Source organism: Amborella trichopoda, chromosome 4 (assembly GCF_054954075.1).
Source record: "Amborella trichopoda isolate Santa Cruz 75 chromosome 4, AtrichopodaSantaCruz75HAP2 v2.0, whole genome shotgun sequence".
NCBI classification, from domain to species: domain Eukaryota; kingdom Viridiplantae; phylum Streptophyta; class Magnoliopsida; order Amborellales; family Amborellaceae; genus Amborella; species Amborella trichopoda.
The window spans coordinates 43,896,444-44,040,622 of NC_142339.1; the positions used below are offsets into that span (position 1 = coordinate 43,896,444).

At 36.5% G+C, this 144,179-nt stretch overlaps 2 protein-coding genes, 3 long non-coding RNA genes and 1 pseudogene across 14 annotated transcripts; 4 read left to right on the forward strand and 2 right to left on the reverse strand.

Annotated features, from left to right (window-relative positions):
• Nucleotides 1-13,032: 13,032 nt before the first annotated feature.
• Nucleotides 13,033-14,191, reverse strand: LOC148782481 (uncharacterized). The gene is made up of 3 exons (XR_016053608.1): nucleotides 14,117-14,191; nucleotides 13,956-14,031; nucleotides 13,033-13,866 (listed from the first exon to the last, which is right to left on the reverse strand). It is a non-coding gene; the product is annotated as an uncharacterized LOC148782481 (long non-coding RNA).
• Nucleotides 14,192-25,398: 11,207 nt separating this feature from the next.
• Nucleotides 25,399-44,185, reverse strand: LOC18435799 (protein CTR9 homolog; annotated as a pseudogene). Its single transcript, XR_016053607.1, has 13 exons — nucleotides 43,792-44,185; nucleotides 42,797-42,863; nucleotides 42,485-42,678; nucleotides 40,990-41,090; nucleotides 37,459-37,512; nucleotides 37,171-37,286; nucleotides 31,216-31,280; nucleotides 30,771-30,985; nucleotides 30,533-30,617; nucleotides 27,514-27,614; nucleotides 27,316-27,408; nucleotides 27,007-27,075; nucleotides 25,399-25,759 (listed from the first exon to the last, which is right to left on the reverse strand). The product of XR_016053607.1 is annotated as a protein CTR9 homolog (transcript).
• A 7,091-nt stretch (nucleotides 44,186-51,276) lies between these two features.
• On the forward strand, nucleotides 51,277-92,301 carry MOS7 (nuclear pore complex protein-like protein). 8 transcript variants are annotated; one of them, XM_088865306.1, is made up of 10 exons: nucleotides 51,281-51,752; nucleotides 61,562-61,713; nucleotides 62,206-62,328; nucleotides 67,158-67,302; nucleotides 75,445-75,506; nucleotides 75,743-75,959; nucleotides 89,639-90,221; nucleotides 90,339-90,577; nucleotides 90,798-91,289; nucleotides 91,494-92,301. In XM_088865306.1, the coding sequence occupies exons 1-10, from the start codon at nucleotides 51,534-51,536 to the stop codon at nucleotides 91,545-91,547; spliced, it is 2,286 nt and encodes a 761-aa protein (XP_088721432.1). In that variant the 5' UTR covers nucleotides 51,281-51,533; the 3' UTR covers nucleotides 91,548-92,301. The 8 variants fall into 8 exon arrangements, with proteins under 8 accessions (XP_011623988.1, XP_088721432.1, XP_020523860.1 ...); XM_020668201.2 differs by having other exon boundaries at nucleotides 90,798-91,047; XM_011625686.3 differs by having other exon boundaries at nucleotides 51,277-51,752; nucleotides 89,639-90,577; nucleotides 90,798-91,047.
• LOC148782482 (uncharacterized) lies at nucleotides 75,966-77,597 on the forward strand. 2 transcript variants are annotated; one of them, XR_016054539.1, is made up of 2 exons: nucleotides 75,966-77,051; nucleotides 77,214-77,597. It is a non-coding gene; the product is annotated as an uncharacterized LOC148782482 (long non-coding RNA). The 2 variants fall into 2 exon arrangements; XR_016054538.1 differs by having other exon boundaries at nucleotides 75,966-77,030.
• Nucleotides 92,302-94,639: 2,338 nt separating the features above from the next.
• On the forward strand, nucleotides 94,640-116,957 carry LOC18435801 (emp24/gp25L/p24 family/GOLD family protein). Its single transcript, XM_006845846.4, has 4 exons — nucleotides 94,640-94,892; nucleotides 115,879-116,088; nucleotides 116,538-116,614; nucleotides 116,698-116,957. Exons 1-4 carry the CDS (start codon nucleotides 94,674-94,676, stop codon nucleotides 116,840-116,842), a joined length of 651 nt encoding a protein of 216 aa, XP_006845909.1. The 5' UTR covers nucleotides 94,640-94,673; the 3' UTR covers nucleotides 116,843-116,957.
• LOC148782483 (uncharacterized) lies at nucleotides 95,455-96,441 on the forward strand. Its single transcript, XR_016054540.1, has 2 exons — nucleotides 95,455-95,700; nucleotides 96,280-96,441. It is a non-coding gene; the product is annotated as an uncharacterized LOC148782483 (long non-coding RNA).
• Nucleotides 116,958-144,179: the final 27,222 nt, after the last annotated feature.

Sequence of the window (144,179 nt, forward strand, 5' to 3'; positions counted from 1 at the left end):
ATCGTATGAGTTTTAGAAAATGCTTTTTGTATATTTTTTATTGTATTGGTAATTGATGGTTCTATATTTTCATCTGATATATTTTCATCTGATTGAAATATCATTTCTTCTCGAAGAGTCATAGAAATTAAAGATTTACTTCATAAGAAACTCATACGTCGTATTTCATCTCCCGGAGCTGCTCAGCTTTTTATGTCAATAAAAATGCCGAACAAGAATGAGGAGTTCCACGACTAGTCATTAATTATAAACCCCTAAATAAAGTATTACAGTGGATTAGATATCCCATTCCGAATAAAAAAGATTTACTTGATAGACTCTTACATGCAGTAATCTTCTCCAAATTTGATTTAAAATCTGGTTTCTGGCAAATACAGATAAAGGAAGAAGATAAATATAAAACAGCATTTAATGTCCCTTTTGGACAATATGAATGGAACGTTATGCCCTTTGGTCTTAAAAATGCTCCATCTGAATTCCAAAAAATAATGAATGATATCTTTAATCCCTTCTATAAATTTATGATAGTTTATATTGATGATGTTTTAATATTTTCTGAATCTCTTGATCAACATTTTAAGCATCTTCATACTTTTATTCACACAACTAGAAATGCTGGGGTAGTAGTTTCTGCCAAAAAATTAAATCTATTCCAAACAAAAATTAGATTTTTAGGACACAATATAAATCAAGGGACAATTATCCCAATTGATCGATCTATTCTATTTGCTGACAAATTTTCTGATAAAATTTTAAATAAAACTGAATTACAAAGATTCTTAGGATGCCTCAATTATATAAGTGATTTTTACCAAAATCTAGATCTTGATGCCAAACCCTTATATGATCGTTTAAAGAAGAATCCTCCACCATGGACTGAGATTCATACTTTGGCGTACAGCGACTTAAATTCAAAGCCAAAGAACTCCCATGTTTGGGCCTCTTATGCCCATTCATTCCTCTTTGAATCTGACACCTATGTCACCTCTCAGATCTACAAACGTACCGGAATATTTGATTCAAACACCTCCTCAAAGTCCAATACAAACTCCAAGTCCGGAATTTTCCCCGGCAATATACCCAAATAAGCAAACCTCTACCTCTGCCAAATCAGTCTATATAGACATAGCTTTCTTAGCAGATATATCTGATATTTATGCACAAATTGACCCAAATAAATTAGCTCTCCTTTACTTTGTAAACCATTTAAATCCAACATACGGGGTTAAAACCCGTGAATGGTATGAATCTATTCTCATGAAAACCAGTTCGGTTTCAATTGTCTATTTTTATCAAGGAACTACTAAAGTATATACTTTTTCGAAATTTCAAATCAAAAAATTACTTTCTTATGATGATTGGGGATGTATATATATATATATATATATATATATATATATATCTATATGGAAAAAGTTTATATAGGAATGCAACCTTATAATGTAGAACTACGGATGCACCTCAAAAATCCATCGGAAAATGTAATTTTAATGTTGAAAAACCCTTTGATTGATCATCTCGACATCGAGATGTATGATCATGAAAAATAAAAAGATTTTAAGTCTCAGAAATAGTGCATTTTACAACATGTTATCTACACTGTCCATTTTCAAGATTTTCATATGTTTATAGATCCACTTGATTTTAACCATTTTTTAAATTGAATTTAAGATAATCCTAAGAACATTTTACATCAAAATTATATACCATAATAAAATTTGAAGGTGTACCTTACCCTTATATATATATATATATATATATATATATATATATATATATATATATATATATATATATATATATATATATATATATATATATATATATATATATATATATATATATATACTTTCACATGAAAGTACTTCATATGTGATTAGGTAAGAGAGTATTTTTTTCACACCAATTCGTGCCAGCTAGGGCTGTTAATGGTCCAGGCCTCGAGCCTTTGAGTTGGGCCTGTTTCGGACTTCAGACCAGGCGGGGCTATTTTTCAAAACACTGTTTAGCAGGGTGGGTCAGAATTACCCGGAAAATATTGGTTATGTGCCCAACATGCTGGGCCAGCTCAGCAAGCCCGAAACATATTGCGACCCCGCCTAAATAAAGCCCCAGCCCCACCCATTTAGATTTTTTGCTAAAATATAAATCGTCACTCTTCAAATTTTGTTTTGTAATAAGCCAAAAAAGATCAAATAAATAGATGCTGAAATATTTTTAGAAAATTTAAAACCCATTCTTTCTCTCTCTATAAATCCAACTGTTTTTTTCTTTCTAAAAACCTATTCTTTCTCACTCTAGAAACTCAATCTCTCTTTTTTTCCTTAAAACCCATTCTCTCTCTAAAAATCCAATCTCGCCCTCTCTCTCTAAAAACTCATTCTCTTTCTTTCTTTCTCTAAAACCCCAATCTCTCTTTCTATTTCTAACAAGTGAAAGCCTATTCTCTTTATCTAGAAACTCAATCCTCTCTCTCCAAAAACTCATTCTCTCTATCTAGAAACTCAATCTCTCTTTCTCTCTCTCTAAAAATCCACTCGCTTATTATCTCTCTAAAAAGCCATTCTCTCTATAAAAACCTTAACTCTCTATCTAGAAACCCAATCTTTCTTTCTCTCTCTAAATCCTATTCTCTCTATAAATCCAATCTCTCTCTCTTAAAGCTCATTCTTTTTCTCTCTAGAAACCCAATCTCTCTCTTTAAAAATTGATTCTCTCTAGACATCCAATATTTCCCTCTAAAAGTCTAATTTCTTTTTCTCTCTAAAAACTCATCCTCTCTCTAGTAACCCAATTTGTCTCTCTCTATAAAAACCTAATTCCTCTCTCTCTCTAAAAATGTATTCTCTCTCTAGAAAACCAATCTCTCTCTCTAAAACTCATTCTCTCGCTAAAAACTAATCTCTCTCTTGAAACCCAATCAATCTCTATCTAAAAATCCAATCTATCTTACTAGTTCTAAAAACCTACTCTCGTTAGAAGCCCAACCTCTCTCTCTCTAAAATCTCATGCTCTCTATCTTTACAAACCCAATGTCTCATTCTCTCTCTAAAAATTTAATCCCTCTCAAAAACTTTATTCTCTCTCTAAAATCCAATTTCGCTTTTTCTATCTAAAAACCGAATCTTTCTTTCTCTAAAACCCATTTCTTCTCTGGAAACCCAATCTCTCTTTCTCTCTCTAAAAAATATTTTAGCATATGTTTTTTTTTTAAAAAATAGTTTATATAAGGTTGCAACCTTAAAATGTAGAATTACGTATGCACGTCAAAAATTCATCGAAAAATGTTTTTTAATGTTGGAAAAAACTCAAGTGATCATCTCGACATTGAGATGTATGAATATGGGAAACAAAATATTTTGAATCCTAAAAATAGTGCATCTTGCAATACATTATCTAGACCGTCCATTTTCAAGACTTTCATATGGTTATATAGATCTACTTGGTTTTAACCGTTTTTTAAGTTTAAAATTTTATAAGTAGATATGAAAATAGATTTTGAGATAATCCTAAGAAAGTTCTTCACCAAAATTACATATGATAAAATTTGCAGCTGCGCCTCAATTGGATTGTTTAAGGTTGCACCCTTATAAAAACCACACTTTTTTTTTTTTTCTTACTACCAAGAAAAGTTTGAAGAGTGAGATACAAAAAAAAGAAAAAAAAAAGAAGGAAAAATAATTTAAAAAAGAAAAGAGGCTTCTTAATGGGCTGGCTCGAGCCGAACCTCAATGCTACATTTTTCACACCAATTGGCAGTCAATTGATGTGATAAAACTCTCTCATCTAATCATACAGGGGAGTTCTTTCATGTGAAAATACTTTCATGAAAATATTTTTACATGCAACAAATATTTTCACACATACCGAACATGCCATTAGTAGGCAGTTGGTCCTTTTTCTTTTTTCCTTTTGCCCTCCCTTCCCCTCTCTCTCTCATCATTATGTCGTTGCATCACACATGCTGGATACTATTTTTTTTTTTTTTTTCGAAATCGTTATAACAGCCAACTTTTGGTATTTTACCGTTTTTAACTTTCCTTTTTCATTCTTTTTGCCTTTGTTTTTTTTGGTAGGGTTGAACAAGATTTGAACCCAAATCCATGGTATTTCATTATGACCTGAGATGAAGTACGCAGCAACTTAATTTGGATATATAGACCAATGTACATCTTTCATTTACGATGTTATACGCATACAAGTGTTCACATTTTGGCCGTCAACTAATCTCTCGTATTTCACTACATGAATTGTGTAAGAAAGACAATTCGAAGAGGACACAAGCCAAGTTTAATCTAAATAAAACGTAAAAATACACACTAAAATTATTTGTTTCTGGTACAAAGAAGTCACAATCATTCTTACTCGTTATATGTGAAATCGAGTGGGTCTGAGCACAAAATCCTAAAAAAACAATTCAAATGTTATAACATGTTTCAAGCTGTCAAATTTCACATCCAATACTAACAAATAATTATGATCTTTTTGTACCAAATGTAAATAATAAAGTTTAAAAAAGCATTGGTTCTCACTCAAATTTCAAAGTAGAATTTAGAGAGAGAGAGAGAGACTTCTGCTCACATCAAAGAAGTTCCAACGAACCAAAAGCATGTCACGATACATATTCATTACTGATGCTTTGACATATAAAGTAACAAACAACTTTACAAGTTTATACACTAGCCAGTGAATCTACTCCTTAAAAATAAAAGGAAAAAAGAAAAAAAAAAACACCATTTCATCCTCACGACATTGCCTTGTAATCTTTTGCCCTCGATCCATGTGAAGCAGCACATTTAGCCTTGTTTGTTATTGTGCCCAACGCCGGGGCTGCGACCAGGGTCTGTGTTCTTTTGGACAGCGTCGTCGATACCCTTGTTGTATTCTACCTCTTCTCTGTCCAGTCTCTGAGGCCTCACAATATTCTCCTTTGATTGAATGGTTATACTGGTAGAGCAATCCTTCTCTTGTAAAGGTCTGCCCTTTGTGAGAAGCATTGTTGAGCAAAAAAGACACAAAACAAGTACAAAATAAGTGGCTTTTGCCATGAACAGGAAGTGGAGGAGGTGGATGAAGAAGAAGAAATTGGTGAAAGGGGCAGTAAGTTGGAAGCCAGAGGTATCTAATTGCACAAGTATTTGGTGATAAGGAGGTGGATGAAAAAGAAGAAATTGGTGAAAGGGGCAGTAAGTTGGAATTAAGAGGTATCTAATTGCACAGGTATTTGGTGATATCACCCCATGACTTGGCTTTCATTCTTATATAGGCAGCTTAGAAGAATCTTGTAATCACTAAATTCAAAGGTGGAGCCATTTTTATTTCTTTCCCTTTCCTTTCTTAGGAAAATGAACCATACAATATGAATGATGCAATATGTGGTTCACTGCTAAGGCATCCACTCTCCATTCAGACCCATGGAAAATGGAGACTAATGTGATTAACCAAATTCCACAAGTGGAAAAAATGTATAATTTATTATTCCCCTTCTTTCTTGAACTTTTTTATGATTTTTTCTTTGTTTTTGGTCATTGTATATTTATATAGGGGAGCAACTAAGGGTAAGACCATTGGGTCAACGGTCAACCATAAGTATTTTGATGTGAGCGTTGAATAAAACTAGCCAATGGCTCGCTCGCAAGTTGCACGAAACTTTAATTTACTATATTAATCCTATTTTTAAAATTTATATTATATTTTATAGTTATTTTTAGATAAATCTATGGCACGAGGAAACTTTTTATTGTCACAGTACATGTCTATAGCTTATGTTTTTTAAAATCCCAACTACGATACGTCTAGACAAGTTTACTGGCAGTTGAAGCCATGGTTTCGAGAGATATCTAGACACTAGTTGGATTTAGAGATAGAAATGGAGAGATATCTAAACACTAGTTGGATTTAGAGATAGAAATGGAGAATGAACCATGTTCAAATCAAGAATCTCAAATTATCTGTAAAACTCTTAGAGAGAGTTCGAGAAAACTAGGGGAGAAAAAAAATTATATAACGGCCAATTCAAAAGTTACACTCCTATTTATTGGCACTCAGTAATATAGATTATCATCATGATCATTATAGTTGTCAAAAACAGTTAAGTAATTATGAACCCCCACATCCCCTTTGCGGCGCTGCGGCCCCACAGACAAAAACCCATGGTACATACATTTCTTATTGATTTGAGAATCAATTGAATGGTGGGTTTTGAAGCCAGGAAGAAACGCAATTTCCTTCAAGAAAATATGAGCCCTACATTTAAAGTTTAAGGGGATTAATATAACATAATATCCATGGGTGGAATGCCTTTGCATAATAGTTATATGGGATTTGAATGAGTGGAGAAGCCTTTGCTTGAGCTAAAAAACATAATTCAATCTTTGAAATAAACTGGGAAATGTATTAGTACCTCACCACCCTTATTAACAATGGATTTCATTTTCTGAGGAGGGAGGGGATTCCCTATGTCGGTTATCCCCTCTAAAAAACTACTCTTTCCACTATTAATGTGGGACCTATGACCATTATTCCTCTCATTAACCAACACTATTAATTTTATAGTTCGATGTTTTTGAAAAAAGAAGAGGTCATGGTCTTCATGTGATTCCATATTACTTATTAAGGATTAAGAGACAGTTGAGTGAGACTCATTATGATTCTTTATTAACAATCCTTGAGTATGTTGTATTGATCGTGCACTCATGGCCCTATAGAAGAAAAGATGATTTGACTCCCTGAGAAACTAAAAGAATATGGAATCACATTGTTATTTTTTCTTTCTTTCATCAACTGAGAACTTCAACAAGGATTGAGATACTTTATGTTTACGAAGTTTACGGGGCACACCTGGAAGTGGTGTTGTGCCACTCAAATAGAGAATCATCTTTTTTTTTCTGAATGTTTTGAAATATTGGGTAAGGCATTAATCAAATTTGAAAAATAATGCCTAACATGTTTACTCATTAACCATTAAGGTCCCAAATACATTAACTGCAAAGCAATATCTTCTCTTCTCTCTATGCCCATATTACTAACATAAAACGAAATATCACTCCCAAGGAGAGCCCATCAAATTTACTTTTAGGACTTTTTTGGTGGTGTCTACCATGAACTTTTTTGGTGGTGGCAACCATGAAGCATCTCTTCTATTTTTCTTCTTTTTCAGCTTCAGAATCTCTTTCAAGTTACTCGAAATATCTAAGGCTGTGATACCTAAAAACATTTTGACATTCCTTGCCCTCTCCATTACAACTTGAAATTCAGCCACTTTCCCTTCAAAGTCCTCCGATTTGTTTTATTCCATACATGCCATAAAGCTGTTGACATAAGAAACCTCCATATTGTGTTGCCTATTTTACCAAATGGCATATAGATCCACTATTCAAGTAAATGGTTGATAGTTTAAGGGCACACCCAAAAACCATCAGCTTCTTGAAACAACTACCACAGTTTTAAGGCAAACTCAAAGTGCAACTTGCATAGGCAATATTCTCACCACCTACTTTACACATTAAACAAATTTTAGTTACAGGCATACGTCTCATTCACATATACTCCATAATCTATCCGCTGTGAGCACTTTTCCCCAAGAAAGGATCTGCAAGAATACTTGGAATTTATGTGGTATGGGAGACTTCCATACCTCTTGTACCACATTGAGAAATGGTCGAAATCAGTCCAAGGTTATCAGGTTGTAGACTGATTTGACCGAAAATCTTCCATCCTCATCGTTAGCCCAAGGATAGTAGCATATAAATTGTAGGCAGTGCATAGGATGTGTAGGTTACGAATCCAGTTGTATACCACCTTCCCCTAAAATATATCGACGACATAGGGCCCTTTAGAACTAACTTTAGGAGATTGCCATTTAAGGGGTCTATTCCCTATCCATCTATCATGCGAAAAAAGAGTATCCCTAACACTCGTAAGAAGATAGCTTGTATTGGCCAGAAAACTGGTGTAGCACCTCCCAATATTTTTCCATAATGTTAAACAACTTGACCAGCCAGGAGATCTAGGCGCATCAATTTGTGTTCTATGTTTAGTGTTAATCACTTGCCTCCATAATTGATCTTATCCCTGAGTATCTCCACCTTGCCCCAAAATGCATTTGTCTCACTATGCGTGATATAATGTCCTAGTCAGCCCTATAATATGCCTTCACAAGGAGCACCCCCTTAAGACTTTTGCAGCCTTAAGTAATACATTCCTATGCAATTAGGATGGTGTCCATGATTTGTCTATAGGAGATGAAGGCAGATTTGGGAGGTTAGCAATGGCAGTAAAGATTTCAATCTAGTGGCCGGCACCTTAGCAATGATCTTATATAAACTACCCTACTGACTAATTGGTTTTGTCATTCAAATTTTTTATAGTGTCCTTCTTAGGTACTATGGCTAAGAAAGTTAACAGTTTTATTACTCTTTCTTGAGTGACAGTAATCCTCCATCATAGCCCTTATAGCCTCCTACTCCCAGAAGTGGGGAAAGATGAAGAAATGGAAAGCCATACAATCCTTGTGCCCTATCTCCTCCAAGGTCACAAATAACCGTGAGCACATCGTCAACCGTGAATCTCCATTCCAACCATTCTAATTCAGGTTGCAATAGTTTTTTGAAGGGGACTCAGCCAATGAAGGTTGGGGGTCTCCTCTAATAGTGAATGCCTTTTTGAAATGGGCTAAAATTGCCATTTCCCATGCCTTTCTATTGTACTCTTCTACTCTTGAAATTTTCAGCCCCTCGATACTTTTACTCCCTCTAGCATTTACAATAGAATGAAAGAACTTTATATCTCAATTCCCTTCCTTTAAGTATTTAACCCATGGCCTTTTTTGTTTCAAAAATATTTCCTCTAATTTCAAACATGCATCTAGTGTTGTTCTAAGACCATTTTGATCATCTAGTTGGCTCTAACACAATCCCTATCATGTTTATTCCAGTCTATCTAGATTATCTGATTGATTAATGACATTATTTGATTTTTCTTGCAAGGAATCCTTATAGCTCTATGCCCCTCCTCTAACTTAAACTTAAGGGTCTAAATTTTTTGAAAAGTCTAAAGCTAGCCCAAGCCATAGGATGAGTAGTGGACCAGACCTATGACACCAATTCATTTTGAAATTTATCATGCAGCCATCCCAATTCGAATCTAAATGGGCATGGTCCATAAGAAGTTACCTCTATTTGGAGTAGGATAGTGGTATGATCTGAAGAAAACTTAGGTAAGACTCTGGAAAGGCATCGATCTCTTCAATCAAGCTAAGGAGCTTTCCACATGTGCCAAGTTATGCGCAAGAGACCATGTAGACACCCCCACTAATATTGGCTAAGGAAATTCCAAGTAATCTGAAACCCTAAATTACTAAGAACCGTATTGGTCAAGTAAACCTCAATACACCATGAATCAAAGTCCATACAACCTAAGAGCATCCTAAGAATACCATAGGAATACACCACTTGGGTTGAGACCTGCCTAATTAGGGTAGACCCTAACTAATTAGGGTTGACCTTTTAGTTTAACCTCAATAAAACCCCAAACCCGCCTAAACTACCATAAACGTAATCTTAACCCCATGATAAACCTTAATTAGAGGTGTAATCATCTCAATTAAACCTTAATAACTCAAAACTCAAGAAAAACAACCCAAAATAGAAATGATTCAAATCCAAAAAGGGAGGGAATCCTTAGACAACTGTGAAAATTCCAATATGTGAAGGAATTTGATGCAAAACCCCACTTGCAATTTATGTCAGAGCAAGCAGCAGGATTGGGGGCCGAACCGGCTTAGTGATGCACAGTACGTCACCAGCGATGCAGGATGTACCACTAGAAACACAGGGTGTGTCATTGGGCCATCAAAGGCACAAATTTCCTGATGTGCTTCTCTTTCATGATTTGAACCTCTTTTCCTAATAACAGCCCCATTTTGGGCCCGCTACATCGTTGAAATTTTAGAACTTTGCCCCATTTTACCACTTTACTTTCTTCTATACATAGGCCCCTATGACCCCAGGATTTCTAGCCTCTAAACAGTGCAACTACAGTAGACTAGAGGCCCTCTAAACCCTCGAGAAGTCAGACCGATAACCTCTTCAAGTTAACAAAGGATCCCCTTTGAAGTTCAAGTTAAATCCTAGACTATCCTAGTTTCAAATTCCTTCAAACTTCTAAATTTAAGTTTCTTTGGCTTAAATATTTTTTCAAGACTAAGGAGAAGGCTGCCCCCATTTCCATCTAATTTGGGTCCCAACTCTCAGTGCCTGACCTATGAGCCCAAGTAGCCTTATGCTTCTCCTCTTTCGATATTTGTAGATCTATGCCTTTCTTAAAACACTTTTCTACTTTTCAAGGTTATTTTGAATTCCGACAACATGTAGGAAAGAGATCAAATCAGAATATTTTCCATTGGAATTCGACATAATTCATTCTATCGAACTTAATTTGATCTCGTTTAAATGCAAATCAAGCCAGAATAAACATTTACGCCTCGAATTATTGTTGTAAACATATCATTGATGCAGCACAACACAAGTGGAAACTCTATTCGATGTGATAACCCAACCATTAAGCTTTATAAGAAAAGTGAGAAAATATGACTCTAACACATGTATTATATGAGCTGGCATGAACTCCGACGGAGAGATTGAAAACTTTCTTCCATGAATTGGTAAAACCTCTGATGCAAAATGTGCAACATTCTACAATAGCGACCATATACGACTTGACTAAATGTAAATAAATAGTGCTCAAATAATAGCTCGGAACAAGTAGGAGTCCACTACTCAAGAGGATGATGAGTTAGTCATAACTAGGTTGAGGGTGCAGGCAAAAGTAGTCCAGGGTCCAACCTGTTAGCTTAGCAGCCCTGAAATTTAGGCTTGACCTTGTCCGATAGTTCTTATGAATGGGCCTCAGCCCAACCCATGTTAGGATGGGGTTTCGATGCCTATATGGCCGGCGTAGCCAAAAAAGTACTAGTTAAAACTAAAAAGTTGTATAACAAAGACTTGTAGTGCCTTAATAATAAGGCACAAGTCTGTGTCATTAAACTAACAGCCCTTAAATTAAGCCTTCGCTTGACGGGCCTTATGAAAGCCCGAATCTAGCCCATGAATACCTTCGAGGCTTGTGCACCCCCACACAATGGCATGACAACTACCAATTCTTTGTAGAGCCCTTCATTCTCTCTAATGAGGATTACTTGGGAGGTGTTGATGAGCTTGGGTATAGACTGCACTAGTAAAATGGTGGTCCTACTATATCTGGTTAAGCTTCCATAGGTTTGCCAGGTCTCTATATGCAGTTTGGGATGAGAATCATCCTCCAAGTGATCCTGAATCCAGGTGAAAACTCAGGTGTTTATAATAATTTAGCCCCATTTAAGTCCCTCAAGCCCAAAGCTACAAATATCCTTGCTTATTCCGGTTTTCAAACCTAGAACACAATCTTGTAATAAGAAATAATATTCTAGGTTTACAGGTTGCAACAAGAAGAAATATTTAGGTCATACCAATTGTAGGGATTTCGAGAACCCCTAGCGGAATCGGGAATCTCAAATACTGGGATCCCACCCAAGATCGTGTACATGATTGGCTAAACACGAAGTAGATGAATAAAATTATAAATCGCGTGCGAAAAATAAAGAAAACATAAAAATCACACCACCACAACACACGATTTACGTGGTTCACCTAGTAGGGCTATATCCACGGCCTCCGCAACTATAAATCCACTATCACAATGAAGATTACAATTTTGGGTTACAATAGATAATATATACCTCTAAACATCAGTAAAAGACCATCACCAATTTTGCCTTCTAAACCCGCTCTCCAGATCAAGCTACATCGTCAATCAATATCTTATTTCCCACCGCAATATTATACCACTATCGGAAAGATAACCTCGAGAGAAATCAGGAGGCTTTCTCTCGCTAGAAGTGAAAGTAAATCAACCCAAAACTCATGAGAATACTGTCTCTCCCTCGGAGGCCATGTCTCTCTCTTGGAGACCCATCTCCACATTGGACATCCATTCCCATAACCCCTAAAGGGGTGACCCTCAAAAGATTGGTATTATGTCTTCCCTCACTCTCTTATAAAGATATCATTTTCTTGCTTCCTAAGAAAATTCATTTTTTATTTCTCATAATACCCTTAATCTTTAGAAGAAAATATGGGTATAGTGATTTAGCTATCACCAAACCGAACAATTTGGCTTGTAAGTGGCCATATTACCATAATACCATTACTTATACAAAACGCCAAACTAAGAAAATGGACATTTTGAGCGTTTTCTATCAAAATAGTTATGAGATACCCAAGTGAAAATCATTTTCAAAAGTTCACCACTTTGTAGAATAGTTGATTTAACTGCCTTACTGCTTTTTGAGGTGGTTGACTATGTGAAAGGAAAGTATATTGTCTACCAGGTTAATACGGATGGTGTATATTGTAATCAGTGTATATGGGAAGGGTAGGTACAATAGCTTGTATTTTATGGTAAGCCTGGATATAGTATAAGTGTCTTATTTATTTTTAATAACGTCATATGCATTACAAAATACACCTTCCAAATTAACTTGGTAGACAATATACTTTCCTTTCACAAACTATCTTATTATATTTCCCCTTCAGTTTTTCTATTCATTTGTATTTATCTACTTTTGTACTTTGTGGATTTGAAAGCCAAACTTAAAGTTTCAAAAATAAATGCCAGACAAATGAGCTACAAGCTTGAATCCAAGACCTTAGTAATGTTATAGGCAGTGGTTTAAAAAGCGGATTGGTGATCCGGATCGGGCATCTCAAAAACCCATCCAGATCGACGAATCGGCGATCCGGATCAGGAATCGGCTGAATCGGTCTGATTAAACCTTAAAAAAATCCAAAAAATTTATTAAAATTCATTATAAATGTTGTTTTTTAGGAATTCAATAAGAAATGAGGGTACTCCATTAAGAATTTTCATTTCTTTGCATTAATATGCAAATATTGATATGTTCTTTCCATGCATGAACTGCTATTTACCATTTAATTTACATCACACAAAAGGATAAACATAAAATTATCATGGATTAAGTATATCATCATACATGGACTACAATAAAGCATACAATGCATAACATACGTTGTAAAAATAAAATGACAGACGACGTCGTTCTTCATCTTGGTCACGCTGGTATCATTGATTGAATTCGCGTGACAATTCATTGACTCGTTCTAAAACGAATCATCCAAATTAGTGGGCACCTAACTATACCCAAATCCCTGAGTGTTAGTGTTTTGTTGTGGTCCCAATCCAAAATCCCCGAAGCTTGTCTACCCTCTTGTTGTTGGGACTCGATATGTGAATAATTTGGCTGGGATTGGGTGGCCTCATAATCATTATCTCTCACATTTTCCCTTAGACCCCCTTCCCACTCTCCCTCATTAGGTGCAATATCACCGACATCTCCGACGAATTGTGGATATGTCGACGGGCTGCTTCCTCTTTTATACTGCTCATCACCTTCTTCAAGATCTTCCTCACCGATAGCCTCAAGGAATGCTCTCTTGTGCAACACTGGCTCCTCTTCTTCTACTACCCATTGTTCTGCTGTGTCTGTGACAAATATTGTGTAAAAGTCTATCGGCCCATAGTCTTCAAGCTTCTTTCTTATTTACCGCTATCGGAGGTTTAAGTTGTAATGGACATAGACTAGTTTATGAAGCTTCGTCGAAGCGAGTCGATTCCTCCTAGTAGTGTGCAACCATTGAAACGTACTCCAGTTTCGCTTACAGCCAGTAGCAGAACATGTCTGGGAGAGTACCTTGATTGCTATCCTCTTTAGGTGAGGTGCATCACTACCATATATCTCCTACTATTCAGCTGGATTAAAATACAAAAAGCATTGTAAGGGCAAGAACAATTCATAAGATTAAATATATGAATGAACAAAATATTAGTTAAGGGATAACCTGGATCCATCTTAGTTCGAGAATTTCGGGCAAGTCTAGTTCCGAAGGATCCTATAGCATCCCTATACATAGCAAGCTAAAACAAAATATTTCGTTTTAGTGCATTATTCCTCACAAATATAACAACTGAATCAAGTTCTTACCCAAATATTAAATAATACCTCTTGTATTGCTGCTACCTGGTTTCGATGGCTTCTCTCCAATCTGGCAATAATGTATCTGACCCCTTCCATAATCTTGTGGGGATGTTCAGGTGTCAAATAGAAAAATTTTGGATTGAAGTAGTAACTTAGAAAATATATAGATAGAGAAATGTCATTTAAAATTTCATAAAAAAATAATTTAGAATGAAACATTCTAATGATATAAATATATATTTTACCTACGTAATGAATTGGACATCCAAATTTGGTGTTCCACCTTCTTTCTATAATCTCGATCACTTTACTAGCAAAACTACACTTCTCCCAAATAACTGATTTGGCCCTCTCGATACCGTCATAAAGGATGCCCATGATAGCTTTCTTGTCAGCATCCACCATTCTTAACACCATGACCAAAGGGGCAGTGGCCTCTACGATACTTGAACATCGAGACCAGAACCTCTTATTTGAGACTATGTTGTCCACTTTTAGCCCGATACTGGACTTCGAGAGGCAGTCATTTAACCACTCTTCACTGGTAAACAATCTCTTTAATGCACCTTTAGATGCCCGAATGGAGTCCATAACCAAGTAATCTGTCGCAAAACAGGTTATGGCAGGCCTGATTATCTTTTTTTTCTTACTGTTCTCTGAACAAAAATAAAATTTTAGAATGGTTATATATAAATCTTGACACCAACATCGCTTCATGTAAAGTCTCCTTCACAATTTTGATCTCACCGAACTCCTTTAACATAAAATCGATGCTATGTGCAGCACACGGGGTCCATACTAGATGCTTCCTCTTATCCATTAACTTTCTGCCCGCAGAAACACATGCACGCGCATTGTACGTAATAAACTGGACTACATGCTTATCTCCCAACTCCTCCACTAATTGATCATATAGGCGTACGAAGAAGTTTGCATTCTTCTTCATCCATTATACTTTTTTGCTAGACAAAAAAGCTGTACCTTTTGGGGAGTAGGCCAAGAAATTTAAAAACTCTTTTTTACTAACTTTATTCAACCAACCATCACTCATGAGAGTAATGCCTGATATTGGCCAACTCTGTATATATTCTGCAATCCACTTTCTAACTTCCTCCACCTCTTCATCCAATATTGACCCATTGAGCTCATATGTCGTCGGAGGTTTTACCCCGAGCTCGGCTCTCTGGATTGCATTGACCATAGGTGAAAAATATGAGCTATTGGCTGCATCAAAGGGGATCCCTTTATTATATAACCATGTACCAACATATCTGCTCAACATGTTTCTCGTACCTTTCACTATGCCTTTGAGGGTCATCTGTTCTGACTCAGGCTTTGAGAGAAATGGGTCTATACGACCATGACCTGCAATACTTGCACTCCTAGATAAGCTAAAAACAATTTCTTCAACGTCTGATTCCTCTTGATACATATTGCCACCAACCCCTCCATACATATTTGAGTTGGGCCAGCCATACATGCTCGAGCTGGGCCCGCCATGCATGTCTAAACTAAGCCCACCATGCATGCCCATATCATAACCACCAGGCATTCTAAACTCGCGTTCCCTCTGGTATTGTTTCCTGTAAACTCATTCTTGTGGCCATCTCCAAGTCATTATTATATTGTTCTTCTGGATCATTCCCGCTTGATGGCATATATAAACTAGCTATCTCCTCTTCCATCATCTGCTTTACAATTTTTTTACCTTTGATAGCCTTGAAGAATGCCGTCATTTGCTTTCTTACATTATTAGGGACACTATTGCACGCAGAAACATCTCCCTTAACCCCTGTCAAGTATTGCTTGAACCTATGTACCCCACTACTTATCACTCTTTGGCAGTAATTACAAATATTTTTGTCTTTTTTGTTGGGATCAAGTCTGACGCTATATTGCCATGCAGGGTCTTCCACAGATCTTGTCATGGTTCAACTGTTTTAATATGTAAAAAGTTAAAAATTAACCTGACAGTTCAACATGAAAAATAATCACCATGTATAGTGATAATATGTAGAGGTAGTTCATGAAGTTTTATTTGTTGTTAATGCAAAATATTTCTATTGACAAAAATATTTTATTTCCTACTGGGAAAAATAATTTATTTATGCAACATTATAGATAAAAATAGCCTATATCAGCCACTACATATAGAACAAAAAATTTACATTGATATAGTATCAATAAAAAATATATTTACAATCGTATAGTAATTCACAATGGCAATACATATGGACTTGTCACAAATCTTCATTTCGACAAACATGAATTAGTTCCTACTGACGAAAAAAAAAAATATTTATGCAACATTATAAATAAAAAAAAGTCTGTATAAGTCACACTTAGAATCAAGAAAAAAATTACAATAATATAGTCATCCATAATGCCATTACACGTACATTTGACACAAGAAACATTTACAAAGATAAAGTCATTCACAATGCCACAAATAAAATTTACAATGATATAGTGGGCACAATCCCAACTCAATTGAAATGATCACAAATAGTTGTACATCTCAATTACAAATATGCAAGATAATATAATAAAAAATACAAGTTCCAAACATGGCTACAACCCAATTATCAAGATCATACATTTTTTGCGTTAAAAATTTAACAATATAATTGAAAAATACAAGATAATATAATTATCATACATGCCACGATTTTTTTACAATGATATTCACTTTAATTCCTCGTGATAATACAGTTTAACAACATGTATTTTTTGCATTAAAAATTTAAAAAATTAAAAATACATTTTTAATGCAAAACTGCGTAAAAAATATAATATTGTTTAACAGCATGTATTTGTTAATGTATTTTTTTGCATTAAAAACAAATTAAAAAATACAGTTTTGCATTAAAAATATAGTAACATGTACTTTTTTGCATAAATAATCTATCAACGTGTAATTTTTTGAACTAAAAATTTAACAATAAAAATTAAAAATATTGTTTATTCCTCATGATAATCAAAAACTATTCACAATTTTTTGGAAAATCATGATTTTTCAAAAAAATTGATCATGAATTAAAAAAAAAAAAAAAAAAAGCAATTCTTTACAGACCCACCTAATATTAGTCATTCCAACTCAAAAATTCGCCTCAAATCGAATAAATTACATCAAATTGAATACATGTTTTGATAAACAACACTATAAGGAATCAAATCCCTATAATATTAACACATTATTATCAAATTATTAAATAAAATCAATTGAATTGAGGAAAAAAAAGAAAACCGCAGTTCTTCACAAATATCAGTCATTCAATCTCAAAAATCAAGCTCAAATTGAATAAATCAGATCAAATTGAATACATGTGATGATAAACAACACTATAACGAATCAAAACCCTATAAATTTAACACATTATTTGTAAAATATTGAGTAAAATTGATAGAATGGCGGGAAAAAAAAAAAAAAAAACCGCAGTTCATTTTTTCTTTACAGACATCAGTCCTTTTTTCTCAAAAATCAAGCTCAAATTGAATATATGTGATGATAAACAACACTATAACGAATCAAAACCCTATAAATTTAACACATTATTTTCAAAATATTGAGTGAAATTGATAGAATGGCGAAAAAAAAAAAAAACGCAGTCCATTTTTTCTTCAAAGACATCAGTCTTTTTTTCTCAAAAATCAAGCTCAAATTGAATACATGTGATGATAAACAACACTATAACGAATCAAGCTTAGTCCTTTTACCATTATGAATGGAGTTTTAAAACAATGTCCATTATTACAGACAACAACATCAGATAATTTATAATTAATAAACAATCTACTTCCATCAGCAGTATTTAATATTTGTGTTGTTTTATCAAAATATTTAGTAGGTACTAGACCTTCATTTATGCAGTTTAAATCTTCTTCTGAGTCAATTAAAGCTAATGATTGAAAATTATATTCTTCTTTTACTATAATTTTTATTAACACAAACAATTTTTGTGTAATTACCTTATTTATTAAATTTACAGATTTATTACTATCAATTTCTTCTAATTTGGTTCTTGATGTTTCAGGTGCTTCTATTATATCTGATTTGTTATGATTATTCAATAAATTAGTAAATTCTATTTCATCAGTATCAGTTATATTTCCTGAGAGTTCATTTTATAATTCTAATATTTTAATTCTATTTTTTAATTGTTGAGCTTCTATTTTAACTTCATTGATTTCCTTTTTTAATTCTATAATTGTTGGTTCTTTTTTACTTATATCCTTTCTATTAATCCTTTTAATTATTTCAGCAAAATTATATTCATCAGGTGGTTTTATTAAAGGAGTAGGTTTATTTTTTGCCTTGGTTATATTAATAAATTGTGTTATTGTTTCTCTTTTCTCATCTAAGTCTGTAATTTTTTCTATTAAATCTAAGATTAAATTATCTTCCTTATATAGCATATTACAAGAACATTCTTGATTTTCATTATTAGATTCTTCAGTAGCACTAGTCCATACAAGATTTTCATCTTCAATGTTTCCTATTAATGATGTATCACTAGAACTCTCTGTAGAACTGTCTGTAGAGCTATCTTGATCATAGATTTGTATAATATCATATATTTTATTTCCTATATTTTCATCTAATATTATTGTGTCTAGTTTTTCTTTGACTTTACAGTCACTTTTATAATGGCATACTTTGCCACATTTATAACATACAGGTAAGTTTTTCTTACCTTTTTTATATTTATTTTTTGGTGAAAATCTTTTAATAAATTTTTCTCTCTTATATTTTTTATATAACTTTCCTTCTTTTTACTCAGGTTTATATCTTTTCTTTTTATAACTTTTACCCTTAGATTTTTCAATATTATAACCAAATTGCTCACAGAAATCTCCAAGTTCTTTTCTACCAGTCATTCGTTGTTTATCTAATTGTTTCTTTAATTTCATATCTGTGCATAGAGTTAATCCTTCAGCACATATTTCAGCAGATAGTTCTCCTAGAGTATATACAGAATATGGTATTATACCTCCATGTTTACTTTTGAGTCAATTTTTTACTTTTTCAGCAAATAAATAGGGTAATCCTGCTATAAATTTTTCTTTTCAATGATCTAATTGACTATCTTCTCTAGTTAATAGTCTTGAGAAAAATACGTCTTTATACCATTTATAGTGTGATAATGTTGGACATTTTAAATTGGATAATAAATCTTCAGTTCTTGCTTCAAGTAGGGCTGTACTCTCCACAAAATGAAGGGTGATAGTATAAATAAGAGTATTGACTGCATCACTTTCTGAGTAGAGGACATCTTGTTGTTGTTCATTTTTTACAGTCCATTGCCTAGTTGTATTTAAAATTTGATTTTTGGTATTTTCAGGTAGATGGAAATCCCACAAACCTTGAAGCCATCCAGTGAAACCACATATTATGGCTTTTGCAACTTCTTGGTCATGGTGGCCTACCATTTTACAAGTAGAGGCATACATGGTCATGTGTTTCATTGTATCAAGAATTTAGTGTTCAGACATACCATCTATGTTCCAATTTACTATTATTCTGCCTGAATAAGATATATGTGATATTAAGTCTTCTTCGAATTGAATATCTACTGGAGTAGGACTAGGATGATATGGTCTAGCTGTAGCAGGTTTCCATTGTTTACCATAAGATATTCTTTGAATAGAATGATCATTACTATTTTCAGTAAATGCTAATTCCATATTTTCTATTGTATCTTCAATCATGGGTTCTTCTTCTTGAAGAGTTAAAGTTTCTGATTCTTGGATTTTTCCTTTTCCTTTTATATCTATAATATCTTTTTTAATATTTTCTTTTATTTCAAGTTTAGCTAATTTTGATATTTATTGATCCATAAGAGTTTTATTATGAAATCTTTCTTTATTTAAAACAGAAGGAGGTTTAAATAATAAAGATTTTTGAGCTTCTTGTAAAGGAACTGGTCTTAACATATTTTCAATTCTTAATGTTTGTTTACCTATGGATTGCATGCATAAATTTGTATAATTATTTTGTCCTATTATATGATGAATTAATTTTGACCTATGTATTATTTCACCAGTCATTTTATATGGAGTAGCCTTTGTTTCTAGAGTCGGTGAATTATTTGTTTCTTTTCCTCTTATTACAAGACTTCTTTCAGAAGGATGTACACTAGTGATTTTATTTCCTTCTGATGTGTTGTAGGTACTATATTGACTTTCCAGAGTACGTATTTCAAAATTAGGTACTGAAACTCCTTGTTCTTTTAAGATCTCTTTTAGCCATTTAAAAAATCATTTATTCTGTTTTTCTGTTTTAAGAAATTTATTATATTTTTTATGGAATAACTCTATTAATATTGGTTCAAATGTATTCAGATACCAAGTTCTAATTCCTTTGTTTTCTTCAGATAAATAATCTGTTTCTATAAAAGTTTTATCTATTTTTTTCTCTTCTTGCAGGGTTAATATGTCAAAATCCATTTTCGAATCAGAGAAGTCTGGATCTCCTTTGGATTCATTCTGTATCTTTTTATATTGAGGTATTACAATGTTTTCTATTGTTCTTATGACTCCTTGTATTTTTGGATTTATTGATGAAGTGGATGAAGTAGAGTGTCTAGATGGTGTCAGATATATTTTATGTGATGTTATTTCAGAATCATCTTTACTATTTTTATCTGTTTTTAAACTAGCAAACTGTATTTCTATATTACCATCTATATATTCAATTATTTTATCTGGAATATTTTTTGAAGGTACTTAGTAATGATGATTTTCATTTTGTATAGACCAAGAGTCTGGTAAGACTATTTCTGACCATTCTATAGTTTTTGGTATTATAGTATTAGATTTTTCTATGTTAGTTTGAAATAAAGTAGTCCTTCCTCATGTATCCATTTGTACTACTTTAGGACATAGAGTATTCATAACTTTATAATATATTCTATATATTATAGCAATATTTTGTGATCCTGGGATCATATCAAAACCTTGGGTTTTTACATTTAATGATAATACATTCAGAATATTAGGATCATTTAGTGAAACTGAATAGTTGGGGAAACAATTAAAATACAGGGGTCCACTACATAGACTAGATTCTACCATTCCTAATAATGAATCAGAAAATCTATTATGTCTAGTATCTCTAAGACATACTAAAATAGAATTATTAAGTCCTAATCTTGTTAAAGGTTTAATTGCTACTTGTATTAATCCTGTATGTAAATAATTATAATTTTATTTCTATGTGCTTGGATTATTTTATTTGATAATAGTTGGAAATCCTCTTGAGTACTGGTAACTGATAAAGATTGTTCTACTGTTTTAATTGCATAGCCTATTTTTAACTCAAAGGTACCTTCTTTATAGATATTAGATATGGGTACTTTAGGTATATTCCAATTTTGAAGTTGTTTTTGTATATCACTAATTAGAATTTCTTCCTTATGTTTTATCCTTAGAGTATTACTAGATTGAGGTAATGCTTTATTTGATAGATTCCTAATAAAATTTTCCATTATTAAGTTGCGGATGAGTGCTTTTTGACTACCTCTTACGTCTTTCTTGACCTCAGCGGCTCCCCTGGCCTTAACGGTCTCTTAGACTGGGTGTTCTTAACCTCAACTCTCAGTCCAACTTTCTCTAATGGGAAATTTAATTAGGTTTTTAACTTCTAAAGTATTAGCTCAGACTAATAATATTTTGTTGGATAACTATTAAAGGGTTTGGCTCTGATACCAATTCAAACCAAGATCTTCCCTTTTATGCCAACACTCTAAGATAACCTAGGTATATTAATAAGATGATAATAACAAATAATGAAAATGGAGATATATCAATCAATACCCAAGTAGCATAAGAAGATTGGTAAACTTTGATGCCAAACACTGCTCTGAATTGCATATTCAAGCATTAAAACTTTATTCAAATATTAAAACTTTATTCATACAAGGAAAATATTCGAACAAAGAACAGAACTTTCTACAGACTACAAACTGTATTTGAACAGACTGTATCATAACTTTATACAGACTGTATGACACACATTCTAACAAACTGTATTACAATATTTTACAGAAATTTAGACAAACAGACTGTACCAAACTTATTAAAAAAAATTACAACAGAAAGGAAAGCTTACAGTTTACAAAGACAGTAGCTGCAGAAGGCTCGCCACTCAGTTGGACAATAACTAGGTAACCTATTAAGGTTACAATCACACATATATTTAAAGAGAGAGAATTGAGAGAGAAAGAGTAGAGAGAAAAAGAGCTTCTAGAGTTTCTGAACTCTTAAGGATGGATGGAAGAATGCAAGGAAGAATGCCTCCTGAGTTCTGCGGAGTCTTCTATTTATAGCAAGCGGACGTGAACTTCTTATTCTTCTTGATTTGTTACTCTTACAGGATGCAGGGATGCTTGCCAACTGGATGGTTGCTCTATCAGGTTGCAGGGATGCTTGCTAGATGGATGGTTATCAAGGGGTCTTCTTTTGTCGGCAACAAAATGGGATACAGGTGGATGGTTCTGAAGAAGGGAATCTTGTCGGCAACGAAGTGGGATACAGGTGGATGGTTCCGATGAAGGGAATCTTTTTTATAAAAGGTGGACAAGTGGAAGGGAATCTTCTTTATAAAAGGTGGACAGGTGGATTGTACGAAAAAGGAGGGAATCTCTTAGTGGATCACTTTTTCCTGTAGCTGATATGATTTGGTCGGCATTATTGATGGTGGAATCCACCTGGCAATGTCGTGCTTGTCTTATATTGTCGGCAAAAGAATCTTTCACAGGTATTTGAAATGACTTTGAGGTGATAGAAATGACTTTTTTTGGATTATTTGGGTGATTGAACTGGATCGGGTCAATAAAGAGTTTGTTTCTGAGAACATCCATGAGCAGACTTGTCTTCATTATCTTCAGATTCTTTTTCTTCTTCATTGTGGATCTGTGCTGTCTCTGCTTCTTCAGTAAACATTTGTAATAGTTGCTTTTCAAGCTATGCTTTGGTAGCCTGAGGGTTTTGCTTTTTCATAAGTGATATATATTCTGATAGGCTATTTGGGTTGATATATGAATATGATTTATAAGCCAAAGGTATTTGTTTCATTTGAATATTCTCAGGTTCAAGATTATGGCAGACAAAGACGTCCCACCATTTGACTGAAATTCTTTTTCCCACACAAGGAATATATTCATAATTTTGGGTATTATTTTGAGATATTGCTTATGTCCATTTAAGGATCCAGGGAATCTGGTATAGAGCAATAAAATATAAATGATAATCAATGTTGGGATCTTTCCCATTGGTTTCAGTAAATTTAGATTGGGATAGTTGCACGGCTTCTGGCATTATTTGGGACCTTGATCCCCATACCGCAAACCAATTTCTAAACCAGTTTGCGAATGGGTCGGTTATTAGCATTTTAAACTGAATGAATCAAGTATGAGAATTATACTGGTTTTGTATTGTCAAGACTTTGTGCCAGGCTTCAATGTATTCTGAGTATCGGTAATATATATTTGGGAATTCTGGGGATATCAATTTCTTGGCTCTGGATGGGTCTAATCCCCATTCACTAAACTGTAATACTTTTCTTATTTGCAATTTAGAATATGATACTATTTTGAAATTTTTCTGGTAATTACACTAATAGATCCTGTTTCCAATAGAACCATCTCATACCATTCTCGGGTTTTGATACCATTAGAAGGGTTGAGATTATTGTAGCGATAGTATTTGGCAACTGTATTTGGGTCATCGTTGAGATGAATATTTTCAAAAATTGCATCTTCAACAACAGCAATTTCTTCATACTGGATCTCCCAGTAGAAGTAGTTTTCTTAGATATTGAAGATTGCAAAAATACTGATGTTTGTGGAGATGGTGAAGGTTGACTGGAATATGGTGGATAATTTATAACTGGACTATTTGGGTTACTTGGAGAGTATGGTGTAAGATTTCTTATTGGTGATGGAGAACAGGTTGCCGGTACTATAGACATATCCATTGGTGCTTTTCCTCTATTAGTATTCATAATTCTATTATTATTAAATAATATTAATGCTAAAGGTCAAATTGATCTGTCCTGCCCCCCCTGCAAAAATTCACGAGTAAGAAAATCAGGGAAATGATTAGTAGATATATATATATATATATATATATATAATATTCAGTATAAAGGCTGATACGCATTGCTTTTCATAATTTTTTAATAAGATTTGAATCAAAATACGATTCCAATCAGTTTTAAAACAACTTGAAATGATCAGACTCAGAATCAGAGAGATTGGAGTTCAAAATGTAAAAGAATAATTTCCAAAACTTACTATCTTCCAAATGGGACTTTGATTTGAAATTTTGATATATAGATCTTATAGATCTATGAAAAGTAAAGCATTCAAGTTTTTTGTTGGGAGTAAAATGGCTCAAATGAGCCTTATATGGATTAAGATGAGGAACATGAACTTTTCAGGTAAAAAAAAACAACAATAGTTGATCAGGTAAAAATCGGGCAATTCCCCAAAAATTGGTACAAAAATAGGAATCACATGATTTTTGCAAAAAATAGCCTGCATCAATACAGTGAATCTAGCGATTTCTTTTGAACTGCTGAGTCACCAGTTTGTGGGCATCCAAAACTGGTCACGCCCCAGTTCCGAGTAGGATCACCTGATTCCAATCCAATTCACCTGTTTTTGACACACTACTTGGAACCACATTTATGGTAGCCCCATCACAAATATGGATCAAAATTCTAGCCAATTGCTTCATTTTATATTCCGAGTACTGTTTTGGTTCAAAATAGAAAATCATGGGGCCATCCCCTTAATCAAATTAGAAACATCAAAGTATAAAAAGGTCGTGATCCGGTGTTGGTCCCACCTAAACAAGGTCCTGCAAGGGGTGAGCTGAAACGGTCCTAACTTTTGGCTTATGCACAACGTGGCCGCTCTCAAGACTCTAACCCGCGTTCTTGCACTAGCTACCCGAGCCTTTTACCATCACAACAAGTGACGGCCCCTTTGGAAACATCAAAGCATATAGAAAACAAAAACAACATAAAAGAAAACAAATAAAATTAGGGAAAATTATAAATACCCCCCAAAATAAACTTTATAGATATATTTCCCCCCAATACTTTTGGTATCACACCCTAAACCTCAACACTATTTTTTCTTTTATTTACCCCACCCTATCAAAAAGTCAAAAAAAAAAAAGACGACAATGCCCTTCTCTTATCTAACCCTCTCTACCCACCCTCTCTCTTTTTCTCTCTCTACTCGCCCTTTTTTTTTCTCTCTCTACCCATCTCTACCCTCCCTCTCGCTACTCCTCTCTCTACTCTCTCTCTCTCTCTACCCCTTCTCTCTAACTCTCTCTCCACCCCTTCTCTCTCTAACTCTCTCTCCACCCACCCTCCTTTCTCTCTCTACCTTATTCATTGTATCCCCAAACCTCCCACTCCTCACTGAACCAAGCTCGGTCCATTCCCAAACCACCTCTCCACTCCTCAAATCCCACAACCTCACATACCCATTGTGACCAAACGCACGTACCAAAGCTGACTGATATACCTATCAAAGCCCCAAATTCCTTCAAAAACTTCAGCTTCATGGCCACCATGGCCTTGTAGACCTCCCCCCTGATATACCCATCAAAGCCCCAAATTCCTTCACAAAGGAATGATCTCTGCAAAAACTTCGATACAAATGAAGCTTTCGAAATCATCATATAGGCAGCAACCAAAAACGGGTTTTCTACGAAAACAATGATCTCAACAATGGCTTCTGTGAGATGAAATTCTAGAGAGAAAAACAAAATTATGAAAGGAAATAGATGAAACTAGGGAAAGGCCTCTCCATATTTGCAGCGTATCACTAGATCAGTGGTGCTACCCATGGTCTCTGTGAATTTATTACAAGTATAAAACCCAAAAACAAACTCTCCCTCTTTCCCTAAACTCTCTCTCTCACTTCTTCTCTCTCTAATCTCTCCCTCTCTCTATCTCTCTAATGAAAACTAAATTGGCTGTAAGGCAAGGAGACTGGACTTTTTACTTTGGTTCCACTTTGGATGCATTGGTCCTGGCATTTTCTGCGCATTTATAATGTGAGATATGGGGTATATAGAGAGAGAGGACAGAGAGATAGAGCGAGAGAATTTTCATATTTTATTGGTAGACTGCTGATTTTGCAATTGGTATCCAATTTGCATATAGAGAGTCGAGGTAAGGGGGGAGTGAGAGAGAGAGAGTGGGTGTAGAGAGAGTGAGAGAGGGGGTAGAGAGAGGGAATCGAGAGAGGGTAGGTAGAGAGAAGAAAGAGGCGGGTATAGAGAGAAAGAGAGAGGGTGGGTAGAGAGAGTGCCAGAGGAGAAGGGCATTGTAGTCTTATTTATTTTTGACTTCCTGACTGGGAGGGTAAATACAATTAAAAATAGTATTGGGGTCTAAGGTGCGATCTAAAAGTGTTGGGGGGGAAGATGTCTGCAAAGTTCATTTTGGAAAGGGGGGTTTCTATAATTTTCCCATAAAGTTTTTAAAAGAAAGATGAGAGATTGATAGCCAGGAAAAGGAAAACATAATTTTACAAAAAACATTAAGGTAAGAAAAATAACATTTAAGAGAGAATTAGAGCACCAAAAGAAGAACACGGTGCATCCTGTGACTAGGCAGGCTCCTAATGGCTAAAACACCAGATCAGAAAGAGCTTATTCCATGACTACAACTTAGAGGAACACATTATTAAAGTGCAACTGCCATAAAGTCATTCTGAATAAAAAGAATCCCAATTGTTGATTCAAAATGTACTTTAGTACCCAGAAATAAGCCATATAGAAAAACCTAAAGAAGCATGGCAGATATTTAATAAAAAATACGGCATCTAGTACAAATTAGCCACCAAAATAAGTAAAAGGAAAACCGAAACCATAGAAGGGGCACCTACAGTTTTCAGGGCATCCAGTGCAGCACCTGTATCAGATGACACTAACAATTCCCCCAGCTCAAAAAATGCCTGTCAAAACAGAAAATCAAGTGGGAATGCTGTCCAAAAAACTAAAACTAAAAGTACTCTAAAACCATAAATTCGAAGGAGTTGGCTCCCAACTGTGTGCTGCCATTTGACTGCCAGAAATGTAAAGTGGCAACTGAGATAGAAGTTCATACATGAAATTCCTAATGTATCAGTCAAATGTAAATGAATGCAGTTCAGTGATTTAATACAGGGATTAAAAAATGAAAGCAGATGGGTAACCTGTGCATCACGTGAGTCTATTCTTGTTGCCTTCCGAAAGATATCCAAGGCCTTCTCTTTCTGCCCAAGCTGAGCATGAATAAGCCCAACAGCCTTTCCAGTGCAGAGAAATGATGAGATCAGTAACATGAGGAAAGCAAGCAAAACCGAGAGAAAAAATAAGCACCGCAACCATAAAAATAAATATTTCTATAGTACCTTCAAACTCTCACAATTTTCTGGGTAAACCTCCAAAACTTTTTCGAAATTTGAAAGAGCGCTTTTTAACTCTCCCAACTTCAACTGAACTTGTCCCAGCCCTATACCAAATCAAACAAAGCCTCATGAGGTTGGTGGTAAAATTACAGATTAAAAAATTCGGTGATATTGAAATCTGAAATGTTAATCACAGGCAATATTTGAAAAGCTGAAGGGGGGTCATTTACTCACACAAACATTAAATGAATTTTGATGGTAAAACTCGAGATTATTAAGGATGCATGAAGTTTAAAACTGAAATATTAAAAGCAAGGAGATTCTACTAAAGCACATTTTCGTGCAGGCAAAAATCAATAGAACTTCCTACACACAATATTGCTGTAATCAGTATGCCCACTGTAGAGCCAAGCTCCAACCGACCAAATTCAATAACTCTAGCATGCAAATAATATACCATAATGTATCTATTGCACATTCATAAACAAATTGCAATTGGTTATAAGCCATGACAATGCTTATGTCACGCCCCAAGAATTTACAATACTGATATTCCTGAGATGTGACAGTCAAAACATATATACATCTCTTGATAGGACAAATTTACAGTGGCGAATTCTTACAAAGTAACAAAAGAAAGTTTAAGCACAACTACAATATCTTCCAGAGTTGATCCCGACGGGCACTCAAAATGAAACCGCAGTTATCCTGAAAAAAATGTTTACCATAATTTGATGAGTTTGGATATTCATTAAGTGATCATCATAATACTAAAAACAATCACGGTTGAAAGATATCAATATTTTCAAAAAGGAGATCTATTAACAGAAATGCATCAAAAGATTCATTTTCAAAAATGCATAATTAAGTATAATTCGAATAATTGAAATGCGTATAACATTTTAACAACAATGCATAATTCAAAAGATTTCACAAAATACCCTACTGGCGTCCCAAGTAGGTCACCCATATACCCCATCAGCGTCCTGATGGGTCCACTTAATCCCTATCGGCGTCCCAGATAGGCCCACTTAATCCCTGCAGGTCCACTTATAGCTCACCGGCGTACCAGATGAGTTCACTTAATGCGTACCGACGTACCAGATAGGTCCACTTATACCTCACCGGCGAACCGGATGAGTCAACTTGCATACTTAAAGTATTTCTAAATCTCTTTAAACATTTGAAAGCAGCAATATCATGTACTCAACATATCACTGCAATTATTAATATGAATTTCACTGAAACCATTAATAACAGCCACTTTCAATAACATTTCAAAACTACCCAGTCAAATATTTTGGGCTCAAATTCAGAAAGGTAGCAGTTCGTAAAGACATTCTAGCATAATTGCCAATCTAGTATGTATAGAAAAACTCTTATAGAAATCCAAGAATACAGAATTATCACAATTTATGGGATGTCAATTCGCAAATAAACATTTCACAGACAATGCTATAATCAAATGCAAAAATATCAATTTTCAAATAATAAGGCAGTCATTTGCACATGAATTTTACAATGTCTAAATATTCAAAAACAGTAGAAAGAAATCTCACAATTTTACTAAAAGCAGAAATATCACATTTATTTCTAATAATTTTACAGTATCTAAAATTTTCTAATAGTAGACAAGAAAGTATAAATAAATTTATTTCTAAGAATTTACAGCATTTAAAATTTCTAACATAGATAAAATATCACAATTTTATTAAAAATATTATTTTTCAAAACAATGAGGTCGCTTGCGCATAAAATTTATCGCACCTAAAATTCATGATAATAAGCAGAAGTAATTATTTCATTTCATTTTTAAAAAGAACAGATTATTTTTCAAGATAATGAAGTCACTTACCTAAAATATTTGAGAGGGAGCTTTCGATAAAAATTCCGTTAGAGAGAGAAAGAGCTCACTGCGTTTCGACTAGAAAGAGAAAGATCTCAAAAATTTTCTAGGATGGGAGTCCTTGCCTCTCCTATTTAACTTCTTAAGATACCTTATTATATTATTTTATTAAGTTACACCTCATACATGAAGTGTAACAATTATATTACACCTGAACATTTAAAGCCCACGTCCACTAAAGGACCTGGCAAGGCAACAAAAACTTAAACCAAAATCTTTTGAAAGTAGTGATGGTCCCTAAGGATCATCATGCTCATATGGACCATCACTTATTAAAAGTTTCTTCTTTTTTTTTTTCTTTTTTTTTAAAAAAAATTTTAGGATTATTACAGCTTATGTGACTTATTGGTGGTTGCTATCCCTCCCCCTGGCCATTTCGCAACACAAACCACCCATTCCCCATTGTCCCAAAACATCCCCCCTCAAAGCTAGAAGGATCACAGGTTCCCCAAATGATGAACACAAGGTAACCTATACAAAAGAGGACTGCAAGTCACAAACTCCCAACAATTGAAAATATAATCAATAGTTAAACAACAATAATAAAACAGAAAAGACATGGACAGAGCATGTTCCCAAGTGAATGCCTATCCAACAACAAAATTAGTATGTACAATCCACAGTTGAAAATATACCGCCATGCACTTTCCACATCCTACATATACTAGAAAGAAACAAGAGGGACCATACCAAAGCACACTATTTACACAAAGATTAACAGCCATTAGTCCAGCTCACTCACCACCTAAAGCTAACCAAAAAATATACTCAGTAAACACTCCATATATGTGATACACAGGCAAGAAAAGAATTGGAGATATAGTAATCAACCAACAACCCCTGTTTCCCATTCAGCTTCCACAACCATCTAACCAGAAGGGGCCATATTAAAAGATTTTCCATCACTCAGCCGAAGGGCACATCTCTAAAGTCACACTACAGGTACAGGGAGAATATTATATGGGTGACTGAAAATGTAAATGTTATAGAATCTCCTTTCAAAGCATATGCACATCATGAAACTGCTTATTAATATAAAGATATACCAGAGAAGATCAAAATACCACAATAAAATATATGCATGGGAAGATAACATGAAATAACATGGCCACTAACCATAAAAAGGCAATACAAGATCTTGTGGCCTGTTGCTTTCTTTGATAGATGCCATGTAGTAGCATCCCGCTTTTTCATAGTCAACCTACATAAGCAATATTTAAGACAATAAGCAAAAACCTTACTAAACTAAAGGACCCCCAGTTTAGGATTAGACATGCTTGTTGCTTCCATGATAAAAGGAAAAAGCACCAATGTGAATACGTTCAAGTTGATAATGAAATAATTAACTTTTAACCTTGCTATGATAAGATCTAGCCAAGTTGTAGTATGAGTGTGATTTCATCATAACATGATCGCCCAGAGCAAGTGCAGTCCCTGTCAACTGCTCAACTAGAAAATGTTGCCCGGTAAAGGAAAAATGATTCGCTAAATAATTCAAAGCCATAGCGCAATATGGGTATATCTCAAAAGCTCTTTGCATTTTCTCCATTCCGCCGCGAATCGCAATGCCTACACCACAGATTGGAAATGTTGAAACAACTAGCTTATTAAGAAATCAAATAAACTTGACCAATCAGAAAAGGGAGAGAGCATATAAACTCGCCCACAAATGGTACAATGATATAAAAGAAGTACGGCAAATTGCATCCATTGGTCAACCAAATATGACAAGACATAGTATTTTGAACTACCATTCACAATCCCCCTCGGGTTCGATATAAATCACATCTTCCACTTACCCTCATCAGTTTGCAAATCCATAACTCCAAGCGCCACAACAGCCTCAACATTTTCTGGATCTAACCGCACGAGCAAAATTTCACAAAGAAAAAACTCAAAATAATGTCATCAATATTTTGACTTTGAGAATGCGTGCACCAACAAAGGATATGATGTGTAAAATACTTTTTCGCTATCAGTAATATGATATATATATATATATATATATATATATATATATATATATATATATATATATATATATATATATATATATATATATATCATATGGTTGTTGGACTTGATTTGGAGTTCTATTGAGTCTTTCAATAATAGTTCTATGATTTGGATGATCATTCATATTCAGACTGTGGGATCGAAGAGGTAGAGCTTCTGGGAGGATCCCTGACGTTAGGTTCAGCAATCCTTAAGGTTGTCCTTCTAGAGGATAGGAATCTAGTTTCTATTTCTCCATCTGAATATTCTATTATTTGTTCAAGGTCTTTATTCTCAAGGATTTTAATTTGGGATTCAGTTTGTAAAGACCATCTTTCAAGTAGTTTTACTTGAGACCATGCTACAGACATGGGTATGACAAGATTTGATTTTTCCATGTTTGTTTGGAAAAATATTGTTTGTCCTTTCGAATCTATTTGTCTAGCATTTGGATATAAGGTATTCATTACCTTATAACATATGCGATAGACAAATGCTAAATTTTGAGAACCTGGGTCCATATCAAAACCTTGAGTTTTAATATTTAGGGTCAAGACCTTTAATAGGTTCGGATCTGTGAAGGGCATCAAGAAATTTGGAAAACAATTGAAATAAATGGGTCCGTTACAGAGACTAGATTCTACTATTCCTAACAAGGAATCAGTGAATCGCTTAAGTCTTCTGTCTCTTAGACAGAGCAGAACATAATTATTTAATCATGTTCTTGTCAGAGGTTTGACAGCTATTTGAACTAAACCGATATGTAAATACTTGTAATCTTTCCTTTTATGATCTTCAATCATTCTTGGGGAAAGTAATTAGAATTTATCTTGAGTTTCCAAGACAGAAATACTTTGTTCAATAGTTTTAATAGAAAAACTAGTTTTAAATTCAAACGTTCCTTTACTATAGACATCTGAAACAGGTACCTTAGGTATGTTCCAGTTTTGGATTTGTTTCTCTATATTATCTATTATTATTTCCTCACGGTTATTCACACGTAGTGTATTACTAGTAGTAGTTGACCTATTAGATAGAGTTCTGATAAAGTTTGTCATTGTAATTCAAGTCAACAGGAAACAGTCCCTACACTTTTCTGACTCTTTCCTGGCCTTAGTGATCTTTGGGTCACGGCGACTTTGAACTCACTACTGCAAACTGTTCTCAGAATTTTATTTAATAGTTCAGTTTTCTACTAATGATACAGTTAAACCGCTGTAATATAAACTTGGCTCTGATATATATATATATATATATATATATATATATATATATAGGTACTTTTGGTATAATCCAATTTTGGATTTGTTTCTCTATATTATCTATTATAACTTCTTCTCTATTATTAAAACGAAGTGTATTATTAGTAGTACTTGATCTATTAGATAATGATCTGATGAAATTTATCATTTTAGTTCGAGTCAACTGGAAACAATCCCTACACTTTCTTGGCACTTCTGGCCTTAGTGATTTTTGGGTCACAATGACTTTGAACTAATCCTGCAAATTTCTCAGACTCTTACTTAATAGTTCAATTTTTTACTAATAGTACAGTTAAACCACTGTAGAGTAACTTGGCTCTGATACCATAACTAAGTAGAAGCAGCATATGAGAATATAAGCTATCATAAACTTAAACTATAAACAAATATAACATGGACAAGCTTTAAATATATAAGCACAATGAATAACTAGCACAATGAATAACTATAAAAACTTACATTTTTCAGATACAGAGGCTCGAAGAGAATATGCCACAACAAAACTTTAACTGCTTGGACTACAAGAGGAATCACACATATACTTAAGCACTCATCAATCTCTCACGCATTTACAGACTCAGAAAAAGGGAAGCTGGATGGTTGGATACACCACCAGATATGTCAACTACGAGAGAGAGGAAAGAGAAGGACGCCAACGGATGATCTCGGAGGTAAAACCAACTCTCCTTATAGCTAGAGGAGTTAGACAGATTTGAAATCTCTTTGAAATCCGCACGGACAATCTTTTCCAAGATGCTTATCTGCTTTAGTCAGCTTTTTGTAATAACTACAGTAAAAAATAGATTCTGTCAGTGGTGGCTACAGTAGAAAGTAGTGGCTACAGCAAAAAGTAGATTCTGTTGGTGGAGGCTACAGTCGATTTTGTTGGTGAAGGAACATGTGTCCTTGATATAGGTGGAGTCATCCAGGTCCCTCTATGAATTTTCTTTACTTTGAAGAAAATTCAATGCCTGCACAGTCATCACCGTTCATTGGGTTGCAGTCTTCTTGTTCATCACTCTGAGTAGAGGTGGACATTTTTTCATTGTCTTCTATAGCACTCCAAAGCTTCTTTTTAAGCTCTTCTTTAGATAGTTTAAGGTTTTATTGCTGTAATATTGCAACATATGTTGCTATTTCCATTTTTTCTTTTCGAGATTCATTTTTATTTTGTCGGGACTGAGGGATTCATTTTTGTAACTGTCTCACCATTTGATGTATATTTGTCTCCTTAATTCGGGAATATAATCCCACCTATCCATAGAATCTTCAGAGATTTGATAATCCTATTTTAAAATCCACGGGACTTGATATAAGGTCATAAAATATATATGATAGTCTCTTTTTTAAGACTTTGACTATTGTAATCAGATAATTTTCTCTATGAAATTTGTAGATTTGTAGGTAGAATATGGCTTGATGATCCCCATATAGATAACCAATTTTTAAACCAATTGGGAAACTCATTTGGCTCAGTTAATTTAAACTGAATATACCAGCTATGTGAATTTTTTGTATTCTGGTATGTAAAAACTTCATCCCAAGCTTTTATATATTCAAAGTAGTGATAGGATTTGATTTTAAATCCTTTCGTATTGGTGATCCTTGGTTTTAAAGGATCTAATCCCCATTCTTGGTAAGAAATAACCTTTTTTATTTCGAATTTAGAGTATGCTATTTCTGTATCATTGTTTCGGTAATGGTGTATTATAAATACCGAACTTGTTTCCATAAGGATACTTTCATATCATTCCCTGCATCTTTCTTTTATATTGGGATGCATATGTTGCCTTAAATATATGGCAGTTATTTCAATCGGGTTTTTTGACTGGTGGTCATTTTCTGTAATCAGCAAAGGAATATATGTTGTTTCCAAATATGTGGTTTTAGTACTAGAAGTTTGAGTACTTATTGGTGTTTGAAAGGGAGATATATCAATATCTTGTATATGCCTGCTTATTAAAGCGTTTGATGTTGATGGTGATCCCAGGGGTTTCCCCCGGCTGGGGATTATTTTCATCGATTGCTTTTGTTGATTCCTTCGGCTCTCCCTGTAAAAATTCTCGTGATAAAAAGTCAGGCAAATAATTAGTATTACCATTAATATGTTCTACAGTAAATTCAAAAGTAGAGATAATACCTTGCCATCTTGCGAAGATTTGTTTTGAAACGAGATTTTTTACATCTTTCTGAAGAATATCCTTGGCTGCTTTACAATCAGTTCGTATTAAGAATGACTGGTTAAGTAAATCACGCTGGAATTTTGTGATAGCATGGACAATAGCAAGTATCTCCTTTTTAACTGTTGAATAATTTTGTTGGGCCGGGTTCCAGAGTTTAGAAGTAAACCGGACTAATTGCTTTTGATTATTGATTTTCTGTTTCAATACAGCACCAAGTCCCTGTTCTGAGGCATCTGTTTCTACGATTTTAAACGCTGTAGGACTGGATAGGGCTAAACATGGTAATTTTTTAGCTTTTATTTTAATCTTTTTGACCACCTTAGTATGTTCATTTGTCCATTCTAGAGGGGATGCTTTTTCAGTCTTTGAAATAAAGGTTTTGCATCTAGGGCCAGATCTTTCTAGAAATCAGAAATATAATTTAACATCCAAGGAATTTTTATAATTCATTACATCTGGAAATTTAGATGCGAATTTTATTGTTTTATCAATGGAAATGATTCTTCCTTGAAAAATATTGTGTCCTAGAAATCTTATTTTTGTTTGGCATAGATTTATCTTTTTTGCTGAAACCACTAAACCGGCATTTTTTATGGCTTTTATAAATGTACCTAAATGTTTCCAATGTTGATCAATAGATTCTAAGAAAACAAGTACATTATCAATATAAACAATCATAAATTTAATATATGGATTAAAAATTTCATTCATGATATTTTGAAATTCTGAGGGTGCATTTTTTAATCCAAAGGGCATGACATTCCATTCAAATTGTCCAAATGGGATATTAAAAGTAGTTTTGTATTTGTCTTTTTCAGCAATCTCGATTTGCCAATAACCTTATTTGAGATCAAATTTTGAGAAGATACAGGCGTTAGCCAGTCTAATCTAGAATGTCTCTTTTATTTGGGATCAGATATCTGATCCATCTAAGAACTTTATTGAGTGGTTTATAATTTATAACCAACCAAAGAGCTCCTCTTTCTAATTCTGAGGCCTTTTCAACATAAAAGGCTGAACAACTCCAGGGTGATGAACTTTTTCTGATAAGTTTTTTGTCTAATAATTCTTTTATTTCCTTTTTACAATACCAAAATACAAAAAATTCACATAGCTGGTATATTCAGTTTAAATTAACTGAGCCGAATGAGTTTCCTAATTGGTTTAAAAATTGATTCTCTATATGGGGATCATCAAGCCAAATTCTACCTACAAATCTACAAATTTCACAGAGAAAATTCTTTGATTACAATAGTCAAAGTCTTAAAAGAAATTATCATATATATTTTATGACCTTATATCAGGTCCCGTGGATTTTAAAATGGGATTATCAAATCTCAGAAGATCCTATGGCTAGGTAGGATTATAATCTCGAATTAAAGAGACAAATATACATCAAATGATGGGACAGTTATAAAAATGAATCCCTCAGTCCAGACAAAATAAAAATGAATCTCGAAAAGAAAAAATGGAAATAGCAGAATATGTTGCAATATTACAGCAACAAAACCCTAAACTATCTAAAGAAGAGCTTAAAAGGAAGCTTTGGAGTGTTATAGAAGACAATGAAAAAATGTCCACCTCTACTCAGAGTGATGAACAAGAAGACTGCAACCCAATGAACGGTGATGACTGTGTAGGCATTGAATTTTCTTCAAAGTAAAGAAAATTCACAGAGGGACCTGGATGACTCCACCCATAACCAAGACACATGTCCCTTCACCAACAGAACCGACTGTAGCCACCACCGACAGAATCTACTTTTTACTGTAGCCACTACTTTTTACTGTAGCCACCACTAACAGAATCTACTTTTTACTGTAGCCACTACAAAAAGATGACTAAAGCAGACAAGCATCTTGAAAAAGAATGTCGATGCGGATTTCAAAGAGATTTTAAATCCGCCTCTCCTCTGGCTATAAGAAGGAAAGTTGGTTTTACCTCCAAGATCATCCTTTGGCGTCCTTCTCTTTCCTCTCTCTCTCTCTCTCTTAGTTGATATATCTGGTGGTATATCCAACCATCCAGCTTCCCTTTTTCTGAGTCTGTAAATACGTGAGAGATTGATGAGTGCTTAAGTATATGTGTGATTCCTCTTGTAATCCAAGCAGTTAAAGTCTTGTTGTTGCATATTCTCGTCGAGCCTCTGTATCTGGGAAATGTAAGTTTTTATAGTTATTCATTGTGCTAGTTATTCATTGTGCTTATATATTTAATGCATGTTCATGTTATATTTGTTTATAGTTTAAGTATATATATATATATATATATATATATATATATATATATATATAAAATGTAGCAAACAGATACCTGTAAGACACGCTGAAACGCTTGTCGAGCTTTATCAAATTGCCCTAATTTGTACCGCCAAAGTCCTAAACCAAGCCTTACTGCAGCAGGGCAGTTTGGATTTCCTCGCAAAGCCCTCTTCAGAAACAGCCACATATTAAGAGAAAAAGTAGGTGAAGTCCAGAATCTATAAAGGTATACAACCCATAGTTTGATACCAAAAGGTGAGAAAGACAAGTACATTACATGCCTAAGAGGCCTAATTAATTAAGGGAGCTGAATAAAAGGAAAGAGAGCAATGAAGGAAAACCTTGTACAACTCCAATGAATCCATGTATCGCCCATTATTAAACTTGACACATCCCTGCCATAAATTAAGCATAAATATGAGATATACATATCACCAACTCCAATTAATAATTAATGAAGTGAAACATCATAATGAGAAACCTGATCCGAAATATCTGAACAGCTCACTGTAAAGTACAAAGTGGCAAATAACAATTATTTAACAATGTAACAAAATGTCAGGGACTACTGAGCATCAGATTCATGCTACAATAACTTTCACAATGGAAAAAACAAACAGATCAGCCAAGAATCCGAGTGAAAAGATGCTCAAGAGAGTTTACAAACCACTAACAAAAGGTGGGAAAAAAAACAAATGAATGCTAATTAACAGAAAATAGTACCATTAAAGATATCAAGCGATTAAGGCATAGCACTAATAGTTTCATTACACATAATCATGGCATATAATACAAAATATGAGCTTATATATTTTCAATATGATATGGCAATGAAAATTTCATGTTCAATATGAAAACATTAGGGTGAAAATATTGGGGCATAAACAGAAAGATTGTAGAGAGAGTCTACATGGAAACTAATGACAATGTTGCCCCTATTAAAAAGTACGAAGGACAAGTCTTTAAACCAACAACAGTTACAAATAAACAGTACAATAAAGACACCTATCTATGTTTTACAGTTTACACACACACATACCCATCCTCCCCTGCCGCCCCCCAAAATAGTATAAACAATAGATGTAAAGGCCTATTGTTTTTCCAAAAAAGTCTCCAACAATTCCATGGGAGTGAGCAGTCCCTTATGCACCAGCTAATGATATTTAAAGAGTCACCTTTAATGGTACCCACTGCACCCACCAGGTAAACATCTCAACCTAGGCCTCAAACCATAGTTACCGGGAGCAGAAGCGGGAAAGGCTCCGGTTCCAAGAGCGGGAGTGTTGGATCAACGTCTGCCCAAAGCTCCAGAGCTCGAGGAGCGCGTTCTGGAGAGGGTAAAAGTAGTGGATTGAGATCCCGTATGAACAGGGAGCGCGTTCCCAATACATTGGGATCGAGATCCCTATTTAATAGAAATGTGATCCATGTCAAATGGGATCGTGTTCCCATATTCATTAGGATCGTGCTCCCATCGACAACAGGATCACACCCCCATCTAAGAATGATCGTGTTCCTATTTGGAAAGGATCAAGCTCTATTCAAGGAAGGATCGCGTTCTGTACATGATTAGTCTGCGCTCCCATCGTCGAACTCCACTTTTATGAAAATTTGGCTTAAAATTTAAGGAACACGTTCCATGCGATAGTGTGATCGAGATCCTTTGTGCATGGGATCGAGAATCCTATAAATAGGAAAGGGCTCCCAAAAAAATTGGAGTGTGTTCCGGTCGAGATCCCGGCCACGGAGCGCCAAAGCTAGCTTCCGGAGCTGGAGCGCCACCCTAGTTGGGCACTCCCGGTAACTATGCCTCAAACCATAGAGAGCCTGCAAACCCCAAAGGCTCTGCATGGCACATTAGGATCATTTCTACTTGTTACAAGCACATTCCTAAACCCAACATACTCCGAACTCCTTTAGCGCAAGAATCAAATTTAACCTAAGGGATACAACAGAGGAGAAGGGATGCAAAATACTGTAGGCCTCATCGTTGATCACCATTCCTATCACGACCTAAGGGTCTCACTCACAATTCCTAAGAGTCTATCACCTTTATACCATCTATTTCTGAATAATCCTCATTCCCTTGCTCTAGAAGTTCTCTCAATTCTTTGCTATATTCTACGAGTGACAGGCCAAAAAAAAAAGACCACCATAGATTGCAATCTTTAATTCCATACCATCTCTACATGTACCTACAATAGCCCAAAAATGAATGGCATAACCCAACAATATCAGATAAACACAATATAAACTCCCAAATGAACAAAAATTACCACACCGAAGGTACGCTTGTCACCTTCGTTCTGTATATGTATATATATAAGGAAGGGAGATAGGCAATAAAAGACCTCCATAGTGAAGCTTATTGATTCCAAGAATTTCATTTTTATAACATATAGAATGCAGAAAACCAGGGCTGGTTGATTCCGCACCCCACCTTCCTCAACTCACATAGAAACTCCCTTCTTCACTACCATACAAAAACAGAAAACATTTGCATTGACAGACAGCAACCTAAATGAGTGGAGTTCCCAGATCTATCTTCCCTTTTAGTATTCTTAAGTAGATCTACTGAATACTGTGCATGAGCACCGGCCACTTCACCAACTGGGGCACATCCAAGTTTCATCATAGGGGTGGCATCAAATTAGCACCCTCAAGACTTCAGAATAACATCAAATTAGCACCCAAACTCTTGGAAAGTGCTTATGTCACAGCTCCCCTTGTAGATGACCCATTCAAAACCTACATGTGTAGGTCCCTCACTACCTGTGAATGCAGCCACTAAACTCATCCAGAATTAGAGAGAAACACATATATGTAAAGAGAATTTATTTGCCAGCCTTCCCATCGCTCCAGGTGCCACCTACATCACATACTCCAGTACTCTAGGTCCCAGCTTCCATAACTATAGCTTTAGATGCATTTACTTACAAGCCATGACAATTTTTAGAGCATATAAGCATAAATCATATGGTTAGGCCTTATTTACCCAAGTGCTGCCATGTCATCAAGGGATTCCAGCTCTCACTTGATTGGTTACGGTGATTGAGGATTGCAACACAATATTTTTCAAATCGTAATGGACCTCTTGACATGGTGATCAAGGCAGTGAAACTACAATGTGACATCAAGAGTACCAATATTTTTCCTGCTCATCAACCCCCCATTCCCCTCCAAAAAAAATGATAATAATAAAAAGAAAGAAAAGAAAAATGATTTTCTGACAACTCAAAAGACTGCAATGTCATTCACAATTTGAAACATATGAATCACGGAATCTCATGCATCTCACAATCAAAGCAAACAATGATATGGAGATGCAAGATACGCAGGCATAAATCGACCAGACAAACCATCTCTCAAGAATGACATGTCTCGACCTATAGACAAACATTGGCAAAACTGCTTTTTAGATGCTGCCCCAAGGATAAGTCTTGCTCGCAAATGTTAGCCCCACTTATGAGTTTACATTTTTTCAGAAAAACCACCGCATAAGTTTACTTTACCGACCTTATCATCGTTACCCTCACAGAATATTTTATAGAAGGTCCAAGTCATCCCTGATAACAAGTAGGCATAGAGAATAAAATCAACACTATCTATGCCATAAACTGAGTTCAGAACATTATTGCTTCTCAAACACAATGTTAAGCCATGTGAATAACCCTTGACATTGGCTGTAAGGGAACTATGGATCAAAAATGAAAGGGACATCCATGAAGACAAAACAAAGGAAACAAACACGAAACAATCTTAACCTCACATAGTGCCTGTGTGGTTGAACTAGATAAAGTAAAAAACATAATAATTTTTTGACAAAAAGAAAATAAATTTCTTGAAAAGGAGAAAATTGAAGACCACAATACCTGACCAAGAAGAGCTGGAATATTATCAGATTGTCCATCCAATACAATCTTGAATGCATTAGACGCCTGTTCTAGATCACCCTTCGCCAGTAAAAGCTGGGCTGTTTGAATCAACATGTAAAGCTATAAATCAACATGTATACCAATATATAAATCAATATAAGCTATGCAATTCATCAACATATATGATGGAAACTTTTGGCGAGAACACATAAGAGATTAAGGTGTATTCACTTGTGTTTCACTTAGTTATGCATTCTCACTCAAGGCATATCCTGAAAATACATTCCAAGTGTCGTGTCTTACTTAAGTATGCATTCTCACTCAAGGCATATCTGCTCTTTTTTTTATTACATGTTATAAATTGAGCTAACTTCCAGCAAACAACCTAAAGATGTTATCAATCCATTAAAACAATTTGTCTTTTTGGGTATTTTTCTTCTTCTGCGCTTGGCATGACCTCCAGGCAGGTTTGCCCTCAGCCTATGCAAGTGCAACTTGCGTTCAAAGACTCGATGATTCATGGGATTCTGCAATGCACCAAGTTTTTATCAATCCATTAAATGCTCAATAACTTTTTTGGAATTGAAAAATACAAAAGGCATTTCAAAGCTTAATATGGCTTGGGACTCAGCAGAATCTTAATGCAGTCCAAATTCAACTTCATAAGCCTTCTGGACTTAACTGTTAGATACTCTTTGAAAAAAAAAAATTTACACAAGGAAGACTTGGTAAGGCCAGGTTGTGAATCAGGAGTTTCCCAGATTTAATCCCCAGCAAGTCTGCATGCATTATCCAAAATTCCAAACTGATCAACTCAAGAGAGACGCGAGTCCAAAATCTAATAATTTAAATTCAATAGTGTTCATTATGTGGACAATCCTAAAATTATTAACACCCACACATATCCATTTAGCACAACCAGAATGTACTAAATAACAGTTCTCTCGTCTGGCTGCCAAATTCTAATCATGATGAATGGCTATCCAAAAAATTTGTTTTGCCAAGGTGTAGGCAATTCAATTAGTGTTTATCTTATTTATTGCCTTATTGATAACCACATTATATTGAACAATCATCATAAAAATATGGTTTTTCTTTTATTTTTCAAATACAGTGATTTAATTAGCTACAAATAACAAAGGCCATGCCATTGTGAATGCAGCCTGCTTCCTTTCATCTCATGCACTGTGGACCAAACCTGACTCCAGACATATTACACCATAATTAGGATTTTTTTTTAACTTTGATACGTAATTATGAACATTTTTAACAATCTGATACAAGAGGCACAAGAATGTGTGGTTCAGGGTTCTCAATGCAATCGGAATGGAATATAAAGGCCAAAGATGCAAGAAAGAAAGGTGATGGGGTTTGTCATAGATATCCAATTGCCATAATACCATAATACAGAATAGTTATTCCTAACAAACATGTATTTAAAAAATTTTCTTTACATGCCGTAAAGTAAACCAGTTTACACTATGGTGAATACCTTTTCCAACCCAAGTGGAAGATTCATGCATATTAATCCATGATGCTTTGTTGTAGTATTGCGTAGCAGAAATAAAATGATCTTCCTTTTCCCTTGCTTAGTTTCAATTTTCCCAAGGTAGCAATAGTAAGCCTCGAATGCATTAAGCATACCGATTCGCTCATATGTGACTCCTGCATAATATTCATCAATTTCTGTGGACCAAACCAAAACAGAGAGTAAGAATCATATGCACATCAGTGAGAATGTAGGAGATCAGTAAACAAGTAACAAAAAACTTCTTGAAACAACTGGTGAAGAAAATGAAAGTACCTGGACTTGAACCTTCCTCCAAGATTTGGCGAAATTGTTCAAGCTTTCCTTGTTTGAAGTATTCACGCTGCATTTGCATCGACCAAATATTTAAAAATAATAATAATAAGGAAAAGACAGCCAAAATAAATAATCAAGAAAATATCATATACAGCTCAAGCCCTAACTGCTTTCAAGCTATAAGATAATGTTCCGTCAATGAGCAAAAATTCAAAATATTCAAAGACAGTTTCTGCTTCCTATGCCTGCATCCTCACAACAATATAGATCATTTCCTGTCAATAACAAAAAAAAAAAAAGTACAAACAAAAGGCAGCCATTCTCTCCGATGGCACAAAACCTCCAAAATACATATCCTTTCCATTCACGCCATAAACTGCTAAACCACCTACCACAACATTTCCTTCCTAGAAAAATCAATGCAGCAAATTATAGATAGTTTGTCACTAATTTCCATAGAATCCAACTCAATCATCAAGTAAAACTCAATTATCAAATAACCATACATTCCCCGCTCGAATCTATCTGAATGCAACAACTACCCCTCTATTACTTTTAATTACAGTTGGAATACTAACCATCAGCTTATCAAGTTATCATTGTTGCTGAAGTAAAAAGTAAAAGCTATAGCAAGAGAGCCCACGTCCCTGGGGCCTAGGCGCTGGACCGTAACCTTGACCCTAACTCAAATGTATTTCATCAGGAATTACAGTTAATCGCCATTATATATCGTCAGGAACAGACGGTCATGCCATTCAGGTATTGAAACGTAGAAAAGAAAATGGCCTAAACATAGATCGTTGATAATTCAAAGATAACAAAATCAACAGTTTCTGCAGGCTCTTTATTGTTTCCAAGGCATGGCAAGCATGTGGTAAAGGATCAATATCAACCATAACCAGATAAACTCTATAAAAGTCAAAACCGCCATAATTTGTTATGAAATCTCTGAAATTGCAGTAAAATTGCACAGAATTTTGCAATTTTGCACTTACAGCGATGATGAGCCATAGATGCAATGGAGCTTGTTCAGCCTTGAGAATGTCGAGCATATCAGTAGCGTCTCTCGGGAGCTGGTCTAGGGCAACTCTCACCTCTTCCTCTGAGTTTTGAACGGGAATGTATACACAGGCCATGGCTAATTAAAAAACCCTAGAAAAGCCTTAAAAGCTATGGCGAACTGGAACCCAAGGGAAACCCTAGAAAACCGTAAAAGAATTCATGGACTATTTGCCCTGAGATTTAAAGAGAGCAATGGAACGTTTGGTCGAGCGGGAGAAAGAGCAATTCATGGACTCTTTGCCCTGCGATTTGAAGAGAGCAATGGAACGTTTGGTCAAGCGGAAGAAAGAGCAAACCCAGTGTTGGCAAAATATTATCGGAACTGTTAAAAGGACACGAGCCCGGGAACAATTTAACGGCTTTCACGTCAAATCGGCGGATTCAACCGCTTTTAAAAAAAAAATAAAAAATATTTAAATCTTTCAAAAAATTAAAAATATTTTAAAAAATTAAAAAAGATACAAAATAAATTTACTAAAATATGAAAAATATTTTAATAAAAAAAATATATTCAAATGGATGTTGAAAATTAATGAACAAAATAAAGTATAACAAATAAATTTGTGCCTAGAAATATTTTTAAAAAGTTAGAAAAGATAAAAAAGTATAAAAAGTGAATATTAATGACCAATACAGCTTTTAATTTTACCATAATCTGAATAATATTTAAAAATGCACTAAAAATGAAATTCTTTATTTTTTAGAATTTATATACATTCTTTTGATATTTTTTTAAAATACGAGTTGATAGCCAAAACTGGAACCGAGCAGTGGTCATTCGGATCTAACCGGGTAGTTAGCGGTTAGATCACCTTGTTTTTCCAACCGTGCCATTTAATATATATAGGACTAAAGGAGTATAGTGTACTCCCGTGGGATCATACTTCAAAATTACTCCCTCTCATGCACCTTTTTATTTTTTTTGTCATTTGGAACATGGGGAATAAAATCGATTTAGATTCTATAATATAATGTAGGGCAAGATATTGTACTCTTCTAGGAGTATACTATTTATTTATTCCCTCATATGAAACCCTCTATAATTAATTTTAAGACCCCAAAATTGTGGATGTAACATCTTCAACCCTAAATTACAAGGTGTTTATACTTCTCGTACAGCATAGAAGTTCTATCCTCTCCATACCATCCAGCCGTCCAATTTTGATTAAGAGAGTCATTCACACATTGTGAAGTTACTGTTGGCCTTAAAGTTAATTTTCATCTCCATGGTTGGTATTAACTGCTTTGAGGAAGTGATAGTGCAGTTGGCAAACTTGATGGCCTGTAAGGTAGGTTCGTTCCCTCTTACTTATCTTGGTCTTCCCATTTATGATTCGAAACTTTCTATTGCACGTTGGGATATTGTGCTTGAAAGAGTTCAAGTCAAATTGGATCTTTGGAAGCACAAATATTTGTCGATGGTGGGAGGGTGACTCTGTTGAGATCGTGCTTAACTAATCTCCCAGTTTATCAAATGTCACTGATTAATATGCCTGGTTCGGTTTCAAATAAATTAGAAATAATGATGCGGGATTTTCTTTGGGGTTCCAGTATCGATAAGAGGAAATTTCATTTGCTAAGATGGGATAGAGTTTGTACTCCAAATAAATAAGGGGGGTTGGGCATAAGAAGGATAAGAATGGTTAGTCAAGCGCTTATGTGCAAATGGTGGTAGCACAGTTTGCATTTGAAAAATCACATTTGGTTCAAAGTTCTTTTGGCAAAGTACGGGATTGATAGATTTAATGTTTGGCTTCGAAATGAACAAAGAAAATAGGTGTCTCAAGTTTGGAAGGCAATTTATAGATGTATGTCGATTGTGTCAAGCTACTCCAAATGGAATATAGGTTGTAGTAGCCAAGTTTCTTTTTGGCATCATAAATGGTTGGGGGATTACCCATTGAAATTGGTTTTTCCTGAGTTATATGGGATAGTAACCCAACCTAATCTGAAAGTTGGTGAAGCTTTAGAAAGAAGGGGTCATCTTACGTCATGAAACATTTCTCTGGCATATGGTCGTTTGAGCAATATCCTTTTATCCTAAAATGGAGCTATTGGATATAGCCTATATCTCAGTGAATGCGGAGGACGAAATTATTTGGGAGATTGAGAGTGATGGGGTGTTCTTTGTTAAATCATGTTACGATCTCTTCTTTCATGATCGGTGGAGATGGTCATGTCCTAAGATTGTCGAAATTTGTAAATGGTCCATTCCCCATAAAGTTCAAGCCTTTATTTGGCTGGCATCATTGAATAAGATATTGACCATTAATAACCTTATCAAACAGGGGAAAATTTTATGGAATGTTTGTTTACTATGTAAAGCTGATGGGGGAATCTGGTGTGCACACTCTCATTCATTGCTCTTTCACTATAAGAACTTGGTATTGGCTTTTTGGGATTATTGGGATTAATTTGGTGCTTCCTTAATCTGTTGAAGGACTAGTCTCACAATTTTCTATCTCCCATCTGTCCGTAATTGGCAAAACTATTTGTAAAATATTGAAAGGTGTCATTTTATGGGAAGTTTGGAATGAGAGAAATAGAAGGGCCTTTGAGGGTAGTTCCTTGCCTTTTGAGAGACTATTAATTACCATCAAACATTTGATCCGGTCTTGTTGTCTGTGACAAAAGAGGGATAGGGTATCTCCAAGGTTGATGTTATGGCAAATCTCAATAGTTTTTTTCTTCTCGGGTGTGTTAGAAGTAGACCACGAAGTTTTTGGACTGCACCTTCTAATGGATGCATGAAACTCAACTTTGATAGTAGTTCCCTAGGTAACCTAGGTATTGCTGGGATTGGTGGTGTGTTGAGAGATTGTTTGGGTAACATTATCTTTTCCTATGTTGGTCCTATAGGGGTTAAAACTGTGAATTTTGCTGAATTAAGTGCTCTTCTGAGTGGGGTGAAAATTATGATTGATAGGAATCTTGGTAGAAACTATTAGATTGAATGGGACTCTTTAAATGTTATTAAAAGGTGCAAAAAAGAGTAGCAAGTTCCTTGAGAACTTCGTTCCCTTTGGTTGCACGTCATGGATTTGGTGGAACCTTCGATAGTTTCCTTCTCTCATGTTTATCATGAAGCTAATTCATTGGCTAACTCCTTGGCTAAAGGGGGTGCTTCCTTGCCTTCGCTTGTTATCTCCTCTAATGTAATTTCTTTTCCTTATTCATTAATAAAAGCTTGGAAGATTTGTCAAAAAAAAAAGAAAAAGGGATGAACACAGGAGAGAGAAGGGGGAAGGGAGATGGGTTGATCTCTTACAAATCCTCATCGATGCCCCGAGGATTTACAGAGAGAGAGGAGTTAGAGAGAGAGGGATTTGGGAGCGGATCGTCGTCGATTGCCCCAACGATTTGCAAAGAGAAAAGAGAGAGAGAGGAGATTTGGGGATGGAAGTGCAACAACCGTTTAAATATGGTAGGCCATGTCCGGTGTTTCATTATCGGAGGACAACTTAAAAAAAATAAAAAAAGTAGGAGAGGGGAGTGGTGCTAATGCCCATTTGGTTATTGACTACCCCCATAGTGTTTGTATGTAATTTGCTCCAATTAATATGAGATAATGAAGGTCAAAATTGGAATAATAAAAAGTTCAAAGAATATAAATGAAATACAATAAGACACTAAGCGCATGAATAAGAGAGATATGTTTAGAAGGAAGAGAGTAAATATGGTCATAAAATAGAAGACAAAAAGACACTTGGTGATAAAATAAGAGATGTCCTCCTCTCGCTTTATATATAATTGATTGATAATTGATAGATAGATACTATAAGCAATCACTTTGAGCGAGCTAGGATTATTAGTTTGTCTTGACAGTTGGGGTTTAAAAATGGGCAATGGAATGGAAATAATTTGTTAAGAGGGCTTGGAAAAATGTTAATCTAGATTGGAAACGCCCAATCCAGATCAAGAATAGCTCTAGGACAACGCGATCAAAGATGATAGCGATAACTAGTTTAGTCTTGATAACTAGTTTAGTCTTACTATGGATTGTCAGATGTTGTTAAAGGACTGGCAATCCACCATTACAAAAGAGGCTGATCATCGACTCAAATGAATAATTGAGCCTTGTAATTGTTATCAAGCTTTTTACATGTTTTCTTTTTGGCTTTTTATATCTTCTTTGCTATTTTGTTTTTCGTCATATGATCAATAATTTAGAAAATTATGCCTAAGGCAAAAAAAAATATCGTTTTTTGGCCAACATTCTAATTTCTATGCAAAAAACCCAAAAATCAGGAAAGGGGTTGGGGTCGTGGTGGCAGCATCCCCACAACCTGTTAATGCATCGTGGTATCCATTCCTACCACTGACACCCCCAATTTAACACCTTCAAAATGCAACTCCCCAATCTATTGAAAAAAAATGGGTAGGGGTTTGTCTTCCCAACTGAATTACCCAAAAAAAAAAAAAAACCCAAAAATATACTATTCTCTCGTTTTTCTTAGATCTTGATTGGTTATAGTTTAAAATATGTCCTATGAAGGATTTGATCCTTCTAGGCCATCTTATACTCGACTTGAGGAAAAAAATTCCATTCCATTGAAGATTATGACTGAAAATCTTTGGGCTTTTTTGCAGAATTAATAAAAAATAAAAAAAGGATTCACTAGGAACTATTTATAGAATGAGAAGGATAGAATGAGACCATTTACCTTTGATACAAGGTGGTCACATTAATCTTGACCATTAGATATGAAATTGGGTGGCTGTAATTATTTTATTGACCAAGGTCAAACTTCAAAATAAAATCTCTCGAATTTTGTGACACATCCAAGCTATCAAATTTAACATCAAATGGTTGTAAGGAATTATGACCATCTTGTATCAAAGGTAAAATGGTCTCATTGTATACAATCCCTTATAGAATATATTGTTTTGTTTTTATGAAATACGATATTTCTTCAATAAAAAGGTCAACAATTGTTGATTGCGAAATGAATGTAATGGGCAACATACACTCAGACAATAGACAAGTTTTCAGTATTTACATATTTTTGGTTGAATAATGAAAAACTAAAATACAACACCACTATTTTTTTAGAAATATAAAAACCTAGAGTTCTAATTTTTTTAAGGCTAAAACTAGCCGATCTCGTTGATTCTTTGATCTGGATCACCGATCCGATATAGTTTCAGGGATAGCAGATTGGTCACCGATATAGTTTCTTGGACAGTAAGCATAGTCGGTAAGGCAGCATCTATGGGTCGGTTTACTCGGCCGATCCGAATCAGAGATCCGTGGTTTTAAACCAAGGTTCGAAAAATCAACGATCCGATATGGAATCGAGTGATCCAGATCAGGAACTGTCGAGGATGTTTTGGATTACGCCTAAAAACGGGATTCGTCTGAGACCGGTGAAAAAATCACCGATTCTCTGGTTTTTGCGGCGAGTCTCATCGATTCCTTGCATAAACAGTGAAAAAATCATGTGATTTTCACTTTTTGTTGTATTATTGAACCGTGACAAGTTTGCAGAGCATTATTGCTCACAATAATACATCAAAACATTATAAAACAATGGATTGAATTCAAAATTTTGAAAAAAAAAGAGTTACAAAATTTTCCGCCATTTGATAAATGGGTGCGGTTTGTATAGAGCCGAGGCTCTAAACAATCAAATTAGAGCCCACCTTCAAATACTGTTGAGAGATGTGGTTTCAATACTAGAAATCTTTGACTATCCTTAAAATATATATTCATCTTTAATTATAAACTTTAAAGCTTAAAAAATAGTGTAGATCGAGCAGATGTATGAAAACTTGAATACCTTAAAAATTAACGGTAAAAAATATGTTACAAAATGCATTATTTCCAAAACTTGAAATCCATATTTTCCTCAAGTCTATGCATCTTGATGTAGAGATGATCAATTTGAAGACATTTGGGCTTCAAAACAACCTCTTCTAGTGAAATTTTTGAAGTAGGCTCTAATTTGATTGTTTAGAGCCTTGGCTCTATATAAACTTTTCTCTTGATGAATTACAGATGAATTAGAGAGTTTTTGGGATCAAAATCAGAGGGGTTTCTAAACTTCAAAGTGTTATTGAGATGATTATAGTTGAAAGTTTTCTGATTCAACAATTATTGTGCTCGATTTTTGAAGAAATCGAGCTCCGACAATGTTTCTGAGTACGATCTGCCAAAGTGATGATTTCTGTTGAAATTGGACACCATATTGAGTGATACCTGAGAGTTTTGGAAGCTCATGATGTTATTAAGGTCATTGTGTAAGTTATTTTTGTTATTAACAAAGTTTTTACTTATCAATTTATGAAGAAATCGTTACTGATTCACGAAGAACCTTAATTTGCATATAATTTCCGCCATTTGATTAATTTTAGGCAAAATAACTAGTTTTTGTAATCAAAATCAGAGTTGTTTTGAAGTTTAAACTGTTACTGAGATTATTGTAGTTATATTTTTTGTGATTAAATACCTATTTCATTGATTTTTGAAGAAATCGAGCATCGGCAATATTTTTTGAAATTTTTGATCTGCCAAAGTGTTGATTTTAGCATAAATTGGGCACCATTTTAGATGATATTAGAGGGTTTTTGAAGCTCATGATGTTCTTCAAATTATTGTGTGAGTTATTTACTTTATTAACAAAGTTTTGTTTATCAATTTTTGAAGAAATCATGATTGATTCACACCTACCCGAAGAACCCCAAATTTCGAATAAAAAATTTCGATCAATATAAGTCAATTCAAATCGAATTGAGGTATTTATGATGATCCTCATTATTTCAATACATATATTTATTAGTATCATGATTTAGTGTTTGGTTTTTTTTTTTTATGATCCTCTGTGTATGAATTTTCTTGAATTTAGGTACATAATTAAATTTCCTTTTACATCAAATTCACATATGTTCTTATTTCTCTCAGTATAAGAATATATATTTTTCTTTTTTATTGTAATTATAATTATAATTAAAATTGCTTCATACATCAAATGTATGTATGTTCTTATTTCTCTCAGTATAAAAATATGTTTTTTTCTATTTTCATGTAATTATAATCAAATGGTCTAATTCTATATATCATAAATGTATTTTTATGATGCATCAAATATATTTTTATGATGCAATAAAAACTTATATTTTTTAATTTTATCATTATTATTTTTTATGTACTAAAATATATCTTTTTGAGTCTTGATATTGTAGTCCATGTATGATGATATACTTCATCCATGATAATTTTATGTTTGTGAGATATATTTAATGGTTAACAATTGTTCATATAAGAAAGAAAATTTCAATATTCACATATTGATGCGAAAAATGAAAGTTCTTAGTGAGGTATTTTTATTTTTTATTAAAATTTTAAAAATAATATTTATAATAAAATTTAATAATCTTTTCAAAATTTTTTTTTAAGGACAAATCCGACTGAATTGATTTTTTAGCACTCGATCCGGGAGACCTATCCGTCTTTAAACCACTGTCTTAATTTCCAAACCTCGAAGTCTTCAAGCCAACGACCAGACATGAGACATTTCTGGAGGGAATAAATCTCGGGCATGCGATATGACACAACTAATACGCATCCAACATAGGGACGAAGAGCGAGAAGAACGGTTCGGTTGAGGGCAGAGGACTTGTAGTTATAGAGAGCGAAACAAAAGAGGAGAGAGAAACGAAGAAGAGGCGAAAATCCATGGAAGAGGAGAAATGGGTGCCCTTACAATGCCACTCCGTCTTCTGCAACTCCTCTCTCTGCACCCCTCATTCTAAGAGTAGGTCGAGAAATCTCTTGGCCTATGATGGAACCTCTCACCTCTATGTGTGGGACTTTTCAAAGAGATGTGTACACTGCCTCACTCTTCGCTTTGAGAATCAGGAGCCAGCCGGCATTCTAGCTGCTTCGACATTCAAGGTCACTTCTTTTAACCCTATTCTCCTCTTTCCAATATAAACCTTTGTTCTCTCTCTCTAAACTCTCCTTTCCGGTACAACGTGGAAACTGCTTTTTACATTCTGCTTCAGACTTTTCTCTCCTTGCTTTCTTAGTTTCCAGCTTATTATGGCTAGATTGACTGATCGAGAAAGTTATGCGATTAGGTGATGTGACAATGATGAATGGCTTCGTAGAGCTAAAATAGAAGCATTGTATTCGATATCTTTCTCCTGCTACTACTCCTCTCTCTTTCTGTCACACACACAGACACACACAGTTATTGTAAACCTCATTGCTTTCTCAGAATCTCCCCTAATTTCTCTCTCTAAAGTTATTTGCTGTAGTTCCAATTAAAATGGGGTACTTTTTGGATTGGCAAAGAGGGGAAGGCGTACTTATTGATGAGCTTTGAGAGTTAGAATAGTACTTATTGATGGCTTTGAGTGGATATTGGGTTTATTTGTTTATTATTTTTAGAAACTTTTATTGTGGGTTTATTTCAGGATATAGATATTTAGGAAATTAGGATGGGGATGGATTGGCGAGTTTAGAACGAATGAACAGTTACGAGAATGAATGTATATCTAGGATTTTTGTAGAGGTTTATAGGGTTTTTGAGATAGTTTAGTTGTTTTAGAGAGAGAAAGGTGATTTTTGGACTTCTTAAAATTGATAAGAAATTGAGAATGCGTTGGGGTCTTGGTGGTAGTACCATGACCCCATGAATGAAGTCTCGGACTCTTCTCACTAAAGGGTCGGGCCCAAATCCCCACTGTTACACCCAAAAAAAAAAAATTTGATATGAAATTTGGGAGCTTTTGTCTCTTCATTCATGTTTGGTCCCTTCTCTAGCTATTGCACAACATTCTTGTGCTCGGTGGTTGATTATTGTATGCTACGCAGTCTTGTAACCACAACAAATGATACAGCAGTTTTGCGCAAGGCTGGATCAACTCAATCTTCATGTGATGGTGCTACAACAGCATGGAAGGGTACTTGAAATAGAAGGTGGATGTGGGAAGATTGATAGTGGTGGATACAATTCCAACATCGACCATTTCCATCAATGAACAGCTCCGGTTCAACAAATCTCAATGATCGACTTCTTATGTTCCTTGAAAAGAATCGAGAGCTAGATCAAATTGGTTGAATTAAGGTAGATTTTCCCAAGTTTCATGGACGGTTGAATCCAGGGCTTAGGGAGGTGGATATGGTATTGAAATATAAAGGTTCAATCAATCGAAGAAGGTAAAGTTGATTGCATCAAAGCTATTTGGCTATTCTCTTGAGTGGTGGGTTGGAGCTCAAGGAGATCATGTGAGGAAAGGCAAGGAGAAAACCAATACATAGAAGAATTTGAAGCAAAAGATGATGGGAAAATTCCTACCAGTAAACTACTAAAGGATCTCACCAAATGTTGCTGAACTTAAAGCAATGGAGGAGGACTTTCTGTGAGTACGCCAACGAATATTATATACTCACAAAGATGGTTGATTTGCACAAAGGTGGAGATGAGAAGGTCGAGCGCTATGTAAATGGTTAAACTCTCTGAATTTAACAACAACTGGCCTCAAAAGGTTTCCATAAATTAGGTGGCTATCTCTTTGCTTTGAAGTGGAGGAGCTTATAAGTAGTAGGTGATTAGGATTTCAGAGAAGCTCTTCTTCCAAGATGTTGCAACAAGCATCTTCATCTTCTAAAGGAAACACCAATGGCACTAGACTTCTACACAACCAAACCCTAAAAAAGGGGGATGTAACTATGGAAAGGGGATTACTTTTGCAAAAAAATAAAGAAGCATGCTTTACATAGTTACTGGGATCGGGAGCGAGATCAGATCCTGGATTGGGATTGGGACCGCGGGACTGAGAATTCCAATCAAGATCCTTACACTGTGAGTTAAAGTGTGATCCCGATATGAAGGGAGCGTGGGAATGAGAGTTGGGATTGAGATCCTGACACTAAGAATTAAACGGACTGTGATCCCCATATGAAGGGAGCACGATCCAAATTTGTCTATGATCAAATGATAAAGCATATGGAATAGAGGTCCGTCCAGCTTAGAGTTGAGGCTCCCTAGAGAACTTAGCTAAGGTGCTCTAGCTTGAGAACAAAGCACGTTGAATGATATAGTTAATTGTTTTATTCAAAAGTCAAAATGCATTTTCATCAAACACTATAGCTTCTTTCATGCCTAAGGACTAAAGCTATAGTGTTTGATGAATATGCTTGTGATCCATACACAACAACTCAAATATGCTAGTGGTTCATGCTTCCGCTATAAATGAATACTGAAATGTGTTAGCGATCTTTGGTACTGATGTAAAAGAAACTCGATTCCACGTTGTTCGAGGCTCGATTCCAGTTACTCATGGAGCCATGATTGGATGAGAGGGATCTCTATCTTATCGACCAAGGATATAGATCCCCAATGTTGCAGATTGAGATAGCCAAATTCAAAAAATTCCTGGAATTGAGATCCCTTGTCCCGGAGCATAGGATTGAGCTTTTGGAGTTGGAGAGACCATCTTCCTTGGAGATCTTTTTTGGGTAATTCAATGGGGAATGCATGCCCCTAGCCGTTTTTTAAATGGTTAGGTTTGTTAGTGGGAAAAGGTGTTTTTTGTTTGAAAGCGTCAATGGGGAGAGGGCCCTTACCCTTGGTAGGAATTGAGCCTAGGATGGCGTTGCAAATTGTCACGCGCTAACCAGTTAAGCCCGGGCTCTAAATAGTTAGTAGTTTTCGAATGTGTAAGTGGGAATGGAAACCTAGACCAGCTGCTGAGGCTATTATGAAATGTCTAAAGTGGCAATAAAATGCTTTATAAACCAAGACCATCGAATGAAGAAAGAAGATGAAGAAGAAGAAGTGGGTACCTTGGAAGGACATGAGATTAAAACTCTTAATATTGAGGAACAAATTCTTTCTAAACCAAGACCATTGAATGAAGAAAAGTGGCTGAATTACATCATCTTTCAAACCACGTGTACTTCATCTAGCAAAGGATGTTCTCTTATCATAGATGACGGAAGTAGTGAGAATATTGTAGCTCGTGAGGTGGTGGACAAGCTACAAATCAAATAAGAAAAGCACTATAAGATCCATTGGTCAGAAGAAGGAGGTGAGGTACTTGTTACAGCTAGATAATTCCTTTTTGAATAGGTTCATGTTTAAGGACAAAGTATGATATGATGTGGTTCCTATGGATGCATGCCACATATTACTTGGCGGCCCATGGCCATATGATCGTGACATCACTTGTAGAGGCAGGAGAAACACCATCTCCTTTACTAAAGATGTCGTATAGGTAACTCTATTGCAAATGATTGAGATCAGAGGGCCCAAATTTTCTAAAGAGGAGGATTTTGGTCTTTTGTGTGCGCAACAAACAAACTAGGGTAGTCTATGCCCCAGTTGCTAAGGAAGAAGCACGTCTAACACCCACCCCAAAGCCTATCATTTGGCGCCAGAAGAGTTGATATTTGGTTGCCACTAAGAGGCTACCCGAGCACCATAATGACTTCATACTATGGTCGGGTTCACCAAATCTAGCTCACTGCAAAATGAGTCTGAAGGAGCACGAAGAGCTTTCTCGCCAAGTAACGAAGTTGCTGAAGAAGAGATTGATTACAGAGAGCATGTCCTGGCATGTTGTGCTTGCTTCTCATACCTAAGAAGGATGGCGGTTGGAGAAACAATTCAACAAAAAAGGATGGCAGTAGGAGAATGTGTAGACAATTGTTCCATCAATAAAATCGCCATCAAATACTGTTTTTCATTCCCACAATTGCATGATTAGCTGGATATATTTCTTGGTGCAAATTATTAGATTTGAATTCGGCCACTGGACGAATGGAATGCGGCATTCATCTTTATTAGGGGCTTGGTGATACCCTTTTCATGCACCATATGACTTAGATATTATGTTGTTCATTAGTAGATTCAATGTTGTTTATTTTGATGATATTCTTTTATTTTAGAGCTTGTGATAACAAACACTTGGGGTCACTCATGTCAAGTCTTGAGTGTGTCAAGGAGAATTATATATCAACCACAAACATTGTTCCTTTCTAGTGGACAATGTGGCCTTTTTAGGCTTCGTTGTGTCTGCTTATGGTGTGAAGGTTGAGGAAGAGAGGGTAATAGCAATTCAAGAGTGGCCAACCCCAAAGCATTCACTCAAGTCCGTAGTTTTCATGGCCTTGCCACTTTTTATTGGAGATCTATTCAAAATTTCAGTACCCATACAAGCCCAATCACAAATTGCCTGAAATGGGGAGACTTCACATGGTTTCTCAAGGCTAAGAAGAGCTCTGTGTTGATCAAGCATGAGATAACTGAAGTGCCTGTACTTGCTCAACAAGATTTCATTAAGTTGTTTGAGGTAGAATTTGATTTCACTTGAGAATGATGGTGTCATCTTAACTGAGAAGCTTAATTATACTTGGCAGAAGTACTCCATAAACGAAAAATCGCTATGTGCAATAGTTCAAGATCTTTGACGTTGTAGACATTATTTAATTCATTAAGAGTTTGTTTTGTTCTCAGATCATTAGGCCTTGCGCTATCTCAATTCGCAAAGGAAACCAGGCTCTAAAGATGCTAAGTGTGTAGCATTCCTTCAAGAATAGACTTAGTCTAACATAAAGAGGGAGTACAAGATAAAGTGGCTGATGCATTAGTGTGAACAGTAGTTTTGCGTAATATTCTTCGTGTAGAAGTCAAGGGGTGGAGAGCACACATGAATTCATTTTGAAAATTTGAATGATGGGTTTCTCTTCAAAGGAAGCGGATTATGCATTCCTATGTATTCCTCAAGAGAGAAGATATTGCATGAGTTGCAAAGTGGAGGGTTAGGTGGTCACTTTGGCTGTGATTCGACTCTCTCTATGGTTGAAGGAAAATATTTTTGGCTAAGGCTTAAAAGATATATGAATTAATCTGTAACTAGATGTTGTACTTGTCAACAAGCTAAGGAGCATTCACAAAGTACAGGTGCCTGCATCTTAGTAATAGTTCCTACTGTCCCATGAGAGGATATCGATTTTTTGTATCGGGTCTTCCACAGACCTAAGGAGGAATGGATTCTATCTTTGTGGCTGTGGAGCACTTCTCCAAAATGGCTCACTTTATACGTTGTCAAAAGGGCCATGGATGTGATTTATATAGCCCCCCTTATCCTTCAAAAAGTGGTTTACAACTGCACATACATGAGTTACCCAAAGCTATTACATTTGAACTTGATATGAAACTTGTTAGCCATTTTTGGAGGACCGTACGGAGAGTCTAGCGACGAAATTACAATTTTCGAGTGCCTATCATCCCCTAACCGATAGCCAAATTGAAGTGGTGAATAGAAGCATTGGGAACTTGCTGTGCTGGATAGTTGGGAGGGCATGTCACACTAGAGCCTAGCTTTACCACAAGCTGAATTGCATACAATAACTCGTAAGTACACCCACTGTTAATCTCCTATAGAAACTGTGCATGGGTTTGTTCCAAAGCAAGTTCTTCATTTGGTACCATTGCCACATTCGCCACATTCAAGAGCAAGTGAGCAAGAAGATTCAAGATAGTGGGATGAAATATGAGGAGGTTGTTGAAAAGCACTGAAGAGCTAAATCCTTCAAAGAGATAGACTTTGTTGTGGTTTTGCTATGAAAGGAGATTTTCCCTTTGGAGATATACAACGAACTCGAGTAAAAGAAGTTTGTAATTGCCACATTATACGGAAAATCAATGGAAAATGCATATGATATAGAACCACCGAGTGACTTGGATGTCTCCATAATATTCAACATTACTGACTTGCTTGAGTTTCATGAGGACCGGTACAAGGAATCAATGTAAGAGCTTGCTGATTTTTCAAAGAAATTACTGAAGAAGGCCAAAGAAGGGATCAATGTTCAATAAGTCGGAGGCGTCCGTCTAGACCCAAAGGCGGCACTTCCAATGGTAGCACTTTTTTTCACAATGATTGAGAGAGGGAGGGTTTTCCAATGTGTGAGGATTTTCTAATGTGTGTGAAAGAGCAATTTCTAATGCGCTGCCTTTGTCTCACAATGATTTTGAGAGAGAAAGAGAGAGAGAAAGAGAGAGCAATTCGTCCCACGATGAGAGAGAGAACTTTTTTAATGACTAGCACTTCGTTCCACGATGAGAGACAGAGAGGAATTTTTTAATGACTAGCACTTGGTCTCACGATTTGTGTCGAGTTATTTATGCTGAAAGAGAGAGAGAGAGAGAGAGAGAGAGAGAGAGAGAGAGAGAGAGAGAGAGAGAGAGAGAGAGAGAGAGAGGACTTTTTTAATGATTACACCTTTCACGTCGATTTGTGTTGAATAATTTTTGCTTTATTTGTTACCCTCTGATTGCTTGTGGCATTTATAATGAGTATTAATAGCTAAACAACAAATAATTTATTAGCTTATCTGGCGAAAATGTATTAATTGTTTCCCAGAAGGTCGACATGTGGTGGGTTTATTCTTGAAATGCTGAAGGGCTAATCAGGCTTATCCATTTACATAATTAGCCACGACGACTACCTCGCCTTTTCCCATCTCTTTCTTTCTCTCTCTCTCTCGCTCTCTATGAAATGAGCCAAGAAATACCTTTCCTTTTTCGCATCTCTCTTTCTCTCTCTCTCACGCAAATAGTGACTACTCATGGATTTCCATCTACGAAATTGGCTAAAGAGTCTCTCATCTTTTTCCTCAAGCTTTGTAAAGCAAATAGCGTGGAGCAATTTCCAAAAAAAAAAAAAAAATGCTAATAGGGTCAAGGCAGCGCCTAGGCGCCCGCCTTTTACACTGCCTAGTCGGGTGCTTTGGGCGACTAGCACAAACCGCCTAAAATAGGCCGCCTTGACCACACCTAAGCTTTTTTTGAAAAAGTCTGCCTAGGCGGCTGGGCGGCCGACTTTTTGAACATTGGATGGGATCAAGCAAATTTTGATCATATAGGACTTTAGGACTTGCAAGGTCCATATTGGCAATTCTTAGACAAATGGAAGGGAAGGCTGCTTTAGGCAACACATGGATTTTGGAAGAAGAGTTCAAGAAGCTATATGTTGAGATAAATTGCCTCTTCGAAGGAAAACAACTCAATGGAGTCAAGTTCTCTCCAAGAGGGAGAGAATGATGCCATCCCCAATTAAATTGGGAAAATTGGGGGAAGAAGGGAAGGCATACTCATCGATGGGTTTTGCGAGTTAAAATAATTTATTGTTATATTTAGATTTTTTTTTAGAGTGAATGTTGTGTTTTTAAAGAGTACATAACTACATATTCATTTCTTATTTTTAGAAGCTGTAATTATGGCTATATTTTGGGATATAAATATTTAGTAAATTTCATTTAGGTTGGTAGTGGAGATTAGAATGAATATAGGGCCAGGATTTCATGGAGCTTTCTAGTTTGGAAATGCTTCAAATATTTGTTCTAGAGAGAGAAATGAGACTTTTTACTTCAACGTATTGATGTAAATTTGGGACCTTTTGTGCTCTTCCTACATGGCTGTCCTTCTCTAGCTAGTATGGGAAATTTTTGTGCTTGGTGGTTTGATTATCTCAATGTTCTAGTATTTATTCAGTATTGAGCCATTGGGAGTTTTGTCAATAATGCTGTCTTAAAATCTTCGTTATCATGCAAGTGATTCTAGATGAACTAGTTGTTAAATTGATCAAGCAAGAAGACATGGATTTAATGGAACATTGTGACACTTTATGGTAGACATTAAGTGACATGATAATGACATTTGGGGTAGAGAGCTAAACTATAATTTTTGTATTCTAGCTAAACTATGTTGTTGTATTTTCATCTCTCTCTCTCTATAAATTATATATGTATATATATCATAATCATCATCAAAGTCTTATCCCAACTATTTGAGATCAGCTACATGAATCTTGTTATGCCATTTTGCTCTATCAAGGGCAATACCCTCAGTAAGACCATAAGTCTCCATATCTTTTCTCACTACTTCTATCCATGTCCTTTTGGGCCTTCCCCTTGCCCTTTTAGAGCCTTCCACTTGAAGCAAATTGCACTTCCTAACCGGTGTTGTACTGGGTCTATGCTGTACATGGTCAGCCCATCTAAATGTACTTTCCCTCATCTTGTCACCTATTGAAACCACCCCTAAGTTCGCTCGAATATATTCATTCCGAATTCTATCATTTCATATCTTGCCACTATTCATATCATTTCCGTCCCATAAAGCAAATTTGGTCTTGCAACTGTCTCATAGAACTTCCCTTTCAACTTCATTGGTATGCGGATCACATAAAACTCTAGTTGCACATCTCCACTTCGCCTACGCAGCTCTAATCCTTTGTGCGACATCTTCCTTAAGTATTTTTTGGTCATCAATCCTAACTACTTCCTCGTTTCTACTCTTATTATTACTAAACTTGCATTCAATGTATTATGTCAAAGTTCTAACTTTGCATTGACGGCCCTTCTAATAGTCTCATCAAACAAAACTATATCATTCACGAACAACATACACCACGATGCTTCATCTTGTAGATGCCTAGTTAACTCGTCTATGACCAAAACTAAAAGATATGGGCTTAATGTTGACCCCTGATGTTGACCTATTGGCACTATAAATTTACTTGTCTCTCCACTAGTTGTCCACAATCCGCACACTAGTTAACGCTCTCTCGTACATATCTCTCACCATTTCTGTATAGCAATGGTTTCTTTTCCAGCACCCACCAAGTTTAATCTCTAGGTTTCCTATTGAAAGCTTTCTCTAAATAAATAAAGACCATGTAGAGGTCTTTTCCCTTTTCCCTCAATGTTGAGCCCATATCTCTCTCTATCTTTGCGTGTGTCTGTGTGTGTGCGTATGTGCGTGTGTGCGTTTTTAGTTTTCTTTGGACCCCGTTTTGTCCCTATTCTCACCAAACTCTGTCTACTATTTCCCATTATGCAATTGTATAAAAAAAATTGGTTGGATCCATGAAGCAAAGACGAGTCTTAGATTAGTCTAACAAAAGGAATCAAGTATTGCGAACATGAAAATAATGTTAAGAAGAGCTATTGGATTATATTTTGATGCATCTAGATGCCTTGGGTTAATAAAAGGGAATTTTAAATGAGACTAATGAATGGATGCTTATAAAATCGAGATTGTAAGGTGGTATGGACTATGAATCTTGTTTATGTTGATGGACAGCTGGATGTTTGATGTAAAAAGAGGAAAAAAAATTGAATAATAAGTGAATGAATCCATGGCTAACAAACTAGCTTTACAATTGAGTTAAGAAGTCTGGTTCGTGTGCTTTTTCGATCTTAGGTGTAAATTAACATTAGACATGGCCAAAATTATATAAAATGAGTCTATTGAATTCACCCATGTGATAATTGCCCCATATGATTTTTAAATTAGTGCAAATACTTTGGATTGCTCATGCTTTTTCATTTCACGTATACGTGAGAATTCACTAGGTAGAAGGCGCTGCCATTTGTTTACATGAAGAATCATGAATAGTCTTTGTGCAAACTTATATGTGCTACACATTTTTGGGTTAGAAATGTCATTCAATCTCACAAACAATATATCATCATCATTAAAGCTTTTTCCCACCTATTTGGGGTTGGCTAAACCCACAAACATTATATGGGCGCCCAAAAAGTCACATCACCTCACAATGGTTTTATAGCTACATGTTTTGCTAAGGTTTTGTGAATTTCTGGGATGGCCATATGTTTACTGGGCTCCTATTATATTTCCCTTGTAATATTGTGTCTTAAGGTTTGTTTTTTCCCCTAATGAGCAGACGTTGCAACCTGATGTTGAAATGGGTCATGGGCTCCACTCCATGGAAATCAATAGAACTGGGGAATCATTACTCATTTTTGGTGATGGTGGTTTGTTTGTTTTGGATCTATTTGATCGAACTTCTACAAAAGATCATGTTTACATTTGCAGGTATGTAGATGTTTTACTTTCTTCTTTCATTTGTTCTTTGGAGGCATCCTTCATGTATATGTTAGTCTTTTGAACATGTAGAAAGTGAAAACAGGAGAAATCAGATGGACACCATTGTTATTAGTTTGGTAACAAGTTCTTACATTTAACTTCATGTCATAGTTGCGTATTTCTGGGAAATATCAAAATCACTATTGCAATTTGTGCCCATGCAATGTTCAGAAGTTTTTATGGATTATTACATAGGTGTGCTTGTCCTTTTTCTTTTGTTTTCTAGAAACTTATGTGTGATGAAGGAAATCATCGATGCATCCTTATTCTTTAATAATCCTTGTGGTTAGGCCCCTATGGGTTTTCTAAATTCTTTTTGCTTTGAAACAGCTTAGGCATCGCTTATTTACATTCTACAAAAAATTTTATTTGTAATGTAGACTACCTATTTTCTGAAATTGTTTATAGGTGACTTCTTGTAGTAAGTAAATATATTTGCAGGTCTGCTTTGATTGGCTCTCAAATCTATTTCGGCGACACCAATTTCTTGCGAGTTTTGCAGGTTTCCTGGCATCCTTATAGTGAATCTCATATAGGTGTGCTTTCGTCAGACACTGTTTTTAGGTATGCCCTTTTCCATTTTAGAGATTGCTATAACAAGCCTGCAGCTCATTCCCTTCCAAATATTAATAAAAATTATGGAAGCTTTCATTAAAAAATCTGTTCTATGATTCAGCGTTACATGTGCTTATGTGCGATAGCAACACACCATTTGTGATATCTATTGTATGGTTCAGTGCTAGCATTGCTTAAAAGGGCAACACTTGTTTAAGACATTATATTGTTGAAGATCTCCATTGCTCAAATCCTCTTTTGCTTCATTGTTTAGTTTGTACCTTATCTTTTTTTTTTGGCTGTGCTGAGCGTTTGGTTTGTTCTTCTACCATGTGTTTCTTTATTCCCCTACCACTTCCTTAGTTCTTTCTGAGATTCCTGCATGCATGCCTTTGTGTGTAAGCTCATGTGTTTCTAGATGGGTGGGCGGTGGTAGGGGAAGGAAGCATGGATTCACTAGATATCATCTGTATAAGTGAAAAAAGAGGTGGGTTTCAAAGAAGTAGTTGCTATACTTCTTGTTTTCTTTGTAACACCATTCTAATGATTATATTTTAACCTTAAAATTTCAGCTTTTCAATGCCCTTATGTTACAAAGCCAAAACAAAATCATCCTTCATTTTTCTTTCATAGTTCAAATGGTAGATTATTGGACTGCATTAGGAGATGGATTTAGAGTAAGTGTAAAGAATCATACTTTAGGATGGAAACCATAAAATAAGTGTAAAGACTCACATTTTAGGTGCAGACATTGAGGTATGGCACAACCTTTACTGCCTCAAACATGAGACATGTTGGTCGGATAAGATGCATTCCCTTGTGGCTTATCAGTGGAGGAGAAGGGGTTGGGGGGGAGTTGGGGGAGGGAAGTAAGAGAAGATGCAGCTCCTACTATTTTCCAAGGTCAGATAGTTGAGTCGAAAGTCTGACTTAGAAACATAAATTTAGGTCATTGAATTGGGTCAGATACTGGCTAAGATGATGGTGATTTTTAATACTTTTCTAAATAACAACAAGCTCAATAAGTTGGGACATTGTTTTCAAGCTGGCCTCCCTTAAAACTGTCTTGAGTTAACAGACTCAAGTCAAGTCTGACCAACTGTTTAGATGTTGCTCCGTACACCTCTGTGGTTTATGGAATGCATATTGTAAGCTTCGAAAGCCACATATTGTGGGATGAGTGGGCCAGCAGGGGTGCGGGATTGTCTTTTAAAATCAACCTTTGGTAAGCATAGCTTGAAAAAAAATGGGGGTGTTCTTTATAAAAAGCTATAGCTCTTCCCTTCCGTGTTCCTTTGTTCATGAGTACTTCATGAACATAATGTCCAACAATGGGATCTGTGTGCAAGAACATATTCATCTGCAAGTTTTTTTCTTGAGTGGGAGCTGTGATTGATCTACTCAAAACACCAGCTTTTTGGTCTACTTACTTGCTTTGATTGTTCTCTTTGTATTCACCATGGACCTTATACTGTGATAGTTAGAGAAGGTTAGAATTGCATGCCAGTGATTGACACATGAAGAACATATTTTGAGTTCTTAGTTGTTTTATGTATGCTAATAAATTAATGTGACTCTTTCACAAACTTTTATAGCTCGCTAGCTTATTAACTTCCCTGTTCAAGGATATTGTTAATGATGATGGAATTATAATATGATGAGTGGAAATTATGCAATTGAGGAAGACAAAATCTTTTTTTTCCCTATATTTCATGGTCCATCCTTTGTTTAGCTTTTTTTGTGATTGATAACGATGGCCAATGACATGCAAAGTCAGGTACACAATTTATCACATGATGCCCAGGAAAATGCTCAAGCCAAGCCTTGGCCAAAGTTCTTCCTTTGCTATTATCATCCACTCCTAATTGTCCTTCTCACCGTTTACAGGAAGCTCATTATTTTTAACTCACCTGGATTCCCATCTCCTCTTTATTGGTTCATCTTGAAGGATAATTGTGGCCATTATGCATGGGTGCTAGCGACAAATGCTGACTATTGTTTCGTTGACCCTTCTTTATTCATTGTTGTGCACATAATTCCCATAAGCCGAACAAACCAATGTAAGCTGCGTAAGATTTTGAAGAGTGAATCCTTGCTCCTGAAGGGAAATGACAGGATCTTAAGAACTTGGTGTCCAGCACTGTCCTTCTCAATGATATCTTCAGGAGATCATATAAGCTGTACATCTCCAATTGACCATTGGACCAGGACTGGACTGGAACTAGTCCACAAACCTATGGCCCTATGGAATTTGCACCACACATGGTGCAACAACACTATGTCCCTTTGTGTCTCTAAAAAGAGCAGAAACCCAGGAGTGGGTGTGACAGCTTGAACGTCTAGGGAGAAGGATCTTAGAAAGTTTCCCAAAAAGTACCTTCCTCCTGTGTCCCAGAAATACTCATATCTCATAGTCAAACATTCCCCAAAAAAGAAAAATACTCCTGACCTCCTAGTCCTAGTATTGGATCTCCCAAGACCTCAATCTGTTGCTGCTGATGGAGATCCTTTCTACCCCTTATGCATCTCTATTGACTATTGATGATGTGTACATGCGATTCTGTATGCAAGAATACTATTTGCCCATTCGCAATTAATGAGGATCACATTTTCTGCCTTATGTATCGCTTTGTAAAATAATATTACTGCCAACACAGAGCCTAGCCTAGAAACCTCAAATCACTTGGGGCATACCAGAACACATCTGGATGGATGTTCACATACAAAGAGGAGGCCAAACCATAAATCAAAAAAGAAAAAACAAAAAAAAAAAGCTTCTACCCTCTAATTCTTGATCACCAAAACTCACCATTCAGTTGGGATTGACGAGAAAGAAAGAGGGAGGTTGCAGAGAGAGATGTGTTCTACCTCTCTGCACCTCCGCTCACCCAACCATCCTTGCCCGTGCCACTCTCCCCCTCTTGTAATCCCAGCCCTGACTTTCTCCTTTTTTGAGCAATTGAGTTCCTCTGAATCAGCTACATGAATTGAGCTGAGGAAACACTGCACATGTGAATATAAATGGCTCCTCTTGGATCAAACCTGTCAAGAAACTCCTGGTCCACGATCCTTTATTCTCCGCCATTGATTTACTTGAATCCATCATCAGAAGCCTTGACCTCAAAAGCTCTTAATTCAAATTATGGAAGCTATTCTCTTTTTCAATTACTTTCCCCAAGCTTTCACCACTATTGGACATCTGAATCCTTTAGGATTCATTCTTATCAACCCCCCTTCACACACAGTGCTCTTCAATGCTGCTTTGTAATGGCATCAAACCTAGCTCTCTATCTGAACTTAGCAGATCTAGTTTACGATTGAAGCTATGGTCAAAGACAGTTGTATGCGTGGAGGGACAGATTAGGGTTTGACATTCATGGAGCAAAGAAAGCAATTTTGGCCATGGTTTTGCAGTAAATTTGGGTTTTCTTGTGCGCAGAGATGATTCACAAGGGTAGTAGAGGATGATGCTGCTGATGAAAAATAGGAAGAGAAATTATGGTTCGAGTTAGGGTTAGGGTTTCAGAGGAGAAACTAGAAGAAAGAGTGTGAGCATTATGGAGAAAGATGATGAGAGGACGCCAGTTTAACCAGTGACTGTTCATGCTTATTTTTTATTTTTTTCCAGTTTTCTTTCTCAGAAATTAGAGAGCAAACATAGAGGAGAGTATTGTAGTGGTGGCCAAAATTTGAGTGGATATCGGTGGGTTCTTATTTGGGGCTTGGTTATTTCACTGAAATTTTGGGATGTTTTGTTTCAGCGAAGTTTCATTGTCGATTTTGGTGAGTTTCGACTTTGGGCTTGGCTTTGGTAACTGCAAACCAAAATCTTCTGCTGTACCAAAATTTGAGATGTTTTGTTTTGGCAGATTTCCAGTGGATTTGGTGAGGTCAATTGAATGTTTTGTTTCAGCAATTTTTTAGTTGCTTTTGAGTTCTAATTTGAACTTTGGATTTTGGTGAGTTCGATTAGGCAAAGCTAATTGGGAAAATTGCAGCCTAACTGCCCTAAACCACTAAGTGATTTTAATGTAGTTTGCGAAAATCCAACAGATGGCCATCTGCATTAAAAATAAAAAAGTACATTCATTTTCATTTGCAGCCAAATAAGGGATAAAAAGTTCAAAAAAATTTGCAGTTAGAGCTCAGGAACAGTCTTTCTGAGCATTACTAGCGAAATTCTGTCTGGAAGGTCGGAGCTTGCAAATGTGGCACTATTGATTTGTATGACACATGTAAAAAAGTCAACCCTAAAAGTTTGGGCCTTCTGCGATTGGGTTATAGACTGTAAGTTAGCCTGAAGTTCATTCAGAGTGGATTGTCTTGAGTTTTACTGATTTGGCATGTGCGGGATACAGACAGCACCAGCAATTGATTTGGGATGGTTTTTGGTATACCATTATTTACTTGGTCCTTGCTATACTTTATGTCTTTGTTAATATTTTCCTTCTTATTTCTGTTGTTTATAAAAGCATTTGATATAGAAATATTTTTTATTGTTGAAATTAAGAGCATTCTCTAGTGCTTATGTCATGAATTTCCAAATATATCAATATTAAGTCAATACTATCAGGTCAAAACTGACTAAACATCTTAAAAATGATGTGATGATACCTATTTGGTGCCTAAAATAATAATTTTTTTTGGCATTTTGTTCTAGTGAAACATTAATTCACTCAGGCTGCTAACTGGGCATGATTTCAGAGATGTCTATAAGGGTTGGTTAGCTGTGCACATAGATGTGGAAATTTGTAACTTATGTAATTTCATTTTTACACTCAGGATTATTTTGTATTCCAAACTCCTGGGAGCTTTATTTCTGACTTTAATTTTCGCAGATTATTTGATTTGTCCTCTGACCTAGAGAGACCAGAGCAGGAATATTACTTGCAGCCATTGGAACCTGCAAGATGCCATAGTGCAACGTCATTATGCCCTGTAGCTTTTTCTTTTGGTGGCGAACACTTGTGGGACAGATTTACTGTAAGTCCTATTTGAACTTGTTTCTGATTTCCTTGATTTGAGATGTTTTCCTTAGTTCTACATGTAGTATTGGTAACTCTTGCCTAATATATTACCATTTCATGATTGGATTCCGGCTTTTGATAAGCCCATTGAACTAGTTTTATTGCATAAAAAAGATTTGCATCTTATGTTCTTTCATGATCCTTTCGTTCTCCATGAGTTGCCGCAATCTAATCAGTGAAGGGGCTTTTGAGAAGATATATAGGAGCCACTAGACAAAAGTGAAGTCTTTGAGATCGTTCTATTGTTCTAGTGGATATCAAAAAGATTTGCATCTTATGTTCTTCTTTCACCATGAGTTGCCGCAATCTGATCACTGAAGGGACTTCTGAGAAGATATATGGGAGCCACTAGACAAAAGTGAAGGCTTTAAGATCTTTCGTTGGGCAGCCCACCTGTTCTAGTGGACATCTTATTTTCTGTTAAGTCTAGCAATTATGCATTTTCAGATGATGATTTTGTTCATTCCTCAATTACTGCGTTTCTTAATTGTTCAAATGTTTTGTTAGGTTTCAGGCAACCCCGTAGCCTAGGTTATATCCACAGGACCTCATGCTTAAGTTGTGAGGGTTGCTAACCCTTTACAAGACCATTGCGTCCATTACTTACTGTGAGTATAGGTTGTTAGGTTAGGTTGTTAGGTTATATATGTGGAGTCGCTAAAAAATTTGCGATGTTACTCTTCCGATACCCTAATTCATGGCCTTACTTTTTCAGGCTTCCTTTGGTGATTACATGGCATCTCTGTTATGAATTCCTTTTGAAATTCTTGCTCTTGGGTGCCAGGGGCTTCTGGATGAAGGCCACTCTGGGTACATAATAGTGACCACTCTAGCCAATTTTTACCAACATTCCAGGTTTTTGTTGACTTGATCATTAAGCTCGTTGGTAGGAGGTTCTGTTGCAAGATGAAAGGAAGGGACATGAATTCCATACAGTGAAGTGGATGAAGTTTGTAAATATGGGAGGCAAGGTGGTGGATCAGATGGCTCGAGGATGGTGTTATTGTCTTGTTAAAACTGGTCAAACTCGATTCAAGAAGGCTTCCAGAGGTATTCTAGCAAAGGATTGTTGGGGGTGCGTATGTCTGTCATGAGGTCTATGAGGAAACTGGGTTTAAGATTTAGGTATGGTAGTAGAATTACATTTTCAGATGACATTTGTTTCTGGGATAGGCTAAAATCACAGTTTGTTTTCAACATTCATGTTTTTGTTAGTTGACCCTAAGGCTAGGTGCTGGATGAAAATGTGGTTGTGCTAGGCAGTGTTTCAAAAAGCGCTAGGCGGCACCTAGGCGGACGGGAGAGGGTCCAGGCCGCCTAGCGCCTAGGCGGGCGCCCAGAACGTGGGTGGCCCAGTAGAAAATTTTTGTTTTTTGGGTTTTCTTTCTTTAAAATGGCCTCTAATGGGTTCTAGGTTTCAAATGAACCTAAAAACCACAATTTTTCCTATTTCGCATTAAACAAATAATCCAAAAATACCCTCACGGAGCTGCATTTCCGCCCTTGGGCGGCCGCCTAGGCTGGTTCAGGCGGGCACCAAGGGATATCTGCCTAGGCGGCCGCCCAAGCGCTGGGCGGTTTGCTTATTGAAACTATGGTGCTAGGGATGTCATATGTCTTTGATATATGAAGGACCTTGACGAGGGGGATGTTGAGGCAATTTCTGTAGGGTAGGTTAGATTGGACTTCCATTATGAGAGCTAGGTTCTTGGGCTCTTTACAGTTGAATCATTTTATCTTGCGCCTTAGGGTGCTGGGGTTGTTTGGTATCCTGGTTGTTTGGGTGGCTGGAAACTCTGGATAACAACCCTGACTGTGGTTCATCTCCATATTTGGTGTCCCACCTCCCGTACTTCTCCGTCTTGTGTTGGCAGGATAATGATATAGTTCTCTTTGAGGTTGTTTGGTAGTATTTTTAATCCCAAAGAGAAGTTGGCAGGTGCGGACTGACTAATGTTGACCTGGGCTAGGCCTGTCAGGTAAGGCCCTTGACCCAAGCCCTGCTTGGCCAACATGACCCAAATGACCTGCCCAAGCCTGAGGCATTGGCTATGGGATAAATCGGGGCCCATCCAGCTGATCCCACGAGTCAATGTGGGTCGGTCTTGAGGCCGGTTGGAGCTAAAATTAAGAGAAAACAATGGTTAGCAGAATCAAAATGGGAGGCTAGCATTGCCACCCTTGTTCTCTGTGGCTTATTAAAGGAAAAATACACAAAGAGACCATTTACTTTTGGTGCAAGCACGTTACAATCACTCTTGTCCATCAGATTTCAAATCGGGTGGTTGTAAGAGTACTATTGACTAGACTCAAAAGTTCAAAATAATAATAATAATCATAAAACACCTCAAGCCATCCACTTGGACATCTAATGGTTGTGAGTAATTGTAACCTCCTTGTAACAAAGATAAATGGTCTCATAGTATACAATCCCCTTATTAAAAACATGGGATAGACTTACTAAAAATCTAAAGATACATCTACCTTTCATTTGATGAAAAAGATAAGCCTACAACTTTGCAATATATATATATATATATAGTGACTATAGGGTCTAGATCACTGCTAATCCTTCAATTCGGGTCATCCAGCCTTTTCTATTCAATAGGCCCATATGGTATTGAATAGTAAAGGCTGGATGAGCCGAATTGAAGGACTAGCGATGATCTGGATACCCTATATTCACCAAAAATGATACATTTTTTGCTCACATTATTTATGTGTATCCTTTTTAATTTTTATTTGGAGTGACTAGATGATATGTACATGTGTGCAAAGTTGTGTCTATCAGACTTCTACATTTTTCTAGGAAGAAAAAAGCATGTCTAACCTGCAACACTGGCCATCTATTTCTGTGGGCTTCAATCTAGGCCGTTGAGCCTATATTGGTCTAGAGGCTTGTGAGTTAAAATGATTACATTATGTGTATATATATAGGAAAAAGCTAACAAATGTTCAATCTTTTAGGTTGCAGTGGAGCCCTCATACCTCCCCACTGTCCATGCAAATTTAAAAAATGGACGATGGGGATGCTTTATTTTTCTTACTAGATGGAGAGAGAAAATGCCTATTCACCCTCTCGCTCTCTTTACACTTTCCATTGAAATCTCTTCCACCCTCTTTCTCCTCTTTGTATCTTGCTCCTCCGTCTCTCTCTCTCTAGGCTCTCCATCGCCTCTTTCTTTTTCCCACTATATCACCAGCCCTTGCTCTCTTCCTCACCCTTTCTCACTAATAAAGGGGGCTCGTTACTCTCTCCTAGACAATAATCGCATATTTTTTTCTTTTACAAATTACAGTGAAAATTCTGTGACATAGGAAGTAAATCACAAACAATCACTATGTTCTGTGATTTACTTTAGTCACAGTTTTATTTGTTTTTTTATGCAAATACAAGTGATTTATCTCATTGATTGAGGTTACAATGAGGGCCCTGTTCACTCGATTAGGGCACACTGGAGACACGAGTTCACTCAATCAAGGCTTTGAAGCTTGATGAGGGCACCCTTATTCCTGGTGCTCATATACAAAAACACCTTAGGGGGCCCAAGAAATGCTATACAAGCAAAAATGGTTGCCGAAAGGAAAAACAAAAGGTGGGGATCTATTGCTAAAAAAGGTGCCCTAAACTCCCCTGTGTGTTCTGCTGTACGGTTCCGTCCTTAGCGAGGGTATCGGTTGTAGCATTGGCTTCCCTCCAGGTATGATACCAAACGATGTGAATATCCCTGCATACGTGGAAAATTTCGTCAATGATGTGGTCCAGACTCCAAGGGCAGGAGGAGGATCTTGAAGCCCAGGCTATAACATTCTTCAAGTCCCCTTCGATGATCAAAGTGGGATCCTAAGTGGAGTTGAAGTTGCGAAGTCCTTTGAGGAGGGCCAAGGCCTCGACAACATTGGAATTGGTGTGGCTGATGAAGCGGGAGATGGAGAAGAGGGTAACACCATTAATAACCTTGAAAATGCCACCCATACCGGTGGAGCCTGGGTTGCCGAGGGAGCAACCGTCGAAGTTGAACTGTACTTGACCTTGCTCAGATGGCCTCCAGAGTGAGGAGCGAGAGGTATGTGCAGTCCTGAGTTCAACAGGTTGCTCCAATTTTGGTGGAAGTCTGAGAGGGAACAATGTTGGAAAAGCTTGCTATTCTTTGCCCAGAAGTTGACCAAGGATTTGACCCTGTCTATAAGGGCTTCGATGACAGCCTTCTTTCCATGAAAGGTTCTGTTCTTAAGGTCCATCTAAATGACCCAAAGAGTGGTAGCCACGGGGGCCCGCCACAGGGCAATGCCAGATTTGGACCATGGTGGAGAAAGAAAGGACGGAAAAATTTGGGAGATTGAATGTGGAGTCACCTACAACTAACCAAAAAGCTAGAGTATGTTCCCCCACAGGGTGCTGGCTATGTCACAGTTGAGGAACAAATGGGCGTTTGCCTCTTCCTCCATGGTGCACATGATACATCTGTTTGGCATTTGCAATCCCCTTCATTGGGGTTGGTCGATGGGGCTCTTTTGATAATGGTGGTCCAATTGAAAATTTAGATTTTGGGAGGGACAAGAGGAAACCAGGCTTTGGTCGCAATGGAGGGGTATCTAGTGGCTAAATAGAGGGCAACAGAAGAGTGTTGTGGAAGGGTGAGACTAAGAATGACCAGACGTTCTTATCAGTCCCTAGGGTGTGAGGAAGATTGAACGTGGTAGGGATAAGAGAGCCATGAATTCTGGGACCTCTTGGTCTGACAGGAGTCTTCTGAAAGTGGGATTCCACACCCTACTAGGGCCCAAGGCCTGGATACTGTCCGCTCCTGTGGTCTCGGGGTTCTGGGTTAGAAGAAATAGGTGGGGAAACCTTTCCTTGAGGGGTTGAGTGGCCTAGCCATAGATCGAACCAAAAGCGAACTCTATGACCAGCCAGAGGACGGAAGCGGGTATTTCTAACAAAGAGGGGAAGGCTGCAAAGCAAAGATCTCCAAGGCCCTGAAGTAAAGCCAGTGACCCTACCATCTGGAAGCCAAGTTGATTCCACACAGCACTATTTATGTTGGATGACCTCTTGCTAGAGTTGATTCTCCTAGGTGGAGAAGCACCACTACCATTTGCCAAGAGGGGCTAGATTGTTGGATTTGAGACTGCAAATGCCTAAGCCTCCTTGGGACTTGGGAATGCAAACTTTGGCCCAGGGGATCAGGTGGTACTTTCTCCCCTCCTCTCCTGCCGACAGAAAGTTCCTCATGAGTTGCTCTAGGTGGTGGGCCGCCGAGGATGGCATATGGAAGAGGGACATCTGGAAAATGAGAATATTGGGTTGATGAGAGTTAGGCGACCTGCAGACGATAAAAATCTGCCCTTCCACCCCGTGAGTCTACAATCAAATTTGTTGACAATGTGGTTCCATTGACTAGTGTTGGGCTTGTTAATGCACAGTGGCAGGCCTAAGTAGGACGATGGCAAGTCTTCCGCTTTGCAACCCCATCTGTCTGCTGAGGTAGATAATACATGATTCTCTAGTGACACACCCATCATCTTGGATATGGCCATGTTAACTCTGAGGCCAATAGCCATTTCAAAGCATTTGAGATAAAGTCGTAGTAGTCAATCTGATGCAGGGTGGCGTCTTAGAATATAAGTGTCTGTCGACATATTGAAAGTGTGAAAACTCCGGGCCATTTCTCGTAATGCTGAAGCCCTTAAGAATACCGCTTTGGTACATACCAAAAATAGATCTGCTGAATACTTCAATGACAATGGTGAAGAGGGAGGGGGCCTTCCTATTTGAGACCCCTAGAAGAGGGGAAAAAACCTCTAGGGGAGCCATTGATAAGGACAGAAAAAGGAAGAACTTACTCTAATCCAAGATCTCTAACGGCGGCCGAAGCCTATCTTGCTAAGAGTTTCGTCTAATCTCAGTCTAGGTGGTCGTAGGCTTTCTCCTGGTCCAATTTGATGATCACCTAGGAATTTTGGCCAATGGTGCGAATGGATGCACTCGTGGGCTACTAACGCTACGTCGAGGTTTTGGCAATCTTTGACATAAGCCCCTTGAGTGGGGGAGATAACGCACCCTAGAGCAATTTTCAATCAAGAGGCTAGGCCCCTAGATAAAATCTTGTAGGAGTTGTGTATGAGACTACTGGGCCGGAAGCCTTTAAGCTTTTCAGCGCCTTCGACCTTGGGAATTAAGGTGATGAATGTCGTGTTCATTGCCTTATTGATGATCCTCTCTCATGGAATTCAGCAAATCGGGCAAGCATGTCTGGATGAAAGGTGTGCCAGAATTGTTTGAACAGGGCTATCAGGTAGCCATCTGGACCAGGAGCTCGATCTTGTCCAAGGTCTTTAATGGCGCATAGGATTTCCTCTTTAGAGAAGGCACGTTCCAGCCATGCAGCGACTTTGGGGGGTATGGATTGGAAGGAAAAAGTTGGCCATCCTCAGTCTAGGGCCCGAAGGTCCTGTGAAGAGTTTATTGAAGTAGTTGATGGCTGCATCCTCAACTAGGGGGGCTTGGTCGAGGATGAGGTTATCTACTTTGATCTGAGAGATTTGAGAATGGTTTGGGGCATCGGTGGTTAGGGGGCTGATGCCTCAGCATAACATCCCACCCTCCATTCCGACCATTAACATATTAACAAAAAAAAAGAGAGAGTCTATGTAGATTAAGGCACAATTAAAACACCATTTCACTCAATTATGGTGTTGAAGCTCAATTGGAGCACCAAGTTTGAAGCTTAATTCAGGGCATGTGGGATCTCTGATTTTCTGCTGGTATATATATATATATATATATATATATATATATATAGAGAGAGAGAGAGAGAGAGAGAGAGAGAGAGGGAGGGAGAGTTTGGGAGGGTGAGTGGGGGAAGAAGAAGAAGGGTGATAGGTTGGGAGAGGAGGGAGTGTAGAGGGAGGAAGGGAGATATTTCCGGCTGGTAGAGAGAAATGGAGATGGAGAGTATGCATAGAGAGATAGAGCGGGAGCAGGAGAGAGATTGAGAGGGCGAGACTGGGAGGATGAGGAAGTGCAAGAAAATGGGAGAGAGGGTGAGTTTGAGGGTGTGAGAGGGAGGAGGGAGGGAGGGAAAGAAATTTCGGAGAGCAAGAGATTGAAGGGAGGAGACAGCAGGAGGGTGAATGGAGTTGGGGGCGAGAGAGAGAGAGAGAGAGAGAGAGAGAGAGAGAGAATGGGAGGCTAAATCCTTGTTCTCTTTCTAGTGAGCTTTTAAATGAATCCTCACCATCGATTCTATATTATTTGAATGGACAGCGGGGAGATGATAAGATCTCGAAGCGCTACTGAACGCTATAGCATTTGGCAGTTTTTTCTATATATATATATACATTTATATATGTATGAATGTATGTGTGTGTGTGTGTGTTCTTTCTATGGTTTACTTGGTTCAACGTCCTATATGTTACACTTAGAATGGGGTGTGAAGTGTGAGCATTAACTTACTTTGGTTGTCCCTTCCTTTGTTCCATGCCCCTAAAATAAGGGAGAGCATTCATTTCTTTACACAAATTTCCAAATAGTCTCTCAACCTCAGTCATAAGTTCCAAACCTCTCTCTCTCATCCATCCCATTCCCCTCTCTGCTCAAGCAGCAAGCTCTCTCATGATCTACTTCTTCAAGCCAAGGTGTCCTTCCCAAGATCTAACTACTCTCTCTTTCTCGAATCCCAAATTCCAATGGACCAAATTTGCAAAGCAGAGTCGCCTATTTATTTCCACCCCTAGACCCTAGCAAAGCAACAGCCCTCACTTTACCTCATGTTTCTTAGGGGTTTATGTAGACAGGTGACTCATTTGATATCTCCTTTCATCTTGTTCTGAAGAAGGCTGATGGGATTGCTAGTTCCTTGGCTAGAGAGTGGGTGGTGGGATAAGAGTGAATCATTGGAAAATCTATTCCACTGTACAGTATACACAAGGTGTGGTACTCGCTATCTGGTTTTCCTACTTCAAATTTTATTTTCATTCATGTGTCAGATATTGTTTTAATTCTTTGTTCTCTGTTTTTTTAGTCTTTGGCTTTGTGGAAAATTGGATATAATTTAGAAGTAAACTGAAGCAGTGGTTTTTATTTCATAATCAGGTCTTTCTTGTGTTCGCTGACGGTTCAACATATGCCATTTGCCCAATTGCCCCTTTTGGCAGGTATTATAGATAATTGTGCTGCATTTGTAGTTGTCTTGTCCTAATTATGAAACGGAAAATATGTGCTATCTTTTTTGAGGTAATATGTGCTATCTTTTTGTCCTTGATGCACAAGAAAGGTGATGCGTAATCTTCTAGTATGTTAGTATTTGATTTTCCTCAACTCAAGATGTTTAATTTTTCAGGTCTTTGTCATTGGAAAATTGAATATTTAGGATTTTTTTTTAATGGAACAGTGTTTATAATCGGGCTTCCATTGAAGAGATCTATAAAGACGCCCATACATTGGGATTAAAATCAGCCAACTCTAGAGCTGTTAATAATTCGAGTTTGGCCATCACTTGGTTAGAAGCAACATTTCCAGATTTGAATGATCAAAATGCTGGAAAAGGCACTTTGTCGACATTAAAGGCCCATCCATATGCTTCATTTGATGTCTCTCTTTCATTGCAGGTATGAATCCTTACTGTGTAGTGTGTGCACTAGCAATCTGTTAGTACAATAAACTTTTTTAGGGTGACCAGAAAGACTTTTTACTGTTTATGTTTTAATGTTGCTTCATAAAAATGAGCAGTTGTTGCATTTCCCTTACATTTGGTGCCTATTCACTTCTTGCCATTTGGTTCGAGTTTGAGCTCATACTAAATGCTCATGTTTCTAAGGCTTATATGCCCATTCTGATAGATTATGTACTGTTGGATCTCAAGAAATAGTATGTACTCTTGTTGCTCATCAAAACAAAAAAAAAAAAACAGAAAAGAAATAACGCATTTAACACATTCTGTTATTTTTCTTATGAATGATCTTTCTTATATTCCTAGATTAGTAAACAAAATTCTAAGATGAGAATGAGCGAAATGTAATATTTGCACATGAGAATTAGTTTTTCAGCATAAGGCTTAATCTCTGTATATGAAAGCAAAATCAACACACAAATGATCATTCAGAAAAGGAAAAGAAAAAGAAAAAAAGTAACGCACACAAATGAACATAGCCCTTTACCCCAGAAAGGCATTACACATTTGTAGAGAGTAGAACAGTTTATTGCAAAGTCCTAATTTTTGGAACACTTGTGAAGGAATCTTGAAAGCAGGTTTGTAGGAACGAGGGCCACAGTGCAAACACAGAAGCTTCAGTTTGAGGTTGTCTCTGACTGGGATAGTCCTCTCGTACATCATAAGCTTCAGCACCCAAAGTAGAGCCTTCATGGAGGTATATGTGTTGGTCGGAGCGCTGATGTACTTCGCTTTACTTTGAAGCTTAAAAGTAAGGTGCGAGGAAAGGCATAATGCTAATCTTAAGGTGTGTGCAAGACAGAAGGGCTGCCTCAAAAATTGCAAAAAGTATGGAAGACTTTAGTGCCCGCCTAGCATTTTAGCCTAGGTGCTTTTCATTGCAAGCCTTCATTGAATTCAAATCCCACACTTATGTGCCAGAAATAAAATTTAGACGAAAGCGAATGGAAGATGAGATTATCTAATGGGGCTTCCTAGTGCTGCCTTTGTCCAATGGCGGTCATCCCATGTGAGTGCATCACAATAGGAGGTAAAGAAATGTAAATTACATATGGAAGTTAGCAGCTACAAATGACAGAAGTGCCATGTTTAAAGAATAATATGACTATAAGAGTAAAATCACAATCTTAACACAACATTATTATTGTGGTGTGTCTTTAAAATTTGATTCCTAATATTACTAAGTCTTTAGGGAAACCGGAACAGACCTAGCTGACACCCAAGGAGAGATGCGGAGACGCTCTGCTGTGAAAGTCAATTCGACTATGCATATGAAGATAACCATATCCTTCCAGCATCACATTCTGGGCTCAGGATGTTGGCCAATGCTCAAGTGAAAGCCGGGGTTACATTCTCCCTTGGTTGAGTAAATTGTTACTGGCAGCGTGTGCCGCAACATTGGTCATTCTTCTGTTGGAGTGTCTTTGTATTGCTCGTACAATTATTGATGTAAAACACATTTTTTTTTAATTACAGCATGTGCACCTTGCACATGCCTAGTGACAATAGAAATCACACTATATGTATGCATGAAGTCTATTTCTATAATACGGGCAGTAATTGAGTTATATGAGTTTATTACTGCAGTCAAAGTTTTGTGTGAAATCTCTCTCTTTTTAAGGGGCCGTTTGGCTACGTGGAAATCTAGTACATGACAATAGATTACAAGGAAATATGACATTTACACTGCTTGGGTACACTTTAATAGTAAGGAAATCGAAAGACATTACCCGAGATTTCCCTAAAAATCATGAAATCCATTACGCGCGGTGAGGGGTGAAAAATATATTTCAAGGTTGACGGGTAATCTTTGGAAATCTTTTACGTGCGTCTCTCTGTCCTGTCGCCGCTTAAAAAAACATTTCCCTCTCTCAAGTACATGCTGTAGCTTATAATTATGTAGCTTATAATTATTAAGGTAAGTAGAAAGTGAAAGTAGGGGATATGAAAAGGGGAATCTAAATTGATTTGAAAATATGTACGAGGACAATTTTCTACTGCAATCATAATAAAAAATTTCTACATCCCTCTATTTCCAATTTGGATTGTAGCTCTCATCTGACTCTCATATAAAAACAATTGTTTTTTTAATAATTGGTAGGTGAAAGTAAAAGGAAATCTAAATTGATTTGAACAGTTGTAGAACTTGATGAGGGACAATATTCTACTGCAATCATAATAAAAAAATTTATACATCCTTTTATCCCTAATTTTTGCAATCATAATAAAAAATTTCTAAATCCTTCTATCCCCAATTTGGGTTGTAGCTCGCCATCAGCTCTCGTATAAAAACATAAATAATAAAAATAATAATTTGTAATCGATGAGAAATTACACAACACAGTCATAATAAAAAATTTCACACAGCATAATCCTCATAAGAGATCAGTAAAAGCTTAATTGAAATAAAATATCTCTTTAGTCTCCTCCAATGCTTCAAATTTTTCTACTGCAATTACCAAACCTTCTAGTTTATTAATCAAACTTCTTCCCATTTTTTAACTTGTACCATAAATATTTTGATTTTGGTATCATAAATGTATTGCTTATTTGAAATTATATATAGAGAGACATTTGAAAGACTTCTATAAAAAATAAATAAAAATAAGGCTTATCACAATAAAATCATGTTATTCCAATCATATTATTCCAATGACTTATCCTGTTGAAACCAAGGTCTAATCATGTTAGCTAAACATAGCCATATTTTTCATATTTGGATGGTAATGCATTTCTCATATTTCTTCCAGATATAGCCAAACAGTAGCAATGTATTTCCCAAGTTGCATCTAAATACTACCCAAACAGTGATAATCCATTTGCAGGTAATGTATTATGCCTGTAATATATTTCACAGACAATATATTTCCAGGTATCCAAACGGCCCCTAAGTGTGACTGAATTCTTGTCCATGAGTGTTTTTCTTTCTAATATTCCTGAAAATCTCTCCATTTAAAATCCTCAGTTATTTATTATCAATACTAAAGTTTATAAGAGAAAGTCATGTCTACCTCCCTTAAAAACAGGGAAAGGTTTCTATACTTCCCCTACAGCATAGAAGATCTATGCTTCTCCTTCCATCCAGTCGTCCAATTTTGATCAAGAGAGCCACTCACCGTTTGATCTTAGATCCGATGTCTCAAAGTATTTTATTTTTATTTTATTTATACAAATTTTATGAATATGAAATTTGGTATGTACCATCTTCTCATTGGGGCGCACCTATAAAAAATATTAAAAATAATTTTTTGATAAAATATAATGACCAAAATACCCCTTGAAACTTTCAGGGGTATTTTGGTCATTTTATTTTATTGGAAATGTTTTTTTAATATTTTTCGCTGGTGTGAGTTTAATAGAGAATTGGATGTCCAAAATTTAGTGTCAAAATAGTTTATAGAAAAAAATTGAAAATAAAATACTGTAGAGACGTGACATTGTGATTGGGGCAATCTTAGCCCTCCGTTCAAAATGGACGGTTGAATAAAGGGAAGCATATAAGCTTTATGCTGTAGGGAAAGCATAGAAAGCTTGCCCGACATCCACATTTTCAATAAAAATAAACTAGAGCAAATACATAAGAAGAGAAATCCAAAAATAAATAGATAAATACTAGACAAAGCTAACTAAATTATAATTGCTTCCACCGATTCCAATTATTTATCGGGATTTCATAAATCCTAGGTTTGGTGTGGGTTCCTTTTATTGTTACAATTGCCTTATTCTCAATTAAGACTTAGTGTTTTGGTTTTATGGGACCCATGTGTTGCCTTAGATGATGATTATGACCTTTCGTGAGATATTTTAATTTCTCTCGTAGGAAGCTAATGACCACTTTCATTTTTGTTTAGTTGACCACTACATCAAGTTGCACTATGGTGAGACTAATTCAGACATGCACAAATTGATGAACTATACCACATAAAATAATTCATTTATCATGTGTTTATTTTCTTGTTTTCGTAGATAAGTAGTGGTCTTATACATGCAACCCTAATTGTGTTATCCAAATAATTGTGAAGCGTAATTGATAAACATAATGTTAAAACACTTGTTTGCTCTAAAATCTAAAGGTTTTAAAATTAGCTGGATTAAGACATAGTATATGGAATGCAAGTTTAATAATAGGAGTAGAGACTAGGAAGTAGTTAAATTGACGACCAGGAAATACCACAAAGAGCGCACTTTCGATATCTTGGGTCAATAATCTAGGAAAATGAAGAGATTGAGGAAGATGTCGCACATAGAATTAGAGCTGGGTGGGCTAAGTGGAGATGTGCAACCGGAATTTTATGTGATCGCCACATGCTAATGAAGCTGAAGGGAAAATTCTATAGGACAACTGTGATACCAGCTTTGCTTTATGGGGCAGAATGTTGGGCAGTCAAATAAAACAACCCATAGAATGAGTGTAGCGGAGATGACGACGTTGAGATGGAGGAGTGGTAAGACAAGAAGGGATAAAATTCGAAATGAATACATTCGAGAAAATTTGGGTGTGGCATCAAGAGGTGATAAGATGAGAGACAATAGGTTTAGGTAGGCTGGCCATGTGTGGTGTAGATCCAGTACAACTCCTGTTAGGAGGTGCGAGTTAGTTCAAGTAGAAGGTTAAAAAAAAGCAAGAGGTAGGCCCAAAAAGACATGGTTGGAAGTAGAAAGAAAAAATATAGGGACGTGTGGCCTCATTGAGGGTGTGACCTTTAATAGAATAGAATGATGGACTAGGATTCCTGTAGCCGACCCCAATTAGTTGGGAAAAGGCTTTAACGATGATGTGATGATGACTAGACAAAGCTCAAAACCTTGTGCAAACTCTTGCTCCAGTCTCCAGGGACACGTGGATGACCTATTTGCCTAATTTATGACGTTCTTCAGTATCCCTCAACCATCAACATGGCGACTTGTCTGGTTGAAGAGTTTGGGGCTTCTAGGATGATCTGAGCTTGATGTTGCGATGCCTATCGGCATCAAGTAAGATAGTGGTTAAGCTGCTACACTATTTCTAAAATTCTGCTTATGGCTGATGGTCTCAAGTTTCCATATGAGCACCCATAAAAATTTAGATGGTGCCTTGTTCCAGCGCTAACAAGTAGGTGGTTCTCGGGAGGGACATAGGAGTGGACCTTGTAATGGCATTTCAGTTTAATAAGAAGTCCCCTGTTGAATAGGCGGCCTTGAACTACTTTCGTTTTCTGGCCCTCTCTATAATATTCGATCTAATTCTGTCCTTTAAAGCTTCTAACCAAGATTCTCTAACTTCAAAATCTGCCTATTATGCTCCAATGATATTGTTCACTCCAAGGATGGAGGCATGCCATAGGACCAGACCTGATGCAGGTAAGGGGATTGAGAAGAGCTAAGAACAGTTGCTGGGTGATTAACTGCCATGACCATTTTCCAAAAAGGGTGGTGGTTATATAAGATTCCAATAACTGGACACCCAGACCCTCTTGGACTTGCAGACTGTATCTCATCTCACTAGATAGAACCTATGTTCACCTATGGCTACTGGCCCTGGGAAGTTTCTCATTAGGCAATCTAGCCATTTGACTGTCGACATCAGCATCCTAAAGAGTGACAATGGAATGTTTGAGGCTGTGGCTTTGGTAAGAGTAACGATGTAGGGAAATTGATGGAACCATAGTTTGATGCCAAAATGTCATGGCGGCACCTAGGCGGGCCAACTAGGCGCCATGTGTCTAGGCACTCGCCTAGGCGGCACCCTGTGACAAGGAGGCCGAGGGCAGAAAAATGCCTTCGGCTGGGGGCATTTCGAGATTTTTTTGCCTAATTTGAAAAAATTTCAACTTTTTTTCGATTTCTTACGTAAACAAAAGGAATACTTCGAGATAGTTTTGGAGGTTGGAGTGGTCGCATAATAGTACTTTTGACTACCACCAAAGATCACCGGTAGGCTGTTATCAATTTCATTTTGAAAAGGTTGTATATATCCATATAGGAAAAGTCTTAAAAATGCCTATAGACGAAGTGCTACAATGTTTTGCTTCGTTACGGACCTACGGGGACCGTGGCGGTCCTTGTATATTTTTTGCGTCAAATTTGTGTGAATAAAACCCCGCCACGAACATGCTATATCTGTGACAGACAGCCGGTCTTTAATCCACATCGTATGAAAAAATCGGATAGCGCCGAGATTGAATCTGGGCCGATCTGACGATCACGACCTCATTTCGTGTTTGAAAATGCTGAAATTAGCCCACTAGCTCATATGAACATATATGTTCATATGAGCCGAATGGCCCAGATTTAATCTGGGCCGATCTGACGGTCACAACCTCATTTCGTATTTGAATTTTAATTTTTTTTATACCAATCCAAATAACTTGAAATTTTAGGCATATATTCTTAAAAAATTGGAGAATCTAATAAAACTATCAAAATAATTTGCAAGAAATAAATTGACCAAAATAGCCCTGAAATGTTTTGGGGGTATTTTGATCAATTTATGTTTTCCAAATTATTTTTAAAATATTTTTACTAAGTGGGCCTTGATGAGAAGAATACACGTTTAAAATTTTAAATTATTTGGATTCATAAAAAAATTAAAATTAAAATATAAAATGAAGTTGTGACCGTCAGATCGGCCCAGATTCAATCTAGGCCGATCTGACGATCACGGATGTCCGGTAGTGTTTGAATTTTATTTCTTTTTCTATAGATCCAAATCACTTGAAATTTGAGGTGTGTGTTCTTCTCATCAAGGGGCATCTAATAAAAATATAAAACAGATTATTCACGAAAAAACAAAATGATGAAAATAACCCCTGAGCCTTTTTGAGGGTATTTTGATCAATTTATTTCATGTAAAATATTTTTTTGATATTTTTCGAAGGTTCACCTATTTTTGATAAACATACACCTAAAATTTCAAGTGATTTGGATTCGTAGAAAGAAAATTAAAATTCAAACACTATCGGACATCCGTGATCGTCAGATCGGCTAAGATTCAATCTGGGACGTTGGACTCATATGTTCATATGAGCTAGTGGGCTAACCCCAACTTTTCCCATATATATATATATATATATATATATATATATATATATATATATATATATATATATATATATATATATATGGGAAAAGTTGGGGTTAGCCCACTAGCTCATATGAACATATATGAGTTCATATGAGCCCAATGGCCCAGATTGGATCCAGGCCGATCTGAGGTCACAAATGTCTGTCAGTGTTTGAATTGTAATTTTTTTTTTACAAATCCAAATCACTTGAAATTTTAGGCGTGTGTTCATAAAAAATAGGTGAATCTTTGAAAGAAATCAAAAAATTATTTTACATGAAATAAATTAACCAAAATACCCTCGAAAGGTATTTTTCTCATTTTATGTTTTGCGAATAATGTTTTTTATATTTTTATTAGGTGCACATTGATGAGAAGAACACATACCTAAAATTTCAAGTGATTTGGATTTATAGAAAAAAAAAATTAAAATTCAAACAGTGACGAACATCCGTGACCGTCAGATCGGCCCAGATTCAATCTGAGCCGCTGGGTTCATATGAGCTAGTGGGCTAACCTTAGCTTTTTCCATATATATATATATATATATATATATATATATATATATGCATACGAGTAAACCTGCCGAACACCGATAGCTATAATGAATAGTAATATAGGTGGAATCCCAGCCATCAGATCTTCATCGAGTGTTTCAAAATGCTGATCACTATTTTAATTTTAATATTTTTTATATAAATCAGATTATGATGAAATTTTGGGTATACATACCTAACACTATTGTACACCATAGAAAAAATTTACTTCCAAGAATTTAAAATAACCAAATTACCCCTGTCATTTTTCAGGGGTATTTTGGTCATTTTATATTTTGAGAAATATTTGTTTTATATTTTTTATTGTGCGCCTTATTTTTTAGTACACATCCAAAATTTCATTTTGATTCCATTTTTTAACAAAATTCTAAATTTCAAATAGTTATATATGTTTTGAGGCATCTGATAAAGATTTGATGGCTGAGGTTCCACCTATATTACTAATCATTATAGTGCCAAGTGTTTGTTAGCTTTTTCCTATATATACATGGGAAAAGTTTATATAGAGCCGAGGTTCTATATCAAATTGAGCCTGCATCAAAAGTTTCACTAGAAGAGGTTGTTTTGATGCCCAAATATCCTCAAATTGATCATCTTGACATCAAGATGTATGGACATGAGAAAAAAAATGGATTTCAAGTTTTGGAAATAGTGTATTTTGGAACGCATTTTTAGACCTTTAATTTTCAAGATTTTCAAGTTTTGATAGATTTGTTGATCTACACTATTTTTGAAGCTTTAAACTTTATAAATAAAGATGACAATATATTTTAAGGTTATCACAATGATTTTCAGTATTGAAACCACATTTCTTGACATTATTTGAAGGTAGGCTCTAATTTGATTTTTAGAGCCTAGACTCTAAGGAAAGTCTCATGTCAACATCATGTGGATGGTGGAAGGGTGCACAACGCCCCATCCAACAGCCACAAAATAGTTTTCTTTTTTACTTTATATTTTTATTTAAAAATTGTATTTATCTAAAATTTGGTGATTAGATACATTTTATATGACGCACAAGATATAACATTAAAAACATATTTCGAACAAAAAAATTATTAGAATACTCTTGAAACATTCAGTTTTGGTCAATTTTATGTTCAAAATATTTTTTTTATTATTGTTATTTTTTGTGCCATATAAATATGCATCTACCCACCAAATTTCAAACAAATATAACTCTTAAATAAAGATAAAAATAAAATAGGGAACTATTTTGTATCCGTTGGATGATGCTAGGTTCAATCTGAACCATTGAAGGGAGCTTATGCACCCTTCAAATGTGGATGCTTTACCATCCCACATGCATACATACATACATACACTCACACATATATGTATGTATGTATGTATATGTAGAGAGAGCAAGGGGGCAAGAGAGAGAGAGAGAGAGAGAGAGAGGGCACTCCTATATACATTGAATACACATATCAGGCACCTCCCAAACGTTCCAAGGGTTGGGAACTTTGGCCATTGTTCTAGGCCAGGTTCCTGATCCCACTTCCTCTCCCAACACCTATAGTCCTAGTTGAAGCCTTTAAACAGTTGTCCAAAGAATCACGTATTGATTTTTTGCATAATGAAAGTCCATGTCACAAACTATTGATATAATTCATTCTAATGTATGGGGTCTAGCCTATATTACAGATTTTGTTGGTAACGAGTATTTTGTTAGTTTTATTGATGATTGATCTTGTACAACCTGGATTACCCTCTATTAGATCTAAAGATGAAATAGTATTTGCATTTGAAGCTTTAATAAAATAGTTGTTACCCAATATGAAGCTGTACTTGAATTGAACAAAGTTTGCAATCAGCATATGATTGAGTTCCCTGAGGGAAATGACATTCTTAATCAAACATCTCCCTTCTGTCCACAACATAATGGGGTTGTCGAGCGCAAGAGTAGACATCTCTTGGAGGTAATTTATGCCACTATCTTTACTATGAATGTGCCTAAGATTTATTGTTGTGGTCTACCAGACTACCAGTTGCATTGGTTACCCATTATTGTCCGAGGCTCTGAGGTCACGTTTACACCCTTGGAAAAATTGACTGGACATAAACCTATTGTGTCTTAGGGTCTTTGGATGTGCTTGTTATGTCCATCTTACCAAAAAGTACTTGAGATAAGTTGAATCCTAAAGCTATCAGGTTCATTTTTCTTGGATATTCTTCCACTCAAAAAAGCTATAAATATTATGATCTAAAAAGTTAAAGCACTTTGTTTTGAGAATGTTTCTCCAAGGATCCCACATCATCATTTGATGTGTTTGAAGGAATTGATCATATTGTTTCACCAATTTCTTTTAGACCATTTGTGCCACCCCAGTTAGTTGCCATGTTAAAGGAGCCTTGTTCCCTTCCGACTTACGACAAAAGCTTAATCGTATAAATGAACTTGTAGAATTGTAGATCCACAAGATGACTTGTCTGCTCTTGACAATTTGGAGCAATTAGGTCGCAACCTAGATATTTCACTGTTGGATTAGGATTTATCTATTTATTTTCTGAAGAAAAAAGCAACCCTTGTTCACTTGAGAAATTTGTTTCCTACTTGAGTATATCTTCTTCGCATTTTCTTTTTCTTTCTTCCCTTAACATTTTTTCAGAACCAAAAACCTTCTAGAAAGAAGTTACTCGTCTTGAACGGACAAATGTCACTGATGATGAGATACCGACGTTCGAGAAAAACAAAAACTGGGATCCAGTTCCTTTACCTAAAAGAAAGAAGGTCATAGGATGCAAACGGGTGTATAAGGTTAAACCGCTCCTTGATGGTACCATTGATCCAGTACAAAGCCAAACTCTTGGCCAAGGGCTTTACCTAGTGTTATGGAGCCAATTACCCTGAGGCATTTTCTTCTGTCGCTGAGATGGGAACTGTTCGGGTTCTTTTTCTATTTCAACAAATAAGAATTGAGAATTATTCCAGTTGGATGTTAAAAATACTCTCCTCTGCAGGGATCTTCAGCAAGAAGTCCACAGGCAATAGTCACCACTTCCTGGTTGGAAGGTACCAACAAGTCTGGTATGTTGCCTTAAGAAAGCCCTCCATGGTCCAAAACATTCTTCCCTAGCACGATTTGAGAGATACAATCAAGCCATGGTATGTGCTGGATACACAAGTAGCTCATCAAATTAGTCCATTTTTGTGAAGAAACAAAGGCTGTGGACCGACAATTTTATTACTATACCATGATGATATCATTCTCACTAGGAATGATACTAAAGAAATTCAAAAATTTAAACAAGTATCAGCTCTTGCAATTCTGTAGTAAGGATGTGAGAGTGCTTAATTACTTTCTGGGCATTTAGGTTGCACAATCGAAGAGAGGAATTTTTAAATGGCAGCGCAAGTGTACCTTACATCTCCTAAAGGGAATAGGTAAGTTGCAGCTCATCCCATGGACTCTCTAGTGGATCCAAATTTCAACCGGAACTAATTCTGGTGCTTTACTGGAGGATGTTGGTAAGTTCCAGCCATTAGTGAGTCGCCTTATCTATTTGACTGTTGTGGGCCTCGACATCATGTTTGCATGTAGCTCAGTGAGCTAATACATGCATGCTCCATGCACCAGCCATCTTGAGGCAGTTAATTTGCATCCTAGGCTACTTAAATTCATCTTTAACGAAAGCGATACTCATGCACAACAAATATTACATTGATCTATGCGGATATGCCAATGCAGATTGGGCAGGTTCATGTCTCGACGGGCAATCCACTACTGGCTATTGCAACTTTTGTAGACGACAATCTTGTTACAACGCATAGCAAAAGAATAAATTGCTGTAGCTAGCACGAGTGCAGAAGAAAAGTATCAAGCTAGGACATCAACTTCGTGTAAGCTGGTGTGGTTGCAAGCACTTCATAAAGAAATGGTTGCTCATCTTCAAGGTTCTATCACACTTCATTGTGATATTCAGGCTGCCATCCAGACGGTAACCAACCTAGTATTCAAAGAGTGCACTAAATAAACTAAAGTTGACCGACACTATGTGTGTGACAATGTAACTTGAAATATTATCTGTACTCCATTATGTGAGAACCTCTGAACAACTTGCAAACTTGTTTACCGAAAGACTTGGGTGACAAAGATTGCAATAACTTACTAGCAAGTTGGGCATCCTGGTCTCAACAGTTTAAGGGGAGTGAAGACAGATTTGACCCACAAGTGTAAATTTGTTCTTTATGCATACTTTTGTACTATGATAATGTTATAACGTCCAACTTATCTAAATGCTTCAGTGTACATTCTAAAAACTAAAACATCCTAGGGTAGTTTTTATACATATTACAAATATAAAATATATGAAGCGGTGTTGGAACGGTAGTTGTTCCATTTCTTTTCCTTTTATCTTGTCTCTTTTTGAACATTGCTGTGTGGACCAGCACTAGTTTAACCCTTCCCTTTTTCTTTTGTTGGGTAAGTCAGTAGGTATGATGAGCCCCTACCTGTTTTTTGAAATAGTCAATTTTTTAATTTGTTAGTGAGATTGGTGGTCAAGACCTTTCACTAGGGCTCAGGTGGTACTATCACCATGACCCCAGCCGCATTCTCTAGTTCAACCCTTTGCTTCTCATAAAATAATCTATTATGACAATTATGATTGGCTACTTGGGGCATCTCCATGCATGCAATTTTTTTTTCTTTTTAAGCGGATTCCATTTGTACATGTTCCATTTTGAGTTTGAATAAAAATTAGATGGAAATAAAATTGGCATTGAAGTAATACTGAATTACTCGAAAAGGTAAATAAAAATATAAATACATATATCCGATTGCTAAATATTCGTGGTATATCATGGAAGGCACATGCCATTAGCTTGTCGTATAAATATTTGTTTGCTGTGTGTGATCAAAAGTCTTCGGTTGTGCTTTTTAGGAATAGAAAGTTTTCGTGCCTGGAAATGGCAAACAATTATAATGCTGGTATCTGAGTTTAGGTTGATTGCCAATTTCTACAACAAAAGCAAAGATATTTGAGAAACATTACTCCTATATGCCCCTATTAGTAATTTGGGCATTATGGACAGGGGTGATATATTTAAAGTTTTTAACTGCACCTGCATGTCGCTTGTATTGTTACTGCAATGATCCCTATTATGTATAACATTTGAGGCTCCTCTAGGGTGTCGTGTGAACTTTCTCATGCTTTCAGAGCTGAAAACAGGAAATGGAGTTAGTGAACGCTTGGGAATCTGGAACTTTCGCCATGGTGTATCTAGAGCCATATCTTTTTTTTTGTACCATTTTAAATCTAGGGCTTGTGTTAAATGTAAAGATCATTATGTGTCTAATTTATGCTGAGCAGAAAGATTTTTCGTAACATACATGTACTGTTAAATGTTGGGGCAACAGTTCTTACTTGTGAAAGATTGTTTTTCTGCAAATTATTTGCTATACAATTTGGACAACTTACTCTTTTGATATTGATTCTTGAGGCCTCTGCTTGTGTTTATGGTTCTAATGTTCTGGATGTTTCATATATTACCTAGTGTGTTATCATATCACAAACTCTCTAGTCTTTCTAATTATCAAAAAAAAAAAAAGTTCTTTCTCTAGAATGTTGCTCTTTTCCTTCTAGTTGTGTCTTGCAGACATTCTCTACTTACCCTGTCATGTTCAATATTAGTAATAGATAACAAGTGCATTTATTAAAAAATTCTGCAGAAGCATGCACAGGTTTGACACGTAAAAGAATTTATGGTAATGTACTAAAATACTTAAAAGTGTTTTGGTTTTCTTTTAGTTTTATGAGAAAGTACATCTTTCTGCATATTTGGATCTCATATTAATCCAATTTAGGGAACAATTTGTTGTCCTCTGATTGAGACTCATCTCTTTTGTTTATTCTAACTATATACTGCTGAGCTTATCTGTTAGTCTCCTGGAACCACCACTAAAACTGGCAAATGGGAAATCTCTCCATTGATGACCTGATTCTTGAGTTCTCTTCTAGGACTCGTATCTTCTCCCTTTCTGGAAAGAAACCAACTTCCCTCTCTTTGTGCAGGGCCCTTTTCATAAAATTTGCAATGAGCATAATGATGATAGTGCCAATGGCCGGGTGCCCGAGTGCGAAGGTCGAGCTGTGAGCTTTCTGTGCAGGTCAATAAGCAAAGACACAGTCAATGCCATTTCCTGGAGCAGTGGGCAGATACAAATCGATGCCCTGGCAGATGAAGTGCAACCAGTTTGGAACCTTGGAAGTTCACCTCGTCTATGTGTAGACAATGGAGGAATCATTGAAGCAGTAGCAATGATCTGTGATTCAAGCCCGGAGAAACCCAACAATGCCAAGCTTTATCCCAGTCAACGAACCCTGAACACTAGCATGGCAGACTCAGTCTGGATTGGAGACCCACCTCCCCTGCTTAGATTGGCTGTCGTCGACTTGGCATTGCCTTCCAATATTTTGAATGATTCTCCACTCACACTGGTTGCTGATCCTCTCATTCCTGAAAGATTCTATTGTTTGCATAGGGGTGGGGTTGACTCAATTATGTTGCATTTTCTTCCATTCTCTGATCAGACTATTGAAAAGAATAGAATTGGAGAAGCACCTTCCGTTCATCCTGTTTTGACCACATATCAGAGTGAGACCCTTCAACCATTCCCATTGTCTGGTTTTGTGGCAATTGCTGATTCCTTTGGCAATACGTGGACAGTTGCACTTACATCATCCTTCGAATGTTTGGTGATGGAGATGACAGGATTGAGTGCATATTTTCAGGTTGAGAGAGAAAAGGGCTCTCCCAATCTCACTGTTGAGAATGATGAAGTGCTGCCTGAGCTAGTTAGCAGAGAGTTGCTCATGGGTCCAAAAGATGTCCCTATCCCTCAGCTCCCTCCGAGTTTGCGATCATTGACCCCGGATTCTATTGAAGGGCGATCCACTCTTCATGAATACTTCAAGATTCTCCATGAAAAGTATGTGGAATATGCCCATAAGGTAATGAAAATATTCATGCTCTTTAGCTACTACTATATCTTCTCACCTTCACTCAAAATTCACAGGACTTAGCAAATATTGCCTTACTGGAAAGATATTGCCAGATTAGAATAATATTGCTTAGCAGTAAACAAACACACACACATACAAAATGCTTAGTTGCCAAATTGTCATCTTCTTCCTTGGTGGAAATTAATGCTTGTTTCTTGTTGCTGAATAGGTATATGTAGAATTGAATCACCATGCGGCTCGCTTGAAGAAGATCACAGATGACCAGGTTGTGCGTTTACATGAAGTCCAACAGAATCTTCTCCATGCTGAGGAGGACGAACCAAACATAAGGGATCGGATTGGTCGTGCTTTTGAGTTTAACCTGCAGTTAGTGGAGCGCCTTCAGGTGCTCAGAAGCTTGCCAGGAATTCAACAAAAACCTCTTACAAAAGCTGAACGGGAGTTCAAATCCGAACTTGGTATTCTTTCTTTTTTAATTTCTCATTGGTCTCTCTCTCTCTCTCTCTCTCTCCTGGGTCGTTCAGCTGTAGGGTTCGAATTTGAGATGACCTTGCAATCATCTAAACCAGTCAGGCCCAAGCCTGCTACTCTCTCTCTCTCTCTCTCTCTCTGGGTAGTTCAACAGTGGGATTTGAACTGGAGACCGTTACAACCATCAACACCTTCTGGAGACTGTTGCAACCATCAACACTGTAACCAAGTATGCCCAAGCCTGATTCTACTCTCTCTCTCTCTCTCTCTGGGTAGTTCAACAGTAGGATACGAACTGGAGACTGTTGCAATCATCAACACTCTAACCAAGTACCGATGCTATTGCCTCTCTCTCTCTCTCACACACACACTCATGCGCACATGCACACACTCACTGGCACACAACTAAATGCAACTCTCTTGTTTGCTGCAGAAACGTTTGCTAGTCATGAGATTGATGCTTTACACTCTGCTATTGAAGCTTTGAGTGTGAGGTTGAGAAGACACGTTCCGCTGTCTCCGGGCAGTGTGACGAGCTCTCCTCGACAGACACTACCAGGAAGGAGGAAAATTCCTGTACCTGACATTCAAATCTCGCAGTTGAAGTCCTCTGTTGCAAAGCTTTCACTTATTAATAGTGAGAATACAAAGAAAGTCAAGCTTGTTGAGACTACATTGAGGAAGCAAGAGACTAGAACGGATCTAAAAAGGTGATACGCTGATCACCTGAGCTGCTATGTCTTTGTCCAGGCTTCACTTCAGGAGCCAAGGACATCAAGGAAGTGCTGTGATGCCATCCAGGGGAGGGGAGGGGAGGGGGATTGCGGGGGGAAGAGAGGCTTTGGTTAGGGAAGATGAGGAAATCAGTTTTAGTCTGTTCAATCTCTTTGATGTTTCTTTCTGTGCATCTTATCCACAAGTTTTCTGTATGTCATCTGTAGATTGCTTAGCTTTCTTAGATACATGATCATCAATGTCACATGGTTTCCTATATTGCAGGAAGTTTTCCTCATGACATCAGTTTTTGGCCTACTTCTAAGTCTTGAAACTTGGCTGACCAGTTCGCCATGTTATGGTCGCCTTGTACTGTTTGTGAAGTACTTCCATGTATCTGGGTTTCACCTTCCACTTGAAAATTGTAATGATGGGGATCCTTGTGAATGCAAGGAGAAACCAATCATGGAATGCGCATGTACTGATGGAAACATGCATAGATCTGTTCATTCGGAGCCTTAACTTCAGCATCTCTCTCTCAAAATACATGTAAAACAAATTTTAAAAGCAAACCAAATAGGCCGTTTAGAGTCCGTCTCAAAATCCAATATGTAAGTTTCAAGACTCTAAACTGTCTTAAAAAGTGTTTGATTCAGAGCATTTTCTGAATTCTAACTTAATTTCTTCTTATGAAATTAATCTCGAGGGTTGCTAAATATCATTAGAGAATTCCTAGATAAAAAATCCCCTTAATTTTCTTGGCCGACAGAATATCTCGACCACAGTGGATTGTGAGACCACCAAATTCTTGCTTTTCTTAGGTAGTTAACTCAAGGTATTCGGAATTGGTTCCCCTTCTGTGCTATGTTTTGGCCAAACAAGACTCCTTCACTTTTTTCCGAGTCTTAGTTAAAAAGGGGCATTTACGCTAGTCACTTCCACAATGACAGACATTAGAAAATATTTCTTATGTTTGTATATCTTTTTTTTTTTTTTGACTTCTCACATTTTCAAACTGACAGTTCCATAAGCAGTGATAAAGAACCTGATTCAGAACTAGTGGTTCCATATCGATATTTTGTATATAAAACACTAGTTCAAAGTTAACAATTATGGCTCGAACGAGTTGATCAAAACTACTAGCTCTAAACTAGTGTTTTCGGTTTCGAGTAGTAGTTCCCAACAGAAGATAAGAGGCATCTCTCTGAAACTCCTAGTTTTGAACCAGTGTTACACGAAAATGTTACTAGCGAACCAAGTAGTTTCCAATATGCGATAAAGCTAATGATTAAGATCAGCTAATTCTAGGGGGCATCTTAAGGGGAAAAATAAGGAAAATCATAAATTTTCATAAATATCCTTTTTTATGCATTATTTAAAATATTTAATGTAATTTTTTTTACATTTTACACCTATGTCCTTTTTTTTTTTTTTTTCTCAGGTTTTCCAATGGCATTGGGTTGGCACTCCAGGAGGTTGAGTCGACACACAAGTGTCGACCTGCACGATGAATTTATTACATGGCTTCATAGTGAGTGCCAATCTAACTTGAAGCTCATATTCTGACCTCGATGACTAAGCTTTTTTTTATTTTTTTTTAATTTTTAATTTTTATTTATTTTTAACATAAGTGACCCGATTTGTTCATTCATTCTCTGTTTCAATCTTTCTCTTTCTAACCCACCATGTAGCAAATCTAAAATGGGGTCAGGATCTCAGCCTGAGGTACTGCTAACCGAAGTGCATTCTAGAAAGAAATAAACGGAAAGGGAAAAAAATAGGTGTAAAATGTAAGATTTATGCAATATATTTTAAATTACAAGACATCTATATTTTTAAAAAGAGACATTTGCGGAAATTTCCAAGAAACATTTTTTAATGAAAAATGTTTATATAAAGTTGACACCTTAAATTGTAGAATTAAGGTGCATGTATAAAATTCTTCAAAAAAAAGTTGTTTTTGTTGTTGGAAAAACATCTAATATCATCTCTACATCATATGATGCATATATATGAAGAAAAAAGAGATTTTAAGGCTTAAAAAGTGTACATCTTCCAACACAATTGCTAAAGGGTGCGGTTTTCATGTAGCCCAGGCTCTAAACAATCAAATTAGAGCCTACCTTTAAATAGTATCGAGAAATGTAGTTTCAACATTGGAAATCTTTGTGATAGCATTAAAATATATTTTTATCTTTATTTATAAAACTTAAAGCTTCAAAAATTGTATAGATGACATATCTATGAAAACTTGAAAATTTTGAAAATTGACAGTAAAAAAATGTATTACAAAATATATTATTTCCAAAACTTAAAATCAATTTTTTTTCTCATGTTTATGCATCTTGATGTCAAAATAATCAATTTAAGGATTTTTGGGCATCAAAACAATTTGGTCTAGTGAAAATTTTGAGATAGGCTCGAATGTGATTGTTTAGAGCCTTGGCTCTATATAAACTTTTTCCACAGCTAAATCATCGATTTTCAAGATTTTCATAAGTTTATAAATCTGTTTGATTTAAATCATTTATGAAGTGTATATTTTTTTCTAATTAAAAATAAAAATAAGTTTCATTCTAAAAACATATGTTTTAGGATGAAAGTTACCGAAAGAAAATTAATTGGAGGGAAGTTGACTAGAAAATCAAAGGGGGGGTGGTGTATGCAATTTTATCTAAATAAAATGACAATAGCTACATGAAAAACCCAAGTTCGATTAGCGCGCATTTTGGCACATTTCCAAATTCCCCGCCCACCCAGCTACATAGCCTCCGAAGGTATTCCTATTCTTAGAGAGAGAGAGTTCTGATTTTTGTAGAGAGAGAGATCCGATTTGGGTCACAGTGTATTATTTACCCGAGGATCAAGAAGCAGAGAGGGGTGTTTTTTGCGTGGAGAAATGGGGGGTACGGACTTGAGGGTATTGACTGAAACCCCCCTTCTTCACCTTGTGCTTCTTGTTTGCTTTGTGATGTGCAGTGAAGCCGTATGGTTAACTCTCCCACCCTCTGGTACAAAGTGCGTCTCAGAGGAGATCCAGAACAACGTTGTCGTCGTGGCCGATTACGCGGTCCTCTCTGAGGATCCCTCCCATGAAGGAGCCACCGTTTCTGTAAAGGTACTCTCTCTCGCTCTCTCTCTTACAATAATTACGATTCTTCGTTCAAGATCTGATCTGTGGATAATTTACTCTCTAGTCAAGCACTTGATATGTTTTTTGGTATTCGAGTTTCGAGCTCTGATTGGTTCTTTTGCTCAACAAAGAAGAATAAAAAGGTTTAATTGAATTGGTTGTAGGTGTTTCTTAACAATTATGGTTTTTTACATGAGTTCCAATTGGGTTTAGACAATTTTTGATGAATCTAATTGTTTGATTACTAAATTGGTTGGCCAGGTCTCGGTTTTCCAGCTCTGATTGGATTTTTTTATTTTCCTCAAAAAAGCAAAAGAATCACAATATTTGAGTTCATTCTGATTTTATGTTAAAAACTATTGTTATGGATTTCCAATAAGGATAGAGAGATTTTCAGGAATCTGGTTTTGGTATTCAAACATGACCTTTCTAAGGTTTGCTTTGTTTAGAATTAATACCTAGATAGCCTTTTTATCGAAATTGGAATGCTACGAAGAAGTTGTTTGGGGTTGAATCTTTACAACTAACCTAACCTGATGTTATTCAGGTGCTCAGTATCAGCAGCTTCCATTTTGAGGAATCCTAGATACCTTTTCAGTTTTAATCAGTGTTAGGAAACTCTTGACTCACTCCCGAATTCGTCATGGACCCGGAGCGCTTGAGGGATCCTAGATACCTTTTCAGTTTTAATCAGTTTTAAGAAACTCTTGGCTCACTTCCAAATTCGTCATGGACCTGAAGCAAGTCAGCTTGGTGCGCCTGATTGAACTGACCGAGTTTTTACCAAATCTGGGTGAGTTGCCCTGAAAAATCCCCAAAGAAATCAGAAAAAAAGACAAAACAGTAAAAAGAGAAATTATAAAAAAATCATAAAACATATATACAAAATGGAAATTGGTAAAAATTAATGTTATTGGCTTACATTTTGTTTCAAGTATAAGAAAAATGAGAAAAAAATGGTAAATGGTGTTTTGATTTTCATAATCTATCAAGTCAGAGAATTGAGTGGTTCATGATAAACAAGCCTATAATTTGATAAATAACTACAAAACAGGCAGAATTTTATGGTATTTAAAATTATAGTGGGTTGTTTCTTTCCTTGTTTGGCAAGTTAAGTTAGCTTTCTAATTTTCTTTACGTGTTTAGAAAGGTTCTTTCCATGTTTTTGTAAGCTTCAAATTTCTGAAATTTATAAAGGAACTAGTTGCCTGATTTTGAAAGAACCTAGAAGATTAGGATGTTTACGGAAGTAGAGATAGTTCTCACTCAAAGCTAAGTCAAATATTGAGGGATTTAAACATCTATAAATACCCATGTAGGCCTATGGCTAAATAAATCAATAAATTAATAAAATTTAAGTTTTTAATTGTAGTGAGAAGTCACCATTAGAGGAGAGATCAAGTCTAGCCTGGGATGGGGAGAGTATGCCCCTAAAGGTGGAAGCCTCCTTTCTTTTGGTAGTGAAGAGTTTCCTCATAATCCTAGCTTGTGGTTTGGATATTCTCCCCACGTAAGCATCTATTACTTCTTCTTCCCTCTTGTGTGGCACTTTTCCTTCCAAGATTGAAGTTATCAAATGTGGGATGCGGATGTGATGCTCTATGCACTCAATGTGTTCTCGATGAGGGCAAATAACTTCCATGCTGTCAATAAGTTTAGTATACAAATACACACATGTGTGTGTGTGTGTGGGGTAAGCACTTTCCAACGCCTATAGGCAAACTTGTATAGCTCGCCACCTGTTTTCCTTGGACGATGGGAATGTGGTAGGCAAACTTGTATAGTGATTTTTCTTATAAGCTCGCCACCGTCTGTTTTCCTTGGACGATGGGAATGTGGCACCGCTATAGCTCTATTAGAGTCGTTACGGTACCGCTATGGGCATAATAGGTTCTGGCAGTCAATCTTTTGCTTTCACCACGGATGGAATCACGGTTCATTTTTGCCTATAGGCATTAGAAAGAGTTTCGCGGGTGGAATCACTGTTCATTTTTGCCTATAGGCATTAGAAAGAGTTTTCTTATATATATATATATATATATATATAGAAAACCATTACGCAACGCCTATGGGCGAAATGAATAGTGTTTTCACTTGATGGCATGGATAATCAACCGTTTTGGACATACTTTGTCCATTGCGGTCGATGTATCCCTCGAAAATCATGCAAAACCGCAATGGATCTATGAGAGCTGTTGCGGGGCGAAATCACTGTTCAATTTTTCCCCATGGCATTGTTAAGGGTTTTCCATATATATATATATAGGGAAAATGACCTCGACCCCCCTCTCTGAGACTTCATCCTTGTTAGCCCATTGGGTTCACAAAGATCCCTTGTACCCCCTCAAGTTTAAAATTTTGAGACTGTGAGCCCCCTAATTGGGTTTTTCTTTGTTGTTTTTATAAATTTGATGTTTTTATTTAACAAAAATGCTCCGATACCTTTCCCTTTTGTTGTCTACAACCAATCTTACCTCCATAGATCCCACTCTATAAATTTAGATATGAAAAGAAAATGATTTTTTCTTTAATATTATGGCCTATTTTACAATTGCATCAATATCTTTTGAACTTGAAAAATGATTAATCAAGATCTTTGTTACTATTGTTAGTGGATTATTATTATTTATTTATTAAAAAATTTATCAAATACCTATAAGAGATGAATTATTTAATAATTAATATATTATTATTGTTATTATTATAATTATTAATATTATCATTATCAAGTCAATGACTAATGTATGGGTTTGGCATTTTGTAAAACAAAGAGATCAAATTTGTAAAAAGAACAAAGAAAAATATAATTAAGGGGCTAATGGTCCAAAAGTTTAAACTCAAGGGGGTGCTAGGGATTTTGGTGAACCCAAGGGGCTAATACGGATGGAAATTTCAGGGAGGGGGTAGAGGTCATTTTCCCATATAGATATATATATATATATATATATATATATATATATATATATATATATATATATATATATATATATATATAAGAGGCTACAAAAACGCCTACAGGTGAAGATGAGGCTCGGCACCGTCCAATTTTTTCGGACGGCATGGATGGGGTAGAGGTCATTTTCCCATATATATATATATATATATATATATATATATATATATATATAAGAGGCTACAAAAACGCCTACGGGTGAAGATGAGGCTCGGCACCGTCCAATATTTTCGGACGGCATGGATTAAAGACCATCACAGACATAGCATATCCGTGACAAGATTGTTTCCACGCAAAAATTGTACAGGGACCGCCACAGCTCCCATAGGTCTGTGGCAGTTTTTAAGCAAAACTGTCACGGACATAGCATGTCCGTGACGGGGTGAAACACTGTAGCAATTCGCCTATCGGCGTTTTTAAGACTTTTCCTGTATACACACACACACACACTCACATATAGACAGACACACATACGTACACAAATATATACATTTGTTTGACTAAATAAAACTCAAAAGAACATGTATCATACTAAGCGACCAACCAAGCACATGGAAAATACTTTAGCATTTAGTAACTAAGTATAGTTCACTAATGTGTAGCATAAAGCCAAAACCCATAATCGAAATAATTTTTTATTTTTAGGTTTTAATCTCCTCACCCCTTGAAACTTGTGATTACTTCGTAATCTTCTCCCAGTAACCTTCAAAATGATGCACGAAATAAACTTGAACTTTTGCTAAAAAATTCGCCAATTTTTTTTTTTTTAAATCTTCCGATTCGGTAGAAGATTTGTTTTGAATTTTCTAGACTTTAATCCCCATGGAACCATGGAAGAATGTTCATTTAGGTAAGAAGCCAGATAAAATAAACCAAATTTAATGTTAGGATCAACGGAAAATTCAGCAACCAAAATGTTCTTTGAGTTCTATGTAGTTAGAATCACTTATCAATTCCAACAAACAGATGGCATGCATGTATTGTTATACACTTAATAATAACAATTCTAGCATGCAAATAATATCTGTATGGGCTCACCAAACTACAACAGTATTCTCAAATATATACTTCCTTCTCCTTGCTTGTTTTCCCTTAAACTTATATTGATAACATGTAATGTAAAAGGCAAAAGAAAGGAAGTTCCTCATCACTAAGTTAGCCACCAAAGAAGCATGATAATGAATACACAATTACCAGAAAAGCTTGCTGGAAATCAGAGAAGTTTCCTACACAGAAAGCATTTCAAGGATTTTGGGTTAGAGAGAGAAACTAATGGAAAATGATGTAGATAATGAAACTGGGCAGTAGCTTCTCTTAGGGTGACCTCGCTAGGCTTTTGAATGCTCCCTGATGACTAAGGCATCTCTGAAAAATTGTAGAGAAAGAGGAATATTTGGTATTAAGAGAGAGAGGTTAGAACACGAAAGCTCTCTTACGCAACGCGCCCCATTTTAAGGAGAATACTCCAATGGATGAATATTGGGGAATGGGTCAACACTTGGCAAAAGGGATCATGCAAAATATGTTATAGTAAGGACGGGGCATTTTGGTCATTAAAAATAAGTATTTAGAAAAATAAAGGAGATCATGGAGGAAAAAATACTTAGGCCAACATTCCACCACTGTTTTCAACATGTTTTGATTTATAAAAATATTCACCATTGAAACAATGTGCTCTATCATGATCACTTGAGCTATACATCCTCAAGTGATCATAGTCCATCCTTATATACATTCCATCCATTCAATGGCATCAACCAAATACTTTCCCACGTTTATTACTCATTATGATGTATTACTTGATCATCAGCCATCTGATGAGCTTCATGTATATGCTTTTGGATCAGCATACTCTCTCTATAGGTACCAACAACAAAATGTGTCAGACACCTGCATGTAATCCCACAAAGAGATAGATCTCACTAAGAGATACTCAACTGCCCAAATAACCCTACGAGCAAATCACAAGGGCGAACCACAAAGCTTCAGTCACCCATAAATGCTTAGAACATCACCCATACAGGCTAGTGGATCACAAAGAAATCATTTTATCACTAAGATAATGTCGCATCACTAAGATGCTCATGACACATAGCCGTCATCAAGATAAAACCCAAAATGCCACATGGGCATCAGCGAGTCACAAAGACTTGAAATGCCATAGGCAGGTAATCACACAATCGCTGTAAGGGTTAATGCAGCCGTAAAGGCTATCCATGATACCATACAAACAAATGAATTATATAACAACAACTAAGGCTCCAATATGCTACTCAAGCATGCCACTAACGCTAGTATCATTGTGACTCATCTATATGTTTTGAGTCCACAACAAGTACACTCCATATGAATGGGTCCACATGAGTACCCTTTGTTAGTGGATCAACAATCATTAACTGACTAGGAAGATAACTAACTTCTACTTATTGTCCATAAATTTTCTTATGGGGTGGTACTTTTTCTTAATATATTTGGACTTGTCATGATACATTGGCTATTTAGAAATGGCTATTCCGCGCAATAAATTATTGTGGGTGCATGATCAAACTTGACTAGCGGAATTTCACCAAGTGCCGTAAGAATACCGCTTCTCTTGAAGCATGATATAGAGCAATATATTCCGCTTCCATAGTGGATGTGATATACATTTTGCTTCTTACTTCCCATATATATACCCGGTAAATACCCATCTTGATGTGGATCTATAATCATCAATATATCCTCCTAAATTTGCATCACTATAGCCTTCTAGGATTAGATCCTTAGTCCCATAACATAGACCATAATTATGTGTCCCTTTTAGATGTCTAAATATCCTCTTTACCAATTTCCAATGTTCAAATCTGGGGTTAGCCATATATCGACTAGCAGACCCCACTGCATAAGCTGTATGAGGTCTTACACAATTCATCAAATAGTTAAGAGAACTAATGGCCTGTGCATAAGGATATTTCGTTATAATTTCCTTCTCTGGGTCACTTTTGAGACACATTTCCTTGGACACTTTACCATTTTTGTCAATCGGGGTGTAGGTTTGGAGTCCACCATATTAAATTTCTTTATTATCGGAAGAGTATATTGATCTTGATTAAGGTGTAACAATCTTTATTTCTATATCTGGTCAGTTTGATTCTTAAGATATTGTTAGCAGGTTCCGTGTCTTTCATATCAAATTTGAGGTTAACTACTCTTTACATTCATGAATGGCTTTCACATCACTCCTAGTTAACAATTATATCATCCACATACAAGACCAAAATTAAATGTGTACCCACACTGTATCGAGTAAATACACAATAATCAACAGTAACATTGTGGAACCCATATTCTCTAAGAATTGGAGTAAACATTAAATGCCATTGCCTTGGGCTGCTTTAAACCATAAAGTGATTTAAACTCATATGCATATTTTATTTTCTTGACTTTGAGATTCAAAACCTTTAGGTTGAGTCATGTAGACTAATCTACATGCTTTATTTCCACTTCTAATTCCGCATTTAAAAATGCATCCTTTACATCCATTTGATAAATGTTAGCTCTGGCTAATATTAGTCGCATTGAAGATTTTCTTGCTACAAGTGAAAATGTTTCTTGGTAATCAATACCTTCCTTTTGATTGAACCCTTTAGCCATTAACCAAGCTTCATACCTTTTAATATTACCATCATAAATAAATTTTGTAGAGTACACTTACAACCGATTGCTTTTCTATTTGGGGGTAAATCCACTATGACCCATGTTTTATTGTTATTAGGGACTGATATTCATCCTTCATTGCTTCCAACCAACTACTCGCTTCATATGAGTTAATAACTTCTTTAAACTTATGGGGTACTTCATTCAATTCATTATAATAGACATAATCATCTAAATACTAGGTTTTTTAAATTTCCGTAGTACTCTTTCTAGGCTCATAAAACTTAGGGGACGAATCAGCTTTAGGAGAGCTTTTAACATCAGTTGTACTAGGGTCTGATGATTCCTCTTGCTCACTTTAATACCTGATTATTTGGTTTGATAGCCCGCAATGAATTCTTCTTCTGCTTTTAGCAAATTGAAGGGCAGCCGCTCACTCTGTTAAGGAAGAAAATAGAAAAGTTAGGAACCTAAAAACCATACTTAGATTGTGCCTATACCTGAACTATTTAAAAATCATAGGTTTTTTTTGATAATGTTAACATTTGTATTGCTGAGAAAGGGAATTACAGTATATTGTCTCTCCGCGAGAGCCCTCTAGACGGGACTCCCTGTAAAAAGAAGATCGAAAACCCTTGTGCAGAAATAGGATTTCCCCCTAAATGCTGTTTACAAAAGGAGGCTGCCCCCCCCCCACCTTCAGATATACAATGACAAGGAAAAATAATCAGGCCCAAAAAATTAAAAGGGGGTTCACTGGTCCAACGCAAAAAAGAAGGTGGACCCAGTTTGAACTGCCTCGCCCTGTCTTCTAGCACCCTCCTTTGCCAGCCGATCTGCGAAGTCATTGGACGTCCGCCAGGTATGCTGCCATAAGATGTCCATAACCCTGCAAATTTGTTGAACCTCGTTAAAAACTTGGATCAAGTACCATGGAGGATCACATGTCCTACTAGCCCATGGGAAGACATTCTTGGAAGCACCTTCCACTATCAAGCTAGAGCCCCAGGAGGAGTTGAATTTTTTATAGCAAGGAGGAGGGCTAAGGCTTCCACATAGTGAGAGTCCTTGATACCGAGGTAATCGGAGAAGCTGAGGAGAATATTGCCTTCAAAGTCTCTGAAACCCTCCCTGCCCTTGTTGGGCTAGGGTTCCTCAAGGAGCACCCATCAAAATTGAGTTTGATGCTACCTTGGTTTGGTGGTAACCAGAGACTTGGCCTAGCTGGCCCTGCTGGTTGGTGATGAAGGATATTTCCCCATTGGGAAAGGAAGAAGGATCTTGGAATTCCAGCAAAGAACTTCATGTTGGATGCCTGAAAGGTCACCAGGGTGGTTACCTTTTGAAAAATGGCCGGAATTGAAAGCTTAGTCCCTTGAAAAATTCTGGAGTTTCTTTCCATCCATACTAGCCAAATGGTAGCAGCTAAGGTCGCTTTCCATAGGATTCTACGTGCCTGTGGCCAATTTGATTCAAAATTGAAGGTAAGGAGGGCTTTTATCGAGGGTGGGGTAACCCATCGTAAGCCAAAAAGTTGTAAAACCCTGCCCCATAAGTCTGAAGAGAAGGCACAAAGCAGGAACAAATGGGAGTTTGTTTCCTCCTCGCATTCACACAAAACGCACGTATTCGGAATGGGCACCCCTCTTCTTTGTAATTGATCAACTGTGAGAGCTTTTTGTGAGAAGGCGAGCCAGTTGAAGGCCTGTAGTTTGGGTGGTGCAATAGTGGACCAAATTCTAGAAAAGTGTTCAGATGGGGAGGGGAAGGAGGAAAGGTTTCATAGTTGATAATAACATCATTGTTATCATCTCTATTCCAAAACTGTTCATGATATCCCATCTTCATACGGCTCCTTGATGGTCAAGAATGAATCTATAAATCAAAGGACTGAAAACTCAGTCATGCCTTGACAAATGTATAGAGTAAATAACATGGGCATTTTCTCTCTTCTGAGCAGTCATCTGGATATGCCGGCAATGCACCAGCATATCCTATTGATGTGCCACATGTGTGGGTGCATCACGATATCTCCCATATGCAGAGTGCACAAAAGTAGCATCCACATTGACGCAGCCACATTTGTTAACCATATCCAAGATTTCTTCAACCAAATTCATCACCCTTTTCATCCTCATCAAATAGACTCATAACCCAACAACATAGCCTTCCCCCTTCCTATTTCTTGCTCAAGGTGAAATATGAATTTTTATTGATACGAAATTATAAATTTAGTGTCTCACCTTTTGACTAAATATTTGATAACAATGGCATGTTTTAATGTTAAGGGGTAAAATTTATAATTTTCATGTGGCTTTGACCAGTTTAATCAATATATGAAAATCAATTAAAAATTATTCAGAATAAATCTCCCAATTACTAATTAAAATACTAATTTGAACTTTGTTAGACCCAGATTTTAATTATCATTACATTGTGAATCACATAAATTTATTAAAACTCAAAGCTAACATTTTATATATCTATTGGGAAGTGGTATTATAGTTCTATTTTTAAATTTTATTGATGAGAATACTTACGCAAGCTTCTTTTTTAAATTATTGCTCTTGCTTCCGAGAAAGTGGGAGACAATAATGACATTTCTACTAATTTGACCACCTAAAATGTCAAGTAGATAATTGGAAATATAATTGACCCTATATCCTCCTTCTATGAATAAAAATAGATATAGTCTAAATTCGATTTTGTCTATTAATTATAAATTTTACTTTATAATTGTAATTTTAAACTCACCTAGTTTTATTGACTAAATTTTTAAAGGTTTGGCCTTTTGAAATTATGCTCATACAACCATAAATCTCATGACATTTATTTGCATATATAGGATATGATAACTGAAAGGTGGACTAGGTGACCGGGCAAGTCAATATCGATTGAAATTTTTCTAGATTTTTATACGTATTGCCACCCAAATCACTTACAAGTGTCCAAAATACAATTTTGACTTAATGAAATAGCCAAGACCTCACTTGCATGCCATTAAAAGAAAATTACATTCGTCATGTAGAATTGAAAATTACATAAGGAAGCAATAGAAACACGAAATGTGAAAGACTGCATACCTTGCCTCAGGTTACCCCAAGGACTTCGTACACCCCAAACCGGGTCTCCGCCACTGATGGCGCACAAGATCTTGGTTCAAGAATACACCTCACAATTAGGGAAGCCTTGTCAAAATCCTTATAGAGCATCACATGGGATTTCCTTGATCAGGGCTCAACACATGAGCATGAGGCAAGGACCTAGGGCTAGGGTTTGCGTGGCTTGGGCGTGCCACCCCTTAGGGTTAACTCTTTCCTAAACCCTAATTTAGATGAGAGAAGAAGAGAGAGAAGGCTTGAGTGGGGCGTGCCCCCCTTTGGTTGCTTAGAGAGAGATTTGAAATAGAATTCTCATAACTAGTATTTATAGACAAGAGGCTAGGGTTTCTAGGGTTAGGGTTTTGCCATCATTATGAGGTTTAATCTTGACCTTTGATCTTGGAGACCTATGGGGTGAAGAGATCTCAACCATTCATTCCCTAAATCAACTATCATGATTAAAGGAATGATGTGGAACCTTATCCCTCAGTTTCTATAACTCCATTCTTATCAAATATTTCTTACACCATCCTATTTTGAAATCGATCACAATTAATTTCTTATACCTTCTTATTTTGAAATCAATCAATGTCTCTACACAAAAAGGTTTTCTAAAATATCAAGTCAACATATGGCATAATTGCCATATTTCAATTTAGGAAAGTATGGAGGAGGTGGGTGGCCATGTGGGCCTCACACCCCCGCAATATGGTGGACCCAATGAACCCAATAGGCCCTCAATACCTACATAATTTTCAGATAATAAAATAATTTTGATAGAACCTCCAAATATTTTCTTTTTCTTTTTGATTAAAATAAATCCAAGAAATTGATTTTTCTCTATTTAAAAATTATATTTCAATAAAATAAAATACCTAGAGAGGTCTAAAAATTCATTTTAATTATCTAAAAAAATAATTAAAACATATTAAAGCATATCTAAGAAAGTTTGATGGGAATTGGATCCATAGAGTTAGGATTACGACAAATACACTTAGGACACCATCCTCTCTAAAGGCCGCATTTCACTGCACCTTTTCAAACTGATCCAACCGATCCCATGACCCACAATCCATCGTAGGGGTTCATGATTGGACTATCAAAGTCAAGCAATAAGTGAAAAAAATACGATCCTAGACTATAGATTACATGTCCCTCCCTGAGGACAAGTCCAGGGCCCATTTCAGCATTATGCTCTATGGGTTCTTCCAACATAGATCTGTGTTGCAGGGAGTCATCTCTTTTGCTCATGTGCACGTCCCACACACCCTTATCCAAAGGGTCACTTCTCGGATGACTATCTAGTGTACATGCCATGTGATGGTAATGATGATTATTTAGGCCCTTATCCTCTCAGGCCATCCATCGCACACAGGGTCAAATCCATGTCCCCTGGCCAACTATCCTGGCACATCTCCGACCTCATCTAGGGATAACCCCTCATCGAAACCCTTATTGGTTGTGCTTACACGATACCCAGGACTATGGGTTTTGGACCTCACATTGAGTCATAGCCAGTCAAAAGTCATGTGAGTTTAAGGCATTATCAATGCCCTAAAGTCCAAGTTGGTCCATACTCCCATTGGAGTCAATAATTCATTATATATTTTTAGTACATGCTCTCATAAGGCCTTTAAATGGCCACAAAAACCCCAACAATAACATGCACTATAAACTTAACAGTTACGGACCTAGTTATACCAATGAACCAGTAAGGTATGTTTGGTTACTAAGAAAGTTGTTTTCTTAGAGAATCTCTGAGAAACTAGAAGCCTAAGAAAAAGATAGAAGCAGAACACTTTGGCTGGAAGTTGAGAACCCTTGTTTGGTGAAAACTAGAGAAAGCTCGGGCGAGCGCTTGGGCAAAGAGAGATTGAGAGGGGATGGAGATCTTGAAGCTAGATAAATCAAAGGGGGATGAGGGATGAGGGGGGCGCTTGCATTTCTCCCTTTTCTTGAAAAATCGGTAGTGCAACCCTTGGGCTGTGTTGCAGTTTCCCCAAAAAATTGGGAAAAGCATGGAAATGCAGAAAAATGTGTGAATCTACATTTCTACTCTTTTCCCCATTCCCAAACCATGGAAAATGTGGTAATTGAGAAAACAAGTCGTTTTCTCTTGTTTTGTCAGTTACCAAACATGGCCTTATGGGTCTTTGAATTCCTGGGCAATGGAGTGATATGTAGGAGCTTCAGGTGAGTTTAGAGCCCCAATAATTTAAGGAGAAGAGATAGAAGTGAAATATAAGTGGGAAAACTATATTCTAGTTGCACATCCAACATGGAACAACTTTTTCTTACATCAAACTTATGGGGTGCTTGTCTATTTAGGAGGGAGAGGAATATTTGATGAGAGAGATGTTTGATTTATTTGTTATTGGGATTGAAGAAAGAGCGAGAGAGGCTTCAACACCCTTCCTGGTGTTTGGGAGGAGACTTCAATGTCATGAGATGTGCCCACGAGCGAAATACTTCTACCTCCATCTCCCAGGATATGAGGGATTTCGCTGATTTCATCACCAGGAATGAACTCATCGATATTCCTCTTCAAGGTAGTCAATTCTCGTGGTCTAACCATTCTCTTAGTCCCTCCCTCTCTAAACTTGACCGCTTCCTCTTCTCGACCAACTAGGACAAACTCTTCCCGAGATCCCTCGTCTTAGCCTTACCAAACCTACTTCAGACCACTGTCCCATCATCCTGGATACCAATGTTGTACAAAGAAGGCCAAAACCCTTCAGGTTTGAACTAGCCTAGCTAGAAGAGGTTTCCCTCTCTACTCTGATACCTCTCTGGTGGGACTCTTTCTCACCTCAGGTTAGACATAGAGCAGGATACAGATTTCATACTAAAATTCAGCTCCTAGAAGCTTCCTTCAAAGCCTGGAACAAAGCCCTACCTGGCAATTACTCCCAAACCAAATCACTCCTCCTGGACACTATCCAACGTCTTGATCACGTGGAAGAATCCAGAGCCCTTGACACCTTGGAACTTAACCTCAGGGCCCAAACCAAACTCGACTACCTGTCTACCCTCAAAAAAGAAGAGATCTACTGGTTCCAGAGGTCTAGGATAAAGTGGTTAAAATTGGGAGACCTTAACACTTCTTTTTTCCATCGTATAGCTAATTGTCTTCGAAGGGACAACACCATCTCGGTGCTCAAAGTTAACAACAACTATTTGACCCAACCAGCACAAATTGAGCATGCCATCGTAGAGTTCTTTCAAACTCTATATTCTACCCACACTGGCCCGAGGCCTAGAATGGCTGATCTTGATTTCCTACCATTAACTGAGGACCTAGCAGCTTCTATAGAGCAACCTTTCTCCGAGGATGAGGTCCTACAAGCTTTAAAAGCCCTTGCCATTGATAAGACCCCAGACCCTGATGGTTTCCCGATTGCACCCTTCAAAACCTTCTGGGGTACTTTTCGTTTTGACTTCCTCAATTTCTTCCACGAATTTTTCCAAAGGGGAATCATCCACAAAGTCATTAATGCAACCTTCATTGCCCTCGTACCTAAAATTGAAGGGGCTGAGGAAATCAAGGACTTTCGGCCGATTAGCCTCCTGAACTCGACCTACAAAATCCTGGCTAAGGTCCTTGCCTCTAGACTCCAACAAGTCCTCCCTACGGTGAGCTCTCCTTCCCAATTTGCTTTCATTCAAGATAGATTCTAGATGGGGTCCTGGTAGCCAATGAGTGTCTCTACTCGAGACATTTAGCTAAGAAACCAGGCTTAATTTTTAAAATGGATTGGGAGAAAGCTTATGACCATGTCAACTGGTCCATCTTGGAAGAAACCATGGTGAGAATGGGTTTCAGGGAACGTCGTAGAAGTTGGATGAGGGTATGTCACTCTAACCCCCATCTATCCATCCTCATCAATCACCGAAAGGCTACTTCCTAGCTCACAGGGGGCTTCGCCAAGGGGATGCCCTTTCCCCCTTTTTGCCATAGTCGCAGAAGTCTTCTCTAGATCTCTATCCTGCCTCTATCCTTTTGGCCTCCTCTCTGCTTTCACTACTAGTAATCAGGGTCCCACGATGTCACACCTGCAGTATGCAGATGACACCTTGGTCTTCCTTGACACGCCCCGAGAGGAAATAGACACTCTCAAACTCTTCCTCCTGTGGTTCCAGAAAGCTATATAGGATTCAAAGTTAACATGAAGAAGTCCAAAATGTTGGGGTTTGCCATGACAAAAGCAGAGGTTCGTGCCCTTATCCCAGACTGGGACTGCAAAGTGGAAGATCTCCCTTCCACCTACCTGGGCCTTCCTTTGGGGCTGGGGAAACCCAAAAAAAGACTTTGGTCCCAGGTCCTAGACAAAGTAGAGGGGCGCCTTGCCACTTGGAAAGATAGATATCTCTTCCCAGCAGGCAGAGTAACTCTGATCAAGGCTATTCTGGCAAACACCCCGGTCTACTTCATGTCCTTGTTTCAGATGCCAACACAGGTGGCCAACCGCATAAAACAACTTATGCAAAACTTTCTTTGGTCGGGCCAGGCAGAGAAGACCAAATTCCACCTCGTAGCATGGGATAACATCTGCCTACTAAGAAAGCAAGGGGGTTTAGGGATTCGGACCCTTAGAAAACATAATACTGCTCTCCTAGGCAAATGGTGGTGGCGCCTAGCCACCCAACCTGAATCTCTATAGGCTCAGGTGCTGCGTACCAAGTACAATATATAGGATGAAATTTGGGTACCTGAGAGGATTAAAAAACACAAGGCGTCAGGAGTGTGGTTGTCCTTAGCCTCATCACTGCCACAGTATAGAAGGTACATTAGATTTCATGCCAGAGAAGGCCTCAAGGTCAAATTTTGGACAGATCTTTGGCTTGGCACATTCCCCTTGTGCAAGGCTTTCCCTACTCTCTTTTCACTTTCCTCTGACAGAAACTCCACCATCGTTGAGGAAATGCCTCTCTCTGGTGGCCGGAGAACCTGGAGTCCCTCTTTTTGTAGATATCTCTCAGATGATGAGAGTTCTCAGTTCCAACAACTTTTGTGTGCCCTTTCCTCTCATTTCCTCCCATCTTTTGGGAGTGACACTATTGTATGGAGCCTTTCCCCCTCAGCCCTCTTTTCAGTAGCTTCTTTCTACAAAATTCTCACCCAACCCCCAACCTTCCCTCTTAATTCCACCTCTATCCTGTCAAAAGTGTGGTCCATTATCGCCCCACCAAAGATTCAGTTTTTTAGTTGGATTGCCTGCTCTCAAAGACCCTCACAGTTGACCAATTACAAAAAACGGGCATCTCCACACCCAACAGATGTGCTCTATGCCTCTGCGCGGAGGAATCTAACCCCCACCTTTTCATCCTTCGTGACTTTTCCCAAAAACTTTGGTCCCATGTGCTTCAACTTTTTGGTATCCAATGGGTCACCCCACCCACGGTCTTTGCTCTGATCATTCACAACTTTGATTGTCAGTGTCCCTTGGCTTTAAAACCATTATGGAAGGCTACTGTGGCTGCCACCATTTGGACTTTATGGTTGGAAAGGAATAATAGAATTTTCAATGGTGCTCAGCTACTACCGCCAGCTCTCTTCCACAAGATTGTCTCGCTGACCACCATTTTGAGCTTCAAATCACAAGACTTTTTCGGTCCTTTCTAGGAGCACCGTCCTCTTTCAATGGAAAAATATCCTTGACCACAGACCTTCCAAACCCTCGAGAGCTAACAACTGGCAACCACCACCAGATGGTAGCATCAAGCTTTCCTTTGATGGCTGCTCTCTAGGAAATCTCGGCCCTTCAGACGTAGGGGGTGTTTTCAGAGATTGCCAGCGAAACGTCCTCTACAACTTTTCGGTGCATCTCGGGGTCTATGATTCCCAATATGCAGAGGCTATGGCTCTACTGTTGAGTTTGAGAAACCTCTATCCATCCCGGGGCACACTGATTGCGGAAGGAGATTCCTTGAACACCATCTCTTGGGCAAGAGGCTTGGCCCCTCCACCTTGGCAGTTGTCCTCCATCTTTGACGAAATTTCCCATGTCTGTAGTGGTACGAGCGTCTTATCGCAGCATACTTGGAGGATGTCCAACAATCTCGCAGATCTACTGGCGAAGGAGGGAGCTAGCTTACATATGGATACTCAGGCCAGGTCCAACTCCTTTTTTGTTCAGGACCACATCTGTACTACATAGCCCTACTACATAGCCCGTCTTCATACGAGCAAGCCACAACTCAATTTTTATTTTTGTAAATCTCATTGTATATCTTGTAACTTGGGCGAATCTTATAAGCCTATACCGAGAATGGACAACTAATGTATTTTTACTGTTAGTTACCCTGTGAGAGTGCTTTCAGTCCTACATCCTGTAAAATTTTACTCTGTTAATACAAAGTTAACAGTTCTCAAAAAAAAAAGTGAGAGAGAGATTTGATAACAAGTATTTGATTTATTTGTTTATTTTATTGACTACCCAAGCACAATTTGATTGATGACACTCGTACTCCTTTCCATGGTTAGCTATCTATTATATTAGTTTTTCTATTTCTTTTTGTTTGTCATCTTTGGACGTGACTAAAGTTATTTTGCCATTAACAATACCAAACATTTCACCCAAACCCTCGGAGATTGCTATTAGATGTCACATGTGCATGAACCAACTCGTGCTTTATATATAGTAAATGGGCATCTTGGAAAACACAGATATAATGTTGTCGTAATGGATATTATAATGGATGTATCATGTTTTGTTTTTTTTTTTTTTTGAGGATTGTCTACAAAGAGACCATTTACCTGTTTTTTTTTTTTTTTGGTTAGTCAGTGGGGAGAGGGCCCCTTGGTAGGAATTGAGCCTAGGACGTAGTGTTGCAAATCGTCAGGCGCTAACCAATTAAGCTCGGGCTCTTTTCCTAAGAGACCATTTACCTTTTGTACAAGGAGGAGCATATCAAAAAGCGCTAGGCGGGTCCTAGGCGGCCTGGGGGGTCCAGGCCTCTAAGTGGCTATGCGGGCGTCCAAAACTTGGGCAGCTGCCCAGTTGAAAAAAATGTACCATATTCCAAGTTGAAAAAAAAAGAAGAAGATAGAAGTCGAGAAGAGAATTTTGATAATCCATATTGTTAAAACAGTAAACTGTAAAACCATACAAGTGTAGGATACAGAAGTCAACACTCAACACAGTAGGAATATACAGAAATTTAGAAAATATACAGTCTACGATACAAAAGTCAACACTCAACACTTAGCACCAAGAGGCAAGAGTCTTCATCATCATCATCATCAGAAGGAATATCAATAGAACAAGCCTCATCATATGCATCAGAGTCAAGGCTATCATCATCAGAGTCATCTCCCTCTTCAATATAACGCTCGTCCTCCGCTGTTTCTTCTGAATCTGCCTCTTCCTCCTCTTCTTCTACCTTCCTCTTACTAGTATGTGCAGTCTGTGCAGATGAGGCCCTAGGAGTCTTGGCTGTTCTACCCTTTTTTTTGCGCTTCTTTGAACTCCAATGTTGTATAATTTCGTCCCTGGTGGCCTTAGGAACATTTTTACTCGGGGCAACATCTCCCTTAATACTGGTAAGGTGTCTTTTAATCCGGTAAATGCCCCCATTAGTATCATTTCCACAATAATTATATTTAATATGATTTTTATCATTTGGATTCGGGTTATAACCGTACTTCCAACCCGGATCACCACTTCTAGAACAATCTGAAGAAAGATACTTCCATAGAACAAGGCTTATTTTCATCCTTTTCTGGTTCTTCTAAATTCAGTAGATGTCTAATCTCATCTCGAATTGATTTAGGAACCTTTGTACAAGAAGTAGCATTACCTCTAATACCAGCAAGGTATTTTTTGAATCGGCTAATACCCCCATTGGTATCTTTTTCACAAAAATTACACCTTATACAATTTTTATTATTTGGTTTTGGGTTGTACCCATACTTCTAACCCAGATTACTTCTTCTAGAAGTAGATCTATGACAAGGATTTTGTTCATGTTTTTGTTTTACATAACTTATATATTGCTTAATCTCATCTCTAATAGCTTCAAAAACATTTTTACAAGGGGCAACATCCCCCTTAATACCGGCAAGATGTTTCTTAAACCAGTTTATGTCTCGTTTTGTATCTTTTCACAAAAATTGCATCTAACACAATTTTTGTCATTTGGATTCGGGTTGTATCCATATTTCTAACCCGGATCTCCACTCTGACTAACTCCTGAAGAAGACATCTCAAAATAAAACAAGCGATCTAAAAAATAAAGTTTTGCACTTACTTTGATAACTCGAACTCCAAACTTGGAGAAACACTTCGATCCAATGAAATGTAGTTTTCTGGAGGTTTCTTTCTCTCTAAAAGGGGTTCTTGTAGGTTTAGGTTTCAAATGAATCTAAAACCTCTCTTTCTAACCTTTTATTTCTTTAAAAAAATTAAAAACAAAAAAAAGAAAAAAAAAATTTCCCCCTTTGGGAGGGGCGTAGGCCCTAGGCTGCCTAGGCAGGGTTTCGTACCGCCTAGGCAGCCGCCCAGATTGGCCGCCTAGGTGTTGGGCGGTCCGCTTTTTGAATCACTGACAAGCAGGTCACATTCATTCTTGTTTCTTAGATTTTCAAAATGGGTGGTTGTAAGAGTGTCATTGATTAGACACAAAGTTCCAAAAAAGAATTTTTTTAGACCTCGTGACTCACCCCAAGCCATCCAATTTGATATCTAATGAGTGAGAATAGTTGTGACCTCCTTTTATATTGTATAAAAGGTAAATGGTCTCTTTGTAGACAATCCCTTGTTTTTAAGGAAAATGACAGCATTATAATGGATATAATAGGCAATTTTTTTGTTTTTTTAAACAATAGTAGTTATAATGGATAACTCTGCCATTGCTGGTCCCAAGCCCGGATGAGGAGGGTTGTGTTAGATTGGCACTAGTATAAAACTTTTGCCACATCTCTATCATGAATTCGTGATCCAATGTTATATGTTATTGCTAATGATGATGAGTAGTTAAAATGTATATACAATCGCCGTTTTCTTTCCAGCGTTTGGTACCCACTATAATGACACTACTTTTAAATAATGGCATCTATATATTTAGAGGCACCCTTTATTTATTTGTAACGGGTGTTTTACAAGGCATGCTTACTACCGTTACATGGCGCAATAAACCATGGTTCTATTGCTTTCCCTGGTTCGGCTCATTTCTCTAATTCCAAAGTCAATGAGGTCCTCTACAGTGGCTGTAGGTGTACAGTTTCCAGTATTAAACATTCTTGCAGCTCCTATGATTGTCCTTCCAAACAATTTTCACTTGAAATATTATTTTTAACAACATTGTTATGGATGTTTGGCTCTATAGCTCTGGGGAATGTCCTTAACAAGCTAAGATTTTGGGACAAGTCTCTCTAGGATGCCCACCAGTCATTAATTTTTCAGAAGCACCTGAAAAATCCTAAGGCTATTGCTGGGAAATAGGAGATCAGATATTGCATGCAGTGTCAGTGATGACCTTAGGATATACCTAGAAATGTGATACATATCTAGAGAGAATCCCTCTCGCCTAGTATGTGATCTTTTTGCATTTAGTTGACCTCCCATTGAACCCGTGAAACTTCAATCTATCCATGTCCAAGTCGCACCTATTTGTGCTGAGTTTGAATAGATTCTAGCAATCAAATTCCCTAGCATCTGATCTTTGAGCTTATTAATCTTTGCTAGTGCTCTTACTATCAAAGATGAAATGAACTTGTCAGTGCCTAATGGTAGGTAGGCCTAATGGTTGGTAGACCCAATACCAATTTCGCAGATGGTCCATAAGCAAACAACACCTGGTTATGGATATTTCAAATTATTCTTGTTATACCTTGATTTGGAAGATTTTTTTAGCTATTGATTCAGAGTATCTGCTTTTGCATGTTACTCTTGTATCTTGTATCTTGTATCTTTATGGATACACGTTTACCCTTGTATCTTTAACGGGAGGGTGTAGGTTTATGTTGTTGAGATGCTTTGGATCCTCCTGTAGCATATCGGATTCAGTGTAAGAGCAATCTATATCGGGCAGCAGCAACTACACAGCTTCACATTACCAAGGCAGCACTTTCCGATTAAGCAGATCTTAATTGTGGAAAACATAACATGAGTTAATGTCCTCAAATTCAAACATGAGATTGCTATATATATATAAATCCCCTAGGATAATGCAAAACTGCCGCTTGAACTTCCTACTTCATAGTTGCCGATGAAGCTGTTCTACTTTTGATCTGGTTTGTTGATGGAAACTATGGAAAAAGTAAAAGGAAAGAAAAAGACATATGCCATAATCAGGATATTCCAAAGTAGATTTGTCCAAAAATTAAAAATCCCGTTGTGTAACTTTCTAGCTCTTCAATGAGATCCTTCCTGGAGACCTTGCTAGTATTTGCAAGTCTTTCGAGAGGATATATATTCACCACTCCCACCCCTCCCTTATGTTCTACTGGGCTTTGGAAGCCTAAGCCCTGGATTTCTTGAGTCAATAGGAAGTTTTCTAACGCGTGTATTCTCCAGGTGAGCAAGCCCGCATCTATATTGCTGTTCATTGTGACTAGAACATCGTAGTTTGGGCTAGTAAGCTTACACTGTGCATTTAATATTAGGTGAAAATTTCTCTCTATTTTGTAAGGCTCAAGAAGGTTTATCTTACTGCAGGCTCAAGAAGGTTGTTTCACTTATCATCTCTCTAATGACCATGTGGGAGTGGGTTTCTCTAAAAGAATATAATGTAACAATTCTATATTTTCGTTAAAGCTTTTCCTGTGGAAAAGTTATCTGAAAATTTTCTATCTTGGTTTCTGAGTAAACTTTTTATGATCCTTGAAATACATTCGTTGTATGTGAGATATACAGAATGCATCAGGCTTTTCTATTCTCGGAAATATATACCATCTCTTTATGTTGACAGTATACTACAGTGGACAGCCAGGGCATCTGCTGTCAGTTTCCAGGATGGATGGAGGAGATGAACCATGTTCCAGTCAAGGCCATTCACCCTGCAACTATGGTTTCCTTTTTATCGTTTACCCTGGAAATATGGTTCATCAGCTGCATCCTTCTTGGCAATGGAAGGTGGAGATACCCGTCTGTGTATTGTATGCCCAGGATGTGTGCAATACACCTTAATAAAATAGATTTTCAATAGAAAATGGTAATTCCCTATATAAATTGTTTCTGTGACTCAGAGAAATCAAAACCATGTGTTAATCTGTCTCTTTCTTCTTTTTCTAGTTTTCATTTTAACTTTATTGAGTCTGACAATTTACTGGCTTAACCAGGTGACTTCTCCTTATGGAAATTCACTTCACAACAAAGATAATGTGACGTATGGCCAATTTGCTTTCACAACTTCAGAGGCAGGTAATTACTTGGCCTGTTTCTGGGTGCAAAGCAACCCTCATGGTGGTGGGGCAACTGTCAACCTTGACTGGAAGATTGGAATAGCAGCTAAAGACTGGGAGTCAGTTGCACGAAAAGAGAAGATTGATGTAAGCCATTTGATATCTACTTTTAAGTTATACTCGCTATGTTTTGTGTGATTTTGTATATGCATGTTTGTATTTGTGTGTATATATTTAGATATGTATGTTGGAATACATTTATTTCATGCGTTGAAGGTATATGGACTCTGTTTATTTTTTGTTAGATACACAAAGATGCATAGATGCAGAAGTCGTCATCCTTTCCGTTCATACAAGGCATGCAATTATTTTATGCTTTGTGTGAAGGGGTGGTGGCCATGTAGTTGCTTATGTTGTTGTGCATGTATGCATTGGAAGTTACCAAAAGATATCATCAAAGGATGATGGGTCTTTAGTTGCAATGTTATTATGAAGTTACGTATGTGTGAAGAGATGATGAGAATGCATGCGAAAGTTACGAACATGATTTTGTGTGTGCATATATATATATATGAATGGGTGATGGGTGGGTGCAGGGTGTGGAGCTGGAACTGAGGAAGTTGGAAGGGGCAGTGGAGGCCATCCATGAGAATTTAATCTATCTCAAGAGCAGGTGAGCTTAATTGTCATGATCTTCCATCACTTATGTTCATGAATGCATGCATATTCATCATCATTATGGATGGATGGATGCAGAGAGGCGGAGATGAGAGAAGTGAGCGAACTGACCAACACAAGGGTGGCATGGTTCAGCATCATGTCATTGGGTGTTTGCTTGGGTGTGTCGGCCCTTCAGTTGTGGCACTTGAAGCGCTTCTTCCAAAAGAAGAAGCTCATATGAAATAAGGATCTTTGAGGGATTTAGGTTGTAAGTTTCTCTTAACTGCTACTTTTTTTTCACCTCATAGTTGTAAAACTTTTTTGGCCATTACAAAAGGAATTCGTGAGTTCGTGCATTTATTTACTTTTCATTTTACCGGTTTTCGCCTTAGTCACTTGTTCTTTTTTTTATTTTTTCTTTTATTTGTTTTACGGGTTTTTGGCTATGTATGTCGCATGTTCTTCATTAAAGCCTATGTCTACGGACCCATCCGCTTTCCTTGTGATAGTTACATTATCTATGATCTTATTTCTAACACATTCATTTAGGGAGCCGTTTGGGTGGCTGTATTTCTATTATAGGGAAATAGATTATAAGGAAATATGCTATTTTCAGTGTTTGGGTACACATAAGATGGCAGGAAATGAAAATGCATTACCCAAGATTTCCCTCAAAATTGTGAAATCCATTTCACATTTGGAGGGTTGCAAAATCTATTACGGGACTTGGCAGGTAAGATAAGCCTTGGACCCGCCATAAAAAATTAAATTGACCTCTGCATACCCTTTAGAAACCCCACTCTCTTTCTTGGATGCAGCTCCCTTCCCAGCTGTTTCTCTCTCTTCGCTGGTAAGTCTTCTGCCCTCTCTCACTTAAGTTTCGTTTCTTTCCAAAAGAAAAATCTAGGGCTTGCCTTCTGATGGCAAGTTAGTGTTCAACATAGAGATAGTAGTACAAAGTGTTCCAGAGAGAGATTGGTACAGAACTTTCTAGATAGAGAATGGTGCAAAATTTGTTAAGAGAGAGAATGGCTGGAGGGGGTGCTTTCTTGAGCAGGTTGATCTCTTATGTTGTGAATGAGGTTGTGATTAGAGACTTAGCTAATAGGTGATGGGCCATCTATCTTTCTCTTAGTCATGATTTTTGGACGTTTGTTTTTGCACTTTGTAGTTGTATCTAGGGTGTTTTTTTGGTATGATTTTCAATGCAATAAGCTTTGATGTTTTTATATATTTGTTTTCATGGTTTTGTCGTTTGATGCTGTTAATTCATGGTTAAAGCTTTTTTATCAAGGCAACAGATGGTTTAATGAGAACAGGGCTATCAATGGCTATCAAAGTAAAGTGAAGAGAAAGGTAAGGGATTTGATGGAAAGGGGGGAAGCTATTTCAGCTTCTAGAAAGAGAAATAAGGCCATTGTTTCACCTCCTTAGCTTTCCTCTCAAGTCGTACCAGCAGGGAACCAATTCCAAGTTCTTTTCTTTTCACTTGATCCACCCAAAAAATAAGAGAGAGAGAGGATAAGGGAGGGAGAGGGTGGAGGGGCGCAAGTGGCCATTCTTGATATTACCTCACATATTAGAAAACAAAGTAGTTTTAATTAATTATTTATTAAAAAAAAAAACCACCTTACTATTGATAAAACTAATGCAATACTTCCTAGCTAAAATATTGGTAATACATTTATTAGATTTCTTGACATGGTCAACCGTAACAATGGCATTTCCTAGGTTGCATCTAGATGATACCCGAACTGGAACAATTTATTTACAGGTAATGTATTATGACATTAATATATTCCTTGACTATATATTTTCAAGTAGCCAAATGATCCCTTTAGTTTTTCAAATAAAGTTCGAGTACAGGCGATGTATGTGATATGACCCTGTAGTTTTTCAAATAAAGTTTGAGTACCGGCGATGTATGTGATATGGCGGAGCCAACAGGGTTTGTAAACTTATAAGGATAAGTGAAACGAAAAAACGAAGGGTGCATGGGTTTGTTAAATGTGTAGGATATGGAATATGCTCAAAGGGGAATGGATGGGTGATTTGGACAAGGTTGCGTGACAAATCGAAAAAAAACAAAAAAAAAATCAAAAAATTGAGTTTTTATGGTTTGTGGAAAAAACAATTAAGAGTGTTACATTTCTTACTTTCACATTCTAAAATGAAATGAAGGCAGGCAACACTAATTTTCTTTTTTTTTTTTTACCAATGTTAAAAAATTTATTAATCAAAAGAACATTACAATTGGTTCACATAAATCACTAACCAACAAAGCCGATAAGTTTACACATCTCTTAACCAGAAAGTCACCCCATGAATTAACCTCCCTGTAAACATGTTGAAAAGTAGCCACTAACCGACCTATCGGATTAAGAATCTCACACCACAATGGCTTCAGAGCTCATGGCACACGCTGCAAATTTGTGCACCAATTTATAACATTCATAGAGTTGCCCTCAACCACACAGGACATCTCGACATTTTTGGCTCTAAAAATCCTCAGTCGTTGTAAAAGTGTTGCTATTTCTGCATGATTAGCATAGCAATTCCTAGGGTTCCCGAAAAGCCAAAAACAACGTCCCCAAAAGAGTTTCTCACTATACCCCTAATCCCTGCTTTTTTCGGATTCCCATAAAAGCTGTCATCAAAGTTAAGTTTAAATAACCCATGAATAGGTGGTATCCACCAGCCTAGTTTTGATTGTTTTGAGCTTGATGAGGTTGTGAATATTGAGCAGCACATCTACTTGTGAGATACCCCTAAATTTGTTTAAAATACTCATCCAACTCCAAATAGACAATGATACATTATTAATCACCCTATCCACATGTAGTTCTTTCCCTTGGAAAACCCGTCTATTGCGTTCCTTCCACAGTTCCCCAGCACTGCACCTCTCACCACTTCCCAAATCAAACCACCAATATTCAACAAACAGTAGAAAGCAATATGAGAAACAATGCCTTCGACAATTTTAGGAAGAGCTGCACTAATTACAACTTGATTTAAGAAGACATACCATACTTTGGAGCTAAAGAGAGTGCACAAACAAGTGAGAGCAGGACTCACCATCTAATTTGCAAAATAAGCAAACATTTGGCAAGATTCTACCTCTCTTAATGAGGTTATCAATTATGAGCACTTGTCCTTGGTTAACTAAATAAAGACTTGAACTTTGTGTGGTATGTGCCACTTCTAAACCACAACTAATTGCAGCATCAACTATCTCCATCAATCATGGAAGAGAAGAGAGTAGAGTGACTTAATAGAGAATTGACCATCCTTTTCAACATCCCAAATTAACTCGTCGTCCTCTCTCCTCGATAGGCAGCATCCCCCGAGTTACCTTAATAGATTTGTATAACAGGTCAGCAATCTATCATCCAACCTGTTATATGGGAACTGTAAGTTCCAAGTCACTTGGTTGCTAACTACTTCATAAGCTTCAGCCACTGTTGCATTAGGATTAACCACATTCTCAAAAAGCTCAAGATATGACAGCTTCAACGCAACATCTCGTAAACACTTATGATGCCAAAGAGAGACCTTCGAGCCCTCACCAACACACCACGTAACAATCCTTAAAATTAAAGATTTGCAACGAAAAATATCCTTCCAAAAAATAGATCTATTAGAGCTACCTCAACCTCCCCCAACCTATAAGCCAAAGTGGTCTTCACCATATTTAGGGTCGAGTACTGAACACCACAATTGGTCCTTTGATTTAAAAATTCTCCACCATCACGTACTTAGAATTGCATCATTCATAAAGGAGAGCCTTCTAATCCCCAAACCTCCTTTTTTGGGAGTACAAACTCTATCCCACCTCAAAAGGTGATAGTTGTTTTCACGTCCAAAAGTACCCCATAGGAAGTTACACATCATCTGCTCTAGCCTTTTCACCACCCTTCTCGGCATTTTCAGCAAAGACATATAAATAGATAAGTTCATCAAACACGATCTAAGCAATATTACTCTCCCACCCCTTGAAAGATGTTCAGTTTTTACAAATCCAGCTTAGTTTGGATCCTTTGAATCACCTTATCCCAGCAATACACAAGTAACCGTGAGTCCGAAATAGGGAGTCCAAGATAAGTGATCGAAAAAACATCCACCTTACAACTCAAAAATTCTGCCAAATCAGCTACCATCAGCTCACTACAATGGACTCCTATCAAGGAAGTTTTATCAAAATTCACTTTCAATCCTAAAGATGCCTGTTAACATCTTAAAAATCTTCCAATATTATTAACTTGATCCACTTCTGCACCACAAAATATTAACGTGTCGTCCGCATATTGTAGGTGTGAGATACTAGGACCATCCCTCGAAACCAAGAAGCCACTAAAATGTCCACCTATCTCAATATTTTTTAGTATCAAACTAAAATATTATGCATAATAATGAATAAGAAAGGAGATAGGCGATTGCCCTGATGCAACCCTCTAGTTGCTTGGAAAAAACTTTTCGGGCTTCCTCCAATCAAAACTGAAAAATGGTCCGAGGAGACACACCCATAGATCCAACTCTTCCTTCTATTGCCGAATCCCATTCCTTTCATGATCTCTAACAGAGTCCCCCACTCTACCATATCGTAAGCCTTCTCCATATCCTACTTAATAATAACCCTCCAGTTCTTCACTCTCACTTCTTGAGTGGATACACTCTTGAGCAATAAGAACATTGTCTGTTATTAGCCAATTTTGAGTAACAAAAAAATATCTCCATATCCCTTATTTTTAGGTTTCACTTCTTGATAAACCCAATGTTTCAAAAGATATCTTCTAAGCCCTTGATCACTTTAAACCTATTTTTTAACCTAAACAAATGTAATAAAGACATGCTCTTTCTAAATCAAATCATTTCTCTCTTTTCACTTATATATCCCAAACTTCTCTCTTTCTCTCACTTCCTGCATCCTCTCTCCTCTCGTATTTCTCCAAACACCTCTCTCTCTCTCCTTCCGGTAACCTCTCACCTCCATGAAGCCTTTCTCTCTCTAGAAATTTGAGAGCATGGCTTTTAAAAAAAACATGTTTTTTTAGATTTGTTTGGCCTAAAAAAATATGTTTAAATTAGCTCAGGAGTTAGAAAAATAAAATCTGCAATTTTTATGGCCCAAGATATCTTTTATAACCTTGGGTCTATTGTAAAATAAAACTTAAAAATAAGGGGTATGGAGATATTTTTCTTTGAATAAATGCTGATTGAGGGCTAGATGTGACAAAAGGCAACACCACCTTTAGTCGTTCTTCCAAGACTTTTGCAATAATTTTATATAGGCCGGTAAGCAATGAAATGGGTCTAATATCTGAAGGGCTTGCCATTACCGATTTTTTTGGTATCAAGGCAATAAAGGTAGAATTAACCCCTTTGAAAAGCTCTCCATTTATCAAGAATTCACTTATCATAAGTAGCAACTCTACACCTAATATCGACCAAAACCTCTGAAAGAAAGAATATGAAAACCATCTAGACCGGAGCTTTATCCCTAAAAATTGAGAAAACCACTTTTTTGACCTCATCCATTGTAACATTCCTTTCCAAAAAATTAGCCATCTCTGTTGTTACCTTTTTAAAATGGTTTCTTTCCATCCTAGGAGTAAAGCGAACTCCAGAGGTGTACGCTTTTTGAAATGGGTGTGGTTTCTATAAGGTTGCAACCTTAAGCAATCTAATTAAGGCGCACGTCCAAATTTTATCATAATTTGTAATTTTGGTGTTAAAAATTCATAAGATTATTTCAAAATCTATTTTCATATCTAATTATAAAATTTTAAATTCTAAAAATGGTTAAAATCTAGTAGATCTATAAACATATGAAAATCTTGAAAATGGACGGTCTAGATAATATCCACAATTTATAGGACTCAAAATTGTCTTTTTTTTCATATTCATACATTTCGATATCAAGATGATCAATTAGAGGGTTTTTGAATATTAAAACAACCTTTTCTGATGGATTTTTGAGGTGTATTTATAATTCTACATTCTAAGGTTGCAACATTATATAGACTTTTTCCTTTGAAAAATGCTCAATTATTTCTTTGTTAATGCCTTCCCTATCATCCTCACCTATCACAGGAATTGAAATTCCAGAAATATCATTGTATCTCTTACGAGCACTAGCAATATTTAGATCACCTTCCTTGAGCCATTTCACTCGAGATCGTTGCCAACAATAAATCTCCTCAATTCGTTGATAATCCTTATGGGACTTCAATTTCTCATTTTGTTCCACCAAAAGATCCGTAGTTAAGACTCCCATGTTATGCACAAAGTCATCATTCAGTTGAATATCTTGCAGCCCTCTTTCCAGTTTTTCTTTAATCTGATATCGATTTTCCTTCTTCCACAAAATGAGCTCATGCTTAACATTAATCGACTTTTTGTGCATCTAAAAATCCAAAGACCCATAAGAGACTATATTTTCCCAAGTGCTCCTAATTAGGTCAATAAAATCCTTCTCCTCCAGCCACCCTATCTTCAATCTAAAAGGCTTTGGACCCCTTACCATATTACTCGTGCTCAGTAGAATGGGAGTATGGTCAGAAGATAATCTTGTAACAACTCTAACAGAGGCTACAAGGGAAATGAGTCGACCCAATCTAGTGAAACTAAGAACTTATCAATATTGGTTTGGATCAAATGTTGTACACTATTATTAGTCCAAATATACTTTGTCCCAACAATTGGTAAATCAATTAAGCTCTGACTTTCAATAAATCAATTGAACATATGCATATGGGAATTAATGGTCCCCCTTGAGGAAGATTCTTCTTGCTATCGAATGAGATTAAAGTCAACCCAATACAACATAGAATATAAAGGTCAGAAAGTAAATCCACCATTTCATTCACAAAAATTTCTTTCATATTAGCAATATTAGAGCCATATACATTGAGTAGAGCCCAAGAAAAATTCGAAAAAGGGCCGTCAAAGCACACTGTGAAAACCCTTTCACCCCTTACTGCATCAAAACTTTGTAACACCGTAGGGTCCTACAAAATCCAAAGACCCTCTGATGCACCCGCCGCATTGATGCTCACAAAATTCATGGTCTCAGGACCCCAAATTTTACTGACCCCTGACAGAGTGGGCCCTGAAGGTTGGGTTTCCTGTAAAATCACTACATCTTGTCTTTATTTGGTTACCAAAAAGATGACATATTTTCTACGCTTAGGGTCGTAAAGGTCCCTAACATTCCAACATAATATTATCATTCAAAAGGGGCTGGGGACAAACCTTGACCCTCCTGGAATGGTCCACTGGCCTCCTGATCCATAATGAAGGCCAACTCCGCTAGTGTGAGCTCTGAGTCAGATGAGGTAATGTCATTGTTGAGGTCCACCACCTCCCTTCTTCAAAAACAACTACTCTCGGTGCAACTTTCGTTGGAATGCCCATAGCCTCCAATGTAGCTGAGGAGCGAGTTGACCTGAACTGAACAGAGGACGAAACCTTCTTGCACTTGGATGGAGTTGCATGAACCTTCCCCTAGGTAGACTGGATATGCGCCTCACCTTCCTTATCCTCAATCATAAGACCCTTTGCCGCTATCTCTGCTGCCAAAATAGCTATCGCAGGCCTCTTCTTAGCCTTTATGTCCTCCAAGACCACTGTTATTGGGACTTCATAGCCCAGCCCCATCACATCCATGGTATTTCCCATTGTTGCATTCTTCTTTAGCTTCATTGACCCTCTCAGTTGAAGGCCTACCTTCTTCTCCAACCCCACTAAGGTCAACTACGCAACCCCTTAAAAAATTCTTCTGTGACTAAGCTCTCCAGATGAGAACTCAGTCCAACCTCCGAGCTCTCAAGGAAAAGGGATTCACGGTAATCCTGGGCAGAACGTTCAATAGTGGTTGAAAACCAACCTCCACCATTGCTAGGACTTCTTGACCAGCTGAAACATCCAAGAAACTCCCAAATTCAGCCTGAGAATCTATCTTCTCTCCCATTATCTCTACATCTAGTGCTTCCCATTCCGAATCGATCTCTATGATGGCCAAAGGATCCATCATCAGGGGATCGAAAAACGGTCAAGCACTAGGCTCAGTCCTCTTCTTTGCCACTTTTCTACAGGGGACATACTTCATGCCTGCACCGATCTATCTCTCATTGCATTTCTACATGAAATGCACGTACATCTATTAGTATACATTATAATTTAATCGGCCAGGCAACACTAAATATAACCACCCAAACAACACACACACACACACACACACACACATATATATATATATATATATATATATATATATATATATATATATATATATATATATAGTATAAGTGGTTATTATTATGGCTCTTAGAGTAACTCTAGAGTAGATATGTAAATATGAGACTATTATATTTAATAAGTTCTTGCAGAATTTTATAATAATCTAAAATGAAGAGGATTATGCAAAGAAGAGGTATAATCGAAATATCAATAACAAACCATTGAGCATAATTATTATCTCCAATTTTGACACTGAATAAAATTTTAAACTGCATATTAAATATTAAAACATTTGAAACACACTAAGATAAACTGTTTAAGCGTCACACTGTATTAATCACAATATATGATTACACAAGCCACGATGCAAACTGAAACTATATTACAGACTGACAAACTGAATCAAAGATAGAAATAAGCAAAGAGAGACAACTGATACAACGTAAGCACTGTAGGCTAAAACAAACAAAACTAGAACAGAAAGGATTAAGAAAACAGAAAGGAGTAAGAAAACAGAAAGGATTAAGAAACTAGAACAGAAAGTATTTTGAAAACAGTAGACTTACTGTTTACAGATGCAATAACTGGAAAAGAGTTTCCAGTGTTGTGGACAATACGAAGGGAGAGAGTTTATATTGCAGTCACACATGATGTTTATAGAAAAAGAGAGGTGAAGGATAGAATCTGGTGAGTGACTTAAGATGTATGGAGCTATGAAGGTCAGGATAGCTCTGATTTCTGATGCAGTATTTTGAAGCTCTTGAGAGAGAGGTAAAGTGGAGAGAAGTAGAGAGAGAAGCACTCTGAGACTTAAGAGAGAGAGAGGAGTAAAGGAGAGAGAAGCAGAGAAGGAAGCAGAGAGGGAAGCAGAGAGAAGCAAGAGCAGAGGCTGCGAGTTGAGACCCTACCGAATGAGAAGCGTGAAGCCCCCTTTTATAGCCTGGAGTTGCTTCGTGAAGAAGTACAGCAAAGGAGAAAAGGACAAAAGGGAGGAAGCCGAGTGGGAGACAGGAAAAGATAGGCATCAAAGTAAAAACAAAATTAAAAAAGTGGGAAAGCATCTTGGTACAGTGCTTTCTTGTCTTCTTTAGTAGTGGCTACAGTGGTAGCATCTTGAACAGTATTTTTTGTCGGGGACGTGGCCACAGTAAACGACTTTATGTACAGTAAACGACATCTTTTGATTATGCTTTCTTTGGCATATTTGTCGGTGGAGATTCTTTTCCTTTGTCATATTCTTCTTTCTTTGTCGTATTTGTCGGTGGAGACTATTCTTCGTTTGGACTATATGTCACGGTCTCTGACTGAATTCTTCTGGGTCCTCTTCTTCAGGATCTGTCTCTTCTGCTGGATCCACTTCACTGAGGTGTAGGTACTGGTTGGTATGTAGTGGTGATGATTGAACTGTTTCGTCAGAAGAAATTGGTTTTCGGCTGGCTTCAGCAAATATTTCTTTCATTTGTTGTTCTAATATTTCTTTTGAGGCATTGGGATTGGTTTGAAGCATGTTTCGTAAAGAGGTTGGAAAGTCAAAAGAGGTATTAGCTGTATTTGGGCTTGTCTGGTATTTAGGTGCTTGTGGGGGTATTCTTTTTGGTGTAATGGTGGTGAGATCCATTTTGAAAATATCCCACCATTTTACTGAGATGGTTTTTCCCAGTCTAGGAATATAGGTGTAATCGGCTGTATTATTTACTGAGATTGTATAGTCTCATTTCATGATCTATGGGATCTGGTACAATGCCATGAAGTATAGGTGAGTGTCAATTGTTGTATCACTATTATTGTATTCCACAAATTGTTCCTACACGTTTTTGAAAGCAGGAGGTAGAACCAAAGATGTTGAGCCCCACACTAAGAACCAATTTTGAAACCATGTGAGGAATCTTTCAAATACAGGTAGCCGGAATTGAAGGTACCATCTGTGTGTGTTATTTGGATTTTGATAGTAAAAGAATTTTTGCCAGGCTTCAATATATTCGGCATACTTATAATATTTATAAGAGAAATCTGGGTTGTGCAATTTCTTTCCTTGCGCGGGATTACAACCCCACTCATCATAGGAAAGTAGCTTTTTTATTTGGACCTTAGAGTAAGCAATTACTCTAGTGTTTTGCTGGTAATAGTGAACCACAGAAATAGACCATGTCTCAATTAAAATGGCCTCATAGTATTCTCTGATTTTTACACCATTGGTTGGGTTTAAATGGTTGAGCAAATATAATGGTGCAAGTTTAATTGGGTCTGTATGGATGTGTTGTTCATCTATGGTAATATCCATGAGATAAGCTCTTTCAATATATGCAGATCGAGGCGTATTAGGTATTGAAGCAGACTTGGATTGGGCTGGAGAATATATAGGATTTGAAGCATGTGCTTCGGGATAGGTGATTTGATGAATAGGAGAGTGTGAAGGTGAACGGATTGCCAAAGGCGAAGGTTCTCCTTCAAAAGGTATTATATTAGTCATTGGGCGTTTATCGTGGCGAGAAGTGCCTCGAGAACCCATTATAGGTGAAAGTGAAATAGTATTATTTCTATTTTCGTTAAACAACTGGAGTGCCAGGGACAAAGTTGATTCGTCGTTGCTGTCAGTGTTGCTCCCCTGCAAAAATTCACGGGTTAAAAAGTCAGGCAAAGAATTTGAAGACCCGGGAAGGTGTTCGATGGTGAAATCAAAGGCTGAGAGAATAGCCTGCCATCGAGCAAATATTTGTTTGGAAACTAAATTTTGAACGTCTTTTTACAAGATATCTTTGGCAGCTTTGCAGTCAGTTTGTATAAGAAATTGTTGATTCAGAATATCACTTTGAAATTTTGAAACACAATGAACAATGGCTAATAGTTTCTTTTTGGCCATTGAATAATTTTTTTGTATGGGATTCCAAGCTTTAGAAGTGTACCTGAGTAATTGTTCTTGATCCTCAATTTTCTGTTTGAGAATACCTCCTAGTCCTATATCTGAGGCGTCACATTCTATAATTTTGAAAGCCGTCGGGTGAGGTAAAGAAAGGCAAACAAGAGTTTTTACCTTTTGTTTGATTACTTGTACCGCACGAGTATGGATATTTGTCCATGCTGGAGGATTCTTTTTGAGTCTATCATATAAAGGTTTAGAATCTATTGCAAGGTTAGGATAAAAATCACTAACATAATTTAAACATCCTAAGAACCTTTGAAGTTCTTTTTTATCAAGTATTTGATCAGGGAATTTATCAGCAAATTGCATTGATCTATCTATGGGAATAATTGTTCCATGATGAATCATATGACCAAGAAACCTAATATTGGTTTTGAATAAAGTAATGTTTTTTGCTGAGACTACTAATCCAGCATTCTGGACTGCATGTATAAAAGTATTAATATGTTGATCTATTGATTCAGAGAAAATCAAGACATCATCTATGTATACTATCATGAATTGATGGTAAACATTAAAACATCATTCAATATTTTCTGAAATTCAGATGGAGCATTTTTTAATCCAAAGGGCATGACATTCCATTCATATTGACAAAAATGAGACATTAAATGCCATTTTATATTTATCTTGTTCTTAGATTTGGATTTGCCAATATCCAGATTTCATATCAAATTTAGAAAGATGCAAGCTTGAGCAACTCTATCTAATAAATATTTTTTATTAGGGATAGGATATCTGATCCATTTTAAAACTTTATTTAAAGGTTTACAATTAATAACTAACCTAGGAACTCCTCGTTCCTTTTCAGCATTTTTATTAACATAAAAGGCTGCACAGCTCCAAGGTGAGGAGCTTGGTCTTATTAGCTTTTTATTTTGGAGATCAGTAATCTCTTTTCTACACATATCTAATAGGATAGTATTCATTTGTATTGGTCTAGCTTTTGTAGGTATTTATTTTTCATCAAATCCTTGTTCATATGGCAAGCTAATGCTATGCTTTTTCCTTTCCCAAAAAGTATTTGGATGTTCACTACATATAGAGGTTTCTATATGTTGATGTATTGATTGAATTTTTTGTTGAATTAAAGGAGTGTTTATTTGTTCTTCAATAAACTTATATTGAAGTTCTTGTTTTAAAGTTCAAAGAAATGTTTCTTTATTTTGTAATTGACTTTTGACATTATTTATTTCTTTTAATTTTGGTTTATGGATAAAATCAAAATGTATTGGTATATTCTGAAAAGTTGAAGATATTCCTGTTTGATCTATGGTCAAAGGATATAGCAGAGTAAGGAATGGGACTCCAAGTATTACTACTTGACTTAATCCTTTTACCATAATAAATGGTGTTTCAATACATTGATGATTATTAATAACAGAAGCATTTGATAATTTATAGTTTATAAACAATCTACTTCCATCTGCTGTATTCAATATTTGAGTTGTCTTATCAAAATATTTGGAAGGTACTAGACCTTCATTGATACAATTCAGGTCAGCGCCTGAGTCTATTAAGGCTGAAGTTTCAAAACTATAATCTTTTGCAACTATAATTTTGACTTGGACAAACAATTTTTGAATTAGTATTTTATCTATTAGATTTACTGAAGGGAGAGTTACCAGATAAGGTTTCTTTTCTAATATTTTTGGAATCTCTTCTGGTTCTTCCATTATGATTTGATCAAATTCTATTTCATCTGTATCTGTATCTTGTTGAGATACTTGTTGTAATTCTAATATTTTAATTCTATTTTTTAATTGCAATACTTCTTTTTTAATTTCTTTGATTTTTTGTTTCAAATCAGATATTGAAGGTTCTTTTTGTTGAGAAGTATGTTGTTCACTTACTCTCTTCATTATTGAAGCAAAATTATATTCATTAGGAGATTTATTGATGGGAGGTGTTTTTGCTTTATTTTTTGTTATAGAAATAAATTGAGTAATGACAGATCTTTTTTCATCTGGATCAATAATTTTGTCAATAATGTCCAAGATGAAATTATCTTCTTGGGTAAGTGTATGAAGATTATGTGAAAGTATGGGACAGCTACAATCATTATCTTTTATTGGAGTAGATGATTCCGAGTCTGTTGACCTAGAAGAATCAGATGAGTCTATTCACAACAGATCATCATCTTGTATGTTTTCTATATAAGAGTTGGAAGAAGTATCTGAAGATGTAGAATCATAATTGATTATATTGTATAATTTTGTTTTGATTGTATCATCTAAATGTAATGACTCTATTTTCTTTTTTAAATTACATTGATGTTTATAATGTCATACTTTACCACACTTATAACATACTGGTAGTTTTCTCTTACCTTTTGTATTGGGAGAAAATTTATTGATAAGTTTTCTTTTAGATTTTTTATATTTTTTATAGTCTTTATTAGTTTTAGATTTATACTTGTCTTTCTTATATTTTTTCTTTTTCTTATATAATTTTTCCGGCATTTGTTTCCTATCAAGATAATATCCAAATTGTTCGTAAAAGTCACCAAGTTCTTTCCTCTTGGTTGTTTGTTGTTTATCCAATTATCTTTTGAGTTTCATATCTGTGCATAGGGCCAAGCCTTCAACACATATTTCTGCGGAGAGTTCTCCAAGTGTATATGATGAATATATAATGATTCCATTATGTTTTTTCCTAAGTCTTTCTTTGACTTTTTCAGCAAATTGACTTTTTCCTAAGTCTACCATATTTATTTGCTGAAAAAGTCAAGGAAAGACTTAGGAAAAAACATAATAGAATCATTATATATTCATCATATACACTTGGAGAACTCTCCGCAAAAATATGTGCTGAAGGCTTGGCCCTATGCACAGATATGAAACTCAAATGACAATTGGATAAACAACAAACAACCAAGAGGAAAGAACTTGGTGACTTTTGCGAACAATTTGGATATTATCTTGATAGAAAACAAATGCCGAAAAAATTATATAAGAAAAAGAAAAAATATAAAAAAGACAAGTATAAATCCAAAACTAATAAAGACTATAAAAAATATAAAAAATCTAAAAGAAAACTTATCAATAAATTTTCTCCCAATACAAAAGGTAAGAGAAAACTACCAGTATGTTATAAGTGTGGTAAAGTAGGACATTATAAACATCAATGTAATTTAAAAAAGAAAATAGAGTCATTACATTTAGATGATACAATCAAAACAAAATTATACAATATAATCAATTATGATTCTACATCTTCAGATACTTCTTCCAACTCTTATATAGAAAACATACAAGATGATGATCTGTTGTGGACAGACTCATCTGATTCTTCTAGGTCAACAGACTCGGAATCATCTACTCCAATAAAAGATAGTGATTGTAGTTGTCTCATACCTTCACATAATCTTCATACACTTACCCAAGAAGATAATTTCATCTTGGACATTATTGACAAAATTATTGATCCAGATGAAAAAAGATCTGTCATTACTCAATTTATTTCTATAACAAAAAATAAAGCAAAAACACCTCCCATCAATAAATCTCCTGATGAATATAATTTTGCTTCAATAATGAAGAGAGTAAGTGAACAACATACTTCTCAACAAAAAGAACCTTCAATATCTGATTTGAAACAAGAAATCAAAGAAATTAAAAAAGAAGTATTGCAATTAAAAAATAGAATTAAAATATTAGAATTACAACAAGTATCTCAACAAGATACAGATACAGATGAAATAGAATTTGATCAAATCATAATGGAAGAACCAGAAGAGATTCCAAAAACATCAGAAAAGAAACCTTATCTGGTAACTCTCCCTTCAGTAAATCTAATAGATAAAATACTAATTTAAAAATGGTTTGTCCAAGTCAAAATTATAGTTGCAAAAGATTATAGTTTTGAATCTTCAGCCCTAATAGACCCAGGCGCTGACCTGAATTGCATCAATGAAGGTCTAGTACCTTCTAAATATTTTAATAAGACAACTCAAATATTGAATACAGCAGATGGAAGTAGATTGTTTATAAATTATAAATTATCAAATGCTTCTGTTTGTAATAATCATCAATGTATTAAAACACCATTTATTATGGTAAAAGGATTAAGTCAAGCAGTAATACTTGGAGTCCCATTCCTTACTCTGCTATATCCTTTGACCATAGATCAAATAGGAATATCTTCAACTTTTCAGAATATACCAATACATTTTGATTTTATCCGTAAACTAAAATTAAAGGAAATAAATAATGTCAAAAGTCAATTACAAAATAAAGAAACATTTCTTTGCACTTTAAAACAAGAACTTCAATATAAGTTTATTGAAGAACAAATAAACACTCCTTTAATTCAACAAAAAATTCAATCAATACATCAACATATAGAAACCTCTATATGTAGTGAACATCCAAATACTTTTTGGGAAAGGAAAAAGCATAGCATTAGCTTGCCATATGAACAAGGATTTGATGAAAAACAAATACCTACAAAAGCTAGACCAATACAAATGAATACTATCCTATTAGATATGTATAGAAAAGAGATTACTGATCTCCAAAATAAAAAGCTAATAAGACCAAGCTCCTCACCTTGGAGCTGTGCAGCCTTTTATGTTAATAAAAATGCTGAAAAGGAACGAGGAGTTCCTAGGTTAGTTATTAATTATAAACCTTTAAATAAAGTTTTAAAATGGATCAGATATCCTATCCCTAATAAAAAAGATTTATTAGATAGAGTTGCTCACGCTTGCATCTTTTCTAAATTTGATATGAAATCTGGATATTGGCAAATCCAAATCCAAAAACAAGATAAATATAAAACGGCATTTAATGTCCCATTTGGTCAATATGAATGGAATGTCATGCCATTTGGATTAAAAAATGCTCCATCTGAATTTCAGAAAATAATGAGTGATGTTTTTAATGCTTACCATCAATTCATGATAGTATCCATAGATGATGTCTTGATTTTCTCTGAATCAATAGATCAACATATTAATACTTTTATACATGCAATCCAGAATGCTGGATTAGTAGTCTCAGCAAAAAAGATTACTTTATTCAAAACCAATATTAGGTTTCTTGGTCATATGATTCATCATGGAACAATTATTCCCATAGATAGATCAATACAATTTGCTGATAAATTTCCTGATCAAATACTTGATAAAAAAGAACTTCAAAGGTTCTTAGGATGTTTAAATTATGTTAGTGATTTTTATCCTAACCTTGCAATAGATTCTAAACCTTTATATGATAGACTAAAAAAGAATCCTCCAGCATGGACATATATCCATACTCGTGCGGTACAAGTAATCAAACAAAAGGTAAAAACTCTTGTTTGCCTTTCTTTACCCCACCCGACGGCTAGAATGTGATGCCTCAGATATAGGACTAGGAGGTATTCTCAAACAGAAAATTGAGGATCAAGAACAATTACTCAGGTACACTTCTAAAGCTTGGAATCCCACACAAAAAAATTATTCAATGGTAAAAAAGGAACTATTAGCCATTGTTCATTGTGTTTCAAAATTTCAAAGTGATATTCTGAATCAACAATTTCTTATATGAACTGACTGCAAAGCAGCCAAAGATATCTTGCAAAAAGACGTTCAAAATTTAGTTTCCAAACAAATATTTGTTCGATGGCAAGCTATTCTCTCAGCCTTTGATTTCACCATCGCACCCCTTCCCGGGTCTTCAAATTCTTTGGCTGACTTTTTAACCCGCGAATTTTTGCAGGGGGGCAACACTGACAGCAACGACGATTCACCTTTGTCCCTGGCACTACAGCTGTTCAACGAAAATGGAAATAATACTATTTCACTTTCATCTATAATGGGTTCTCGAGGCACTTCTCGCCATGATAAACGCCTAATGACTAATATCATACCTTTTGAAGGAGAACTTTCGCCTTTCGCAATCTGTTCACCTTCACATCACCTATCCCGAAGCACATGCTTCAAATCCTATATATTCTCCAGCCCAATCCAAGTCTGCTTCAATACCTAATACGCCTCGATTTGCATATATTGAAAGAGCCTATCTCATGGATATTACCATAGATGAACAACACATCCATACAGACCCAATTAAACTTGCACGATTATATTTGCTCAACCATTTAACCCAACCAATGGTGTAAAAACCAGAGAATACTATGAGGCCATTTTAATGGAGACAGGGTCTATTTCTGTGGTTCACTATTACCCGTAAAACACTAGAGTAATTGCTTACTCTAAGGTCCAAATAAAAAAGCTACTTTCTTATGATGAGTGGGGTTGTAATCTCGAGCAAGGAAAGAAATTGCACAACCCAGATTTCTCTTATAAATATTATAAGTATGCTGAATATATTGAAGCCTGGCATAAATTCTTTTACTATCAAAATCTAAATAACACACACAGCTGGTACCTCAAATTCCGGCTACCTGTATTTGAAAGATTCCCCACATGGTTTCAAAATTGGTTCTTAGTGTGGGGCTCAACATCTTTGAATCTACCTCCTGCTTTCAAAAACATGCAGGAACAATTTGTGGAATACAATAATAGTGATACAACAATTGACACTCACCTATATTTCATGGCATTATACCAGATCCCATGGATCATGAAATGGGACTATACAATCTCAGTAAATAATATAGCCGATTACACCTATATTCCTAGAATGGGAAAAACCATCTCAGTAAAATGGTGGGATATCTTCAAAATGGATCTCACCACCATTACACCAAAAAAAATACCCCCACAAGCACCTAAATACCAGACAAGCCCAAATACAGCTAATACCCCTTTTGACTTTCCAACCTATTTACGAAACATGCTTCAAACCAATCCCAATGCCTCAAAAGAAATATTAGAACAGCAAATGAAAGAAATATTTGCTGAAGCCAGTCGAAAACCAATTTCTTCTGACGAAACAGTCCAATCATCACCACTACATACCAACCAGTACCTACACCTCAATGAAGTGGATCCAGCAGAAGAGACAGATCTTGAAGAAGAGGACCCAGAAGAATTCAGTCAGAGACCGTGACATATAGTCCAAACGAAGAATAGTCTCCACCGACAAAAACGACAAAGAAAGAAGAATACGACAAAGTAAAAGAATCTCCACCGACAAATACGTCAAAGAAAGCATAATCAAAAGATGTCGTTTACTGTACATAAAGTCGTTTACTGTGGCCACCTCCCCGACAAAAAATATTGTTCAAGATGCTACCACTGTAGCTACTACGAAAGAAGACAAGAAAGCACTGTACCAAGATGCTTTCCCACTTTTTTAATTTTGTTTTTACTTTGATGCCTATCTTTTCCTGTCTCCCATTCGGCTTCCTCCCTTTTATCCTTTTCTCCTTTGCTTTACTTCTTCACGAAGCAACTCCAGGCTATAAAAGGGGGCTTCACCCTTCTCATTCGGCAGGGTCTCAACTCGCAGCCTCTGCTCTTGCTTCTTTCTGCTTCCCTCTCTGCTTCCTTCTCTACTTTTCTCTCCTTTACTCCTCTCTCTCTCTTAAGTCTCAGAGTGCTTCTCTCTCTACTTCTCTCCACTTTACCTCTCTCTCAAGAGCTTCAGAATACTGCATCAGAAATCAAAGCTATCCTGACCTTCATAGCTCCATACATCTTAAGTCACTCACCAGGTTCTATCCTTCACCTCTTTGTTTCTATAAACATCATGTGTGACTGCAATATAAACTCTCTCCCTTCGTATTGTCCACAACACTGGAAACTCTTTTCCAGTTACTGTATCTGTGTCTACTGTTTTCAAAATACTTTCTGTTCTAGTTTCTTAATCCTTTCTGTTTTCTTACTCCTTTTTGTTTTCTTAATCCTTTCTGTTCTAGTTTTGTTTGTTTTAGGCTACAGTGCTGACGTTGTATCAGTTTGTCTCTCTTTGCTTATTTCTATCTTTGATTCAGTTTGTCAGTCTGTAATATCATTTTAGTTTGCATCGTGGCTTGTGTAATCATATATTGTGATTAATACAGTGTGACGTTTAAACAGTTTATCTTAATGTGTTTCAAATGTTTTAATATTTAATATGCAGTTTAAAATTTTATTCAGTGTCAAAATTGGAGGTAATAATTATGCTCAATGGTTTGTTATTGATATTTCGATTATACCTCTCCTTTGCATAATCCTCTTCATTCTAAATTATTATAAAATTCTGCAAGAACTTAATAAATATAATAGTCTCATATTTACATATCTACTCTAGAGTTACTCTAAGAGCCATAATAATAACAACCTTATACTCTAAATATTAATAAATAGGATCGGACTGTAGATCCTGGGCGTTTTGGTATCAGAGCCATACAGTAGAACTGTTCAAACAGTGGAACTGTGCAAACAGTTAGACTGGAACAAACAGTAATACTGTTCTTAAACAGTAAAGTGTAAGAGATAAAAGTTACATCTTTATTGAAGAAACCAAAGTAAATTTACATCCAAGAAAGTTGGTCCGAGAGTTAAGGCAAGAGACGAAAGAAGTCTATTGCAAAGTACCCGCCAAGGCCAGGAGAGCCGCTTAGGGGAAAACGCTGGACCCTTGATCGTCCAGATTGTCATTATCCGCAACCTACGGATGGCAAATTAGTTAGGAATCTCGTTAGTAAAACTGCAATTTCATCTCAAACACTTAGAGCGAGAAATAAGGAACAAATTATAATAAATGACATTGAAGATCACATTCAGACCTGGAATATTCCCAAGGTACCAATAACAGACATTTATCATAAAAGATCATTCAAATTCAAGATGGGTTATGCCATCAAAACAGTAGAAGAAAGTTTATCTGTTACGCAGAATCAAGAAAACTTTCAACTACTCTCGAGAAAAGTTATTGAAAAACATAAAGAAAATCAGTACAAATATTTACACATTGGCCTTATTCAAATAGCCGTGAAACCTTTAACCCGACTTGGGTTAAACACTTCAGTGCTTGTATGCCTAAGAGATACAAGACACTATAACTTCACAGATTCACTACTTGGCATGGTTGAATCCAGCCTCTGTAGGGACCAATATATTGTAACTGTTTTCCAAATTTTTCAGTTTTTTTAACTGACCCAAATATCTTAGATATACTATCAATAAATCTGAAAACCCATGGATTCAATATAGTACATGGTTCCCAGAATCTATCTATAGTATACAGAATATATTATAAGGTAATTAATACCCTTTGTCCTAATATTATGAGAATGGATAAAAAAGATCAAACAATATTATTCCAAACAAATATGGAAAAATCCCATACTACTGTATCTAAAACAATAAAATGGTCATATATTGTGTTACCACAGTCTTGGGCATTGCAACATGCAAATCAACCCCAAGAAGTACCAAGTCATAATATTCCAAATCAAATTATCGAACATCCAGATGGAAATATTGAAATAAAATTCCAACAAATACAGGATGATATAAATGTGAACAGGAAAAGAAATAAAAAACCAATAATACCAAGTAGAAAATCATGTTCTACTACTCCTGATGTCATTATACTTCCTCCTCTTTCTCAATCTGCTTCTTCTCAAACTATACCCTATTCAGATTTATAATTCCAAGGAATACGACGAACAGCTGATCATGTTGTTCTACCTACCTATACTCCTGAACCCAGTATAGAAGATTTTCAAATATTAACATTACAAATTGAAGAAAATATAGACAATAATTGTAGCTATACGGATGAACAAATAGCAGCCTATTTAGCAACCTATGATCATTATACTGATGAAGAAATGGCAGCCTGTTTAGCAGCCAAATTCGAAAGAAGAGCAGAAAGAAAGAAGAAGAAAATCATACTCAATTTTATTAAACAAGATTATATTTCAGCCGACAATAAACAAATTAGAGAATGGTATCTTTCAACAGTACCATTAAAAATAAGAAAATTATTACAAGAAAAATATAATAAATTTCTCAAAAAAGATAGAGAAACAAAAGGATATTTTATATGGTTAAAAGAAAAATATCAAGATAAACTAAATATCCCTTCATTTGATAATCTTCAAACTTTGGAAGAAAAAACCTATGTGAGTACGGATGGAACTACAATTGCTACTACACATCCTCCTGAAAAGAGTATAATACTTAAAGGAGTCACTCCATCTACTAAAGGAGAACCACCTCAATCTTTATATGATATCATTGCTACTCCATATAAAGTCTTACCCAAAGAACTTGGTAAGAAACAAGAATTGATACCTCATATTGTAGAACAAAACAACTATACAAACTTATATATGCAATCCTTAGGAAAACAGGCAGAAAGAATAGAAAGAATAGTGTCCAAAGAAAAACTAATTCCTTCTCCTCCTAAAGCAGTTTTGTTTAAACCACCTCCTGAATTAAATAAAAATAAATTTCATATTGGAGATAATAATAAATCCCTCATGGATCAATTAATAGCAAAATTATCTCAACTAGATATTAAAGGAATACCATCCCCCAAGATTACTATTCCTACATCAACAATACCTAGTCCAATACCTGAATCTTCAGAAAAAGGCAAAGCTAAAATCCCAGAGCATGAAATAATGATGCTCCAAGAAGAACCAATAATTGAAGATACTATCCAAAATCAAGAGAATGCATTTATGGATACCACTCCTTTACCCTACCTGAAAATGTGAATAGAATAGCTTATGGAAAAAATTGGAAACCAATTGACTTTTGACATTATTTATTTCCTTTAATTTTGGTTTATGGATAAAATCAAAATGTATTGGTATATTCTGAAAAGTTGAAGATATTCCTGTTTGATCTATGGTCAAAGGATATAGCAGAGTAAGGAATGAGACTCCAAGTATTACTGCTTGACTTAATCCTTTTACCATAATAAATGGTGTTTCAATACATTGATGATTATTACAAACAGAAGCATTTGATAATTTATAATTTATAAACAATCTACTTCCATCTGCTGTATTCAATATTTGAGTTGTCTTATCAAAATATTTGGAAGGTACTAGACCTTCATTGATGCAATTCAGGTTAGCGCCTGAGTCTATTAGGGCTGAAGTTTCAAAACTATAATATTTTGCAACTATAGAATCCTCACCAATACTAGACAATGGACAGCCAGAAATGAACAAAATCAAGATCGGAAGATCTGCTCTCCAATCTCCGTTGTCCTACATTATCTCATTATAAATGGTATAAAGATGTTTTTTTCTCACGATTATTAATAAGAGAAGACTGTCAGCTAGACCATTGGAAAGAGAAATTCATAGCCGGTCTACCATAGTTATTTGCTGAAAAAGTCAAGGAAAGACTTAGGAAAAAACATAATGGAATCATTATATATTCATCATATACACTTAGAGAACTCTCCGCAGAAATATGTGCTGAAGGCTTGGCCCTATGCACAGATATGAAACTCAAAAGACAATTGGATAAACAACAAACAACCAAGAGGAAAGAACTTGGTGACTTTTGCGAACAATTTGGATATTATCTTGATAGGAAACAAATGCCGGAAAAATTATATAAGAAAAAGAAAAAATATAAGAAAGACAAGTATAAATCCAAAACTAATAAAGACTATAAAAAATATAAAAAATCTAAAAGAAAACTTATCAGTTGAAGATACTATCCAAAATCAAGAGAATGCATTTATGGATACCACTCCTATTACCCTACCTGAAAATGTGAATAGAACAGCTTATGGAAAAAATTGGAAACCAATTACTGCCCTTCCATATCATAAAAGACCTACACCCGTAGACATCCAACTTGAAGAGGATGCCATACAACAAGTAGTTTCATATTCAGGAAGATCAATAGTCAACTGGACAATAGATGGTCTATCAGAATTAAAGATTTCAGATGTTGTGAGACATATGACAATGTTTGCCTCTGCAAATAAAATGGCAGACAACCCAGATCAAGAGGTTGCAAAAGGAATAGTTAATGGTTTACTGGCTGGTTAAGAGGATGGTGGGATATTTATGTAGATGATTGAAAAACATAAAGAAAATCAGTACAAATATTTACACATTGGCCTTATTCAAATAGCCGTGAAACCTTTAACCCGACTTGGGTTAAACACTTCAGTGCTTGTATGCCTAAGAGATACAAGACACTATAACTTCACAGATTCACTACTTGGCATGGTTGAATCCAGCCTCTGTAGTGGACCAATATATTTTAACTGTTTTCCAAATTTTTCAGTTTCTTTAACTGACCCAAATATCTTAGATATACTATCAATAAATCTGAAAACCCATGGACTCAATATGGTACATGGTTCCCAGAATCTAGCTATAGTATATAGAATATATTATAAGGTAATGAATACCCTTTGTCCTAATATTATGAGAATGGATAAAAAAATCAAACAATATTATTCCAAACAAATATGGAAAAATCCCATACTATTGTACCTAAAACAATAAAATGGTCAGATATTGTGTTACCACAATCTTGGGCATTGCAACATGCAAATCAACCCCAAGAAGTACCAAGTCATAATATTCCAAATCAAATTATCGAACGTCCAGATGGAAATATTGAAATAAAATTCCAACAAATACAGGATGATATAAATGTAAACAGGAAAAGAAATAAAAAACCAATAATACCAAGTAGAAAATCCTGTTCTACTACTCCTGATGTCATTAACTTTTCTCGAGAGTAGTTGAAAGTTTTCTTGATTCTGCGTAACAGATAAACTTTCTTCTTTTGTTTTGATGGCATAACCCATCTTGAATTTGAATGATCCTTTATGATAAATGTCTGTTATTGGTACCTTGGGAATATTCCAGTTCTGAATGTGATCTTCAATGTCATTTATTATAATTTGTTCCTTATTTTTCTCTCTAAGTGTTTGAGATGAAGTTGCAGTTTTACTAGTAAGATTCTTAATTAAATTTGCCATCCGTAGGTTGCGGATAATGACAATCTGGACGATCAAGGGTCCAGCGTTTTCCCCTAAGCGGCTCTCCTGGCCTTGGCGGGTACTTTACAATAGACTTCTTTCGTCTCTTGCCTTAACTCTCGGACCAACTTTCTTGGATGTAAATTTACTTTGGTTTCTTCAGTAAAGATGTAACTTTTATCTCTTACACTTTACTGTTTAAAAACAGTATTACTGTTTGTTCCAGTCAAACTGTTTGCACAGTTCCACTGTTTGAACAGTTCTACTGTTTGAACTGTTCTACTCTATGGCTCTGATACCAAAACGCCCAGGATCTACAGTCCGATCCTATTTATTAATATTTAGAGTATAAGGTGGTTATTATTATGGCTCTTAGAGTAACTGTAGAGTAGATATGTAAATATGAGACTATTATATTTAATAAGTTCTTGCAGAATTTATAATAATTTAGAATTATGCAAAGGAGAGGTATAATCGAAATATCAAAAACAAACCATTGAGCATAATTATTATCTCCAATTTTGACACTTAATAAAATTTTAAACTGCATATTAAACATTAAAACATTTGAAACACACTAAGATAAACTGTTTAAACGTCACACTGTATTCATCACAATATATGATTACACAAGCCACGATGCAAACTAAAACTATATTACAGACTGACAAACTGAATCAACGATAGAAATAAGCAAAGAGAGACAAACTGATAACACGTAAGCACTGTAGGCTAAAACAAACAAAACTAGAACAGAAAGGATTAAGAAAACAGAAAGGAGTAAGAAAACAGAAAGGATTAAGAAACTAGAACAGAAAGTATTTTGAAAACAGTAGACTTACTGTTTATAGATACAGTAACTGGAAAAGAGTTTCCAGTGTTGTGGACAATACGAAGGGAGAGAGTTTATATTGCAGTCACACATGATGTTTATAGAAACAGAGAGGTGAAGGATAGAACCTGGTGAGTGACTTAAGATGTATGGAGCTATGAAGGTCAGGATAGCTCTGATTTCTGATGCAGTATTCTGAAGCTCTTGAGAGAGAGGTAAAGTGGAGAGAAGTAGAGAGAGAAGCACTCTGAGACTTAAGAGAGAGAGAAGAGTAAAGGAGAGAGAAGCAGAGAAGGAAGCAGAGAGGGAAGCAGAGAGAAGCAAGAGCAGAGGCTGCGAGTTGAGACCTTGCCGAATGAGAAGGGTGAAGCCCCGTTTTATAGCCTGGAGTTGCTTCGTGAAGAAGTAAAGCAAAGGAGAAAAGGACAAAAGGGAGGAAGCCGAGTGGGAGACAGGAAAAGATAGGCATCAAAGTAAAAACAAAATTTAAAAAGTGGGAAAGCATCTTGGTACATTGCTTTCTTGTCTTCTTTCGTAGTGGCTACAGTGGTAGCATCTTGAGCAATATTTTTTGTCTGAGACGTGGCCACAGTAAACGACTTTATGTACAGTAAACGACAAAATCCAAATAACACACACAGCTGGTACCTCCAATTCCGGCTACCTGTATATGAAAGATTCCCCACATGGTTTCAAAATTAGTTCTTAGTGTGGGGCTCAACATCTTTGGTTTTACCTCCTACTTTCAAAAATGTGCAGGAACAATTTGTGGAATACAATAATAGTGATACAACAATTGACACTCACCTATACTTCATGGCATTATACCAGATCTCATGGATCATGAAATGGGACTATACAATCTCCGTAAATAATACAGCCGATTACACCTATATTCCTAGGCTGGGAAAAACCATCTCAGTAAAATGGTGGGATATTTTCAAAATGGATCTCACCACCATTACATCAAAAAGAATACCCCCACAAGTACCTAAATACCAGACAAGCCCAAATACAGCTAATACCTCTTTTGACTTTCCAACCTATTTACGAAACATGCTTCAAACCAATCCCAATGCCTCAAAAGAAATATTAGAATAGCAAATGAAAAAAATATTTGTTGAAGCCAGCCGAAAACCAATTTCCTTTGACGAAACAGTCCAATCATCACCACTACATACCAACCAGTACCTACACCTCAATGAAGTGGATCCAGCAGAAGAGACAGATCTTGAAGAAGAGGACCCAGAAGAATTCAGTCAGAGACCGTGACATGTAGTCCAAACGAAGAATAGTCTCCACCGACAAATACGACAAAGAAAGAAGAATACGACAAAGTAAAAGAATCTCCACCGACAAATACGTCAAAGAAAGCATAATCAAAAGATGTCGTTTACTGTACATAAAGTCGTTTACTGTGGCCACGTCCCCGACAAAAAATATTGTTCAAGATGCTACCACTGTAGCCACTATGAAAGAAGACAAGAAAGCACTGTACCAAGATGCTTTCCCACTTTTTTAATTTTGTTTTTACTTTGATGCCTATCTTTTCCTGTCTCCCACTCGACTTCCTCCCTTTTGTCCTTTTCTCCTTTGCTTTACTTCTTCACGAAGCAACTCCAGGCTATAAAAGGGGGCTTCACCCTTCTCATTCGGCAGGGTCACAACTCGCAGCCTCTGCTCTTGCTTCTCTCTGCTTCCCTCTCTGCTTCCTTCTCTGCTTCTCTCTCGTTTACTCCTCTCTCTCTCTCTTAAGTCTCAGAGTGCTTCTCTCTCTACTTCTCTCCACTTTACCTCTCTCTCAAGAGCTTCAGAATACTGCATCAGAAATCAGAGCTATCCTGACCTTCATAGCTCCATACATCTAAGTCACTCACCAGGTTCTATCCTTCACCTCTCTGTTTCTATAAACATCATGTGTGACTGCAATATAAACTCTCTCCCTTCGTATTGTCCACAACACTAGAAACTGTTTTCCAGTTACTGTATCTGTAAACAGTAAGTCTACTGTTTTCAAATACTTTCTGTTCTAGTTTCTTAATCCTTTCTGTTTTCTTACTCCTTTATGTTTTCTTAATCCTTTCTGTTCTAGTTTTGTTTGTTTTAGGCTACAGTGCTTACGTTGTATCAGTATGTCTCTCTTTGCTTATTTCTATCTTTGATTCAGTTTTTCTTCAATTTGTAATGTTAATATTTGAAAATCTTCTATACTGGGTTCAGGAGTATAGGTAGGTAGAACAACATGATCAGCTGTTCATCGTATTCCTTGGAATTGTAAATCTGAATAGGGTATAGTTTGAGAAGAAGAAGATTGAGAAGGAGGAGGAAGTATAATGACATCAGGAGTAGTAGAACAGGATTTTCTACTTGGTATTATTGGTTTTTTATTTCTTTTCTTATTCACATTTATATCATCATGTATTTGTTGGAATTTTATTTCAATATTTCCATCTGGATGTTCGATAATTTGATTTGGAATATTATGACTTGGTACTTCTTGGGGTTGATTTGCATGTTGCAATGCCCAAGACTGTGGTAACACAATATCTGACCATTTTATTGTTTTAGGTACAATAGTATGGGATTTTTCCATATTTGTTTGGAATAATATTGTTTGATCTTTTTTATCCATTCTCATAATATTAGGACAAAGGGTATTCATTACCTTATAATATATTCTGTATACTATAGCTAGATTCTGAGAACCATGTACCATATTGAATCCATGGGTTTTCAG

Excerpts from the sequence above, each read along its gene's own strand:
- MOS7 (XM_088865304.1), top strand. The coding sequence starts at position 51,534 with ATGGAAGAGGAGAAATGGGTGCCCTTACAATGCCACTCCGTCTTCTGC. Across the intron at positions 75,960-89,638 it reads ATGTCTCTCTTTCATTGCAG|GGCCCTTTTCATAAAATTTG; the intron begins GTATGAATCCTT and ends CTCTTTGTGCAG. Across the intron at positions 90,578-90,797 it reads ATGTGGAATATGCCCATAAG|GTATATGTAGAATTGAATCA; the intron begins GTAATGAAAATA and ends GTTGCTGAATAG.
- LOC18435801 (XM_006845846.4), top strand. The coding sequence starts at position 94,674 with ATGGGGGGTACGGACTTGAGGGTATTGACTGAAACCCCCCTTCTTCAC. Across the intron at positions 94,893-115,878 it reads GAGCCACCGTTTCTGTAAAG|GTGACTTCTCCTTATGGAAA; the intron begins GTACTCTCTCTC and ends TGGCTTAACCAG. Across the intron at positions 116,615-116,697 it reads TTAATCTATCTCAAGAGCAG|AGAGGCGGAGATGAGAGAAG; the intron begins GTGAGCTTAATT and ends GGATGGATGCAG.